Source organism: Pelecanus crispus, chromosome 2, assembly GCF_030463565.1.
Source record: "Pelecanus crispus isolate bPelCri1 chromosome 2, bPelCri1.pri, whole genome shotgun sequence".
NCBI lineage: Eukaryota > Metazoa > Chordata > Aves > Pelecaniformes > Pelecanidae > Pelecanus > Pelecanus crispus.
Window position 1 is genome coordinate 69595991 of NC_134644.1, and position 143845 is coordinate 69739835.

At 45.4% G+C, this 143845-nt stretch overlaps 1 protein-coding gene across 1 annotated transcript; it reads left to right on the forward strand.

Annotated features, from left to right (window-relative positions):
- Positions 1-4465: 4465 nt before the first annotated feature.
- Positions 4466-113446, forward strand: NFATC1 (nuclear factor of activated T cells 1). Its single transcript, XM_075705022.1, has 10 exons — positions 4466-4541; positions 9521-10619; positions 19424-19583; positions 45266-45468; positions 48572-48744; positions 51165-51305; positions 67031-67086; positions 68372-68504; positions 82865-83551; positions 113397-113446. The coding sequence occupies exons 1-10, from the start codon at positions 4466-4468 to the stop codon at positions 113444-113446; spliced, it is 2778 nt and encodes a 925-aa protein (XP_075561137.1).
- Positions 113447-143845: the final 30399 nt, after the last annotated feature.

The window sequence follows — 143845 nt, forward strand, 5'->3', positions numbered from 1 at the left end:
TCGCGGGACCCAGCCAGCGGGAGAGAGAGGCCGGCGGCGGCCCCGCAGCGCGGCGCCCGCCCGCTCGGCAGCACCATGAAGGCGGCGGAGGAAGGTAACGGGCGGCGCCGCGGGCGGGCGGGCGGGCGGGCGGCGGTGTCCCCCGGTGTTTCCCCGCGGCGGCCCGGAGGTTCGCCGGCGGCCGCTTGCCAATAGGTGTCTCCTGCGCCTCTCGCACGGCGCCGCCTCGGCCGCGCCGCCGCTGCCGGCCGCCTGCCGCCGGGCCCGGGCCCGGTGCCGCTCCCGGTGCCGCTCCCGGTGCCGGCCCGGCCCGGCGCGGCCGAGGCGCTGCGTCGCTCCTCGCCGCCTGCGCGGGGCTGCGAGGGCGCCCGGGGTCCGGCCAGGGGGAAACGCCGCGCAGGGGCTCGGGGATTCCCTCCCCAGCCCCGGGTTCGCTTTTGGGGGGAGGACAGAATACACGCGGTGACTGCAGCCGTCCCTCGCTCTCGGGAAAATGCGGGAGGCTCCCAAAAAAGCGGGTGCCGGGCAGTGCCAAGCGCCGTACCGGCGGCCAGCCCTCCCCGGCGCACCGAAACAGGCGGGCGCGCCACGGCCGGCCGCGGGGCTCCGCCGCCCCGGCTCCCCCGCGCCCCCGGGGGTCTGGGCTCCCCCCCTCCGCCGCCGCGGGCCCGGCTCCGGGTGAGCGCTTGCCCCGCGACCCCGGCTCTCTGTCGCGACTTCTTGCGATGCCCCATAGTAACCCTGCTGCGAAAAGTGCGCCGAAAACACAGCGGCAAAGTTTCTGGAGAGAAAGATGGTGGGCGCGGGGCTGGGGCAGCGCTTTGCGGGTAGCTGCTCGTCCGGACGGAGCCGGGTCCTGCCAGGGGCAGCGTTTGGCTGGAGCCGGCACCGGCTGCAGCCTCCTCTGTGCCAGTCGGGACATTTTTCTCCCCCCGGAGCATCGTTACCCAGCACCGCTCTGCCCGCTGGCAAAACTTTCGCACCTCGCTTTTCCTTGCCGGCGCCTTTCGGCACCCGGGAGCGGGGCCCCGCGGGCGGCAGCCGGGCATCACCTCCGCGCCGCGGCAGGTGCGGGGCAGCTCCCGGCTCCCCGCTGCGGGCCCGGGGGCAGCCCTCTGCCCTGTCCGGCCCCCGCCCCCGGCTGCTCCCGGGCTCCCAAGTTTCCTTCCGATCTGGCAGTGCCGCCGCTTTGCTGCCGCTGCTGGGGCTAAAATGGCCCTGCCGGGCTCGGGCAGGGCGCAGCGCGCCCCGCGCCCCGCGGGAAGCTGTGAAGCCGTGCAGGGGCGCGGGGGCGCGCCCACGTCCGCGGTGTTTATTCCGCAGCGTGGGACCACGGGGCTCCCTTCCCCAGGTTCGTCCCCGGAAAGCTGGACGGGCGCTCAGGACCCATCTTTTCTTTGCTGTTTTTTAACACAGCTGTTTTCGCTCCGGGGGTTCATTTCAGTTGACAGGATCCTGCCAATGCAAAAGCTCCAAGCGCGGCTGTGACTGCGGCTCCGCTTTTGAAGCGTGCGAGCGCCTTTTTGGATGAAAGTTAATTACGTTTTATTTAATAGCATTGGCCTGCGTGCCTTTCGCACGCTCGGACCTCCGAGGGCTGCACGCACGGCGTTTCCAGCGCTCTGGGCTTCAAGGGCTCTGAACGCACTAACTCGTAAAAATCACACCGAGGCAGCTGACACAAAAAGTGTACTGGAGCCTCGTCAAAAAAAAAAAAAAAAAAAAAAATTCCCCCTCTTTATTTCTGTGGAATTCCTGATGCCTGTGTTAAAATGTCGCCAGCCCTCGTCAATAGTTCTCTTCCCTGTTGATGTATTTTGTAAGGGACTAAGAAAATGAGGCCAGCCAGAAAGTGTGACCCAATCCAGGAAACACGTAGGGGAGCCCTGCAAGTCAGGATTGCTGCCTGCAAATTAAGGTGCCCCTTGATTGCCAAACTACGACAATCAAAGAAAATACTCTAATTCGCGTTTAGCCTGGGAAGAAACTCACGCCAAGAGTCCCGGTGGAAGGACCCGGCTTTTTCCTTTGGGTCGTAGCGAGGTGCGGCGTCCTTTGCCTCGGAGCATACCCGTGGGTTAACACTGCGAACAAGTTAAATTCTCCTTCGGGCTGCGGGGCTGCAGCCAGAGCAGCCCGTCTGCGGGCTCCCTGTCGGACCTGCGTCGCGACCAGGGGAGTTGGGACGGCTCAGGCCGACGGCAGGGAGAGGCTTGGTCGGCAGCGCTGGGGCTGGAGGGCCGGCCGGGGCGTAGCGCAGAGGCGCCCGGCGGCACGGGGATGGCCTTGCCGGGGCACATCGCACCCCCCTCGCCCCCCGCTCGTTTCGCTCTCCCCGGTTTAGTGGCACTGTCTTAAACTGGATTATTAGCTGGCGCGACGCCGTTATTCCGTCCCCACATGTGGCATCGCTTGGGTTTTACCTTTCTGTAGCAGATCCTTCCTCTTTCTCCAAGGGAAGGGTGCCAATCGAAATATTTAACTGACAGCACTAAAATTTATGGCAGTGGCACATCAGCCCATAAATAGTTTGGGACGATCCGTCCATCTCGCAGGTACCAGATGCGAGAGAGGCAAAGGAGCGAGAGCAGCGGGTGCTCGGGAGCTGCCCCTCGCCTCCCCCGGGGTGCCCCGGCAGGAGGTGGGGAGCAGGCAACAGCCCGGCGCGGAGGGGCGGCGGGGGAGCCCGGTGAAGCCGGGGGGCTGCGCGGCGGGGCCGGGGCGAGGCGGCTGTCCCGCCCACAGGCCCTGGGCAGGGTGCGGGAGGCCCGGCAGGCCGCGCCGCCGGGGCCGGGGCTGCGGGGCGGGCGGGACGCTGGTGCCTGCGGCGCGGCCCCGAGCCCAGGCTGGGGCGGGCCGCCCCTGGCCCGCTCCGCCATCCCGGGGCGAGCGCGGCCCCGGCAGGCCGGCAGCCGCCGGCGGAGGGGTTGCGCTGCTGCCAAGGCCTTTTGCACGCTCGGGCGTCCCGGCACTTCGGGGAAGCCGCTGCGAGCAGGGCAGGGAGGGCAGCTCCCGGGCGGCGCGCCCGGCGGCTGCCGCATCCCCGCCCCAAAGCAGACCCCGGCCCCGCCGGGGCGAAGCCCGGCCCCGCGGCTGAGGGGCCCTGCGCGGCCCGGGGCTGCCCCCGTCGGCCTCGGGGCCGCCGGCTCCTGCCAGAGTCAGGACTGCAGCGCGGCTCGTCCCGGCGCGGAGGGGAAAAAGCATAGCGGGCTCTGACGGAAAAAAATTGTGTTTTCCTGGCACTTTGTAACGGAGATTTCAGCCATAAGCCTGGAAAATGGTATTCCCTGAGTTTGTAAGGGAATGCCATTTCCATAACCGCTTTAAAAAACTATTCCTTTTGAAATCCGGCCTGAAGCTCGGGGAGCTCAAGAGTCGGGGCGAGCCGAGCTGCCGGGGCGGGGGAGCTCCTTTGCCTGGCGGCGGCTTTCAAACGGGCCGGTGTAATCTGACAGAAGGGCATTTCTAAACAGGAAAAAAAAAAAGTTAATTTATTTTCCTAACTGATTTTTAACCCATACAAGCGGGAACGGCGGCCGGCCGGGGGAGCGCCGTGCCTGCCCCGCCGTCTCGCCCCGTCACCGGGGCCCTTTGCAAGCGGCCCCCGCTGCGCGGCCTCGGCCCGGGCACCTTTCCCGGCCCGGGGACCTTTCCCTCCCCGGCGCACGGAGGCAGCCGGTAACGTTACGCGTCCCGCTTTAATGCGCTTTTTATAACAGTTGGCACTAGTGGGTGCTGCAACTAAGTAAAATAAATAATAAATGAAAGCGAAGCCCCCTGGCTCGCAGGCGCGGCGCGGCGGGGACCCTCGCAAGAAGCCTGAGCAGCCCTCAGCGAGGGGGGCACACGCCGGTGTCCCGGCCGGGCGGGCAGAGCCACACCCCCCCCGCCAAGTCCCCCGGCCGAGGGCGGAAAGCGCCGCTGCTGCCCCGCGCCGTTGGCGGGAGCCCGGCACCTGCGTCGTTAGTTACCGCCGGCGGGAGCAGGTGAAGTCCGGCTGCCCGGCTACCCCCGGCCTCCCCATCCCGCCCCCCGGGCAGCCGGGGCCCCGGGGTCCCCGCCGGGGGGGGCGTAGCCGCGGCCTCGGAGGGGCTCCCCGCGGCGCGCAGGCTGCGGTGCCGGGGCAGAGCCTCGGCGGGGGGGTGCGGGGGGGGGGGGGGGGCCGGGCACCGCGGTTGTTTGCATCGACCCGGAAACATCAACAGCGGGAGGGAGGGCGGACCGGAGGCGGCGGCGGCGAGATAGGCCGCCCGTCGGGGCCGGGGTCACGTTACCGCCCGCAGCCGCCGCCGTCCCGCGCCTCGCCGGGGCTTGCGCGCAGCCCGCCGCCGCCGAGGGGCAGCGGGGCCCGGCCCGCCGCAGCAGGTGTCCGGGCGCGACGGGGCGGGCCCGACGGGGCGGGCCGGGGGCTGCGCCGCCGCCGCCGCCTGGGTGCCGGAGCCTGGCGGGGGTCGCGGCGGGAGCCATGACGGGCGTGGAGGCCGAGCAGGAGTTTGATTTCGATTTCCTCTTCGAGTTCAAGCACAGCGATGAGGGCGGAGGTGGGTGGCGGCGGGGCGGACGGGGCACCTCCGGGGGTGCCGGCGGAGGGATGCTGCGGGGAGCCCGGTTCGGGAGAGGGGAAGGTTATACCCTCCCGCCCCGGGGGGAGCGCGGCCGGGGGCGGCGCGGCGGGGGAGCCGGCGGTCCGGCCCGGCCCCGGGCGGCGCTTGTCGTCTCCGCCGCGCCGGGGAGCGGCGAGCGGGGCCGCGGCGGCCGGCGCTCTGCCCCGCGGTGCCCTTGCAGCACCCGGGCGAGCCTGCGAGGGGAGACGACTCGGGAGGCGGCCGGTGCCTGGTTTTTGAAACTTCGGTGTTGATGGAGCCCCTCGAAGCCCCGCGCTGCCTGCTCGCAGCGCTGCCCCACCCTCAGGCAGCCGGGGAGCGCCCGGGCTGTCCGCGCAGCCTGCCCGGCGCTGGCGGGGGGCGACCCCCTCGCACAGCCCTCACCCCCTCTGCCCCCGGGGGGTGGGAGTCGGGGTCTGGGTCTTGCCCGTTACAGAGGTGGGCCAGTTCAAAAACCACTTCTGCCCCCCTCCCCTTCCCGCCGTGAGCTGGAGCTAGTTAGGCTCAGGGTTTAGCTTGAAGGTCATCCGTAAATAAAAATAACGGGCCTGAATTTATCGCGGGTCACACCGTTCCCAACTCTAGTGTCTCGGCCCGGCTGTCTCTTTTTTATGACTTTTAACAATACTGGAGGTGGAAATGAGGCAAACAAGTCTGGAAACGAGAGAGAAAGTTGTCGTTTCCTGGTATGAGGTTGACTGCTATGGTGTCAGCGATAGCTGCTCACCATAAAAAGCTCTCATACAAGTAGATGATTTAACGTAGCCTCGGAGTAGAGCTGTTTCTGTGGCTGTGCTTCATCTTTTGCCTTCAAATTGAAGCAGGTTCCCAAATCCTTGCCTGCATATTGCAGCCTGCCAGGGTGCAGGTGAAGGCATAGTGCTCCCCTTCCTAATGCTCCCCAATTGCCCAGCTCCCCCACACGCACTGTCGGTGTCCAAATCATTGTTAGGAGTGTCTCAGGTTTTAGAAAAATGTGGTTTTAATAGTTTCACACCAAGCTATTCAGATGAGTGTCCTAGTAATTAGGAAAGTGGAGGGGCCTAAGCAAATTAAGTATAAAAGTCCTAGTGAGAAAAGTACCTAACTCCATTAGGCAATTTTGAAAGCATGAATTTAAACACAGACCTAGACACCTAGACGTGGCTTCATCTTTAGAAATGTAAAATAGCCCTTACCTGCTCTGAAGCCCCTCTGAGCTGCAGGTGTTCAGCATTCCTATCTAAAGAATGTAAATAAAAACTGATGGTGCCCAGTGCCTCGCAGGATCAGCCCAGTAATGACAGAAAGGAATAAAACCTTTGCTCTGTGAAATTAACTAGAGGGAAAAAAATTCTGAATTTTTTATGTTGTCACGAAGTGAAATGTAATATGTGAAGGTGTGCTGACAGCTCAAGGGGTCCAGTTTCTTGTCCTAGTTATACTTAATGTAAGTGTGGATTTGTTGGAACAGAACTGTTGCAGACCTGCGCTGGTCTATCTGATACTGGGATTTGGCTCAAGATACTAAAATACATTATTGAAAGTGTCTTGGTAGTAAGTGCACCAGTCCTGGGGGCCACTATGGATCACAGTCATGACAGTGACTCTGTGTTAAAGCGTTAACCTTCCTTTCGTCCCTATCAGCACTGTCAAAATACCCTACACAGCTGTATTATGTGATACAGTTTCATGCCTTTATAGCCACCTCTGTCTCCCATCCTTCAAGACTGGCATTTTATTTCTATGTGTCTGATTCAGCCTGGTGAGGAAAACATTGGCATGTTACGAATGTTATGTGCATTTGATGAATTTTGTGAATACGGAAATTGTGGAGAAGAATGTGCTTTTTCAGAAATTGTAGCCAGTTGTTTTTAGCTCACAAACTAAGGACTTGGTCCTGTCCTACTTCTGGTTTTGGGGCTTTAATATTTGGTGGGCATACTTTCTACATGCTGCCTGAAAACTTAAGATACCTAAATACATTTGGAAGGATTTGGATCTTGCTTTTTTCTATTTTGAGTACTATTGTGTGAGAAGTTGTATGACACATTATTTTTCTTGGCCCTTTAAAAGTTGACTTTTTAAAAATACGTATAATAGTTCTAAAAGAGGCTATTCCTTGCTGTGTGCATTAGGGGAACTTGTTGCTTGGAGCACTTGAGGCTGTCTTTTAATTTTTTTTTTCAAGTGGATTCCTAAAGGCTGGTCTGAGCCTTTATATTGCCTGTTCAGCCCAGGCTGCAGATCTCCAGCAGACTTAAGTGTTTGAATTGCACCCTAGTCAGGCGTTAGATTTTAAGAGAACTCGTGGGTTCACAGTACTTTTCATGCAGGTAATAATTATCCCTGCTATTTTGTTTATTTACCTATTTATTTTTAATAAAAGATCTAAAGGCACTGATTCTGCAGTCAGCAGATGCTGCTGTTGCACCCCGTCGGCAAAGCCCACCTGATGGGCCAGAACCTGTGGTCCCCTGCCCGGGGCATCTGGCTGCGCGCTGGGGACCGGCTGGAGGCGGCGGCCGGCTGTGCCATTTCGCCACACCATGCATGTACACGCCGGGCCGGGAGGCTGTGGAAGGGCCCATGGGGCGTATGTAGAAGAAGAGCCTAGTCAGTGTCCCCGTAGCGGCGCGGTGCCTGGGACATCACCTTCCTCTGGAGCTGGAGGAAGCAGTGAAGGGGTTGAAGCTGCCTTGAAGGCGCTGCTTAGACCCTTTCTCTCAGCTAATTTCTTAAAGGTCTTACCACTGTTGTACCACTTTGGGTTTTTTTTTTTTTCCATGAAGAGTGAGAGGGAAGTGGTGGTGGTCGCAGTGATGCTGAGTGGCGTGGCCATGTGGCAGGGCAGCAACAAAAGGGGACTAATTTTGGAAGGAGGGGACTCTGATCCCCCAGGCAGATCTGCGCCTTGCTGTGACCACCGCAGTTGGATTATCCTTGTCAAAGTAGCACCTCGTTCTCCATAGTTCCTGCCTGCCTTGTTGTTCAAATAGAGTGTGAAGCTGCAGCTTGTTTTGAATAATCCAGTTTTATTTGCGGCACGCTCAGGTGAAATTTAATGACCCTTCCTCAGTAAATGGCCGGTCTCTGAAGGCAGACTAGAGAGTGAGTTCAAGAGGTGTTGTTGCTCATCGTTCCTGACTGTTACCTGACATGACACACATCGACTGCAACATCGCAGAGTTGCTGTGAAACTGCGACAGCACGTTAATTTTTCCTAAGTACCGTTTGCCTTGGAGTCGTTGCCAGCGAGAAAGGCGAGCGCGGGATTGCCGGAGGATGACACCAGAGAGGGCTGAGCTGATAAACAAAAGAAAGAGAATAGCCGGCTGCGCTGGCGTTACCAGCTCGGAGGCTCGTTTGCATCTGCAGCGCTCCCAGGGAGCGGGTCGGGTTGGGAATAACAGCTGCAGTAATTAACACAGCTTTTCCGTATCTCCCTAGGGAAGGTGGGCAAGGGAGCTTGCCTCCTGGGAGGGAAGGGGACAAGCTCCCTGTGTGGACCAGCTGTGGCCAGGGGGGACACAGAGTTTCCCCTCTGTGCTGCAGGAAAGTGCCGCTGCCGTAATAAACCTCGGGGAAGGCTGATGTGCTGCAAGCACAGCTTGGGACTGGAGCTGGGTGCATTTCCAACCTGCTGAGAGGAACCTGCAGAGCAGCAGTACCCAGACTCAAAGTTCAGCAACTGTTGTCCCGGATAGAAAGGTTTTGCTGTCTTTTGCCAGTAAGGCAAGAGGTACTGGCATTAGGGGCTCTGGCCCATGTGTGCTGGTGACGCAGAGCCTCCCTATATCAGAATGCACGGGGTGGATGACTCTGATCCCACCACTGCTCAGAGCACCAGGGGCACATTGCTGTTGGTTGAGGGCTGCCCGTCTGCCTGCGTGTGGCCGGCCTGCCGGCGTCTCCGGGTGACAGAGAGACATATGCAGCCCCTGGAACAGGGGAGCAGAGCTGAAGGAGCCCCTTCAGCAGGCCAACAGTGAGGCGAGGCAGGGATGGTCTCCTGCAGACTGGCTTTGAGATGCTGGTCCCTGTAGCGCAGCAGGGATGGAGGCACGCAAAGGGTGGGTTGTTCCCCTGTGGTGAGTCCGGAAGCCCGTCGGCACGAGTCTGTGATGTGATCTGTCACCTTCCACGTTTTCCACAGTGACTGTGCAACTCTGCTATTGCTTTTATACACCTGGAGCTGGTAAATGGTTAGACTGTTGGCCAAGAGTGCACTGCTGGCAGCGCTCAACATGGCGTGCGCAATAACCAGCAATTTCAGTGGAATTTCAGCTGTCGTGGAGTAGTGAGACATCCATGTTTACCCTTCACCTGGCCTCTGCCAGTTGGGCTGGAGGATAAGTGGTCCCAGAAACCAGAGCAGGTCAATAGGTCTGTCTTGTTCCAAAATCCTAGTTAACTGGAACCAGTTGGAAACTTGCTGTAATGGAAATTTTGGTTGTGTATAATTTTTTTAACAGAATGCAGTTGATCATGTTCTTCGCTTTAGTCTGCCTCCACTTTTGTTTTTTTGTCCTGTGTTTTTTGTGTGTTCCAACTTTTCAGGGAGGGAATTAGGCTCACTTACGTAAAAGCACATCTCTTGAGCAGCACTGCAGTCTCTGAATGCTGAGGCAACTTTGAAGACTCCATATTTTGCTCTGAAGGTTCACATAAGAAGAGTGTCCTCGAGACAAACTCAGTCCATATACAACCCCCTCCCAAGATAGCTTGTCTTGTGCTGTTCAATTAGTGGCATTTTCAAGGATGGTAGTCTGCAGTTTCTCCCCTAGTGTGGTACGCCTGTGGGCTGGGTTGTTAAGGAGAGCTGTGCTTTTGTGTGTTGTGCCATGTCCCTCCGCTCCAGCTGGGTATGTTACTGAGTGAGTATATTTGTGCAGCACCTCATATCATTCTTTTTTGTTGGTTTGTTTTTTTTCCAGAACACTATAATTATACATCTTCAAATGTAAATGCTGGCTTGCCTCTAAATGTGGCACATTCCTCATTGTCAACTCCATGTCATGGTCTTCAAACATCAAATCCCGTCATTTCAGTTGTCCCATCGACAAACCATCCTTCTGGATACGGAGGACACATAGACAGCGGGGCCTCCGAGTATTACCTGCCGCCAAACATCAGACCTAATGGAGCTCCAGCGCTGGAGAGCCCCAGAATTGAGATCACTTCTTACATGGGACTTCATCATAACAACAACCAATTTTTCCACGATGAGGTTGAGGAGGCCATCCCAAACGCCAAGCGGTCACCTTCCACTGCCACTTTGAACTTACCAAACATTGAGGCATACAGAGACCCATCCTGCCTGAGTCCAGCGAGTAGCTTGTCTTCCAGAAGCTGCAACTCCGAAGCGTCTTCCTACGAGTCCAACTACTCGTATCCATACACTTCACCCCAGACCTCGCCATGGCAGTCCCCGTGTGTCTCTCCGAAGACCACCGACACAGAGGAGGGCTACCAGCGCAGCATGGTGGCCTGCACTTTACTCCCTTCCCCGAGGCACTCTCCATCAACATCTCCCAGGACGAGCATCACAGAGGAGAACTGGCTGGGGGCTCGCAACTCCAGGCCTCCGTCTCCCTGCAACAAGAGAAAGTACAGCCTCAACGGCCGGCAGACCTCCTACTCCCCGCACCACTCCCCCACGCCATCTCCGCAAAACTCGCCGCGGGTGAGCGTCACGGATGAGACGTGGCTGGGGAACACCAACCAGTACACCAGCTCCGCCATTGTTGCTGCCATCAACGCCCTCACCACCGACAGCACCATAGATATGAATGACGGGATTCCCATCAAGTCGAGGAAGACCGCCATCGACCACACCCCGTCCATGACTCTCAAAACTGAACCGGCTGGCGAGGATCACGGGACCATATCGCCAACTGCCGATTTGTCACCAGAAGACTTCTCCAGCTTTCAGCACATCAGGAAAGGAAACTTCTGCGAGCAGTACCTGTCTGTGCCACAGCATCCCTACCAGTGGGCCAAACCAAAGTCTCTGTCTCCGACATCCTACATGAGGTAAGGAACCCTGACTTTGAGGGCAATCCTGATAATATCTTTATTGCATGCTTTTTTTATCGTCCTTGCCCTTCCTGTCTCTGCTTCCTGCCAAATCTGCCCATCCAATCATTCCACTTAGCCGTATCTTGTGATGCTGCCTCTGTTGTTGGTGTAGCGTGACCACAAGTAAAGTCTTGAAGGGTTAAAGAGGCTGTTCTAGGAGCTGGTCATGCATGGGTTGTAACTGGTTATCTGCTTCCCAGGGGACAAGCCCCAGCCTGGGCAGTCTGGAAATGGGGTATTCACAAGCTTGTCAGGCAGCAGGACAATTTGGTGCCATCAGACCTGTGGCTTTACTTAAATAGTTCATTGTGTCTTAGTATGTTGTTATTGCAGGACAAGAAGATGGTCTCATTATTGTGGCTGTTACAGGGCCTTGCACATTTACGCTTTATAGACAGTGAATACAAACAGAATAGAAATATGGTTCTTTTCTGCATTATTTCTGCTTTTACTTCACTTCATCTGAAAGCTGCTTATCAATCTTCTTTTCCTATCTGTGTTGGACAGTGATTTTCTTTTTTCCCTCCTTCCCCACCATTTTTATGTTTAAAGAGGAAAACCTTATTTGTCAGCTGATAATAGTCAGTATACTGGTCGCATTTATTTATCACAAGAGGACTCTGGGTAGCAAGCACAACAGAATAGCCAGAATTTGAGTTACATCCATTGCTTTCTCTTTTGGTCTCAGTTATGGTCTTTGTTTTGAAGTCTTCTGAAGGCTGCATACACAGAAGCACGTGGTACGGGAAAAGAGTTTGGATTTCCAAAAGTTTGCAGGCTGTTCCCAGTCCCTGGCTGTGATGGCCACCCCCTCTCCTCTTCCTCCCTAAGCACACCTGGCTTCTTGCTTTTCACAGCAAAGCTGTCTTTCTCAAAATGAACGAAGTGGGCACCTAGCTGAAATGTTTCAATTAGCGATACATTCCCTCGCTCTCAGCCTTTCTAGTCTCACTTTCCTCCAGCCATGCTCCCTCTGCCACGTGCCATCTCCTAAAACTGAGATTGAGCAGTCCATGGCCCTTTGTGTTGCAGCATGTAGTGCTGTGGTCCCCTTCCTCATCGTTCTCCTCCTCCTCCTCCTCCTCCTCCTCCTCCTCCTCCTCTCTGCATTGCCCAAGATCCTTGCAGGACCCTGGCTCGATTCCGTGCTGAGAAATGCAGCAACATCCTTGGGTCTGGCCGAGCCATCCAGAGGTAGGCACTCACTGCCTTTCGGAGCTGGGATAGAGATTTTTAACACCAGGCAAATACTTCAGAGCCTTCCCGTGTACTTAAAAAAAGCCTTTTATGTTCTCCCACCGAAGTGCCAAGTAGCCTGCGTTCATCAGAGAGGCTGGCCGTGGGCTTTTGCTTTGGGGCGGCCTGCTTTTTGCCAAAGACTTCAAGGGCAATAATAGGACAGTTTGACCAAACAGGCTTTTATCTTTCCATTGCAGCGAGCGGCCCGTAGGCGCTTTGCTGCAGTCTGTCAGGAGGCACCCGGCATGCCTGTGCGCTAACACAAACAAGAAAGGTGAAGCGTACAAACGGAGCCCCACTACGCTGTGTATTTAACATTTTTTTCCACTGTTTTGGTCTTGTATAAAATATGTTTCCTGATTCACAATATGTTTCCATGTGATCTCATTAACTCGTGCTCTAGGGCAGTTGGAAGTTACTGTTGAAATGTGATTTTAAGTTATTTTACCAATCAGGTACACTGACCGTGCTTCCTTCCACCAAAAATACCTCTCGTTTTATGTATATGAAAGTGCTGGGCAACTGAGCACGGACGTCAACAGGATCACAGCCTACGCAACAGAAACTATGTTATTTTAAATCTTTCCAAAAAAATTGGTTAAGAATTTGTCACAACAGAGCGGGATTTTTTTCCTGTTATGTTACACATCTGTTCTATTTCAAACGTGAGGGCTGGAGGGGTGGGTTCCAACAAACAACTCGGGCTCCAAAATCTACCCGGTCATAATGATTTCGAGATAACCAGATTTGATTACCTCCTCTGTCTCTTCCTGAATACGCGGTACAATTTTCATCAAAAGCCAGCATGCCTTGGAAAATCACTGACGCCTTTCCCTCCCTCTCTTGCATTCCCATGTCTTTGGGGGCAGGAGGGAGCAGGCTCAGGCAGACCATCAGCCGGGTGCTGTCTCCTTTCCCGTGGTTTTATAGTGGGCATCACTCTAAAAGAGAAACTGCCTTTTTGTATTGTTTCTAAAATTTATGATGTTTTTCATTTGTCATAATTAAAGCTCAATCCACTTCAGGCTTTTCAAGTCCTGGAGCAAGGGAATGATAAGAGTATATAAGAAGAGTATAATAATGCCTGCCTTAACAGAAACAGTCTTTCTGTGCCTCGTGCTTCGCTTGGTTGCTTATGAGGACTGTGAGCTCGGAGGCTCAGCCCGGTCCCTAGGCTGTGGGCTCTTCGGAGCAGGTTTGGGCTCACACATCCCCCTTAAGGGCTGTGAACGTGTGACTCTCTTCCTGCATGGGCAGTTATTGTATGAGCAGGTGATGCTCTGTGTTTCTCAAGCCTGTGCTGTCTCAGTTGTGTTCCTTTCTGTGATATTTCTCCATTGCAGCTCAGTGCTGTGTAATGCAGAATCTCTCATGGGCAAAAATGTCAAAGCCAAAATGGAAGTACAGGACTGGAGTTCTGCCCTCAGGTATGGCGGCAGGTTTAGTGACTATTTCCAAAACTAAAATCCCATTTTTATTTCTTACCCGCTCATTAGCATGTCCTAAATCGTCCTATATTACAACAAAAAGTATAGGCACTCATGAATGCGCCGGATTTCTTAGTATCTTACTCGTTTTTTACGACTTCCTCTTTAGCTGCTGTATTCACAACTTGAAATTTCCTAGAGACAGTTTCCTACTTGTTGAAAAGTAATGCACTGTAGTTATTTCAAGTGTCATCAGTTTAATCCAAGAAGTTTGTTGGCCTTTATTAACACTTGAGTTTTCATTAAATGTAGTGTTTTTTGAGGGGAGGGGGGAAGAGAAATGGTTGGGCTTGTTGGTTGGGCGTATGGCATGTATGAGGTCTACCACACCAAAAGGAGCTTCCAGGAATAGAAACACAGTTCCAGGTGGCTTATAAAAGCTCCCTCTTGTACAGTTTATTTTTTTTAACCGTTGAAAGCCACATTTTCTTTAGCTGCAGTCTCTTTTTCAGCCTCAAAAATATACATGTATGTTCTTGACCTCACAGACACAGGTTCATGTAGTTTTACATACGGAGGCTGTAGTTTGCACCCAGAGAATGTATGGCTGGATACCTGTCTACCAGTTGCAAAAGCACATTTGGTAAAAGCCGAAAGTCTGCATCAATGGGCTTGTTTATTTTTTGTGGATTTTTTGGATTCCACTTTTGTGACTGTGACAGTATCAAACTCAAGCATGCAAAAAATCATTCATTGAGGCCCCAAACCATGTGATTTCCTTAAAAATCATGATTTTAAAAAATTGCTTATTTTTTCCTTCTTTCTTCTGATTGTGGACCTTTCAGATACCCTTTGATGCTTTTCTTTTTTTAAATAGGTGGTTTGGTCCAGATCATGAGGTAGAGGACAGCCTTACTTGGGAGAAGTTGAGTTTCTCAAGAAATTGGGGGGTTCTGAAGGTGGAAAAGGGCACCAGCTGTCTTAAGAGGAGATAGTCACCAGTGCAGCAGCACCGGATTTGCTGACCTGTGCATTCATGGCAAACTTGTGTGTTTATGGCGAGCAAGAGGAAGTTCTTCAGACAAAGCAAAGGCAGGGCTGTCTGGGCAAGACCCGGTGAAATGGGGACTTGTGGCTGTCAGGCGGTGGCCATCTCCTGGGACTCGTTAGTGTTAATTGGGGGACGGGCAGAGTGGACAGGGAAGAGCCCGCAATGTCTCTAACCTTCTTCTCTCTCCTGCTAGACTCATGCTGGATGGGGATACTTAGAGGCTTCAACAAGTTCGGTTTGCCACCACGTAGTGGCGGCTTTTGATTACGTTAGGTTGCTGCACCATAAGGCTGGAGACTGCTTGGAAGCCTGTCTCAGTAGACTGATTTTTTGTTTGTTTGTTTGTTTGATTTAATCCTCCCCACACTTTCTCCTGAGTTTTTTTCACTTCATTCAAACGTTCCTGTGAGCATCTTATTAATGGCCTTCCTTCACCGGCTCGTTTTAGCACGGCGTGATTCTAAATTCAGAAGGAGCAGAGATGTGATGCCAGCCACTTGTTATCTCCATTCCCATGGCAGTAGTTTGTTGTTCTTTCTCTAAGCCAACAAATGCAAAATTTCCCATGCAAATTGATCTCTGAATGTGAAATTTCAGGACGGTAGTGTTAAGTATTATCTGGGAATATGATGACAACTTGCGTTTTCAGACTTCAGTGTGAGGAATTCCAGTGCACCGCATGCACTCCACGGAGGAGCTACTTGCTCCACATGCCAGTAAAATCCAGCCAAGTCTGGGGTGGGGCTCAGCATCTATTTTAACAGCTCACAGTCAGATTGCTCAATTGTCAGACAGGAAATTAAAAAAAAAAAAAAAAAAAAAAAAAAAGGAGAGAAAAATCTACCCATGTTAACTCATAGGTGAAATATAAAGCAGGTATATTTTTCTGACCACAACCAAGTGGTGGACACATAGGCATCATCATCATTTTCTTACTCTTCAAAAAAACCCACAAGGATCTTTAACAGGCATCTGCTTCTATGTGAGGCGCAGGTAATAAATAATAAATTGTAACCATGTTTGCATTTGGTGCACAGTTGGAGCAGAGGCAAGCTAGCAGCCTGGTAAAAGTTTCAGCAGCCCTGTGGTTTCTCAAGTTATGTTTTTGCTTCTAAAGGAACACTCCCTGTTAGAAAAAGTAAGTTTAGTGCAGGGCACCCAGCCTCAGCCACACTCCTTCTAAGTCACTTGCTTTACTTCAGGCGCTAAAACACACTTACCGTCCCGCTCTTCCAGGCAGTGGCTTATGCTGCTGTCAGGCAGCTGTCTGGGGTAGGTGACTCCATGCTGTGGTACTTGGCCAATGAGCGGGTTAGGCGCTGTGTGAGACCGGCAGTTGTTCTGACACCTTTTGCACAGCAGCCTAGTTAAGGACAAAAATGTTTGCAAATCTCTTTTTCAGTGGCCTTGGGCATCTAGTAGCTTAGAAAGTGTAATGGTAATTTAATTCCCAAATGCATAGCAGGCACGTGAAAAAGGGGCTTAAACACCTTTGCGAAGTTTAGTACAAGTTTTTGGCTTTGTTTCCTCCCTGTCTTTATTCCAGTGTGCTGCTTAGTATCTTTTTTTTTTTTCTTTTCTTTTTTTTTTTGAATTTGATAAATCTTTCTGCTAAAGGCAGAAGTCAGCCAGACTGGATAATCTGGTTTTGATTTAATCATATTGTGTATCTGGTGTATGAAAAATAAATCACTATTCATCTGTTTTGTAATCTGATTTACGTAGAATGGAGTTATATTGAGTGAGTTTTCTACAGCCTAACACCAGGTTTTGTGAACCCACCTTGAAACAACCATCCCTCATTACAGCAGGACACATAGAAAGGAATGGGACAGGTTTTCAGTTGGTGGAAAATTCTGAGGGAAATACACCAACGTATATTTGATAGGAAGACTACATGAAGACCTTTTATTTCTCTTCTTGACCCCTGTGGAGGGGCGTTTCTCCCCTCCGCATGATGCTGGCTAGATGAGGTAGTTTGGGCTTTTTCAAATTGATAGGATTCATTTGCAGCAACCAGATTTTATTCTACCACTACACCATTTGCTTGGTGACTTTTTCCTTTAACCACGTTTAGCTGCAGGAAATTAAGTGCATGATGAAGATAACCTAACATAGGAAATAGCTCTGACAGCCCCAGCCCATGACACTGTTAAATGCATCACTCTGCTTCCTTTATCAGGAAAACTGCCATTAATTGTCAATTTATAATTGGGCAGGTGGTATTTTGGAATTTCAATGATAGATTGCAGGCTAACACCAAACTGTATTTTTATTTTCAGGCTTTATTTGAGAGCATGAATTTTACAACTTAATTATGCTGACATTTTCGGGTGCTGATTTGAAAGGTTTTTTTGTGGGTTTTTTCTTTGGTTTTTAAAGAGATGTAGTTAGTTATGGAACTATTACTTAATTCCATGTATCTTTAAAAAAAAAAAAATCCTTCTTCACTTGAGGGCTACATGCTGCCAGTCAGAGTTGTCCTTTTTAATTAAATATTAAAAATTTCTAATTTGATAGATGTTGTGTCCTCAGAAAAAAAAAGATCCATCAAGTGAGAATTTACTTAAAACCAGAAACATCTGTTGAAAAATGTGTGCTGATTGTCACCAGGAGAGACACAGCTGTTTTGCTCTGCTCTTTGTCATTTATCATTAGTCAAATATGGTTTATCCAGATTTTTTTTTTTCTTTGAGATTTTTTTCAGACTAAAGTATGTGTACCTAATGTGCTAGGCAAAGAATAGTGGCTATATACAATGGCCAATTGCCTGTAATTCTTTGCTGCCTCTTTGCTCTGTATGCGTGTCCAGTAGCGGAAGAGCTTCTCCTCGCCTCTGAGGTGGGCTCTGGCCATTCTGGGGGAAAGGCTTGCACAAGGCTCAGAAGATGTAGCATCCTGCCTCTAGCCAAGGCTGGGGCTCCCGTGCTTGGGAGGGCAGTAGCCAAATTCAGGATTTGCCCCTGGCAGGGTCTTGCCTCTGCAGACAGTGCCCCGCTGGCTCCTGCTGGATCCAGATGTTCATGGGCGCTGGGAGCCCCCACAGGGGCAACTTCTTTCTTTTGGATGAGTTCCCGTTTGGGCTGAGCTGGGAGCTGTGTGGCTACTTTCTTCTCTACCCCTCTGTTATTTTTGAGGGTGCTCTGTGTCCTGCGGGTTGGAGAGCAGAGCAGCTGGAAGTTCGGAGCCTGCAACTCACCAGCAAGCTGTGCTGGGGTAGCAGGAGTTGCCCAGGGAGTGAGGGTGGTCCTGGTTCCTCATCCAGGGCTGGGAGTTAATGTCTCCAGCTGACCCCTGTAATGCGTGTCTATAGGCATTCAAATCACATGGCTCAAATTGGCAAATTTATCAGCAGTGAAGAAAGATCATGTAGAGAAACTTAGCACCACCTGAAGTCCCATCAGTGGATATGCAAATATGCACTAGCAGATAGGAGTTAAAATATGCTGGTGATAAAGGGCTGGATAAGCACTTAAAAAAAAAAGGCAAAGCAAAAAAAAACCTGGTGTGAGTGGTTAAAGTTTCTGGCCCATGGTGGGAGACACCAGGGATGCTTTGAGGGATGTGAAAGCAGTGATGCCTGCGGAGCCAAAAGCGCTCTGGGGCAGTGCGTGGATCACAGGGAAAGTAAAATGGAGTATTCAGTCTCCAGCTGAATATGTGCTTGTAATATACGCACCCAGCGCAGAAGCTCTTTTGCATCCTTTCCCTCCCAGCCAGCTCATTTCAGCCATGATTCAAGCTGCTCAGACTGTCCTTGCAGCAGGGCTATAGCAGCGAGGCGGGGAACCGGTAAATCCCCAGCAGCCAGCCTCCTTGCAGACTGGGGCGAGAGCTAATTAGCCCTTCAGCTTCCTCATCTGCAGGCTGCGGCGGGATGAGCCCTCTCACCATGGCAGGCAGCCCAGGTCTGTGGCCACAACAAAAGGGTGGAGGACCATGATTTTCTGCTTGCTGGTCGTCTTCCCCAGGCTGATGGGAGAGATAATAAAGTTTGATGTAAGAGGACAGGGTAGTATGTTGCAGTTCTGCCGTTTAACTACTTCTAAAGGCTTTTGAAGGACATCTGATGAGGAGAATTCATCGAAAGAGAGAATATACTCTAGACATAAAATTAGTGTTTTCATCATGAAGCTTTTTGCTTCGATTTTAAGATCAATAAATTTGTCTCACGTCTAACACTGTTTCAACAGTGCTTGTTTGTTTCGTTTTCTTTTTTTTTCACCCCAAAGCATCAACTTGGCATTTCTTACAGCCAAGCACTGCTGACTATTTTCAAGTGTGGTTTTACACTGGAAGTGGGTTTCTAAGAATGACACTTCCCCACCATTGCATGCTGTTGGGTCTGCTTGCTTGTGTGATGGTAATGAATCCTTAATATTTTAGTTAATTGCAGAGTAAACACAGGACCGGAAGAGCGAGCTGGATCTTCTTCTGGCTTGTGCGTCATCGTTAGTAGGATTTGTAAGCAACTTCTGACTTCAGAGCTGGCTCCTTTGCAGTGCACGAACCAGAAAGAGACTTGCTTCGCTTTGAGGCTCTCTGACGTGTTTTGTGTTGGAAAGGAAGCTGGGAAATGGCTTTTTTCCTTCTTTCCGCCCCCTGTAAACTGAGCAGATTTGTTGAAATCCATTAGATTCATTAAATACAGAACTCCTCCAGAGCTGATTTGGCATTCACTTCCACAGCAGAAATCCTCTTCCTTAAATTCCTCTGCGTCTTTCTGCCTACCATTCTCCTTTTGGTTCAACAATCAATATATTAAAATATTTGTAAGCTGTGTCTTAACATTTTTCCATTTTGTTTACAAATGGGGTAGCATCTGGGCCATCAGATATGCTCAAACCATAAATCTTCATAAAATAACCATTATCTTCTGAATTACTTATGTCATGGCATTATCCATATTGATGAAATTTTAAATGTAAGATGGTGAAGGATGAACTGCGAAGCACGGTCTCTAAAGTAATAGTGCTGGATGCTTGTGGTTTGTGATAGTGTACTTGATGTTAATTTTTAATATGTTTTCCTTTCCATTATAGCCCATCCCTGCCTGCCCTTGATTGGCAGCTGCCATCTCACTCAGGACCTTATGAACTGCGTATTGAAGTGCAGCCGAAATCCCACCACCGAGCTCATTACGAGACAGAAGGCAGTCGAGGGGCTGTGAAGGCATCTGCGGGGGGCCACCCTATTGTGCAGGTACCAAAATGTGTAACGAGCAGCACAGGTTGTTTATTTCGGTGCTCTTTGGTGAGCACCCTTTCTTCTTCAAAACCAAAAACTGACGGGAGATTTTTCCCATCCTCAAAGATTACTGCGCCTAAGCGCACCTTAGAGCGTATTTAAACTGGATGGACCAAGCTGTTATTAAAAACAAGGCAAGAGCATCCACTTGCTCTTAGCAATGCGAATACGGCGCAAGCAGATTGCTGTTCTGTCCGTGTACAACTTAGCAAGTGTTCAGCTGGCAAGTGGTGACCATGGACCTATCTGTGCAGTCAGATTCCAGACATGCAGTTTAGACTAAGATCAGCTGGGGACGTGCCTCAGAACACTTATTCCTTAACTTGTGGTTGGATTAATCAGGGCTGTGAACATGTCGGAGGGCAGAGCTGTAGCAGTAATGTGGAAGTATGTTGCTAGTTTGGATGTTGCAGTGAATGCTGAGCAAAGTGAGGCTTTTTGAGTTTCTTCTGTCTATTTCCTTAAACCCTTCCAGCCACTCTGGAAACCATCTGAGGTCTGAATCTAGTTTCATGAATTCTACTGGACTCTTCAGTTACTGTATATAAAGCATTTAATTTAATAACGCTGTAAACTGACCCTTAATTCATTTATATGACTAGTCTCATTCATTTTTAAAGGACTTTTCTCAGGAGTGGGAAGAACAAGATTTAGTTGTTTAAAACAAAAAAAAGAAGTAGTAGCAGGAGAGAGCCAACTGTGCCTGTGCCTCCTCAGCTGCTTCTTTCTCACCCAGAAGTTAAACTTCCAGTGCCTTCTGCTGGGGTTGTGACCCCCTGTGCAGCAGAGCCCGGGTTTTACCACTGCCCAGATGCCGTGGGACCCGTGGGTGTCAGGGCACTGTCTGTGGGAGGGAGGCAGGTGTTGCCACCGCGCTCATGCTGCTTGGGTTTATGCCACAACCCTTCCCGTAGGAGCAGTGGCTTGTCGAAAGACTGGATGGCTCAAGATGATGTACAGACCACACATGCAGGGCTGGTGTGCGTTTGTTTATTTGCCGTAAAACCCTGTTAGCAAACACGTCGTTCGAAGGAACGATGCGAGTTTGAGATGACATTGGGCAGTGACATGTGCCACTACAGAATTTGTGTGCCGCTGCGGCAGCTGAAAAAGGAAAGTGAGGGAGTTGTCAGCAGCAAACACAGTTCGCTCTTTAGCTGTGCCAAAACTCATCCGCGACATGGGATTATGGAAGTGATCTGCTGAAAGACAAAAGGTTTTAGCAGAACATTTGTGAATGATATTAAAGAGGGGTTTGTGGCAGACACGCCTGATGACAATTAATACCTACTCTGTTTGTGGCTTGATGCAAGGAAATGTAAATGGGGAGGCATCAGTTCACAGCAGCCAGCCTGGCCTTTAAAGTTTCCTACGTGCTTTTTGGAAAGACTGAATGTGATGCCAACATTTAATTGGACTAAATGCGTCCAGACATTTCCCCTCTCATCCCCTGTCCCGGTCTGTCGGGAGTGAGCGTGCTACTTCCAAACAAAAACAAGTGTCAGAAGAGGGGAGAGGAGAGGAAACTGCGGAAGGGCATGAAGGGAGAGGGGAGGAAGCAGCCAGTCCTAGCCCTGTCAATTGGCTTTACCGGTTTAATAAAGATTAATGTATTTTTCAGTCCCTTTATTACAACCTGAACATCCTTTTCTCCAAAAAGAACAGAAACATAAAGAGGGCCAGAAAAAGCTTCTCCGTGCTGACATTGCCATCCCAGCCAGAGTTATCTGTTTGAGGAAATACTTAAAAGCTTCTGACTTAGACCAGAGTTGGATGGATGGATGAAAAGTACTTCCAAAAAAGAAAGAAAATACTTATAAATACTTTTTATAAGAGATATAGTAAGTACTTAGAAATAAAGGAGTACTTCAAAAACAAAACTACTTATAAATAAATGAAAGGAGGAGGAGGAATCTAGGGAGTAACTTCTGATAAATCGGTGACTGGCAAAAGCTGTAAAATGCATCTCTGAATCAGCATATTTCCAGATGTTGCAGGTATTTGGGTCGGATTTGATTCAGTCCACTGTGTTATACAGAAAGGAGCCCAAGCTTCAAAGTTCACACTGAGGTGTAAGCTTAGAGAGCGAGTGTCTTCAGGTGAGAGATTTTGGATCAAGCTTTTTCCTCTAATTAATTTCCTGGTGTTTTCAATTGTGTTGACTCAGGGAAACCCCTCATAAAACTGCTCTGACCTCTTGCACTACCCTTTTCTGTTATTTTTTTTGCCCCATGTGGGCAGTCAGGTCTTTCTTATGTTGCTGCTTTGGGGGAGTTTGCTTAAATTCTGCTTTTGTTAAAGCTCTTCCCCTTTACCTTTGACAAGAGGAGAATGCCAAGGAGGTCTCTTCCTCCCTTCTCTGTTTCAACCCCCCCTCTTGCTAGCATCCTGCTTCCCAAAACAGGAGATTTGCTCACGCTAATATCTCCATATATCTGTAGGGCATGCTAGGGCAGAGAAGAAGTAAATGCAGAAAGCATCCGCTGCTCATGGCACAGTTCCCCAGCAAAATTGCCAGGAGGTTGCTTTCTCTGCAGCCAGAGTGTGTTTATCTTTTTTTTTTTTTTTTTACAGGCAACGTTAGCTTCCTTGCTGCTGCTCCATCTCTTCTTGCAGGAGGTGGAAGGGTCCGAGAATCAAAGGTTTCTGAGGCAAGCGTGCTGGATGAGGAGAGCGGTGGTGTAGGAGGGCAGGAGTCTCTCGTGGGTGTGACATGAAGTCCAGGGTTGGAGACCAGGTTTTTCCTTGGCTCTAGTGGCTCCTCCAGGCTGTTGACTTTTCTCTGGAGCTGGAGAGGGCCACATGTAAAGTTGAAGAGCTTTGCACTGGGACCCAGCAGCATGCTCAGTGCCCACCGGTGTATGAGGTTACTCTCCTCTCCCAAAACTGAGCCTGGGAAAGAGCAGGCAGTGCTGAGCATGGCAGGCTGCTGTGGGGGTTTATGCTGACCCACGGAAGGGGCAAGCCTGGTGGGTGCTGGCAGCTGCCTGCAGCAGCAGAGCCTTGCCCCGACCTGGTGCTGGAAGGCGCCACTCGCTCCTTATCTTCTCTCCATCATCTGCGTGCGGCTTGCTCACTGGAGGCTCCTGCGGGCTGTCTCCCAGGCCTATTTCATGCCAGCAGGATTTCCTATGGATATCCTTCTGTGGTCTGGCTGCACCCTCCCGTCTGCACTTAGGAACGATACAGTTTTGAGCGCTTCAAGTTGCCTGTGAGGGCTAATGAGCCTGGTAACGCAATACCCCTCTCTCTCACATTTCGCCTTTGCCTGTTTGGGTGTTTGGCTGCCATGGCAGCCCCAAGCTATCACTGTTCTCGATTGCTAAACGTTTTGAGAGTGGGATGAGCCGGCGCACCTAGCAAGCTAAAAATGCTGCAGAAGATTGGCAAGCGAGCGGTGTTGGGGAGTGGCGGTGGTGAGCTCATGGCTGGCACCGGCTTTTACCCCTTGGCTCAGGGAAGTATTTTGCGAGTTGTCGTTGCCTTCGGTGATTTCAGACCGGGGTACTCCCCCCTCTGAGTCAGAACGGGGCCTGTGCCCCAGCTGGCGTCAGGCGTTACGAAGCTGCGCGCCGTGCCAGGTGAGGGTGAAACCTGGGACCACTCGGGGAGCGAAATCATGCCTGTTAGCATCCTGCTGGCACCTCTGCATTTGCAGGAGTTCACGACTAGGGTGAGGATTTCTCTGAATGGAGCAAGATGAAGTGAATGGGGACTTTAGGAGACCCACGGAGCTACAGCCATATTTTAAGCGAAGTGAACTCAATTCAAGGGGTTTACATCCAGAACATTTGGACCTATCTCCCATTCTTCATTTTAAAAGTGCTGGTGAGGAGTTGCATGAGATGGGGGTTACATTCCAGCTAGCGATGGCTCTGTTTCAGCTGCAGGTAAGTAATCTGGCAGATAAAAGTTTGGGATCCCCAGGGAGGGATGGCACCAGATTATAAATACATGGTCTATAGATATTCTAATTAATAACTCATCTTTGGAATAAGTCAAGCACTTTGGCTGCCTGAGATGGAATTTTTACAAGCAGGGTGCGGTGTATCTGTGAGATAAAATCCAAATACTCAAGAATGTTTAATTAAAGGGTATGATTTACTCCCATAGAAGACTGGACTAAAGGGTGAAAGAAAATATTCAAATGCACAGAATAGTCTAGTAGGCACTTTCAAAAGTCATGATTATTATTCATTTTTTTGACACAAAATATGCCAGGAATTTTCTTCAAGATCACTCTTGACGTGAGGTAGATAAATCGGTTAGAAAAAGCAAAGAAAAGGAGTTGTAGGGGTTTTCCTTTCTTGTCTAGGTAACCGGTACTAGCCAGAATTTGTTTTCCTCTTGGAAAAATAAGTTAATACTGAAGATGCATCGGATGCTGCCTTGCCTTTCATTGTATCGCTTTGCGGTGAGATGGTAGAGGTTGCGTATGGCTTGTGCACTCCAACACAGAATTTGATCTGAGCCCGTGAGCAGATGAATAGTCTGAGCTCCCTCATTTTGCAGGCAAAACACTATGATTTGTCTGCTGATTTACATAGTCAAAATGCTGTCTGTGCCAGGAGACTTGCTCACAAGAGTTGGCTTGTGTCATTTCTCGACAAGATCTCAAGTAGGCACTTTGGGTCCAATTTTCAAAGGCCTTGAGGCATACGTTGGGATTTTTAAATCCCCTTGTGACTAACAAGTGTCAAACTCTTCTCTAAACCAATTGCTGTCTCAGTATTTTCGTACATCTCCACATCACCATAATTAGGCACCAACATGCCTCTGAGCTGTTTGTGCGCCCCAGTAACACGTGGAGCGTGTTATCATTTGCTTCCCATTCATCAGTTGGTTTTGTTGTTTTTGGATAACAAGCTCAAGTAGTCCAGGTCCAGGTGCTGGCCACCACAGGTTTCTATCAAAGTCCTTTCATCTTCCAGACCCAAGAGCTATGAATACCTTTTGCAAACCCCTCAGGGAGTAGAAAGCCTTGTCCATCAAACCATTGTAACTTCAGGGGGCAGCAGTCAGTCCAGTGACCTGCAGATGCATCCAGGTTGCGGCTTTACGTTTTAACATCACAGTCTCATATAGCACTTCTCATGCACCCAGCTTCACAAATAGTTAACAGCGTGAGGTAATAGGGTTGTGCAGTTACACAGAAGGCAAGATGGGAAGAAGAGAGAAATGAAGAGCTGAAGGAAAATACTGGAAAGACCACTGATGAAGGAGATAAAGGGATAAGGAAGCTGAGAGGAAGGCTCTTCCAGACAGAACAGGGTAAGTCCTTCGCAGCAGTGCTCTGACGCTGCACAGCAGGAGTGAGCCTGTGGTTATTTTTTAAGTACGTAGTATGGGACTTCTCATATACCTGCAGTGTATACGTAAGTGCTTTTCTTGGTAGGGGTCCTCCAGTGCTGTGTGTTTGTTTTAAACAACAGGGCTGTCACCATTGCTGCGTGAGTCAAGGGAATTGGAAAGAAAACAGTCCCTGGTGGGTCCAGCTCATGGCCATCTGACACCTGACCAAGAGGAGTGGATGTGAAAAAAATCATGTTAGCCGCTTTCCCCTTACCCCTCTGGGTCCATCAGAGCAGAGAAGAGAGCATACTCTTGTTAGTAAGCAGTGATTCAACTTGTCACGCCACAGCGGACTTCCTCTCCGTGGTGCTCTTAACTTCTTTTTGGAAGACAGCGTCACCCTTTTACCCAGATGGAAATATAATCCTTTCTTATGGTGAGGATATAAAGACATTGGCAAGCACCTGTTAGCCAGGTTGCAATTAATAGCACAAAGCCATGCAACCATACAACAACCCAGACAGGGAGCCTACATTTTATAGCCTTGTTTTAGACAGCCGGTACTTCTTAAAAATAAATCTAAGCTGAATGGCTTTCTCACTTCTTGCATCTGTATAGTTAAAGCTAACCTCAAACTAGCAGACAGATAATCAAAGCTGAAAAGTAGAATGATTTGGCAGATGTTTTAAGGCTGCTATTGCTTCTATAAATCCAACAAATGGAAGAAAGCCCATTGAAAGCTTTTTATCACAGTTTTTCATCGTTAGAAGATCATATTTTGGGAAGGGGGGAGTTTCTCTTTTTTGGTATTTCACATGAAGTTGGTCCCACAGGGGTAGCTCTACAAGCACGGCCATGTAGGTAGCTTGGCCTCCCTGAGAAGGGCCAAGTCCAGAAGGGAGCCTTTCTGGAAAGTGTGCTGCTGTCAGCTGGTGAAGATTTCACGACCCTGAAAATACAGCTTCAGCTCTGATTTATGAGCAGTCCTGGGGATAGGCCTCTGTTGTTTGGCGCAACAGCCCTTTCCAAATGAAAAACAAAATTTTCACCAGCCAGCACTTGGGGGATGCACTCTGCTCTCCTTTAAAAATGATACCTCACCCACACTCAGCCTGACGGACGCCGCAGTACATATCCTGGCTGTTAGGATGCCAAGGTGTTCAATCTGGCTTTCCAGCTCGAAGGATTTAGCCCAACATCCTAGCCTTGCCTTCAGTTTGGACTCACTGGCCACAGGCAAAGCAAAAGTTAGTGGTGGCCTTGAGGAAGGAGGGGATGGAAAGCATTCCCACTCCTCCACTGCTGCTGTCTCCGTTCCCTTGGGAAAGGGGATGATGATATCAGCTCCCGGCTTTCCTCTCCCTTGGCCTCTCCTGGTTTCCTTTCTGCCTTGTCCTTTGCAACAAGGGAGTCGGTGGCATTGGTCTCACTGTGTGGGGTATCTTATAGCTGTCCCCTGGTGGTGGTTGATAAGGCAAAGACCTTCTAGGTTAGATCTAGGGAGGAAGCAGAGGAGTCATCTTTATCGCCACCACTGCTGACAGAGCCATCCTTTCTGCTTCCCTTGTCAGGCTGGTTTTGGTGACCAGCAGCACATGCACGCTGAGTGCCTAGAAACAGTGTGATGGAAGTCTCTGCAAGACCAAGAAAGGCAGAACATAAATGTAGAAGTCTTCTTATTCCTCATTTACTTTGTCCTCGGGGCTCATGCTGCATCCTTTCATTCAGTGAATTGTTTGCAGCGTAGACAGAGTCTTTTCTGCACGTTGTCTGAAAGGGCGATTCTTCATTATTTTGTAAGCATATCTCAAAAATGTGTATTGCTGCTCTCCAGGGAAGAATCAGGACTCATCCCTGACTGTTTGAGGGCTATACTTTCTTGTCCTTTCCATCTCTTTTGCCCCCTGCTTAATATTGCATCACTCCTGCTAAAAGTTGCAGATGCTGTCTCTTGCTCTGTCTCCGAATTTTCTTTCTAGAAATTGCCATTCCCCTTTCCCGCAAGTGGTCAGGTCCCAAGCAAGATAAGAAAAATCCCCCTTGTCTTGTTTTTTCTACATAACTAAATAACGTGCAAGTGTATCTGCAGGCCTGGGGAGCATCTGTCAGTGGGTGGTGTTCAATGAAGATGGAAACAAAAATATAATCAGCAGTTGAAATAGGCGATTTCTTTGCAGAGGTGTGCTAGAAAAATACCTGCAAAAGCCGCAGCAGCCCAACAAAGGCGTTTGTAGTACTCCTAGTGAGGCTGCTGCAAATGTGCTTACAGAGCTAAATGTTCCCAGTTTCTTCCTTTGGATTCTCTTTCAAGATCTGCTAGAGCTCAGGAGCCCATAGTGTGATCTCTTCTCTCTTGTCTTTCTTTTTAAAAAAAGTATTAGAAAGAAGTAGTTCAGCTTAAGTGATACAAGTAGAGAAAAACAACAGCCAGTGAGGTTCCTGAGGGTTTTGGCAGATTGGAAAGCTTAAAAAATGGTTGTAATGTGTAAACCCAAAAATTGGCAATTGCTTAATTCATGCTCTAATAGATCTTTGTCTTTTGAGAACATTATTCCAATGAGTGAGCTATTCATGTTAAAAAATGGCCCTTGCATCTGCATAGTGATTGCTCTCTCACAAGGACAACTGGGGGGGGAAGGGGAGGGCTTCCCAGTAAATTTGTGGTAGAAGCATCCTTCCACTGAAAATGCATGCATCGGGGAACACCTAAAAGTGATGAGAATCAGAATCAAAAGGCTGCAGTTCTGCAGTCCTCTCTGAGCTTCAGCAGCTCTTCTGCCCTCCCAGTGTCTGAGAAGGAGCTGCGGTTGGTTCTGGTTAGCCAAAAGAGGCTACCAGTAGCGCTACAAATGGGTACCCACTTTTCTAAGGAAAAATACAACATGGGTAGACCTTTTGCTTGCCTCAAATTACCAGACCTCAGTATAAAAGAAAAACCAAAACCAAACCACATTCAAAGCAGTATTGGGGTACTCCTGAAGTCAGTCAGCTTAGCCTGCTTAATTCAAGTACATGCTTAGGAGTTGGCTGACTCTTAATCAATTTAGCTGTTTTTAAGAAAATAAGATGTTGAGGACTGGGTTTAAAATGGCTTAACAGGGAGGTTCGGTTGATACTTGAGGCTCCAGTCTGGGTGTGAACCACACTTGTTACTTGACTTAGTTTTGGTTGCAGTTGAGAAGACCTACACCAAAGTTACCAGTCAGCAAATCTGCTCCAGACTTGTCAGATTATTGCATGTTGACATGCGCCCAAAAGCTGAAATGAAACACGGTTAAAATTAAAATGCAGCTTTACCAAAAGCCAGATGCTTCATTATGAGCTGAGCTAACCTACCTGCCAAATACTGCTAACCTGCATGAGGCAGGTGATTAATTTTTTACAAGTCTGCTTTGGCAACTAGACATCTGTCCTCTATTCCTAAAAGTAATATCTCAGGGCAAATGATTTTTTTTTTTTTCTTCTTGGTACTCCAAATTATATAAAACATATATATCATGAAAATTATAGTGTGTGCATTCTGTATGAAGATATACTGGAGGCCAGTTCATGTTTCACATCACTTTCACACCAATGTAACTCCATTGGAATATTTTCTAGTTTTATACTTTCTAATTTTTATATAGGAGAAGAGTAAAAAATCACATCCATAACATACCTTGTAATCTGGAATGTCAGTATATGTGGTTATAATATAGATTTTCCATATTAATCAGTCATTGTTCCAACTAACAGGCTGAATCAGTGGAAAATATGGTGTCAAATTACTCAGTTGCTCTCTTGAAGTACGTTGCAGCTTTCATTATGAGCAGGGGTTTATCATTTCTTTCCTTGTGAAGAATAGCTCAAGCTCTTCTTTGATACGTGCCGTGAAAGGGAGATGATCCATTACAGCATCTGCTATGTACATACACATAAGTAAAATATGTTGCATGCTGTCAGTGCAGTGAAATCAAATAAACTTTCTCCTCCCTCCACATGGTTAAGAAATAATTTAGCAGGAGTTGCATATTTTCACTGAAACAGTTGAAACACACTAGTGATCAATTTACTTGCACATGGTAAAAATAATACAGGTTGCAGACAGATTTGTAATATGGTTTTTAAACACCTGTTTTTAATGTTTCAGTACCCAATAAAGTGGAGGAGCTCCTGCTTTTGGTTTGCATGCAGACATTATGTACATTGGGATTTAAAAGTCTACAGCCTAGGTTTCAAATGCAGCCCTGTTCAAAGCAGTAAACAACACTTGCAGGCACAGCATTTGTGGAACTTCCTCGGCACTTCAGTTACAGACACCGATGTCCCCCTCAATGAGTTTTGCTCTCTGAGGCACTGATAACACGGTGTTACTGCCAAATATGAATCGTGGCGAAAACCCATCATCCTCACCAGAAAGGGAGCTCCTCCCTGGCCACTTGCAATCCTGCTCGTGTAAAAATATTGCTGGTCTGGTTCTACGTAATGTAAGGGGAAAAATGTAAGAGAGATTGAGCAAAGTGATCTTTCTGTTACAGTGCAACAGAGCACTTAAGTACATCCTTAAGTTTTCATACACTGGGATTAAATGTTGAACAAGTGCTTAAGTTTTCTACCAAGCATGGATACATTGATCAACTGGCAATTAATTGTGTCACTTACTGTCACTCAGGTTACTCAGCTGCAAAATCTGGATTAAGACACTTTCACTGTCTTGCATGGGTGTTACAAGAGATTGGGTGTCACATGTGAGCATGTGGGGCTGCCAACTGTCCGAAAATAGCATGAAAAAGGGGAGCAAGTTGCAGAATCTGCGCTCTGTTCTTGCAGACCTCTTCACTGCTTTTCAGGAGATCCATTAAGTTTTCCCTCTTAAAAATGTGATGCACTTTGGGCATTGGTTGCAGGTTCGCTGTGTGTTACTCCTTCCTTCTGATGGTTTTCAGGTGAACGTTATTAACTGTATCTTCCTTTTCGTCTGCTTTTGGTCCCTTTGATTTTGACATCCTTTAGGATGATTGCATCTTCTTTTTGTTCCACCACCATTATGCCTGCACACATCTAATGGGCATGAAGTCCCTGCATCTCTGAAGCTTTTACTGGATGTCTTGATAGCAAGTCAGGCATAATGATGTTAGAGCCAAACTTCCCATCACCGTCCAGTATCTTGCCATTACTTTCCTCTGTCTTTTGGCAAACTGTACCTTTCTTCATATCATTTAAGTCTGTAATTTTGACCGGTCACTGAAGTCTGCTATATTTAGCTGATTCCTGCCCCTGTGCCTGCATCAAAATAGCAGTATCAGCGTATCATGCGTGTTCTGGTGCAGGACATGGATGCCTATATTCGCTGTACTTAATAAGCCGCACGTTCCTGACCCCTCGGCTCTCTGCCCGTGAAAGGACAGTGGCTAGCGTTTGGGAAGCCCGCAGCATATCGTGGCTGTGCAAGTAGATAAATAGCTGGAAGGGAGTGGGTTGGAAGAGAGATCACGTTTCGTTTCTGGAGAGCTGCTCAGAGCCGGAGCCGTGCGTGAAGCCTGGGCGCAGCTCAGGCACAAAGGGTTAGTCCCGAGTTTTCATTGCCCTCTTAGCGTCTTCACTTTGAGGCCACTGCTTGGTTTAGCACCGCAACGAGAGAGCCCTGAGCCCGAGATGGTTGCGGCATGTCAGGATTAAGAAGCAGGAGCAGGGCTTGCACAGCGTTGCCCGTGCGTGCCTGGGGCCAGGACTACCAGCACTGTGGCTCTCCTGCGTGTGCACGCGGGGACGTAACGCTTTGCTTATGAGCGCAGGGCGAAGAAGGGGTGCGAGTGACCATTTTGGATGAGACCGAGCGTTGCCAAAGCGAGCACCAGCGAGCGGGGCAGCAGCCACTGGCAGGGTGCTGGATGCGGCCGTGGGGCGAGGGGACGGGTGCTGCGTGGGTGCTGCCGGCGGCGTGCTTGGCACAGCGGGCAGCACCGGGGCCGGCGGGGGGCCGAGCTCCCGCCGCCACCCCCGCCTCCCTGCACATCCTGGCCTGGCATGTTGTTGTTATGATTGCTATGGAAATAATTTCAATATGTTTTGTAGTTCTGAGATGCTGTGTCTTGCATTGTTTGGCTGGAAAGCTGCTTGACTGGTTTTAGAGGGTGGCTGTACATGCACAAACACTAGCTGATTTTTTTTCGTGGTGGAAAGTAGGAGATTCGCAGCATGGTTTTAATTAGAATCGCTCATTTAGTCTTTCACTGCAGTGTGTTCTTTAGTTGAAGGATAATTTAATTTTCTTTGTTTTGGAAGATTTTCGTGCTTGTCTGTGTGAAATGTCTTTATTTACTGTGCCTCATTGTGCTTTGTGCATAGCTTTGATTGTGAGGAGAGTCAAAAACAAAAACTTCCCTGGGCTGTATTATTTTCCACCTGCTGTGGCTTTTAATACAGGCTCACTGCTATGTATGTACCAAGTGCTTGCATTTCTAGGAGAAAAACACCAGAGAAAATTGGCAAAGCATGCAGGGTTAGATTTAGCTGTAAAACTCTCATTGACTCGAAGAGGAATAGCACTTTTAAAAGTTGTGAAGTGCTGAAGAAGTGTAACTGGTATGGGTTTGGTTTTTTGCCTTGGAGAAGTCCACAGAAGATAACGCTTGTTGAAAAAAAGGCAAAACCCCAAAAAATCCTGCCGCTCCTTGCAGAAGTCTGTATTAAGATCTTGTAACACCTCCTGTGCTATGGAAAGTCTGCGGTCTGGTTCAAACACAATACAGCGTGGAGCAGTCCTGTTTATATGTGTAACAATATTTAGATAGTGCCTGTCATCTCAGAATGAAAAAAAGCTACGTAAAATATGTAAATCTCTCCCCATATACGCAGAAACTCATAAAATGGCTTGGAATGTGCAGCTTTTTAAACAGAAATTTATAGATGCCATTTATCCATCAATAACCTTTAATAATCCTGCAATAATTTTCCAAATGGCTTTCAAATTAATTTTCAACTGCTTCTCTTGCAGTGACATTGTTTCCACTATGTGGGCCTCATGTCGTAGCTCTTATTCTGCAATAATATAATATTCCTCAATCAGACTCAAATATTGTTACTGAATATAGGTTATAGACTATTATTGACTACAAAATGGCATACAGTAATAGAATTTTACACAAACTCCACCCATAGCTGCAAACACGAGCTGCCAAGGACAAACAAATTTAGACCACAACTTGCAGGCACATGTGCTAGCATCTAGGTACACAAGTAATCTCAAGCACATGTCCTGAAGACATCAAAGCCTCATTTTCTAATCCCTCCCGGTTGTGAGGAAAACCTTAAAATATGTGAACTGACATAGCCCCACTGCTGGCTGCAAGAGCCCTACTTGAAATGGAGGCAGGTTGAAGAGGTTTTGCAAAGAGCACGACAGCGCAGTGGCAATGCTGGTGCTGGGCTATGGCTCTGCAGTTTTGCTAGCGTAAATGAAGCCCCTGAAACTCTCAGCCCAAATAGATTTTACATGGGCGGTTGCTCTAATCGCAGGGCGGCGTTAACCTAGAAGCCTAGCTGTAATAGCAGATGTTTTTAGGAAAATCATATAATGAGTAAAAGCATTCTACTGTTCCTCCAGTCTTGAGTAAAATAAGGTAAATAACATAAAGAAAAATATGATCAAATTCGGTCTCTAGCCTCTTGACTCTCTAGTTACTAGTGAATGCTCTTTTCCCTTTTTGTATTAGAAAAGTATGTAAGTTTAAATTTAGTATAAAAATGAACATTAGCAAGAGTACTGCCTTTTTATTGTGATTTTAACATGCACTCCAGTTTTGAAACAACAGCAACAGAAGGCCACCCAAAATGTACCTGATGCTGCTCCAGAATTTCCCATGCTGCAGAGCAGAGATGGGGCGCATTGCTGGGACCGGGGCAGGCGGATGTTGCTGCGGACTTTGCATGCGAATGAGCTGATCCTTGCGGCACCTCTCCTCTGAGAGAGGGAAGGGTTATTAGTCCCATCTCAGGCACGGGGAGGGAGGCTGCAGGTGGAGCTTGTTAAGTGTCCGTCTCCCAACTGTGACCACCCACTGCCCACCCTGTGTTGTGGCTGACTGTAGGTCCAGGGTACAGCAGGCCCTCAAAATGAGGGTGGAGGAGACAAAGCACTGAAGTTAAGCTGTGGTGGAGCTGACTTTGACCTTTCCCTCTGGGAGAGAGAAGGGCTGCAAAGTACCACCATTCAAGTTGATGTCTCATACCCCTGCTGTGAAAAGCTGTGGGTGACTGCCCAAAATGCATGATGGTGAAGTGCAAAGCATTGTGTCTGTAGCGGGCTCTGCCACTGCGGGGGTCTTCTCACAGAAGCTCTGCTCCGTGCGTCTTTGGGCTAAGTGCAGTGTGCCTTTCTTGCAGCGCTGCCCTGCGTTTGTGGAACACTCGTGCTTTGAACTGTGGCCTGGGCTGGTTACAGGGGCAAGTCTGCGTCTGGGTTTATTTGGCTAACCGTAGATGTCTGCAACTGAGCTAATTGCCTTAGTTTCTCTCTGTAATCAGGGGAAGGCTTGTCGGTATAGAGTTTAGGGAGCTATTAATTTTATTCTGATGTGAACATCTGAAGCAGCTCAGGTAAGTCACACCTTCAGAGTGCATGTCTCATTTTGCTGGCTGTGAAGGCAGCCAAGGTGACTAGACCCTGTTGTTGTCCAGCCTGTATGTGTTAAGGTGGCGTGAATCACCTGGCTTTTCCCTGGGTTTTTTTTGACTCGATGTATTGTGTATAAATATGTGTAACTGGGCCCAGCAGGCTTTAAGATTCTGCCAGTTCACCAGGACCGAGGTTTACTTCTTAGGTTAGTTAACCAAGTAAGGCTTGAGCATGATGGGGAGGAGCAGTGCCTTTTAAGACTTTGGTGTTCCTGGCTCTGGCTTGGGACTTGACCCGTGCCAGAGCCTCATGTTTGAAGTAAACAGGTTGATATAGATGCTGTCTTGGTTTGGGTGTAAAAACACAGGTCCTGGTTGCCAGTACTCATCATACCTTCCTTCAAAGGAGAAAGTGTTACCCTCAGTGTCCTCCTCAAATCCCAGTTGTGCACTGACATCCTGCTAACTGACTACAGCAAGGTATCATCCATTTGCAGCAGCAGTTAAGCTACCCTGTAAAGCTTTTATTGGCAAATTCTGCCATTAATATTTGCAACATTTTATTTGGCTGTCTTACTTGCTTTAAACAGTGTTGTGGTATTAGCTCATCAATATTTGGATTAAATTCTAGTGCAACAGCTGTTGCTAAATAATGTTAGTCAACGTGACAATATTTAGAATGATCGATTGAAAGTAGTCCTTATCTGTTGAGAAAGTTTATCTAAGAGTCTTTCATGCTTATTTTATTTACTTGCTGTTGGAGACCACAGGCCTTTCAGTTCATTTTAGCCCTTGTGGCCTGTTGGGCAGAGCTGCTCATGTTATGCTTGTGGTCAGAAAGTCTGGTCTGTTGCATCCATTGGGTTTTTTTGGTAAAACGAATGACATCAACCAATGGCATCACCATTGGTCTCAAACAACTCACAGTGTAGACTCCAATCTCTCTGGATTTTTCACAGTTTCATCAGACTGTCTTGGAGGTCAAAACCTTGAAGCTGAGCTATAACATATACCTGACCTATTTTTATTGCTGCATTAAGATGCTTTCTGTGGAAGGCATGCTCTCAGATAAAACTGCAGCGTAATTGGAGCTGTAAGACCAAGTGGATCAAAGATGGCTTAGTGGAAGGAGAGTAGGACCAGAAGTGTGTAGTGACCTGGCAAAACACATTGCCCTTTTCTGCTCTGAGACAGGAGTCACTAATAACATGTTTATGAATCTTGTGCGTGTGGTAACAGTACTTTTTGGGGGTTGAGACAATGGAAGCAGAACCTGTCTTGAGGAACATACACGTGCAGACAGCACTTTTCTGACTCCGAAGAGCAAGGGGGTTGCATTAATCTGCTTTATTCCCCAAGGAATGTGGGTGTAAGTCATGTGAGGATTGGAACCAGAGGGCTGAGAAGCGCTGCGTTTTCCGTAGTGAAGAAGGGGTTACCCGGCCACATGGCACAGTTACTGGCTTTTATTTTATAAGAAGGCTGAAGCACAAATTGATTAAACATAGAGCAGGCTGGAAATATGTAAAAACTTGTTATGAAATTTTCTCTGCTCTAATCAAGTCATGTATCTGTGATGAAGCAAAAACGATCTGGTAGAGCTGGAGATGGGAACTCAATCACCCTATGCCCAGCTCACTACTCCTTCAGCTGCAAAGCCATCCTCGCTCTGCGCTTTTATATAAAGCCTTGAAATGCTTTCCTTCTTTTAATTCATTTCTACATAAAAAAAAAAACCCGGACAGAGGTACTGTGAAATTTGGAAGCCATCGGTGTTCATGTGATTTAGGAGAAGCAAGGAGGTTTATTTCAAACCTTCAGACAGCCTCCTTTCCCCAAATACAGAAAGGAGTCGGGGCTTGACTCGTGGAGTGTCTGATTATAAGAAGTCCCACTTGGGACATACAGCTATATAGCATGCTAGTGCACTACATGCTTTGTCTGCCTCTATCGTTGCGTTTTCAGTTCCTGCTCTGTGCTGTGGCCTCTGACTCCAATAGCTAATTAAGCAGCAAGATGTCTTATGTAAGAATTTTTTTGTCTTTTTAAAGGATTTCTTGGCAAGTCAGAGAAATTAAGAATTCAAAGTGTATTTATAGTAATTTTCATGGCAACAGAACATTAAGTCCAATATTCATGTTATGAATATGTCTCAGTACTTATAGCTCTCCAAATATTTACAGAGATAAAGCCTTTAAACATAGCCCCAGCTTTCTGTCTGCAGTAGCAGTTTAAATAAATGTCATTGGGATAGGAGTTAAAATTTAGGGGGAAAGCAGCCATTTCTGGTGTAGTGCTGTCTCACTGGTGTCTATGAACCCCAGAGGTATTTTGCCTGGAACTGTGTTGCCCCTGTCCCATGTGAGCCAGTGTTCATCTTGCTGTGCAGAAAAAGCATCTCAAAAGCACTGACCCTTAAGCAACTAACCCCTGGGCTAGCTGGGCACCCTGTTGCCCTCAAATTTGCAGGCGTGGGAATTGAAAGTCATGGAGTTGCTGCAGCGCTAGTTGAGCCACCGAGTGATAACACAGCGTTCGGGGTGTGGGGGGGTGCCTTGGGTTTGGAGAAGTTTCCGATGGATATTGGCAGTGGTGCTGTGCTGTGGCTGGGGTGGGCATCGGTGAGGGCATCACGCCCATCCCGCTTGCGCCGACGGCACCGGACACACGCTCGAGGATCCCGGGCCAGCCTGCGCTCACCCACAAATGGGAGCTTGCTGGATGTGAGTGATGCGTCAGCGACATGACAAAAAGCAGGTTCACAAGTATAAGCTTGCTCGGGGTATCTGCCTAAGAATATGTAATGAATTCCTGTTGCAGTGCTCCTGTGATTTTTTTTTTTTTTTAACGCTTAAATGACCATGGATATCACTGTCCAAACTGAAAGCTGTTATGGATGCTGAGGGCAAACGTTTGAGTGGAAGCTGAGTAAATTGAGGGGCTGGGTAGTTTCAAGGGCGGGGCACTACTGCATGGGACTCCCAGGCCCGGATTTTTAATCTGTGGTTTCCAGAGCCCCTCTTTCTGTTGTCAGCGTGCATTTACTCAAATGCAATTTGAAAGCCTGCCACACTTCAGTTTCATATTGCTGTGGGTCCTGTCCAAACACAAACGCATGCAGGCTGCTAGGGTGGAGAGCCCCAAAAGGCCACACGTGGTGCCGTGCCACAGGACAGGCTACCCAGGGGAAAGGTTGTTTTCCCACACGAGGGCCAGCGGTGGTCCCCCTTGGGGAAGCGCGGGGCTGTTTGCGAAGAAGTAAAACTTCTTCATTTAAGTGGACTGCCTGGCGTGGGTGCCACCTCTGTCCCTCCACGGTGGAATGACTCTCCCCATCCCAGTCCTGCAAGGAGGTTTTGGAAGTTCCCACAGCTGCACAGTTAGGTGATGCCCTCTGAGAGATGGGCCATGGTGCGGAGAGGGCTGGCTGCCTCCGGTCACCTGAAAGCGGGGCTGGGAATCGTGAAGGGTTATGGGAAGGACATCTCTTCAGTCTCGTGGTAGAAAATGGCATGAGAGCCGTAATGATTTCCTAGTGTCCCAGCGAGTAAGATCCTCAGGACTTACAAATTCATTCTGTTAGTAACCCCTTTTCTGATGGGCATCCCTCTTGTAAGTCTTACAATTTTAAGAGGCGTGTGAGTTGTGTTGGTTTCTAGGTACATCTATTTTTGAGGAGGAAAATCCTTCCTAGAAATAGAGAGCAGCATCTTGCGGCTGTTTAGACCAGGAGATTTCATGGCTGTGCTGAGAGCCAGCAGCCACGAAGGCTGCTTTTCCCTGGACAGAGACCGAAATGACTTGTGAGCCAGTGACTGGGTGTGCAGCGTCTCTATTACATTAAGATTAATAATTCCTCACAGCATATTTGCAGCTGGAAGTTTTATATAGGTCTTTATTCATCATGATGTGAACAGCTGCTCTTTTGCAGCACTGTTGAATTAAAGTCCAAGTGGCAGCACTAGAAAGTGCCACATAAAACACACTCCTGCTGTTTTCCATTCACTCCTTCTCCCATCCAGCTCTCACCCTCTGCCCAGGCTTAGCCCTTTGCAGGAGCAAGCCATTTTATTTTTATTTGTGGACCAGCTCTGACTGCATTTGGATCTTAAAACAGAGTTTGAGTGAATCCAAGGAAAATTAGTTTTAGAAAGGAAAAATAAATCTTGAAAGCAGCACAAAAACCTGTAGGAATTCCTGTTACATTTTTATTTGAAGTAAGTGAAGGACTAAGGTGTAGTAGCATGTATGTTAAGTCGCACAGGGCGTAAATTATACACTTTTTTTGGTTAACTGTGTCAGATAAAATTCAGCAGAAGCTATCACAGCCAGAGGGTCACCTTAGCTCCTAAGGAGGTGTTTGGTTTTGGGTTTTTGGTTTTTTTTTTTTTGCTCTGAAGTCTGCCTGCTCTGCTGTTTTGAATAAGACACTCCTTTTTTTAGCTTGTGCTCTCATCAGAGAACAGTGTACAGGAGCATTCGTGTGGCCCAAGTTTGGCACCTCCATTTTGAATCCACACTGACAAGTGGTCTGGAGCTGAGCTTTGCACCTCATCCGAAAACTGGCACCCAGTATTACGTGCCTGGTTGCCAGCAAAGGGAAGAGGTACCTGGTCAGGCTGATGTGCCTCTCTCAGTCCTAAGTACTCCATGGGCTTCAGCAGCCTCCATCCTTCTGGGCCAGAGACCTAAAAAGCACGAAGGGCACGTGGGTGGTATCGAAGTGGCTGAAACTCGTACACCTGCAGAGCGTGATGCTGAAGGTGGAGAGGAACAGCTGGAAAGAGACAGGAATGCTGCGAGAGGCCGCAGCAAGGCGGGTGCCACAGTGGTTTGTTGGTCCCCCACGGATGCTGTGCATCTGGCCGAATCGGCACTGCCAGGGCTGCTCCTCGCCCTGCAGGGTCCTGCATCTCTCAGCTGGGGGCTGCCAGCCCTTGCCTGGCGCCCACTCTGTAGGGCGGAGTACAGCTGCCTGCTGGTTCCCTGCCGCTGCCCTGGGGCACTCAGTGCACCCCCCAATCTGCGGGAGGGCTGCCTGGCTTCTCCCGGGCGCTCGGTATTAAGCCCTTTGGTTTGGGAGGGGAGTCTGAGTGGAGAGCCTCTACCATCCCCTGGCTCTGGGCACCCTGAAGTGTGTTTTTTCCACAAGCCTCCCCTAGCAAAGGAATTCGGAGTCAAAACAGGACAGAATAGGAGGGGACTTTGTGATGAGGGCAATCTTTTCATGTCTTTTTTTTTGTCAGAGCTGTAGGTTGCTGGCTCCCTGAGCCTTCAGCAGCAGGTCCCTGGGCGTTTTCAGCCCAGGGCCACAGAGGCAGGGCAGTTCAGTGGCTGCCCAGGTGAAGGTTGGGCAGGATCTCTGCAGTGCACGTGAAAATAGGTGCCCAGGTCCCCTGACCTCACCGTTGGTGCCTTTGCTTCACGTGACAGTCATTGCCCGCAAGACCAACTTTCCCCTCTTCCCATTTAAACCTGTGATGCAATGGCTTATGTCTCCTAGTGCTTCTACGTAGTAGCTAAAAGTAAAGTTTTTTTCTTAAAAATTGAATTGATGACACTATTTCTATGCATGCTTGGTGCTCACAGCTAAAATCAATACTCAAAATGTTTGTGCACTTTCTTTGTAGTTCAAACAGTTTGATCTTCAATTTCGTTTTAAAAAATCAGGACACTGAGCACTCACTGGTATTTTTTTGAGGCATATATTAGGTACATTTTTAAAACATGACAATTTGTTTCATTACATCATTAATCATGTGCAGTTACTGTAACAAAAAAACAGACCTACTACTTGAAAAAGTTAGCAATAAAGCTATTTGGTGTGTAGCTCCCAAAGCTCTGGCTTAAAGAGACAAGCAGCAATTATTTTAAAAATTTCACTGTTTTATAGATTTTATCCTGTTTGACCTTTTTGAAAGCATTGGAATTACATTCCAAAACATCAATGGGGAAAAAAGGGAAAGAAGCCCCTTTTCCCCAGGCTGGGTGTTTAGTCTCACTAATGATTCTCTCCACACAGACTCAAGGTATTCCCTGAACACTTCTAGAAATGTAGATGGACGTGTAAGGCATTGCTGAGCATAAGCACTGTGGTAGCTGCTGCAAGCAGCATGGCCATCAGTTACATGGTAGGATAAGATGTAAATACTGTTCTTACTATTTTTAGAGGCATAAATTGGCGTATTTACTTGTTGTCTTTATTACTTACCAAACGTACAAAGAACAGGCACACACATTCATAGACGCATTGCTGATATGGATGTTACCTATGGATTTTTTTGGCACATCATTATCATTAAGGATGCAGCCCCTAGTAGCCTGGAGAGTCTCAAGCACACGCTGCTGGCTAGTTTAGAGGGTCCCTGGTTGTGCCCCACTTTGTTCTTAGTGGGAGCTCTGCCCTGAATGCATTGGGACAGGCTAAGCCCTAAATCAGCCACTACGGTCATTTAAGATATTTACAGAGTCAGAGTCTAGAGGAATGCACCGCTGTAGGGTTTTTGCAGCCTTTTCTCAGAACTCCCAGTAAGTGCACGTAAAAGCTATTATGTAGTGTAGCCCCCCTTTTTCCTGATGGCGTGGGTGGGTGCAGAGGGTGTACCTGGCTGATGTGTCCCGTCAGCATGGGACCATTCTTTCGGTGGCCTCCAGGAGCCTCTCCAGGCACAGAGGGCTCCTTGTTATGACAGGTAGCTTTCTGAGCATTTCAACAGATGCTTCAGCATGCCAAAAGCATAAAGCACTTGGAAGGGAGCACGCAGAATACTTCAGCCGTGTTTCTTAAAATAAATGTCATGGCTTAAATAATAGACGTTTTCCTCACAGACTCTAGAATAACCACGATGCTGAAATAGCATTTGAATTATTGGAAGCAACATTTGTAAAAATTCCTCAAAATTCAGTAACTGTAGCGAGGTTTGGGGAGGTTTTGCTTTTTTTCCTAATGCTCGTGTTAAAAGCACTTCATCTCCGTCTGCTCATTGTTTTTCAAGTCTGTTTAATTCTGATTGCCAGATTTCATAGATATGCACCAGGCGCGCGGTTGGAATCCAGGCAGGCTGGGTATGCTCACGTCTGTGATAAACCTCAGGTTATCATCGCTGTAGGACTGAATCAGATAGTACGTTGCAGTCAGGCGTCGGCTGTGAGGGGTGAAGCCACGCTGTTTCCCTCGCGCTTTGCTGGAGGAAGACGCCTGGCGTTCAGCGCCGCGGCGCCTGGGCGTGCGAAGACATTCAGCCCCGATGCACGGTGCGCAGCGCGTCTGCCCAGGGAAAGGCTGGGATTTGCTTTGGCACCCTGTGCCAAGATGAGCAGCAATCTACTGGTGAGAATGAAGACGTGTTGGTGGGAGAGGGCGTTGTGAAAGCGATGACGGAGAGGTGTAGGAATCCCAGGGAAAGCTTGGTGTGGTGGAGCAGTTGCCCAGCTGGTGCAGCCTTTCCCTCGCTCTTGCGTAAGATGATGTAAGGTGACAAAGAGCTTAACTGTGATCGGTCTTGTTCTGGTGTTAATTACCAGTGACTGCATCGCTTTTGATAGAATTAGAGGAGTGTAAAACAGGCCCACAATTAAGTCTGATTTTGATCTTAGCAGCTTCAGACAATAAAAATGCAAATATCATTTGAGACCAGTTCAAATATTTTTAACAGTGTTGCTGAAAAAGGAAAAGAACAGAGTAGTCGGTGGTTGGTCAGAACAAGAGAACGTGACATACTTTCATTTCAAAACCAAAAACACTGACCACAGAGGTCTTATCTGCATACTTAAATTTTGCCTGCATTTTTCTGGTGTACTAAACCAGGCGGCTGCTGTCTCCTCACCTTTATTTGGGAAGGAAAACTCATTCCAAAACATTGTGCACCTGATCACAGCTAAGTCCTTTTACACTTTCACAGCAGGGGAAAGTACAGCTCTTTCCACTTGGATCTACGTACTGCCAAGCAAAGCATGCCTGGTAGGAAGGGCACATCCTTTATTATGAATGCAGTAGCCGAGAGCAGCCTTTGTCACCCATGCTCAGCCGCTGAGTTATTAGGAGAAGAGCTTCGGACTGTGTTACACAGAGAAAAAGATAAAAATAGGGTGTTTGACGCATGCATCCCATGTCGCACGCCAGGAAACAGAATCATTATACCACCAAGTACAGTATTCCAGAGCATGCGTGGAAAATATGCATGGATGTGAACGCGCGAGATCTTTCCTAACCAAGAAAAATACTCAGTCCCTCTTTTCCTCCTTCCCATCATACATCTGTCTTGTTCACTATTCCCTTTACCTGTTGACAAATCTAACAGCCTGGAGTATCGCAGCTCTGCCTTTACTGCCGCTGCTCCCCTCTTCGTCCTGCTGAATGATGTGACAGTAATAATGCTTTCCTATATTTTGAGGGAGCTGCAGAATAGTCTCGCTGTGCCCAGCTGGGAGTAAGCAAAATCTTGCCCGTTCTCCAGACATCTGCAGCATGCCAAAAACTCCCAAAGCTCGACGCTGTCTGTCACAGAAATTGTACGCTGGGTGCATAATCTAAAATTAGTCATCCACAGTATGTGCCCCTTTAAATGTTAATCCTTGCATCGTTTTCTTTTATTGCTTCTGTTGGCATACACGATTATGTGACATAATATAAAAGTAAATAATGTGATGCAATGGGTAAAACTCAAAGGGAAATACATATCAGAGATCAGATGCCTGATACCACAAAATAGGAAATAAAACTTACAGTGAGTTCAGAGTGAGGATTTTTGCCTGTTTTGAGGGCAGCAAAATCAAGCATATAGTGATTCTATTGTCTTTCTGGATGTTTTTGACACTTTGTAGCTCTTGAAAACTCATGTTCGTTCAGCGCTGTAGCTACTACTTGTCTTCAGGTGCAGAAGTAGCTGTCAGGGAGTAAGTAACTGTGGGTAATGGATACAAAGCAAAGCCCAGCAGGGCCATACAACAGGGCCTTTTGAAAAAAACAAACATAAATTTATTTTAAAGATCACAAGCCTTAAAAAACAATGCAAAACATGCATCTGAGATCTTATTTATTTTCCAGCACATGAACCCTTCTTGGGGGAGGGCAGGTACACAAAGTTGAGGACTTTGGGTGTTCAGTTGCCTCCTGGTAGGAAACCACAAAGGGAAAAAAGCACAAGCTGAGACTCAGCAGTAGGTTACAAGATATGGCAGCAGCCGAGTTCAGATTTAAAGATAAAGCTCAAAATAGCAGAACCCAGTGCAAGACCAACATTTTTTGACCCCTTTGCCTGGATTCAGTAAAACATATGGGTACCTCGGTGTGCGATTTTGCTTTTGCTGAATTGAGGTTTGAGTTACTCGCTAGTCTATTTTTACCTTTTAAGCGGCCTTGTAATTCAATATGTGTTTGTTTTAATTTTACACTCTCCATAAAAAGCACCGTACATGACGAGTTGGAGAAGTGACCGCTGGTAATGCATAGAAATTTAATCGGCTGGTGTGTCACACTGTTTTACTTTCCCCTCCTGCAAACCTGCGTGCCACTCGTGATCAAAAATACCCCACGGTACCCTGTGTCTCCTCCGTCACCTCGGCTTTGCCGCTGAGGCTCTGGAGATGCCGAGGCCGGGTGACATCAGCCCGGGCCAAATCCAGGTCACTCCGCCAGCTCCGCTCGCTCGTGCCGGTGGCGGTAGTGAAGAGCCAGGGCTGCAAGGCGGTGGGGACAGGGCGGTGATGAGTGGGACGGCGGCTTCCCCGTGGCCGCCGGCTGTGCCAGGAGCACGCTTGCGATTGCCTGCTGGCAGCTTGGGCTAAATCTCCGCATATGGGTGTTAAAGCCAGAAAGCCCTCTTTTTGCAGCGTAGCACTGATGTTGGTGCCTAGGGTCATAGGAGGTGGGTGTTCCATGTAGGGCTGAACTGAGACATGCAGCCCACAGCACCCTGCTGAAGGCAATGCACAGGCTTGGCTCTGCTTTTTTCTGCCTGTCATTTTGTCGATACCGCAGATTTTCAAACTGCTGCTAATGTGTTTTCGATTTGACAACACTGATATGGAACCCCCCCGTATCATATCACAACCCCCTGGCTCCCAGCTGCCTTCATGTGGTGTCTCAGCAATGCAGAGCTGATAAAATACTGGAGTGCTGGAAATGTGCCTCCTCCTCCTGTCCCTGCATCCTCCCAGCATCCATGTGCTTTAGGTAAGGATGTAAAAATTGCTACACCAAATCAAACAAATGAAATTGCTTCTGGTTTCCTCTTGGCTCTTCTGACCAAAGCGTGGGGTGAAAAAATCTGCAGTATGCCCAAATAGTGATAGAAGATGTGTCTAGGCACAACATCCTCCTTTGCTCATGCATTGGTCACCACGGTACCTGAAACATTGCCATTATGCATTCCTGTTGCCATCAGTGTGTTTGATAGCAGTGGGAAGGCTTCGTGCCTGTGTTTGCACTCACCAGAGTTTTGCAGTGCTCAAGGAGCAAAAGTGACTCAAGATCTTTGTTCTTAATAGCATTCCCGCTGTCAGATGGTAAAATACCCTGGAGAGATAGGTCTTACGTTATTATGAAGCCATAGATTACTTTTTAAGATTTAAGGAGAACAAAAGCAAGCTAAACACAAATATCAACAACATTTGATATGGGCTTCACCACTTGCTTTCAGCTTTATTTAGCTTTGGACTTGTATGCACCGTAAATTAAAAAACGTTGCTCCTCACCAAATTACGATCAGTGGTCTAATTTGGATCGATCATCAGATTTAGTGATGGTGGAAAACTCCTGCCCAAACCCACCTGAACCATTCGCAGAGGAAACTAAACCCACGACAAAGAGAGCAGGTTTGCTCTGCGGTGGCACATCTACTAGGACAGCCCATGTTGCCTGTGCTCCTCTCTCCTGTGGTTGCTGCATCCTCCCATTGAGACAGGGCTTCGCAGCTAACTACTGCAAGGTAACTATTTTTGTGAGACTCATTTCCCAGCGTCAGCCGGCAGTGTTAAGCAGAGGTTGGAGCTGTCCCCAGACAGCTCCACGCGTGGTCTCCTTCGCACCAGCGTCAACCTGGAGTAGCTTCTTCAGGAGATGGTGGGGATGAGGTCAGACTCTGCTCCTGCTCCGTCCCCAGCCTGTGGCAGAAATAACTCTTGTTGTCATCAGAGCGGTCACTGTAACATGGATGAGGTTCAAGTCAGGCCCAGTAGCTTCAATGAGATTTTTGTGCGATTATAACAAGAATTTGACACACATGGTGAGCTACTAGTCATGTATATGTGATCTGTCTCCACGCTGTCCCAGGAGGTATTTACCAGCATAAAAATCAGTTAACGAAGGGACGTGTCCCGAGCAGCAGTCTGCTGCTGCATGAGGGATGACCCGGGAAGCTCGGGGATGGATGAGCTGTGTCGTTTCCACTTGCAAACTCCGTCAGTTTTGCCACCCTCAGTACTGGGAGGGAACATTGACTTCATTGTGGTTTTTTGCTGAACGCCACAGCAGAATTTATGCAAAGTTTTCTGTGGACGTAGCGGGAGTGCTCAAAAGCTCACCCCATCTAAAGTGCCTCAGGTCCTTTAGGATAATGAGACATTTTCTGAGTGCACCTTTTTATTGTACCAATATTACGTTACAGGAAAAATGGAAGGGGGGAACTTAACACATAGCACCTGTCACAAGTTCTCTCCTTGAATTAGGCTCTCCTGCTTATAAAAATTTAATTGATTCCTAGCAGTTTATGTGCATGGTGCTCAGTGGGTGTTTTCTGTTCTCTTGCCAGCTACATGGTTACTTAGAAAGCGAGCCGCTCACGCTACAGCTGTTCATTGGGACTGCAGACGACCGCCTGCTGCGACCCCATGCTTTCTACCAGGTTCATCGAATCACCGGGAAGACCGTTTCCACCACCAGCCACGAAACAATACTTTCCAACACCAAAGTCCTGGAAATTCCACTTCTTCCAGAGAACAACATGAGAGCAATGTAAGACCCAGGCACCGCATCTGACTCCTAGCAGTTTCCTCTTGGTTGCCCAACTTGGTTTCTTCTGTGTTGGGTTTTTTTGGGTTTTTTTTAAACACAATTTTCCTTTTCCTATCTTTTTTTTTTTTTAACAGTTCTCTCTGTAATAATAGGTTTTCACAACTTTGCCAGGACAAATTGCTCCTAATCAGCTTAACAACAAAATGAACTTCACAAATATTTATGACAGCTGATTGCTTTCATTCTAGAGTTTCAGCCAATGTGCTTATTTGCCATTTAAAATAAGTATCTCAGTTACCGAGCTGTAAATATCTCCTACCTCAGCTCCTGCATTTAGTTTCTAAATATGACACCTCTTGCTCCTATACGCACTAGCACAAGGAACAGGGCCTATTAAAATTTATCTTTGGATGTCAAAGGAAACTCTTAGACAGCATTTCCAAGTACCATAGTGTTTTTTTGAGATTAATAAACCCACTCTTATTTCTTATGTAATAAAAATGAGCATTTTTCGTGGCATTTGTTTAGAAGTAAAGCTTCTAAGAACTAAGAGGAAGAGTAAAGGTGATAGAGCTTACAGATTGGAGTTATTAAACTGGAGTAAGTTTAGTCCTATGCGGAAAAGAGGATGTCTTAGGATCTCTGAATTAGTAGCAGTCTGAATGATAATTAAGTGCCCTGTAGGTCCATTACACACAGGTAAATTTCATTATAGGATTGTATATAAAGGTTCAAATATCCTTCTTTGTATGTGACATACATGAGACCCTCCACATTATTTAATGCCATCCTCTCTGCCTGCCTCATTCAAATGATCCTAGCCCTTATCTGAGTTGTCTGCCTTGGGAGGAGTCTGTGTGTGCTTGGCGTACATGTACAACTCTCAGTGTGTGTACAAATGCGAATGTATTCATATTTATATATAGATGCATGCACCTTTGTGTGTATGTATAGTAAGACAGAAAGATAAGTAGGTAGGTAGACAAAAAGCAAGCAAGAAATCCTGGCCCCACCAAACCAAATACCATGGGAAAATCCCAGGGAGCTTACTAAAATCACAGTTTCACTCCTTGTTATTCATACAGTTTTCTGCGCCTTTATGAAGTGAAAAATCATATCAGACACCTGAAGTCCTTCTGCATATAGTGGTTATTAGAAGCTGGTTTGCAATGTCATGTACAACATGCCCTGGAGTGCCTCATGTAAATAGAAGAGTTAGAATGTGTTTAGCTGCATTGCCAGCTCGGCTTAGGGTGATCACTCAAGACCTGAGGACCTCTGTCAGTGCATTGTGTTAAAAGTCATGACAAGCCTGCAAAATTATTGGCCCCATTTGCTGTCGTAAGCTGGCATGACTCCATTGAGGCTATTGAAATTTCACCAATTTGTACCCACGCAATATTTATTTGGCCCTTTATTTATCCAGTTTGAATCACATTTTTGGCCATCTAGGAACATTATTACTGTTTCAATCATCTTTCTCCCTAGAATAAAGGTAGTTACACAGTTTGGGAGCCAAGCTGAGCATTTTTGTGACATGCGTGCCAGATCGTAGTAGAACTCTCTCAAGAACGACAAACAATGCTTTGGCATATATAAACCTTACATGTCAGTAGTCTAAAACCTCATGTAGAACTAACAGTGAATTAAAATTTGGACCAAAGGACTTTTCTCACACATAGTTTGTGTATTTAGTGAAACACTGAAGCTCATCTGCACATTTAAACTTTTGCACATTTACCTTCTGTTGACTTCGTATTTTAAAGTCCATGACTTTACAAGCCTGAATTTAAATGCTTTTTCTCCTCTGAACTGTATTGGCTCTGAACTAATTGTCATTAAGTACTTTTTATTTATTTTACAAGTGTTGCTACAGGAGAGATAGTATTGAGAAGCTCACTGTTTCTTCCATATCTTATGAATCTTTGTGTAGAATTTTGACGTGGGTACAAATATTTCATAATTCTTAACAGCTTCACCTGCTAATATGCATTGTTGAGAAGCTTTAATACTTTCATTAGTTTCTTTGATTGTATCAGCAAGCGCCTTTTTGTTATTCTGAAATCCATACTTTAGAAAAAATGCAGATCAAAACTGTGCTGCCATAGTTCTTGTTTGCAGTTTGCTTCAGAACAGAGCTTCAAAAGTCTGGAGGGGGAATTAAACCCTTTGAATGCAAAATAAAATTAAACTATGCATATTCAGTGTAATAAAATGCATGCCAGAGACCAGTACCCAGAAGAAATCGCCGTGTAGGCTTTGTAGTTGTGGCCAAAGCACAGGTATTTTTGCAGTGGGTTTTTGAGTGCGTATGTTTATATATCTTTTGTTCTGGGAACTTCCTCTATTGAAATTTGCTTTGACAAAAATCCTGACTTGTAAACTCATCCAGGAGGAAATCAAAGTTAAAGAAAAGGAGAGATAGGTCAGAAATAGTAACAGTTCTATGTGACGAAAAGTACGTTTTTCCCTAATGTGGAGGGAGGACTCTGAGTTTAGGTTTTTTCATGCAGAGCTTCAGCTCAACACTCAGCTTGGGAGTATTTCCAACTCATTCAAATACAAACACAATGACAGTAGAACTGACCTCAGGGAGAGCTGTGCTCATGAATAAGCATTTTCAGGACTTTGCCCTAGAATAAAAAGTCACATCAGATTTTTCTCCAAATTAGCTGTAACAAGTGAAATCGTAAGTAACCCTGCGTTCTAGATTAGTAACACTTTGTGCACTACCATCTCATCCCATTGACTTTTCTATTCTTGCTATTTCTTTGGCCTTCAGTTAATCTGTAAGCACCATCCTTACAGGATGTGTTGGGGAGGAAGGATCTTTTAGATTTTCTTCCTCTGGGAACTGAAGTAACATACTAAATTTGTGTGCTCAACAGCAGTTACTACCTGTCACTACAGATAGCCCCAACTCAGCTACTTGTGGATGCAAGTACTAGGCTTAACATAGTCTGCTGTGTTCAGCCTGGTCGTTGCGTCGTGTCTGACTCGGACTTTTAAGGACGTACAGGAGAGAGGGAAGGTACTGCATGCTTGTGTTTTCCTGAAGTCTGCTTGAAATGAATTGAATTGCTCTGTGTTTCCTTTTGGATAGCATCGACTGTGCCGGGATATTAAAGCTCCGAAACTCTGACATCGAGCTGCGCAAGGGAGAGACGGACATCGGTCGGAAGAACACGCGTGTGCGGCTGGTCTTCAGGGTTCATATCCCGCAGGCCAACGGCAGGACCCTCTCCTTGCAAGTAGCCTCCAACCCCATCGAATGCTGTAAGTAGCAACAAATATCCTTCTTTTGCTGGGTATTGTGCCACCCCACACACAGTCTTTGTCCACCAACACGCTATACATTGGTTTTGCTTTACGTGTCTAGTTGATGAACCTTAATCTGCTTTCCAAAAGCACGTGGTTTATACTGAAGACAAAATACCTGTGTCTTAGAAAAAAATGTGTAGTTTTGTGCATTGATTTCTATAGGAAAGAATGCGCTTGAAACAAAAGTAGAGTGCACTTAAGCTAATAGTAGACCTGGGAGTGAGAAGGCTTTCTTTTTTTGGTGACTCCCTGTTGTACAGGTAACTGCTGTAGGAGTTTTGGAAAACAGCTATCGTGTCCTATTCACTCTCTGTCTCCCCGTCATAAAGCAAAAACCAGCAAACAAAACCCCAACCCCTTTGATGCGGAGCTAGCAGTATACTAGAGCTGACACACTGGCAAAAGCTGCCTGCGGCTTCAGAAAACCTTCAGAAACCAGGTTTCTGCACTGGGGTCTCTTTGATTGAACAGACTGCTTTTCATCAAATACACTGGGGCACCCTCCAAAGACACCTATATCATTCTTGCTTCGTAAGCCTTGTCAGCCTCCCACACACAAAATGAAACCTGTTTGCTTCGTGTAGCTTTAACGCTCCAGCATAAGTGGTGGAAATTGAATTTCAGTCTAACTCCCATTGCTAATTTGGTCATCTGGATGGACCGAAACAGTTTTTTAAGGTTTTGTTGGATTCCACAAAGTGGATCTTTCTGATGCCGACAGGGTAGGGAGTAACTTGACATCTGGTGGGTATGTGGGGGGTGAGTTCTGGGGGTGGGAAGCAGAGGGGATGGGGAGTAAGGCTTGACCATCCCTAGCCCCGTGCATGCTGAAGGGTGATGTCTGCGCTTGTCCCTGTGTCATTGCCAGGCTGGAGTCCCACACGTGTCTGGCAGGTCCTGGAGCATTTCAACATTTGATCTCTTGGAGGCATGGTGCCTTTTCAGGGATTGTTAATAGGCTTCAGGAAAGAGCATCCCTGCATTCCTCTTGCAAAAGAAGTGTCTTTGGTGACAGACTTTCAGACCAGCAACAACACTCCATCCTTTCATGTAGGGTAGCGCCACTGCCACTCTGGTAGTCCGAGTCTGCAAGAGAGGCAGAATTTGTAGGAAAGGGCAGTGCTGTTAGACCAACAGTGATAGCTTCTCTCCTTCACAGTTATTAATTTAAATAAACAAATGAATGTTGGCAGGGGGGGAGTTACATTAAGGTAAGCCTGTGTTATTTATGAAGAATAGCAGACCCTCCTTACCTATAGCAGGCAGACCAGCATAAAGCCCTGTCTTCTGTCCAAGATATGCATGAGAGGAACAATTCCCGCTTTGTTTCTTATTCAAGGGCAAGTTCTAGGCTAACAGGCAAAGCAAAAAACGTGAGGAGTCATGGTTTCATCCTGGTCCTGTTGAAGCTGATGAGAGCTTTTCAATTGCTGTATAGCAGGATAAAGGCACAATTTAAACACATCCTGAACTGGTCTGTGCAAAGGTGCCAAGCTCAGGAAGCCACTAAATATGAAGCCGATTGGATTTGTATCAGTGCAGTTTTGAGGGTTGTGTAATGAGCAAAAGCGTGGTACATGCCTCCTGAAAGGAGCGAAAAACAGGAGAAAAAATAAGTGCTAGTGTTATTTCCAGTGTGGAATGTGGAATAAGCTGGTGCCAAAAACTTCATGCATCTCTTAGTGCATGTGACACCAGGAGGAACCATGTAATCTGGATAAAATGTCACGTCATCCCTTGAAGCACAGCCACGCTCGCTCCGTGTCCCACTTGGGGGGGATAAAATATGTGCCACGAGAATACCGGAATCTCTTTGCATGGATCCACGTGTGCTTTGGCACTCAGGTGCTGGTGGAAATACGCTCTCTAAACTGTGAACTTCTACTGGATCGCGAGAACCCATGGCTGTGCTGCTGCTGCAAGACAGTTTGCAGAATTGACAATACAGTGTTTAGTGACTGAAACACATTTTGGATATGGATGATCGTCTTGTCATATGTGCCTTGTAAACACACACATGTACATTCTAGATAACATAAGAGAAAATTATTTTAAATAAATTAATTTTTAAAAAATATACTTTTTGATACAGTACAGATCAAGCCGAGTTTTAAAACAGCTTGTTCTTTGTGAGCCTTTTGAATCTGTACTGCTATGTTTGATAACCCTATTGTTTATGATCAAGGCGCTTGAAAATCAACCACATTTCCTGCAAACCTTGTGACCTTTCTTTGTTTCTATATCAAACTCCGCTTAGCTTATGAGGGTAAGCATTAAGCTACTTACTGATGCAGTATTTACTTACTTTTTACTTATTTGTGTGTGTGTGTGGTTGCCTTTTTTTTTTTTTTTTTATCTTCTTTATAACTCCCCAGCTCAGAGATCTGCCCAAGAACTGCCTCTGGTGGAGAAGCAAAGTACTGACAGCTTTCCTGTTATTGGAGGGAAAAAAATGATACTGACTGGCCATAACTTTCTGCAAGATTCCAAAGTCATCTTTGTGGAGAAAGCACCAGGTATGTCTTTTCAATCTAGACTCCGGTCTGCCTCTTTTCCCCTGTTTTAAAATCTCTGCCAAATGATGAAAGCATAAATACAGTAATGACATTTTCTTCTGCATGTAATGTGTTTTCCATGTCACTGCGCAAAGCTGTGAAAATGGTCTGAGCTAATGCTGAGGTTTCACACTATGACAGGTGTAGTTACAGGTAGACAATAGCAGCATTGAAAGTCGAAGTTGGGCATTTGTTTTTGTAGCAAACTGCAGATGTAGTGGGTAGGACCTGTGAAAGGTGTTCGAAACCTCAGGTGACACGTCCCCACAAAACCTGCAAGGTGGTGCATCTTGTTAAACCTTTCTGTAATTTCTGGAAGAGGGAGTTGCTGGTGATGTGTATGTGCACGTGTGTCTCCTTCTGAGGCAGTCGAGACCGGTGGCATTTACAGTCCGCTGGCTGAGGGGGACTTGCAGCGCACATGCATTCATTCAAAGGAGATATTTCTGGTTTACCTTGAGGACTGGGGAAGGACTGCCGCCAGCTCCCTCCTTGCATGGCACTGCTCCTGCAGCGTGTTGGTGGTGGGACTGGTCCTCTCGGGGAAGGGTCCCCAGCCAGGCTGAAGCAGGGCAAGCAGCATGGGGTGGGAGCTGGGGCTGGAGGGCTGGAGCAGGAGGTGTCTGGAGGAGCGGTGTGTCACAGGGTGACAATGCATAACACGCGTGAATGCCCCTGCGGGAAAAGGCGGTGGGAGCAGAGCTGTGAGTCAAAGTCAGGCTCTGAAACGAGATCAGTAAGGGTAGTTTTGAGTCTTGTTTTGGAAAGGGTTTCCGTGGTGCTGGCACAAGCTACGGATTCCTCAGCTGCCGGCTGACCCCCCCCCCCGAACTTTAAACCATCTTGGGCGCTCCTCAGGCCGCCAGCGCTGGCTTTGATGCTGCTCCCATTTAACCCTCCATGTCCACGAGGTTCCCGTGCCATTCCCCTGCCCATAGCTGCTGCCAGCGGCGCAGGAAGCCAGACCGCAGGAAGGGATGTCGGGGTGAGCAGGGGAGGCTCTGGAGGCGAAGACATCTGAGTAGGCGCAAGTCTAGTGGGCTCAGGGGAAGAGCAGATGACTTCCCCAAAGTTCCTCGGGGGAGTCCTGGGTTGGTGAGGTTTAAGTCACCAAAAGTGGACGTGGGGTGGAGGTAATGCCCCGGCTCCTCGGCAAGAGCCAGTCAGCGCCATTCCTGTGACCCCCAAGCACCATGTGTGGTCGGGCTGTGGCCGTGAGATGAGCAGAACACCCTTCTTGTTTCTTAAGAAAGTTAAAAAAAAAAGGAAAAAAGGTGGTATTGCAATTAAAAAACAAAAATGGAACTCTGCTCTTTGCATAGCATGAGGGGAGGGAAGAATGTGACTGTCTACTTCATATTTAAACTTCCTTCACTGCACAAAAGTGGGATAGTGTGACAGGAGCAATGTCCTCTATCTGTCTCATTACAGGAAAGAAACCACATTAAAAGGTGCCTTCCTTCATACTTATTTTCTCTCCCTTTATTGAGTTGGAAAAATTTTGAAGTATTGTGTCCCAAAGGATTATGATGGTGATGCTACTCGCCACCAGCAGGTACCACAGTGTGGATTTGGACACCGTCTCCTGTAGCGTTAAGTACACCAAAAGCAGGATGTCCACTCTATAGCCTTAAATTACAAAAATGCAAAACGGGGCCAGCCTTGTACTTCTTAACCAGACAGATAGCTCCCTCAAGCAAAAGGAATTTGAGGCTGCACAAAGACAGCATGTAGGTAGAAAATAATTTATATAAGCAACATTTTTTAAACATTGTGAGAGGTGAAGGAGTGTCCTGCTGCCCACTGGGTGTGCTGATGGAAGAAAATGATCAAAAGGCCTTGCCTGTCACCCTGAAAAACTCCTGGGGTGAACTCCTTGGGTGCATGGGTTGGCAAGATGGACCAGTGCAGGAGTGTCTCTTCTACCTGAAAGCACCACCAGAGATCCCCCTGCACTCTTCCCCCTGGCATGGAGTCGGGGGCAATGCTGCTGGAGTCAGTGAGCTGCTATCATTGAAGAGTAATCAAGTCAGTATTGAAAGATCTGATCTGAAACTGTCCTGCCTGGTTTTAGTAGTCTCATGGTAGGTTTTTTGCGGTTGCAGGGCAGTACTGCCTCGTGGAGGTATATTGCAGGGGCCGAGCCTTTAAAGCCAAGAGTGCTCAGCATCGCCAGGAGCTGCAGTCATGCCACTAGGAATGACACACAAAAAGCAAAGTTGCCGGCTGATCTGGGCTGAGCAATTTCTAGGGCTTCTGTGATGAGTTGTGTGCTACGTTGCCTAACAGCTCGATGCATTGGAAACAAACAAGCGTGATGCATCGTTGTCTTAGTGGCAAACTGCTCCAGCTCAATTTTTGAGCAGAGTCACTGTATTCAATGTCAAATGAACAAGCTTTACCAGCCTTCACTTTTGAAAATTGACACATGGTGTTTCTTTTCTTTCCCTCTCAGCTCCTGCACGTTTATGAAAGCAAGTCAAGAGAGGGAACACCAGCATAGTTTCTCTTTCTCTTAGAAAGCTGGTTATGAACTTTTGTGATTAGCTGGAGACATTCATTAGTTTTGCTGCTGTTACTGCTTTTGTTTTTGAATTCGAAATGTTAATCACGTTGCTAGCGGGTAGCAGCCAAATGCAGCTATTACAAAGTAATAGATCACAGGAATCATTGCACTCATAAAAAGAATGTATCTTTTATATAAATTTAAATATTAAACTACATGAGCTCATGTCTTCAGTCCTCACTCAGAAAGAGTCGCCAAGCCAGGAGGCAGTCTCCGGGAGCTCATCTAATTCATGCTAGTCTGCATACTTAATTGGTTAACGCAAAGAGTTTGAGAACACTTTTTGTTTGCCTTTTTTTTCCCTCCCTTCTGTCTGAATAATTTCTTTAAGTCTGCCTAGTGCATTGTGGTCCGCTGAATGTTTTTCCAAGCGTGAGTCCCAAGCTTTCCGACTTCAGGGCTAGCCCTCAGCTGTTGGAGTCTCTGGAGGAATGGCATTATCCTGGCCTCCTTTCGTGGGGAGTCTGTCTGAGCAGTGACTCATACAAGAGGGAATCCCTGAAGAATGATCAAATCAATCCTTCAGCCGGGGAGGCAGCGGCTTGGTGCTTTCAGTTTAACCCGTTACTGGCTGCTTTTCAGCCAAGAGGCATATGAAACAGAGCAAAACGTACTTTGCAGTGCTGCGACTCTGCATCTCACAGAGGAGGAATGAGGCAGCCGAGGGGTGAAGGCAAGGCGCACTCAAAGGACCGTGGGAGGAGTGCTGTGAGGACCTCCTCTGAAAGGAGAACCCCTCACGGTGTGGTCCAGCACGCAGGCAGAAGACACCCCTTTGAATAAATAACGACTTTGTTCAGAAGTGGACTAAAATTTGCTCAAGCCTTTTACAGTACCATAAAAAAGTTCTCATGTGTTGAAATGAGTCCTTATTTTATGGGATTTTGGTCGATGTTTTATTGCTCGCACATCACACCATATTTTCCAGTGATGAACGATGGTATAAAACGACCGTCCAAGAAACCTAGTGGTAGTAAAAATGTGAATGCTGAGTGTGCTTTGAGAGGTTCACTCTCTTAAATTCAGAATTTCCTTAGACTGGGGTGTCCCACGATGACTTTGTCTCTTACAAATTACACTAATAATTGTTTTTCTTATCTTCTTTCACTTTCTGTCACTCTGTAGTCATACTTTTCTCTTCCTGGGTTTCAGAAGGGTCTTGTCAGTCTGCGTGTCATGGTTGTTGGGTGCTAGGTTTAGGACGTCGAGTACCAATCTGGTTTTCATCAGAAGAATTAGTACTTCCTAAAATATAAAAAAGTTTGCAACTTCTTACCAGCAAGGGCCCTTGATGTCTGTATGCTGGTATTCACTGTGGAGACAAGGTGTGCGTTTTAGTTACAAAAGTGGCTGACATGAGGTTGATGTTTGATAGCTATGGGAGGAGGTCTTTGGCTAGGAGGGACAAAATATCTCCTGTCTAACACACAGATCTGCAAGAGCACATAATTATAATTATGAAATTGTAATAAAAGACACTGATTTATTTACTTATCTTTTTAAAACTTTTAATGTAATGTCTAGATTATAAATGTACCAGGCAACAAAAATCTGAGGGAAGTTCAGAAAATGCAGAGGTGTTTGGAGAGTATGTTTTAAGGATGATCTATGTCAGCTACCTTTTTTTGGTAACAACTGCGAACACTGTGTATTTGTTTTCAAAGCTAGTTTTCTGAAGGTAAGGTGAGTTACTAAACACAAAGCAGCACAAAAACCTAACAGAAATGACCAGACTGCTGGCTCCTAGTATATCAGATTATGATTAGTGATCTATAAAACTGAGTGCGGTGGAAAAATCCGAGTTTCTCTTCACTCAGTTCACAACGTTTCCTATAACTGATGAGTGAAAGCTCACTGATGAGACACAGAGCCTATATCCCAAGCACCAAAGCACGGGAAAGTTATGTCTTCCTGGCACGCTCTAGGATGTTGTAGAGTTGCCCAAGATATTTCGGGGTTTAGCAAGAGTCTCACACTAAGATCTGAAAGAGTTAATCTACTCCGAAAACTGCTCCTTGCTCAAAAATTGCTCCTTGCTCCTGTAGCTAGAATGGTTTTGGCACTGGAACTAGCTCAAGTATTTCTGGACTTCATGGATTTGGCCAAGTCTAGACATACCTAAGAGATCAGGTTAAACTGACTGAAATCTTCATTATTAGCAAGTTGCAATCTATGGGAAGAAATGGATATTTGGTATATTATTATTAATTATCATTCAGTTGAGTTTCCACTCATTAAGTTAGAGCTCCTAGCCCATTTCTTTGGTTTTGTGCTTAGTGACCAGAGCTCAAGGCAAGAGTTTTAAAGAGCAAAAAGGCAGAAACGTAACACCCAACTTCACTACAGGATTAGTTTCTCAAATAACACTGACTTTGAAATTCTGATTCTGGGCTGTTAATGTTGAGGGCCATTTTGTCCTGGTCAAAGGCCCGCATTTGAGCTTCCTTGTGACAAATGCCTCTCCGTGAAGATGCATCACTCTCTTTGATGGACATTAATAGAGTTTGCAATTTGAAACGCAGTATCTGAGTAACTCCGGGCTTATGGACTTCAGTGGTTTTGAACATGTTGTTAATTACTCAGCCTTCAAATCAACAGTGATCCTAGCACCTACACACTCTGTAGCCTAATTGCATAATATCCTCAGCTATTGTGCCCAAAGCCTTTGAAACTCAAGTTCCTGAAAGACAGAGAAATAAACAGCACCTGAGCAACATTTCCTTCAGGGATTTTTCTCTTTTTGAATATTTTCAAAGAATTGAAGTTTGTCACGCTTAGTTATTGGTTCAAACTGTTCATTCTGATGTTGTTTTTATTTTGTTAAATGGGTTTTTCTGTCAAAACTGTTCTTTTCCCTGCTGGAACAGGTTTTGCTCTTAGAACATGAAGGCACTGACGTGGCATGGTAATAGTTATACTAGAGCAGATGAAAGATAGCTGGGTGAAATCACCAAATTTTTTGGTGTATATGCCAAAGGAAATCACATTTTTCTGTAAGTGTTTCAGATGGGAAAACTTACAGTTTGCCTCCCATTAGACGTGTGGTCAAGCTTGGTCAGCTGAATGTTTGCACAAAGTAAATGTGATATGGAAAAGAAGGAAGCTGGATGAATTTAAGTGTCCACTCAAGCATTTCACAGGTTTTTTTGTTCCTCTCAAATTTCACTGTCTCTGGCAAAGGTTAGAATCAATCAGTTGCTGCTTTAAGGTACAAATGTCAGCCTGAGAAATTCAGTTCTGTTTCCTGTATGTTGTGTGAGCAAAAGATACCTTGTTGTATGGCAGGTAACTCAAGTGCAGTGTTTCAGCTGCAGGAGAACTTATAAAAAGTTCTGGAAAATTATGTGTTGACGAAACATTTGAGCGGCATGTGGATGGAACGGATGCGTTGGGGAAGCGTGTGGGCTTTTTGGTTTGACTCAGCTACACCTTGGAGCTCAGGGGTTGGAGTCTGTTTTGACATGATGTGATGTGATGTGACGGGGAGACGGGTGACCTGAGTCTTGGCAGAGCTCCATTTGGTAAAAGATCTTACATTCTCAGAGATCTTTCCATTGCTCTTTCCATTGCCAGTAGCAGTCACAGTTTGAGGGGCAACTGGCCAAAAAGGGGTCATGTTTCACACTGGTAATCATACTGTAGCTCACATAATAAATAAGCAAGTGGCAAAACTCCCTTTCCCCCTCTAGTCAGATGGACAGATACTACACAATTTTGTTTCTGTCTGTTTATCCAAGTTCAGAACACACGTTCCAGTTGGCAGTGAGCGGTTGCACGCTGACTCATGCGCAGTGAGGTTAAAAATTCTGGAAACTAGATAAACTGGAAACTTCAAAGGCATACAAGTTGGGAGAACGGAGTTCATGTGAAGGTCACTTGAACCTATTTCCTAGAGATATATTGATAGCTGAAGGGGTTTCTGGCCACTGCCCAGAAATAGATATCCTTGGGCAAATAGTGTCATCAAATGGTGGAGTCATTTGATGGTGGAACCCTTTCACGCACATGCAGGAGTAGTGATGTAGCTTGTAGGAAATGTCAGCACATTTCAGTTTTTCCTGGCTGTTTAGTCTAGGGAATGGCGAAGGCAGAGCGGGACAGCAGCCATACGCATGAGATGGTATCAGCGGCAACAAGCCTCATCCAGGGTGTTGTTTTCACAGGGAAGAACGAGATCAATCAATCACAGATACTTACTGGGGACAACAGAGAAATAAGGAATAACCATGTGGTCTCTAGTTAAAAGTCACTTGTCTGAGTAATCCTGTAAATTTTTAATTATTATAGAAACTGTGACTGAATGCTTCAAGTTTTTTCTTTCATGTCTTTGCCAGACTAAGTGGCTTCAAGCAGCTGTATCTGTGCAGTCAAAGCTTTGTCTCTGAACTTTTATAACTAACAGAAGATTTCAAATAGTTTTTACTGTTGCTGTTCCAGTAGGACCCTCTGTCCAAACACACAGGAATTCACAGCCCTTACCAGAAAGCTGAGAGTCTAATGAAGCAATCGGTGCCTAAAGACAGTAGAGGAAAGGAGTGGGTTGACCTTGGCTGGCTGCCAGGTACCCACCAAGCTGCTCTCTCACTCTCCCTCCTCAACAGGACACAGGGAGAAAATACGATGAAAAAGCTCATAGGTCAAGATAAAGACAGGGAGATTGCTTACCAGTTAGTCACAGGCAAAACAGACTCCGCTTGGGGAAGACAATTTATTGCCAGTTAAAAATAGAGTAGGATAGTGAGAAACAAAGGCAAAACTAAAAACCACCTTTACCCCCTCCTCCCTTCCCAAGCTCAACTTCACTCCTTCACTCCCAGCTTCTACCTCCTCCCCCCGAGTGGTGCAGGGGCATGGGGAGGGGAATGGGGGCTGCAGTCAGTCCATAACAGCTCTTCTCTAACGCTCCTTCTGCCTGGTGCTGCTCCCCTGCTCCAGTGTGGGTCCCTCCCACGGCCACAGTTCCTGCCAGAAAACCTGCTTCTGCGTGGGCTCCTCTTCGCAGGCCGCAGCTCCTGCCAGGAGCCTGCTCCAGGAGCACGAACTCTGCCTGGGCTGCAGGGTGGATACCTGCTCCGTGTGGTTGTCTCCATGGGCTGCAGGAGGACAGCCTGCTTCGCCATGGTCTTCTCCATGGCCTGTAGGGGAACCTCTGCTCCAGCACCTGGAGCACCTCCTGCCCCTCCTCCTTCACTGACCTTGGTGTCTGCAGGGTTGTGTCTCTTACATATTCTCACTCCTCTCTCTTACAACTGCTGCGCAGCATTTTTTACCCCTTCTTAAATACATTGTCAGAGAAGTGCCACCAGCTTTGCTGATGGGCTCAGCTTTGGCCAGCGGCGGGTCCATCTTGGAGCTGGCGGGAGCTGGCTCTGGCTGACATGAGGGCAGCTTCTGGCATCTTCTCACAGAGGTCACCCCTGCAGCTCCACTGCCACCAAAACCTTGCCACATAAACCAATACAAGGGGATACCTCTGAAGTACTTAATTTTTGAATCGTCTACATCTTTTGAAAAAGCACAACTCCTTGTTTCCTGTTACTTCCCTGACATCATTAAGAGTTGGTTCATGTCTCAGGTGGACATCACAAGAAGAGTGGAGAGAGCTGAGGGAAGAGGGGCATGCTCCTTTTAGGTCTGTTGAGAGAGTAACATTACACCTTCAAGAGCAATGTGGAAGAAAGTACAATGACATTGAAGAGAGTAATAGAGAGGTAAGACATTTCCAAGGTGTGCCTTGTTGCAGGGAAGCTGACATCAAGGCAGATAATCAGAGGAGAGGAGGAGGGACCTCTAAGATTGAGCCTGACCTTCTTGGACAAGAGAAACAAGAAAAGGGACAAGAGAAACAAGAAAAGGGACATGAGGGGGACAATGAGATGGAAGAATAAAAATGCCGTTCAAAAGCTTACTGTTTAGACTCTGCTAAAAAGTCATGAGGGGTTGCCATAATGGAATGTCTCTGGAAGATGAGAATTTGTGGCCATATAGATAAAATGAAGAGTTTGTGTCTTAAAAAATAATCAAGAAGGAAGAAAGTAAAGCATTTGGATCAAACTTACATCTTAAGATGAGAAAGAAGTAGGAGTAGCTGTAGTACAGGTGGTGGTGTTGGCATCAAGCACAGAAGTAGTAGAGGAAAAGAATTGTTCATGGAAGGAAAATTTGGAACTTGGTTTAAACTGGCTGTGAGGTTTGTTACTCCAATAGTCTGTGAGAAAATATGAGACAGATTAGACTGGAGAAGATGAACCAGGAATATTTTACTCAGTTTCAGCTGCAAAGTCACAGGTTCAGCCTACTAGAGGTTCCCAGAGGAAAGTAAAATTGTGAAGAGAGGGAGATAACACAAATGTAGCCAAAGACAGTGAAGTATTGTCATGACTGCTGGTGGGTGGCTGTGCTGGGTGTGCATGGTTTGACCTGCCTGCTCTAGAGGGATTTTGCAGGGCTGTCAAGCTGCCATTTTACTTGGAAGTTGAGTGTCTTAGACCTGGAATTACTGAGAGTTATTAAATAAAACCCTCAGACCAACGGTAATTTGAATAGGGGGAGGTGCCACAGAGCACAAATTGCATAACCAGCTTCCATTCTGCTGAAAATAGGATCTGGCAGGTCATTCCAATGGTTTTGGCTCAAAATGAACCCCGATCAGTCAGTTGTCAGCACAGTGCCTCCTTTTAATTACCTGGGCTAAAATTACAGTTCATTTGCAAGCACTTGAACTCAGAATAATTAAGTCTGTTAGACATACTGTGGTAAAAGCAGCTAAAGAGGCGAGTCCCTCAGCTTTTGGCTTGCCCAGCTGAGCAACAAGAGAGGAAGCGCATGTCTGGCACAGATGCCAAAGTACTGTAAGATACAGTCTGTACTGGATTTTTATCACCTGGTTGCTGCATGACTTTTTTATTGTTAATTTAAGGTAAAAAAGAAAAAGTAATTTGAGAGCATCATATGCATGACAGACACACCTAAGTCTACGTAATATTCAGCTCAATACTGCAAAAATGTATAGCTGAAGGAATGGACAAAATCCATATGCTGCAAAAATGCTTATGAGGAGACACAAACAAATACAGCAGCTTTGATGTGGAAATACAAATAGGTCAGTTATGCATGAACCCTGCTGCGCGTGGACTGATGCATGCCAGAAGACATGCCAGGGACGGGGAGCAAAGTTATGGGGGAAGTCTCTGTAGCAGGACAGTAGGCTGTGGGGAGGGCAGAGAAGAACAGCTGGGGTCTTCCTGGCAAGGAAGAGGGAAATAAAGTAGGTGAAATTTAGACCAGCCGTGTGGTCTCATTGCAAAAGTAGTGGAAGAGCAAAGGGGAGGTCAAGGTGGCTGGAGAGGCAGACAGGGATGAGACGAGGTACTTGGCAGCAGGCAGGCCATGGCACCAGCGGGAGCAGTGGCAGGAGGTGGAGCTGCTCTGCAGGTGGCTCTGGGCACACGCGTGACCGGGAGGCATCTCACAGAGCCCTACGAGATGGCGGATCTCAGGAAGGTCAAGTGCCATTGAGGCAGTCAAAAGAAAGGTCCTGGCCGCTTACATTGCAGATAATTATTTTCCGCTCCCTCTGCATTCTGAATGTTTTCTTGCTCTCTTCCTGCCCCATCTTCCCTGTACATCCCATGGCATACTGCTTGGGTGGTGTTGGTTCATCCTTATAGCCTGTCCTTTGTAAATGTCTTTAAAATGTACTGTAAACACAGGCATAGACTCCCACCCACAGGTGGGCTTGCTGGTGTCCAGCTGGGGAAACGTTGTTCACAACAAGACACCTGCAAGACCAGCCTAGAAGAGTGCCCAGCTCCTTGTGGCATCCCCAGATCAGAAAGGCTGCCTCTGGAGCAAATTCCAGCACTAGTACACCCATGCCAATGCATACCCACCAGCAGGTGAGACAGCGCCAGTGGGTCGTGCCCAAGACTGGCGTGGGGAGTGCTCTCCTCCAAGCAACGCAGCCGCCTCTTCGCCTCTCTCATCGCCAGCCCAGGCACAGACCTGGCCCAGCCTGCCCTGCGCCTGCAAGCTGATACCATCTCTGTAAAAAACTGGATGACTCTTAAGTCTGAATGACAAGACTTTGCCTAAGTCTTCATCCTCTTCTCTGGCTGGAAACTCATCCTTTCCTTGCAGACCTGTTCACAGATCAGTCATCTCAGTGCTGTGAGTGTACTTCCGAGGGAAAAGGGGTTGGGGTGCAAATTGAAAACTTGCAAATCCTTCACTCTAAGGGATATGAATATGCATTAACAGGGCCAAATAGGAAGGTAGACAGCCTTTGCAGAGCACCTCAAAATTACACTGTATTATCATTCTGCATTGCATCTGTGCCCTGCCTGTTGTGGACATGTTAAAGTAATCTGGGATGTAATATAGGCATTATTGTTTAGGGTGATCTCACAACACATTAATCAAGTGGTGGGTTCCTTTGGGAGGGCAAGAGCTAGTTTCACCATCTTATTTGCAATATATGAATATAAATACAGATTTACAGTCCAGCCAGTGCAGTCAAACTCTGTTGAGCCGGAGGCTGGAAGAGTATAGAATGTAAACTCTGTACAGGCAGTGAAATCCTAGATAATGTCTGTTCTTCTCGTATGTCAAGTGAACACAGGACTACTAAAGAATATAGACTATTTTAACCTCCTGTAGTAAAGTGAAATCACTTAAATATATCTGAACGTTCCCATTATGCCCGTTTCATAGCGGCAAGTTTTAAGTGGTTGCCAGATGTTATACCCTCCTGAGTTTCCAGGCTTGGGGTTTTTTTGGTGCTGTATATTCTTTCCCCTTTCTGCCATCCATCGGTCTGTAATGAAAGTTACACTGGTGGTTTGACCGTTGTGAGCTTGCGAACCCCTGGAACTATGCTTGCAGTTCCCTGGGGTACGAAGGTAAACCCAGCCCTGGAAACCCTGGGGGATCTGTCCTGATGGGCAGCGAGGATGGGAAGATGGTAGAAAAATTTCTTTGGAAAGTCTTTACAGCTCTTTGTGTTGCTCTTCCATGAAGAAAATCTGTATGTCGTGGTCTGCTAGGCTTTAAGTGTGAATAACTGATGCCGCTAGGTTTACACAACTACTTTTTAGCGCTGCTCCTGTGTTAAAACAGGCCTCTACAGTGCCTTTTTATGTGGAAATCTTGTAGCTGGGTGTGGTGGGGAAGCCGTTCAGTGACTCATACTGCAGGGAATTCCCTGATGAATTAGAGTATTTTTACTTCTGGACTTGTGCGCAGTTTCCTTTACCGCTGGAGCGAGCAGCTGATAAGAGCAGACTACAAAGGCCCATTCACCGTTCAGCTGCCGCATGTTAAAACAGGGTGTTTATGCTTTGCAAAGCTGAAAATCCACCCCACGTAACGCAGTAGGTTCGCGGTATTTTCGTCATTAGCAATCCCAGGTGCTCTGAGTGTCACAGCATCAAAAAAAAAAAAAAAGTCTGAAGCGGGTGGTGGTGAAGCGCACCCGAAGCAGGGATGGCTATAAATAACAGCGATTGGTCTGTAAATGTCAGGCTTCCTGACAAAACCCGGTGTCTTCAGCTGGCGGCAGCGCTGATGGCCACCTGTCAGTGCAGCGCCGAGCCCCGGTGCAGTCGGAGAGCCCGTGAGAAACAGGGGCGGGAGGGGAGGTTTCTTGCTCCCCCGGCACTGCCGCGCTCTTGCGCTGCCTCTTTGGAGGAGGAGGAGGGTTCCAGGGTCCTTCTTCCAGCCCTTGGCACCGGTCCCCAGGTGAAGCCTTGGCTTTGTCGGGTCAACTGGCTGCTGCTGCTGGCACCGGGGGAGTGGGGCACTCCTCTGGGGTCTCTGCAGGGCTTTTGCACTGCGGTTCTGTGCTCAGATGTTTTGGTTTTATTTCCCTTTTGTAAAAAAAACCCGCAAAATAAAACAAATCCATTATAATACCTTGACACAACTTTTTAGCTCTATAAAGAGATGTCTTTCTGTTCAAAATATTGCACTATAAATCTTAAAAACGCCAAAACAAAGCCAGGCATTTGGTTTGGAGAAGATACTTCTTATTACTTGGTAAAAGTAAATAGCGAAATGAAAAGGAATTAAATGAGACCTTTGGAAAAGCCGTTTTCTCCCTTTTCCTCCCTGCCTCCTCCTTCCTCTCCTGCCTCCATCTCCCCCCCAGCCCCGTCCCTGTATAACAACTGCCCATTTGGGTACGGTAATTCCAGAGAGTAAACTTTAACGGGAATGCCTGAAATGTGTCTGCTTCAGCTTTGTGTTATGTCTGTAATTTGAATTATTTGCATTTTGGAAAGGTATAAATTGCTCTGGTGTACTTTGGTTGGCTGGCGGCCAGGAGGGAGTTGCCTCGGGCCCCGAACCAGGCGGGCTGCTGCAGATGTGGCAGGCGTACAATGGAAACTTTTGTGGTCGAGCAGCCCTCGCTCCTCCAGCACACACTGACAGGAGGCGGCATCCCGCCTGCTCGCCGGGGTCCCCGGCATATGGGCACTGGGGGCAAAACCGTTTTCTCCGGTGCAGGCGGATTGTCTTGATGCTTCAGGCTCCCACAAACCGTTCCGGAGCCATTATTCCTTTCGCTTTTTTTTTTTTTTTTTTTTTAATTTCAGCTGAACTGTATAAACCTGCAAAACATGTTTACTGTAAGAGGTTGACGTAGTGGTCTAAGGTTTCCCTCCTGGAGCTGGTCCCAGTCCGTGGGCGTTGAGATTTCCCTCTTGGTTCACCAGACGTAATATGAGGAATTGTCTTCTTTTTTTTTTTTTTTTTTTTTTGGTCTCTGCTTCATAACAACTTTTCCTCCATGTGTTTTTGTTAAATCAAATGTCACTAGCTGTTAATGAGTTGTCTATTCCTACTTCTTCCCTCTCTTCCCCTTCCACTCAGTCACTGAGCTGCGATGGTCTGGACAGTCTCAAGGGACTTTCTTGGAGCGAAACCCGTATTGTTCTTATTAGCTTCCAAAGACGAGCCACGGCTCTGGATTTTTATTTTCCTAATAGTTTAGATTACAGCATTTAAGATGTTTCTGAACAAACTCTCTTTGTCATCATAAAAATTTCAAAAGTGCATAAAGGCAGTGCTGCGTGAAGTAATTGAAAGATTAGCTAGAGATGGAGTCGTTTTAAATTTTACTGAAGTATTGGCAGGAAATAAAAAACAGAAACCTGAATCAGATCATTCGTCTTGCAAAGCAGAAATTAAACGTATCAAAAAACCTGAACTTCTGGTAATCCGTTTACAAAGGCAAATTGAACACATGTTAACTACTAGTCTGGACGACTCTAGATTTAAAAATAACACACAACAAACCCCTTACAAAGCAGAAGTTCCTAGACTTCGCAAAACGTGTGAGTGTCGGTGTTGTGTTACTTTTACAACTGATTGAATTAACTGGGGGGGGGGGGGAGGGGGCGGGGAAGGGAGGGCTACGGGGGCTCTATAGGGAGGGGGCAGGAGATAAAGGAGGCTGCTCCCAGACACGGGATGCGTCCTGGCTTGCCGAATTTCAGTCAGGTTTTTTCTCCTGACAGCTCAGGGGAAGCATCTGTTGAATAAATTGTGAAGGGATTGCCAGTCCTCCCAAGAAGTCTGCTTCAATTCTGGCGCTCTCAAAAAGCATCGTTGAGGAGACTCGAGCACGGTCTGGCTGCTCCTTCTCTCCCTGCAGCAGAACGTGGCAGTACCAATTAAAGGGATTCCTTTTCCAGCATCACAATTTAAAATGTAGGAAGAAACTAATGATAGAACTGCTAATTGTTTCCTACAGAAAGACCTGCCAAATCCACTATGCTATTTGTGCTGCAGCTTTCACGTTGCACTTCTTTCCATACATTAAAAAGAAGGGGGTTTTGGACATTAAAACAATTGCCAGGGCTAGTCTCAGCAGCATTCCTTTCACAGTAGGACAGCTGTACACAAAAATATTATTTACAGACATTTGTAATAAATCAGGCAGTTCTAAATGCGTCACCTCCATCCTGGCTATGAAAGCGAAGAGAGAAGAAAAAGTGCATTCACTCTTTTACCTTGCTTAGAGCTGTTTTTCTAAGGCAGGCCCACGTCTATGTGATGAAGTTCAAAATAGCTAATATTTGCATTTGCATGTCCCGATGCTGCAATAAATATACAAAAGAGATGACATAAAGTCTCATTTTCCCTTTCATTCCGGTGACATCTGACAATGGTAGGACTCATGAAGCTGCATGTGTCCCCGCTGCCCAACTTAGACAGCAGTCTGCTTGTGGCCTTTCGTACACGTTTGTGTTTTTCTGGGCCTGCAGAATGGAAACCTTATATTTTGTATTATTTTTCTAATTTCTTTGCTGTTGAGCTTTGAAGCCACAAGGAAGAAAAAAAACCCTGTTATTGACCAGTGACTTCGGTATCAGCGAGGCACAGGAAAAATCACCAGACAAACCCAATTTCTTCCAAAAGACAGATCCCCAGAAAAAGTGGTAGCTATGGCTTAAATCTATGTTTGCTTGCAAACAGAAATACAGTCAATTAGGAGGACCCAACACACCACTAGAAGCAGCTCCAGAAAACTGTAGGTGGGTCCGCTGTAGCTGAGCTAAACCAACTATGAAATGGAGTCAAAAGCTGTGTTTCCCAGCCTATGGCCTTGCCTTTTGATCCATGCAGCAGAATTATCACAAGCCAGACTAGGAGTACATTAAAATGAAATACTGCATGGCTGAGGAGCTTCCTTAATACTACTTGTTTTGTTTTGTTTTGTTTAATATTAATGTTGAATATGACTTGCCGCATAGGTAGTGATCAAAAGGCCTCATAGGTAGCAATATTTTTGTCTGAAAGTTTGGGAAACTAAGGTATAGAACAGTTGCATATTTTGTCCAAACTAGTGGCGGAATAAACTCCCAGTGGCTTTTCCCCATCACAGTATCATGCACTCTGGATTGTGGTTCCCCCCTTCAAAAAAGCTAAGTGGACTCCCATTGCGGGTTACCCAGATGGCCTCGTGGCTGGGCGATGCTTGGTCAATGCATTTTGAGAGCTGTTTTTCATATATGCAGTGCCCCTTCAAAGAGATTTTTTTTCAGAAGTCATTCTTTTGTAGGCTTGGGAGAGGAAAAAAGGACGGAACTAGATATCTTTTTCTTTTGTCTTTTAGATGGTCACCATGTGTGGGAAATGGAAGCCAAAACCGACAAAGAAATGTGCAAGCCAGTAAGTCTGCCTTAAATATTTTAACATCAAGATGAAAAATATATATTGCCTTCTCCAGCACTGTTACTAAAGAGGGATTTCCAAGCCTTTGGCACTGTGTCTCCCCACTGAAACAGAACAAGTACTTAGGCCTCCCCTCCTGGAAATCTTTCTTTAATGGGAGTGTGGGGTAAAAAGCCTTCATTGGAAGCTATCCCGAAAGTAGGAGAGACCATTTGGAAAATATTTTTTCATTGTCCAAGATGGGCCAGCCCCGTCTGCTCATCTTCTGTCTTGCTGGGTCAGTTCTCCCCTCTGCTCCCAAAGCAATTTTTGATCATTTTCCTTGGCTTTCGTCTACCGTGGCAGAAGAAATGTGAGTCCCCTCACAGGAGATCAGCCCCATGGTTGGAGTAGTGTGGCTCCCTCAGCCATGACTCTAAGTGGGAAATAAAGCCACGATTCCACCTCTGCAGGAATATGCAACAGTTTGTTAGCTGCAAACCTGCTGGAGACATGCAGGCAAACAATTTAAAGACCTCAGCTGAATGCAGGCCAAATGCTAAGACGAGCGTTCCCTTTTATTCCTTCAAAAAGTGCCAAGGGAGGTTTTGATGGTCATAGCAGATTTCACCGTGCATTTGTGTAAGCTGATGCCCTAGCAGCTAAGTCGTTCCTTAGCCCTGTGCTGGAGGATTTGGTTGCTGACAGTGGCAGATCATCTACACACTCTCTAGCCCTTCTTCCTGTAGCACTAGAGCTCCCATTCGCAGAAACTAGCATGCTTAAAACTGTTTGAGTTGTTATATGAAAAAACATTTCACTCTGGAAAACAGAAATATTTAAATTATCATATGCCTATCCTAATTCTCCTTTGAAAGGAATTTGTGTTAGGGTGAGATATACTGGGGATGAGCTGCCAGCCGAGTGGTGTGCTTTTTCCCGCTGAGTTATAGACCACGATTTGATTGTGGTCACAGATTCTTGTCAGGGGCAGGAGGGATAGAGCCTTGTCCATATGCAGTATCATATTTGCTGTCCAAAGGGAAGAGGTGAAGCCTAGTGATTCTGTAAAGACCTGAGCTGTGCTAAAATCTTATTTCCCTACTTCTGGAGTCCTTGGCATGGAGGACACTGGGGGTGGTGGGAGGCCATCCCTGCCCACGAAGCCCACCAGTTCCCCTGCAGAGAGTGTGTTCCTCCTTGTGAGCCTGGGCACCTTGTTCTCGGGATTAACATGTGAATACTATTGTACAGCTCGACTGCCTTAGTCATGCCTTGACTTTCTGATTTGTTGTTTTTGCAGAATTCGTTGGTGGTTGAGATACCACCTTTCCGCAATCAGAGAATTACCAGCCCTGTTCAGGTCAACTTCTATGTCTGCAATGGAAAGAGAAAGAGGAGCCAGTACCAGCTTTTCACCTATCTTCCTGCTAATGGTAACAAAATATATTCCTTACCTCTGCTAGTAAAAATGAGAGATAGTGATGATTACTTAGAAAGATACATGGCTTTGATAGTTATTTAGTAACCTGAGTAATTTGGAGGTATACCTGGTGTCATAAAATGAGAGTGAGGATCAAACCATGAGAGCTGCCTTTCTCTCTGCAGGGACCTTCTCTGCAGATTATTTCCTTTTGTATTGGTGGCAGAGACCTGTTGGAACAAGGACTTTTTCTGCTTTTGGGAGCTGAAGAGCCCCAATACAAACTTACTTGTGTAGCCACAAATTGTGAATGCACTGAGCTCTCTGCTAGGTTGCTGTCAACCTTCAGTCTGACTTTGTGGTCCAGAGGGTACATTGCATTTGAATAATACTTCTGAATTTGCACCACACCATTGTAACCGTGCTGGGCTCTGAGCTGGAGGTGGTGTGGGGATTCTCCTTCTAGTCATCCTGCACCTCACTGTCTTGTGAGGGGTGAAAATAGCACTCCAAGCTGATGCCACTCTTGGGTAGCCATGAAAAGCACAATGTGGATGGAGATCAGAGTGCTCCATACAAAATGCTTCATAATAGGAAATGTTCAGAAACACATGTGCCAATTTATTTTGGAAGCTTATATTGGTGGCTGTGAAGTGACAATAAAGTATTCATGCTAGCTGAATTCCAAGCAGGCTTGTATGAAGATTTTAATAGCAAGTAAATTTAGATTTTTTTTTTTAATTTGAAATGGCTCTTCTGAGAACACTTTTTTGGGGAAAGTAGGAAAAAAGGGTGGTTGTTTTGTTGTTACTGTTTTGGAAGGAAGAGGAATTAGAAAAATTATTAGGTTCATGCTTTTTTGTAGACTTTCTAAGTGAAAATAGTCTTTCTGAAGGAAATTCCCACAAAGCAATACTTGAGTCATGTCACATGACTTGAAGAGACCTGTCAACTCCTTCCAGGTGAAATCCCAGAAAATACACATTTGGAATTTCACCTAGTTAGCTGGCAAGCACTGCAGACTTTTATCAGCACTTTAATTTAAAATAAAAGTACAGGAAGCCTAACATGGGCAACTGCTCATTGTATATGTGCTGCATAGCTATGCTTCACTGAATCAGCCTACTTATGCAAACTTCATCCCCAGTGGGTGTGTCTGTGTATATTTAAAGACTGTTCATCTCTTAAATTGGAAAGAAAAAGAGTTGTTATTCTCTTGCACAACACTTCTCAGCAACAAAAATCTGTTGCAGAGGCCAACAGGTATTGCCTTGCCACCCAAGTTACCCTCATAATTATTTCAAATACATGCCTGTTGTTAACTGCTGTTTATTAAGCAGCATCTTTCCTCTCTAGCCTTTACATTTTTTACCATTGTGAATAGTACTCACTGCTGCAACATTGGTTTATGTTACCACCGTTCTGAGTTTGAAACATACGATGTTTCATTTGATGTGAAGCGATGGGAATAGCTACCTAGTGACAGGCAACAGAGAACCAGCCTAGGCTTTATTCTGCAAAGACATCTTTAATTATGGTAATTGTTGAAAACATTGGGAATCTTGTTTAGTCTGCTGTACTGATTTAAATTCCTGTGAAATCTTTTTGTTTCAGTGTAGGGAAACCTGAAAGAAAAAATACAACACCAGAGTAGGAGAAAGGGAAGCAGTTATTGAATAGTAAATATACTTTCCCCCCATTCCTGTTTGGTTCTCCACTCACATTCTCTTAATATATATGTATATGTGCATATAGGTAATTGAAAAACATCTTACGTTCTTTGCAAACTCTCAGTGTTAAGAGTGAATGTGCTTCTACAATCATCAGAATTAATAGTATAGTATGTTTTTATTATGCCTGTGTTGTAGCTATAAGGTTTTGCCCTTATGTTGCTGGTGGTTGTTTCCATTCTGCCTTTCAAAGATAGATACAATCACCTTGACTATGCACAATGACTGAATCAATCATTTATGCTGCTGTATTTCTAGGAGTCATTTTAGGATGTTCTGCTTTATTTGATTTCAGACACATCATTCTTTTAATGTTTCAAGATATTGTAGAAAACCAAAGTTTAGATCATGAAGAAAAAAGTAGTTGAGTCAACAAGCACCGTGTGATCAGTGTAAAAAAATGTAAAGGAGATAAGCATTATTTTGGTCCAGGTAACACTTTGTCTCTTGTTTAAACAAATTCCACAAACACAGAAGGGTGTAGGTTTTTGACAAGCAAATGTCAGAGTGATCATCAAGTGTAAGATGTGGTTTTACACAAATCAGATGGTATCCTCTAAGCTTCTTCTCCTTCTGTGCTTTAGGACTAGTCACAATGCTAACATTTCAGTGCCTACCATAATTTTGCAGGTAGTTCTGCATGAGGGATCTTTTAAAAGCTGCATGACGCACATTAGACATATATTTTACAGCTCAACTGGACTGTGCCAAAGCAAAACACCATATATGGACTAAAGCTTAAATATTGTGTGAGCCCGCTGGCCGTGCTCCTGGGGTGGGTGTAGGCACGCGCAGGCGATGCAACCAGTGGGAGAGCCGTGGGCTTGCTGTGCGGTTCCCACCCCGACCACAGAGCAATAGAGGTTTTTTTCCTGTAGCTCCTGTTTCTCCTCATTCCCTAGGGGAAAACAGCCAGTGGATCCAGGGACACATGGCCTCACTCATCCCACCTCCCGTGGATGGTCCTATAGCGTCTCCATGGAGTACAGCTCTGTGACATGCAGCCAGCACAAGCTGCCCTCTCCAGCAGAGTGTTACGGTTTCGCCGCCGTAAGGCTTCTCCCATGCTGCGGAGATATGGCAGGATTGTACTTTTTCCTCTGTGTTAGCTCAAGTGTTTTGCAGAGCAGGGACTTACTTGGTGAAGACAAGTTCCTGCCTCAGAAAAAAAAAATGCTGTAAAAATGAAAATCTTACTGCTTTGTAAATGAAAAGTTTAAATAACAAAACAAAACAGAAAGTAGAGGCTTCACAAATAACAGCCAAGATCTGGAAAACGGGCTTGCTTAAGTCTTTGGCTTGGGACAGACTGTAAACCTTAAGTACTCGTAATCCACTTTTAATTGAAATTTTGATTTACTGTTCTGCTGAATTTGAGCAATCCCCAAATCCTGTATTAGCCTATATTGTACAGAAATGACCGTAATGTCATTTTTTTTAGTATTGCTTCAATATTATGCATCACTGAGCAATTGCATATCGGTTTTGTCCTGGAGCCTGCAGTCTGTAGGCTCTTGAGACTCCTCCCCAGACATGCCTGGCACAGAAATACAAGTAGTTTCCATACCATTCTGGCACAGGTGAATTCCCGCAGCTCATATGGTAAGTACTAATATGTTTTGGATTGCCACATCCCATCAGAATGTGAGGAGGAAGGCGCAGGACCGGATGCTGCAGTCAGGAGTCTGAGCAAAGCACAATGAGCAGACACTTGGATATTTGGTTTTTAAAGTCCCTCCACTGCTGCAGCTCTGTGCAGGCGTGCTCTGCGGCTCCATTATGTGCAGCAGAACATTTTGGAAAACCATTGGTGAACCCTGCATTTGTGAACCCTGCCCTCTAGAAAAACGCTTGGTTTTCATTTCTGTTTATGACTGCATATCATTTTGCTTCTATGAATTTATTATACCATTGGCCCATGTATGCATTTCAAGCAGGAGGAATACTCTTCTGAAATCACTAGATGTAAGCGGTAGCATTTGTGGTATAAACTAATCTGGAGAGGCTGAAGAAGCACGCAAGCAATTAGGCATATATGCTGTGGTTCCAGATCCTGTACTTTCAACTGCTAAGAAAGCTGAAGGAGTTCTCCAGCTCAGAAGACTTTAAACAATACACTGAATGATTAGTTAGGGTTAGATTCCTGTTTGTTCAGATTTCTTTTAAGTAGGTACATCAAAATAGAGGAAACGTGTTCAAGAACTTGCTTTTCGCAGATAGGAGCGAATGCTCTCTATGACTTCTGTTATCCAATGGATATTGATGTCAAGAACAGTCAACACAGAAAAGTTTTTCTCTGAATTTTATTTAGACAAGTAGTGATATTTGACTAAGCAAAGACAGTCTAGTTTGTCTAGGAAATATTTAATAAGATGGAAAAAGGAAAGTTGGTGTGTTTCTTTTACTGGAATGAAAAATACGCTTTTGCAAAGAGTTGATGATAAAGTATTTCCGGTTTCCGGTTTCTGTTTCTGTCAGGCTTCTTAATTGTCAAAGCATTATTAAAAAATCATTTCACTACTTCTAGTATTTATTAAAGTGGTGTTGATATGCTGGGCAACTTTTATTTTGAGAAGTGTTTCGCCACCCGTAGGGCCAGATTTCCATGTGCACATCCTTGACTCGTAGAGCCAGCTTTTCTGCAGTTTCTTTGCCTCCCTGTAGGCACCTGCACAACCCCGCAGGCTGCTGAGCTCCTCTGAAAACCCGGCCACGTAGACAAGTGACTTGGTGGGGACGGAGGTCCTTTGAATCTGCGGGTACGGAGCTGTGCTGAGAGCCTGCCTGTGGTGACTAGATGTGCCTTAGTATTGTTGTTTACAGCATGGCAGCACGAAAGGTGGGCCCATGCGAACCTCAGGAAGTTCAACAAGGCCGAGTGCAAGGTCCTGCACATGGGTCAGGGCAATCCCAAGCACAAATACAGGCTGGGCAGAGAATGGATTGAGAGCAGCCCTGAGGAGAAGGACTTGGGCGTGTTGGTTGATGAGAAGCCCACCATGACTCAGCAATGTCCGCTTGCAGCCCAGAAAGCCAACCATATCCTGGGCTGTATCAAAAGAAGCGTGACCAGCAGCATAAGGGAGGTGATTCTCTCACTCTGCTCTGCTCTCGTGAGACCTCGCCTGGAGTACTGCGTGCAATTTTGGGGCCCCCAACATAAGAAGGACATGGACCTGTTGGAGTGGGTCCAGAGGAGGGCCACAAAAATGATCCGAGGGCTGGAGCACCTCTCCTATGAAGACAGCCTGAGAGAGTTGGGGGTTGTTCAGCCTGGAGAAGAGAAGGCTGCGGGGAGACCTTATTGCAGCCTTCCAGTACTTAAAGGGGGCCTACAAGAAAGCTGGAGAGGGACTTTTGACAAGGGCATGTAGTGATAGGACAAGGGGTAATGGCTTTAAACTGAAGGAGGGTAGATGTAGATTCAATATAAGGAAGAAGTTCTTCACTACGAGGGTGGTGAGGCACTGGAACAGGTTGCCCAGAGAAATTGTGGATGCCCCATCCCTGGAAGTGTTCAAGGACAGGTTGGATGGGGCTTTGAGCAACCTGGTTTAGTGAAAGGTGTCTCTGCCCATGGCAAGGGGGTGGAGCTAGATGATCTTTAAGGTCCCTTGCAACCCAAACCATTCTATGATTCTATGAAAGTGAAGCTCTTGGTGTGCTTCTGAAAAGCGTGAGCAGTGCCCGCTGCACATTGCTGTCAGCATCCTCCTGACTTCCTGCCTCTGCTCTAAAATTATCTCCTGCCTGCACTACAGATGAGTACAATCAGCAGTTTTCTAGTGATTGCATTGAGCAGCCATGCCTCTGTTTCACCTCGGCTCTTCCGCCCACAGCTCACTTTCTAAGTTAAAAGGTGACATCGGCCGCCTTAGCAGAAAACAATAAAATGAGGATGCAAAGCTTTGCCGCTCTAATGTGACACAGAGGACGTCTTTTGCTGATCGTCACCTGACACCTCTCACCTCTTGAGCATTTGTTGAATTTTCATGTTCGAGGCTGGCAAAATTATTAGCCTAGCCATGTCTGCAAAATGGTGGTAATTTGAGGGCGGTTGGGGAAGCGGGGCGCAATTCAGTGCGAGGTTGTGAAAGGACCGTAACGGGCAGCGTATGCAACATGACCATGGCAGTGCCACAGTGGGCAGCGCCTTGCAGCCAGCCTGGGGAGCTGCAGGAAGGGGCATGGAGGTCAGTAGGTAGAGTGTGTTAACGCCCAGGCCCACCTTAGGTCAGTGCCGCATTCCCGGGGCCGTGTGCTAGGGGATCGAGCGTGGCCGAGCCAGGCCTGAAGCCTCGGACCTGCTGGAAGTGTTTCCATCCAGCCCAGGGAGCAGCCTGGCTGCCACAAAGCCTGTGCAGATCAGGGCAGGGCAATAGGAGGGATGGGGGGAAAGGTTGGCCCCAGGGTATTTTTTTTCAATTGTAGGTGAAAATACGAATCACGGTTGCTCATTTTCACACTATGTGCCGTTACAGTTTATTTCATTTTGGCTGCTAGGTGGTTGATTGTTACTTTTGACATTTAACAGAGTAACAAAAAGCAGGCGAGATTTTGTTGGAGTCCTGTTTCCATTTAAGAGGATCACAAAATTCATCATTGCTGGGTGCATCAGCCCCTCCACTCCCTTCCAGCAGCCACACGAGGTCTGCGGCAGAGCAGAGGAGGCACGCATTACACTCACCGGCGTTACACTCTTGGGTGCTTTTGCTCCCAGTTGCTGGGTCCCCACTAGAGCTGCCCATGCTTCATCCAGGTGGCATCCCATTTTGGCCATTGGCCGGAGCCTAGCCAGCCGCATCCGACCTGCAGATGCAGTCATCTTGATCTTTAGAGGCAAAACTCTGCCTCACTATGCGGTGCTCCATCTTCATCTGGAAGGCCAAGAAAGACCATTACCTGTGTGATGTCCCTGCGATAGGCGGGGGTGAACGAGCACTATATAGAAGCCCCTGGCTATCTGACCAGCAGGCTCCATCACAGCAGCAATGATCACTCATAATACTTAACTTCCAGTGCATAAAGTTGTCTTCTGGCAGTACCTCCCTTTTCAAATATTCCCCTTCAGATGACAAAACTCAGCCTATAGTTTCAGTCAGCGAACCCGTCTGCATGAGCATTCAAGGACTCCCTCCCTTACTTTCCAGTGATTTCACATGCATATGTTAGCAAGCATGGGGCTTTAGGATCTTCCAATTAGCTTAAAAGCCAAAAGGTAAAACTTGTGTGAGGGAGAACGGGGTTTAGAATTACATGGGCTGGATTACAGGAGATGTTTATTTTTGTTCTCCTCAAGTAGCTGATCACCATAATTAATCTAGCCCAGTGATTGATCCTAAAGGGGATGTGGTGGTGGTGGCAGCTGCTGGAGGTGAAATGCACAGGCAAGGATGTGTTTTGCTGGCTGTTGGAGGGACAGCATCTGTCTCTGAAGACAAAGACCATGTCAGAGCTGAGATGGCTGAGGTCAGCCGGATCCAAACCCTTCTCCGGAGAGGGTGGATCTGGGGGTAGGACCGGCACGGTAAGGATGCCCTCGTGCCAGCCCGTCCCTGCAAAGCTTCCCGCCAGACTGCCAGGGATGAGGAGCGTCGGGCTGCCCCCATGCTGGTGCCTTGCAGGACCCCTGCCCACAGTCCCTGCTTTTGTCGGGAGAGTGGGAGTAGTGTCAGCACTGGTGGTGTAATGTTGTGTCGCATTGTCAGAAAAGACCTCACACCAGTGAATTTTAACATGTCTGACAGAAATTACATAGAAAGCCTTGGCTAGTGCAGCCTAGGCGCTGTGCACAGTTAAACCTCCAGCTGGTGGAACTGAGTCCTGCGCCATGGGAGCAGCAGTAGAGCAGCCCAAGCAGGCATACCACAGGACTTGATTTATCCTTTTCAACACTGTAGGATTTAATAAGGTGTTATGATGGAAAATGAATTGTGCCTTTTAAGAATTTTGCCCCTTTCTTTTGAAAGAAAGCTAATGCATATCTGCTGTACTAACACAACCCAAATGCCCTCCACCTACCTTCCACTCCTCCCCACCCGGTTTAACAGTGTATGCACCAAGCTACCATATATAATCTTCTGTCTCATAAATATGTGTTGAATAACCTAATTGTTTAACAGCTGTTGAAAAGCATTTAGTAAATGAGTTAGCTGGAAAGCACTTTCTAATCAGATAATGGCACTGTCTGAGATTATAGGCTGAGATGTATGTGCAAGGCTTCCATCTACCTGGAGGCCGTTCTTGTATAAAACTGTACATATGTATCTGATCCCATAAAAATATATACACACAAACCCAAAGAGGGCAGGCAGGCCTGTGTTAGAGGTAGCCCTCCCAATGAGCAGTACCAGTAGCAGTGTACTAGCAAGAGAGGGTGAGTGAGCTCAGATACTTGTGTAGATAAAAGCTGCAGTCACACATGTGTGCTGCCTACAGCTTCTTGATAGCGTGAGGCTCCTTTTGTTTCTGAATCACTGTGCTCTGGTTTTATTAACTAAAAAGCAAAGGCTTGATAGTAGCATGACCTTTAAAAAATGTTTTGGTTGAATTGGTGCATAGGGGAAAGTAGCCAGTTCACGGACAGCATCTGCCAAGGCCCCTGTAGTGACTGTCTCAGGAGATCCCTGGGATTGAGTGCCCATCCCTTGTCACTGAGATTGCCGCTGCTTCGGCTACAGTGGCAGGGCATTTCAGAAAGTTTTGCTGGGCCACTGCTGCTCCGGTATTACAAAATGGGGATTATAGTTTCTGAGGGCAGCCAGCCCATTGCCTCTCCCCAACACCAGACTGCTCCAGAGTCAGAACGGGGGGTGAGGTCCTTGCTCTGCTCAAGCCTGCTGGATCCAGCCGATGCTGCCTCAGCAGCCAGGATTTTGTCTTTGCATGAGTCCAGAGTGCCTAAGCTGTATGCGGAGATGGGTGCACATCCTTAACAGTGTCTCCAGTTGGCCCGCAGCGCAGCCATGGCAGCAGTGGGTATGACCTGCGCAGCGTCTCCTAAAGGAAAATCTAGTTCATGGTGAAGAGGGTGTGCTACCTGGCTCAAAACTGACTCACAAGGGAGGATTTTGAAAGCACAAACGGCATTTCAGAGCTCAGCTCAGTAATGGAGATGGTTACCACCTACCTCCTCAACCCTCTTTGAAAGTGTCATCCCAAATTTTTACCAATTATGAGACGTTTAGTCCAGAAGTTGAAAAGTGTGTGTGCACGTGATGAAAAAAGCAGTGTTTTGATTTTCATATGCTAACCAAAATCTGTGTGCTGGTGCCAGGGAACTACATCATAGTCTGCACTGTGAAAGGTGGCTATTTTGTTTGATAGGTTCAATCAAACCTAAGGGTAAAATAAATATATCATAGTGCCATAAATGTCTGCATTGATAATACTATGTGGAAATGGGAATTTGTAAGTTTAATGTTAATCAGGATAAACATCTGTTTAATTTATATGATTATATTTTCTCAGTTCACATATTTTAATAGCACCCCCCCAAAAAAAGTTTAAAACCCCGTCTGGATTGGTAAAGTGTAAAAGCAAACAGACTTGTTAGAATTGTCAAAAAATACATATAATTTATATTTAAGCACTTTCTGACTCCCTTTACTGTATGTGCATGATTTATTATTTTTCGTCAAGGTTTGATATATTAACTTTTTACCTGCTAGAAAGGCCTTTCATTTAAATGTGGGCTTGCAGAACTGGCTGAAATATTTCTCCCAGATTCAGACCCACACAGAAGGACCATTGTCTTCCGTCCAGTGCCTCGGTATGATGTCATAACCCTGGTCTCTCTGAATAAGAAGCTTTGATTTATAGCCAGGGCTGCTGCCAGTGCATGGTTCTCAGAACTTCATATTAAATTAGATGACATAATGACATGAGTCCAGAGTGTAAGAAGGCATCATCGAACCATTGAAGACCAATTAGCACAGATTAAGTTGCTTATCACACTGATTCAGAACTGTGAGCTCTGACATATTTTAATATTCAAAATCAAGGACTATTTAAAATCATCTGTCAGCTGACGTAATGCATTGTGAAGTAACAAGTGTTTAAAAAAATCACCTTACGAACCGAACTTGCATTCATTTTTTCCTTTTTATGGCAAGGGCCTGATCCTTCAGCAGAGTAGGGTCTCCTAAACGAGTTACATTACTTTTGAGTCTGAGTGTATGTAAAAACTCCATCATCTTTTCTGTTTACAATTTCACAAACTCTAGCTTCCTTGCTGAAAATTATTATTGGCAAATCTCAGTGTATGGCAAATTCAGTCACAATTTTTCATTCTAGCCAGCTGAGAGTCTGCAAGACTGGGTGTTATCTCAGTACCACGGAGCAGATTTGAGACAGAATGCTTGTTGCCATTTGATATGGCTCTGCTGAATTTAAGAAATAGTCCGGTTTCTGCGAAAAGTGCTTGCGGATTCTGAGCAGCTGTAGGGCTTTCCAGTTAATTGCCAGTCTAGGCCTGTTGTGTGACTAGGAGTGTCTCTTTCAGCTGGCAGGTTTTTACCAAGTCATTTAAGAGTTGAAATATTTGGGCTAGAAGTTAGTCAGGCCAATACTGTTCTCTGTTAAATATTAATCCTGAGAAAATTAACTGTACTCTGTATCACGTCGCATCTCCCTGTGTGAAATATTCACTTGTGCAAGTGAGTGACAGTGGAAATGGATATGTGTTACGGCAGCTAGCTTACTGTGCCTCCACAGGGATGTATTTGAGAATTAAACTCCTTTTTCTAGCTTGGGTCTGTAAAGATTTGCAGTTAATCAAGCATGAGTCAATAGGTAAGCAGTAACACTAGTCCACAGCTGGCCAGTCATCAGCCCTGGCTGCTCTGGAGGAACCCGCTGGGTTCCTGCCTAGGAGAAAACGGTGAAGGTGGGCACGTAAGGTTTGTGTCCTCAGCTGCTCTACGTCAGCTGCAGCTGCTCACCCCAGCTGAGGGTCTCAGCCCCCCAAAAGTCAGTGAGACAGTGGGTAGGGTGTGTTAGGAACTGGTAGCCTTATTACATGCAAATACTTTAACTTGTTTGAGTAACACCATAGACACTGTGATGGTAGGTGCGTAGCCAGCGAGTACAGCTACAGGCTGTTCCTGCACTGTTTTGGAAGGTGTGCATTGAAATACCCACAACTCCTGCCTTGGGCCCTCTGCAGTCCTTTGCAAAGTGGAAGTAAACAGTTGCCCTTTTAAAGAAAGAATATAAGGTGATTTACACCAACTTCTGACACGTTCAAAGTATTTTCAGACTGACCAGGAGGTCAGACCCACAGCTCATTTGAGCTGAGTTTGGAAATAGAAATACTGGCAAAGATTTTTGGCCTTTGTTACTCCGTTTGGTGAAGTTACATAGGCTGGGGAGAAGCAGATACAGGATAGAGTGTCATGAATAAACTGTTAACTGGTGTAAGGTAGCAATTTGTGGCATATGTCCTCCACAAGTCAAGTAATACAGCTATTCATGTAAAATACAAAAGTTGAGGTCTAGCCAGAAAGGGAAGTGTTAACGTCTTACATTTCTGCTGACATGCTCAGCTTTGCAGGTCTGATTCCAGATCATCTGGGTCATTAGTAATGGTCTCTCCAGGGGGGAAAAAAAAAAACCCTACAGAGCTTCCTTCTCCAAACTGGTACCCTGTGAAGGGAGTGAGTGGTTGCCATCCCAGCTTGGTAAGATCCATACGTTCACTCTGCACAGTGTTAAATGGATATACAAATGGCAAAGCACTGAAAAGTCAGATACAAGTCCGTTCACCATTTCAGCATTAATACTTTTTCAGTCTTCCAGTGTGATACCTATTCTAGTGATGAGATTAGCATACAAACAAAATAGATGATACTTAGCAAGGGTAGACTTTTTTACTGTGTTGAAAAAACACATTAAAAAAGGTAATGGAGACAATTCAGTTAACAAGTTCAGACACCTCTAAGCCTAAGTGCAGGTGGTATCTGTCCATTTAAAGACAATTTTTTTCCCATTGCGTGAAATAACTGATGCTCAGGAGTATCAGTTCAGAGCAATACAAGGGGACAGCGTAAACAGATGTCAAATAAAATGGAGGTCCTACTTAATGTTATATCCTTCCATGTTTCCCTCTCTGGCTACCAACCTACCATCAGCCAACAAGCTGCTGTGACTTACCCTGACTGGTCCTGTGATTAACACCAGTCTCTGTTTTCCCTCTGAACTCTGAATTTATGGGCAGCCAGGAGTGTCCTTGGTTGCTGTCACCATCTCCAAGAGAGTTTTTGGACTAACAGGTCTGGAATAGTCCCTTCTGCCCATCAGTCCTTTGCCCAGTGCAGAGTAGGACTTACTGGTTATCCTCTGTTGGTTGCGGCAGGTGTATTTCAGTGTAGCAGCATATGAAAACAGATGGCCAGTGTTCATGGCCACTAATCAGACCTCCAAATAGACTCCACGGCATTGCTTTTATAAAGAAAAAAAATCAAAGCAAAGTGACAAAAAAGTGCCTGATAAACCAAGTAGCAAAGATGTGCTGTAGAAGAGCTACAATGAAAAATCAGCCTGAGATCAGGAACCTGCCTTCTTTAAAGCCTCCAGCCTGCCTGCCACCAGGGCTATAACCCTTCCCTAGATTATAACAAGTCAGACAACTCCAGGGTTTATTGGAGTTGAATTGCCAGTGGTTGAGCTTGGAATTATTTAGCACAGGTGTTTCTATAACAGTGATATATTGGGAAAATTCAGTGTTCAACAACCATCATATTTCCAGCTGTGCTGTGGTTAGTGCTAGTACAGTGAAGCTAATATAAAACATGTGAGAATATTTGCTAGCTCAGGAACTTGTTAAAGGTATTTTCTTACAATATCTGAGCTGCTATGTTTATCTAGGTGTGTTTCTTTGGTCTTGCATTTTCATAAAGGGTGTGATATTGGTTTTATAAAGCTGTCACTGAACCTGGAATCTGCTTCTCTGCAACCAAGTGTGTTAGTAGCCCTGCTAGCCAGTGTGCAGCACACAAGCAGGTGAAAATAAGATTATGAGGAATCCAATGACAGTCCATTATCCTTAGCACATTCGTCTTGAGCAGCACCTGTGCATCTGTTACATATATAGACATGTTTTTACTAGGGGTGCTAGAAATCTTGAAACAAGTGTTGCAAGCATCTATATGTAAAAGAACATAAAAGGAGCAAAGTTAACAAGAGACTAGGGGATTGTAAAACAAGGGTAGTGAAGTGCATTCACCAGCAGCAAAATTTGTGAGTGTTAAAAGAGGTTTTATATGTACACATGCACACACGTGCATTTTTAGGGGTTAGCCATAGTAAATGGCTGGAGAATGTATAAGGGTGTTTGTAAAACACATGCAAATAAAAATAGAGTCAGACACACTCACGCAACACGGATGTGCTCAGAGCTGAGTTGTGCAAAGATGTTTCATTAATAACTTTGTGCCGCAACAGGTCAGTTATTCTAATATTCTGAAAGAGATTCTCTGGTGTCACTGTAAATTTCCAACAGCACCTTCAAGTGACGGCTGTTCCTGTGGATCTCCTTTTGGGAAAGAAGATAGATGCCACTGTGCATCCATACTCAATTGCTGTATGCATTAGTGTTGCATCTGGCTGAAAAAAATACATCTACAGACTAGCTTGGCCCTATTATTTATAATTTTCCTGGTAGGGAAAGCGGGTTTCTTTCAGCTATGCACTGGATATGTTGTAGGAGAAGCAGCAAAGGCACCTCTCTCTGATTTGAGAGAGGAAGCCGATGTGAAAAAGACACTTTGATTTGAGGAAGCATCTCTTCTCTGATTTGGGAAAGCAGCTCTACGTTTGTCATGACTCACTTTATGCTCATAGACAGTCATTCTCTCCATTGCTGGTGGTATTTAGAGACATGGCTTGACAGCTCAATTAGAGCCTCTTTTGGGACAATGGGTAGAGCAAGCAGAGGTCTAGAATAGGAGTCAGTTTTTCTTGGTAGCCAGAGACCGAGTTAGCATCTGTTAGAAGCTGGCATTATAGTTTGGATCCAACTTAGAATCACTGAAAGTTGGATGCCACTTATTGAATATTTTACACCCATTGGCTGGTTAGTAAGATTAAATACAATCATGTAAAAACTAAATAAATCAAATCCTACTCTTTCAGAAATACCCTTATAATTGAAAACTTCTTGTACATAGTAGTTTGTCATGTATCTTTGCAATTTTACTTTCAATGAACTCTGAAAGCCCCATCTCTACCTTATTATGCTCCAGTTTACCGAATATGCAGACATTTATCAAATGGGCCATCAGTAGCCGTAGAAATGCAGTAGTATATCCAAGTTAAAATTCTTGCTTTGATTACTACAAATCCATGGAGCCCTTGGGTCCAAAGCTTCCACTGAAGCACAGCTATTTGCAAATAGATTTTTATAGCACATTAGTGCTGGAGGAGAGTCCAAAGAAAATAGTCCTTTTCAATATTAGAACCAGCTGTGACTTTCTTGTGCTGATGACTCATTCATTTTTTTTTATAGGGTGGGAGAACTAGGCAAAAGACACACAGAGTCTTATTCAAGACGTTGTTTGTTTTGCAAAGGGTATCCTAGCCACAAGCCAACTTGATCATACCAATACGCAACTCATGTTTATTTAAAACTTTTTTCTTTTAACAGTTCCAATTATAAAAACAGAACCCACAGATGACTATGAGCCTGCTCAAACCTGTGGACCAATGAACCAAGGCTTAAGCCCTCTCTCTAAACCATACTACAGCCAGCAGATCATGATGCCCCCTGATCCTGGTTCGTGCCTCGTGGCTGGCTTTGCCTCCTGTCAGCAGAGAAACGCCGTGATGTCACCCTCTCCCAATGCAAGCCCCAAGCTGCACGACCTTTCGTCCTCTCCTTACAAGTGCATCCCCAACCCGGGCCACAGTCACCTCGGACTTCAGCAGCCCGCTGGCGGTGTCCCCACCATACAGGAAGTGCCAAGGTCTATAGTTGTGCACCCAAGCTCCCCCGAGCAATCATCTCACATCATGCTGCAGCCGCAGGTGAGTCAACATCTGAGCAGTAGCTGTCCCCTTGGTTATCAACAAACACTCTATCCCAACAGTCCCTCTTCTCCAGTTCCATCTGTTACCCAAGAGCCAACCTATTTGCAGTCCTGCAGTCCAACTCACTCATCCATAATGGGTCAACAGCAGCAGCAACTGCCGAAGGTTCACAGAAATGAGTCTCCAACAACCCAACCACTGTCATTGCCAGAATTGCATGAGGAAAGTAATCATAATTTGGCCCCTATTCCTGTAACGATCAAGCGAGAACCTGAGGAATTGGACCAGATGTACCTGGATGATGGTAAGTCTTCTGCAGCATAGGTTTGCGTTCAACCATGTTGCTATATCAGTGAGTTCCCTTAACCTCCTCCTCCTTTTGAATCCTGGTGGAAAAAAGTTCAATTAACAGCCTGGTAGAATGGTGTGGACTTTTGCTTGGATTGTCTCTATATGGGAATGGGCTCCTTAATTTCGTTTGCGATAATGAAACCGTATTATCTAAGCATTAAATGCTGTTAGTTACCATGGAGCTAGCTGCATGACCAATACCTATGTTGCAATAATCCTAACCGTATGGTCTTGGCTTATGCCCATGCCAGTGACCTGTGGAACTGCAGTGAAAACATAGTTAACATTGTCCCATCCGTAATGCAGTGAAACGTCTGATGTGCAAATCTGTTCACTGGAACTACATAATAAACTGCTATACTTCAGTTGAGAAGGTTCGAATTAAAAATGGAGGCACATCTTTCAGTGTAACTTTTCAGTCTGGTGGCATCGGACGTTAAGACTACTTTTTCTTCCACTCTTATTGTGGACTTGCTACTGCTTTTTTTTCTTCTTTTTTTTTGCTTTTGTAAGATTCTGTATGTATATATATTCTGCACGCACCACTGAAAAGTTAAAATGCTGTGATGAACTTGTCAGACTCTAGTTTCCAAAGATTTATTAGTCAAACGTAATAAAAGGCATAATCTGGAATTTGATTATGTGACCTCACTGAACTGTGATTTAGCACTTGCTGCTAAGTATCCCAGTAGTATTCTGGACCCTCACCTTAATGGAGTACGTGAGTTCCCTTCCAATAGCCACATAACTTTATATAACATACCATGCTGTTTGAAGAAGAAATGCCTTTGAAATGGCTGTATTGAAACTAATTGGTGCCAAGGAACATCTGAATGTGATTGTCTTTCAGGGAGAATTTAAAGACAATTCATTGCACTGTTTTTAAAAAAAGGACATTTAGTCATTCTATTTTAAACAGCATGATACTCACTGAATTAGGATTACAAATGAGTGGTTTGGAGCTTGAGTAGCAGCCTTTTGCTTTTCAACTCTAGGAAAATGACTTTTCTTAACAGAAGTTATTACTGGTTGCATGATAGACAGGTCTAGGGAATTTTTCCTAATTAGGAGTTCAGTTCACTGAAGTTTTGCATAACACATCTTTTGTGACAAGGTTTTCTTCATATAGCATGCATTTTTACCACATACCTATGCTGTAAGGAGCAAGATTTCAACAAACCAAACAAGAAATGTACGCAAACCAAAAGAAAAAGCCATGCCCAAGTTTTGGTTTTGAGAGAAACCAGAAGTTATCTATGGAAGGAAGAGAACACAGATAAAATCTAAACCTAGCTATAGCTGCCTTTCTAGAAAAGCACAAGAAATGGGCAGTCTTTCTGCCTTACCTCTCCAAAATCCAGAAACCACTTCTCTGACAGCACTATGAAAGCTGCCTGCGTCTGGTTTCTGCTGGAGAGATGGGACTGCGGCTCAGGGATGAAGGGTGAAGCTCCTCAGCCATGTCTACTTCAGGTTTCTCCTGGAGACACACAGAAACTTTGCTACCATGTGGTCTGAGAGAGAGATTTTATATTTTCAGCAATGCTCATTCTTTCTGACAAAGCATAAATAGTTTAGTCTTTACCCCCATTTCTCTTCTATCCCCTCTTCTGGACACACATGCACACCAGTCCTCTGACAGATAATCAGAAGTAATTGTAGAAGCCACCATGTACATCTGCACTGATATTTAAAGTTGACTTTGAAAATCTCTTAAGCCAGCCAAATCCAGATATACTTCCCTTTGGCATCCAGCAGGCTATCAAAATCGTTCTGTGGCTGACCACAAGAAGTATAGACCAAGAAAGAATTCATAGACGTAACAGTCATGGTAACAGTATATAATAGGAAAAAAAAAAACCCCGTATGTAGTTCCAAAAAATTAAACACCACCAGTTCCCTCTAAGGGTGGTAATCAGAAATGGTAACCAAAGGAAGTCCCTTTTCTATGTCTAAACTGATATTTAGGTTTGTCTCAGGTCACACGGATGGAGCGTAACCCACGTGAGCTGCCCTTTCCTATCTATGCCTTATCTCGCTGCCTGAAGAAAAGGTCATCCACTCTATGTTTTGTGTTGCCAAAATGAAGCCCTTATAGAAATCAGGAGTGGACTACTATTGTCTCCTTAATTTGTCCCAGTGTTTGGGCAGTCGAGAGAGAAAGTATGCAGCAGAGGGGCTAAAGGCAGGAAGCATATCCTGTGGGACTTGTGCTGGCCAAGGCCCTCTGTTCAAATCATGCAGAGCCCCAGCATGCCTCAGACACAAAGCACGAAGCTGTGAGTCAGGGTGGAAGCCCATTTAGGTCTATGCTATATGCGTTTCATGGGCGCAACCTTACCACCACCAGTGCAGACATTGGTTTCACGTTACATTTAATCTGATGTAACTGCAGGCTCCCATGGAAAGGGTGGCCTCGATCCATCTTGCCCTTAGCCACATGTTCTTGCTGCTTCCTTTGAGTCTTATCAATTGATTATGGAGCGGCAGAGCAGGCTAATGGAAAATTAGCCTGCCAAAAATAGCAAAACACATACAGTTTTCTGCTGGGTCAGCTCATGGAACCACGTCCCCTGGGTCCAATAGCTGGGTCCAGTCCACGAGCGGGGCAGAAAGCCTGTTGCTGCAGGTCAAGGAGTGCAGCGGGACTGCTCTGGCTGGCAGCAGCCCACCCATAGGCCAGAGTAAGTGTGACTTGAAGCCACATCTGGTGTCATCTTATCCTCCTCAGCAACTATCTGATGAACTCATCTTGTCACGGTAAAAAATTGCCTTCTGGAAGGATGACATCTGGGCTGCCTCGCACAGTCTCAAAGGGCAGTTTGGCCACTACGGTGACTGCCTGGAAACCACCAGTAAGTGCTCCTGGTGTCCTGGTAGGTGCTGTTCACCGAGATCTGCACTGAAAAGGCAAAGCACTCCACACATGCAATGCCTTTGTGCCTGGTGCCATTTCATTCAGACCTCTGGCCATAACTCTGGAATAAGGGAGAATGGGTTTTGCAGAGTGGCTCATACCGAATAGAAGCAATTCATTTTTCATGTGCTTGATTTTTTTTGGAATAGGAGCTTTTAAGCCACTGCATTGTTTCTTGTTAGTATCATACCCATCTCAAGTGTTTTCCTTGTTGGAGGAGTGGATGGGATATCTGTGCTTTATGACCATATTCTGAAAACCAGAATATCAAATCGTACCCGTTAAGGACTGTTACTCTTTTTTTTTAAATAGATTAGATTGCTGCTCTACCTCTTTATAATTTGTTGTCTCACTGATTCAGTTCAGATCCCTTCATACAGCACTATTTAAACCTTTTTTCAGTATTTTTTCAGTCTTTGCACCTGTGAACAATATGAAAGCCAGAGAGATCAGATTTACTTGACTGCTTTCTTTGCCTGCTACTCTAAGTATACCAACTCTTTCCCTCATTCCTAAAGTAATTTAAAAGTAATGAAATATTTTAATGACATTAAAAATTAAATTCTCAAAGCATCACTCCATTAAAAAAAGTGTATTTTCACGTGTCTTGTAGCTATTTAATATCTCCAGTTTTACCTGAAAGTACTTATGAAGTGTGAGGAATAGACATCTAGCATACTTATGGAACTACCAGACAAATAAAATATCTAACTGGTTATGCCAGATTATATCTGGTAAAATTTTGGTTGCTTGTTTGCCACTTTGGGGAGGCTTGATTTATGTATCCAATATATGTATAGCAATCTTGGACCAGGTATAAACAAATTTTTTTGGTTTCAGCTTATAGGATCAAAACAATATTCATTCCTTTTGGTCTGGAGTATCTCCAAATATAGACCATCTATACAGCAGAGTATAGATGGAAAAAACCAGTCAGTGAGTTTATATAAATATATATTCCGTATGACATTTTTCTGCTTCGGTAATGGTGGGCAGCTGAAGTGATATAAAGGGAGCACCCGAAGAGACTTCCATTTTGGCAAATAAATTTTGGTCTTAGCAATCTTGCTTTAAAACAAAATCTACAGTAGCCACCTGGGCTACTCATTAAATGTGCTGTCCATTTCAGTATGTGAATATATGATTCAACATGTAGAATGTATTTAAAATTCACCCCGTAAAGTGATACCTGATATATTATGGCTATGCTCTTGATATTGAAAGGTATCTGGCTTGTATACCAGCACTCGTTTCAAACAATTCTGAGTTCAACCTCCTAACAAAGATTATGACTGAGTCCCTTTGCTGCTTTCACAGCAAGATTTGATTAAAAGCAGTTGAAATGTGACGTTTGTGCCTGGTTTTGGTCCTCTGCAGGAGCCCATGGTCCTTTGCAGCAGGAGAGGGGGTGTCTCCTGTCCTCCCCACCAGAAGCTCTTGCAGCAACCTGCAGGGCGCTGGGGCACCCTGGCAGACCACGCCAGGGCTGACGCTGGCTCCATGTGCGTGTGCCACCCCTCCCCTAGACAGTGAAGGTTATGTGACATTCCCCTTTCAGATCTAACCTGGGAGTAGTGTGGGGTGCTAGGGTGGTGGAGCTCATGGAAAATCCTTAGACCAGCAGCCTTGAGGGACCTTTTCAGTACAAGTCCATGCAGTAATAGCTTTTAAGAGAAAAGTTTTTATTTGGAGATTGATGAGTCTCATGTGCTGTACAGCCCTTTGAGGCATGAAGTGGAATTAGCATTGCCCAAAGAAATGGCCAGTTTGGGGAAGCTACAAGCTGATGAGAACTCTTCCTGGTCTCGTGAACCAGTCATTCTCTCGAGGGGATGTGAAAATTTACTGAATTTGTTTCTCACTTTTGAACTGCTCCTCTCTCTGTCCCTCTAACTAGGACTTGGTTCAAAAGCTGTGCTAGTCTGCTCTTGAACTAATCCTGCTTCTTCTCTGCTGACCAGCGGGGCTCAGATAATTTTTCCAAATTTTAACTGCTTTTCTTAGTGGTAGACGAAACCCCAAGCCAGAGGCGGTGGAGTGTAAGTTCACACAGCTTTCAGGATGTTAAGGCAGCTGGGAACTGGCCAGGCTCACAACAGGAGATGCTAAAGGTGACTTGAAATCCCCTTCCTTACCCCCGTTTCCCTTTCCTGGACCTAGTGTAGCCTGGGTGGAACACAGAACTGAGCTCCAAATCTTTTATTTCACCAGGATGGAGAGAGTTCAATTAGTCATGCTAATGCCAAGAAACATTTTTCAGGTTGTAACTGGCACTCCCACAAGCTATTACATTTTTTACCTGCAGCAGAATGACACTCAGTTGTGAAATTATTTCCTGCCGTTAGAAACATCAAAGAAAGTAGTTTTCATTACAGATGAAAATGAAGCTATTTTGAAAAAGCAAGGGGGAAACACATTGGTACCAACAGGAAAAATGTATGACGTTCTCAGCAGATTTCAGGGTGTATTGTACATGCTGTGATCCCATTTGTTAAATTAATGAACACAACTTTACAAAAGCAGTTTTTAATGGAAAGCAAAGCAGCATCCTGGAGGATTCCTTAATCAAGGTATGTTTGAGTACTGAAGCTGAAGAAGATCTTGGCTTCTTCGAGCTTTGCCTGGGTTCTAATCTCAACTTTTGAGATGCAGTCCCAGCCACATTGAAATGGGTGGCACGTTTCCATTGCCAGCAGTGGGGCCAGGGTTCCACCCGCCATTGAAAAAACTGTTTTCCAGAGCACCCCAAGTCCTGTGTAGGAGCCAGAACTGGAATAACAATATGTGAAAGACAGATCTCTTGTCTGAAGTTTTGTATATTAATTCAGCCTCCTCCTCTCCACACGGATGCTTTCATAAAGGTCTCTATCTTGATCTTGACTTGATCGGATCTATAAATCTTTGTGTAGTAAGATGAAAATACATACGCCATAAACGAAGGTATCTGATGTTTAGATATGTGGCTAACAGAAAGTATCAGAACCACATCATCATCTTTTTTAGAACAAGGAGGCCTTTGTTCTTGTGATTGTCTTTGCACAGCTGTGAGTTTTATAGCACCGTGCCAATGAATGCACTCATTGCAACTTTTATTTTACTCTGAAAAGGTAAATTGGGAACATTAAGCCCCCAATAAGTATGTAAAAGTGGCAAAACCACAGGTAAAGTGTTACTGAAAGCTGCAGCCCTGCCAGCCATTTCATTTTAAACATGGCTCTTTTAAAAATAACTTTTGCAGTAAAAGCTGTAACTCCTGGATGTAATATGAGCTATTGCTAATGTCATTCCCATGAATTGCTTACAGTGTTGAACTGTTAGATGTCTGACAAGTCCATATATCTCCTATACAGTATATATGAAAGTTTTTTGCCTCTAAACCATATGTTCTTTTTTTCACTCCTCTATATTCTTCAAATGCACGTGGTTTGGTGATATAGTTTATTTGAACAGGAACCATAGCAGACAGAATTATTCTTTTGCTGAAATGTATCCTTTTTCATACATCTCAGATTCATGATTAAAGCGATTGGCTCTTGAGGCATTAAGTTTAGTCTGCTGCTGCCACAATTATGCCTTTGAAAACTCCTGAGTGCACTCGGTGATTTCCAGTAGTCCAGATGTCATTAGAACAACACGCAGGTAGTCTGCAAAGTCCAGTAACACTGTCTACACTTTGGTCTGGCTTGGGCGAGCTTTTCCCTCCCTCCATCTTGGCCAAGCCTCGCAGCTCTGGGAGAAAACAAATAGCTTTCCTCATGGAAAGTTTTGCTTAACCTGGCATGGTGCCTGAGCCTAGACCCTCCTCGTCTCTAATGATGATTGAAAGTGTACATGCTACTGTGATAAAACATGCTGAGTCGTTAACATTTGGGGCTTGGGTTGTACGCGATGAGTAAGGGAGGACTGAAGTAATGCCTTCGAGTCAGACCTTCGGTGGACTTGCACGTCTGGATTTGAGGGGTATCCTGTTACACGAAACCGCACGCCCACGGGATCGGGTTTTGCTGTTTCTAGCGGGTTTGCTGAATTGGGTCTCCCTGGAGGCCCATGAGAAGAAAGCCCCCAGAAGAGCAGCAGACCAGACTAGGTGGTCACTCCTGGTTTTCTCCAGTCCCAGGTGGGCGGTTGCCCAGGGAGCAGGCCTGCCGACCTCTTAGCTGCAGTATGCTGTGAAATCTAGTAGCAAACTTTGCTTTCTTCTAACATCAGCACTTAGATTTCCAGGGAGGTCCTTGAGTCTCAGGCTTTCAAGGAAGTGTCCGGTGCCTTCAGAGAAGTCCTGAGTGCCTTCACCCTCATTCAGTGATGGCAGACACTGGTGGAGGGAGCAGGAGGCTGGACAAGTGATGAGAATGCTGCAGAAATCAGCAGGCGGTGCTTTGCAATGTTTTGATACTCAAGAGTATTTTTAGTATTGAAAACCCAGCAATTGCTTGATGCGCATCTGCACACGCACCTTTGCGTTAAACATTTTGAGTCATTAAGTGTTCAGCTGAAGCCGCGTTGCAGCCCTGCTAGTGGCTGTGCAGTTAGCTGGGGAAGAAGTTGCTTCTCGCTCCCATGCCCGATTCATTCTCCTATTTCCATAGTAATGGCTGTTGGCATTGCTTTTTCAAATGGTAAAAGTTTTGTGGGTTATTTTCTCTAAGTTTTCTTTGGCGATCGAGGGAGAAGAAGTTGCTGTATCTGAGCCTTGGTAACATTTACATCTGCTTGTAAGGCTGGAGGAGTGCCAAGGAAAATATGTGGCTTGCAGAAGCACAAGCTGCATGAGAAAGCTTTGTTCCGATGCGATTCATTTTAGGAATATGTTGTTTGTTTGAAACGTTTCTGCTGAGCCGTGCAGTGTTAGCTGGTCAGGTGTGGCCGCGTGGCTCATGTACAGCCTCCATGCTCTCGTATTCTGAACCCGTCCTGGCAAAACACTTCTGGGGAAGTTGTTTCAGAAAACCCCTCTTCTCCAGGGAGCAGAGTATCACACAGACCCCTGCTGCATCTCAGCAGAGCTGGGCTGAAGCAAGCTGCCGGCTCAGCTCAGCAAACACATACGTGTCAGAGGAAGCGCTCTCATGAGTAAACTCCCTGACTCCACGTACGGCGCTCTTGGCTAAGCGCTAGCAGGCTGTAGCATTGCTAGATCGCAGAGCAGCGAAGGGCCTGCCTCTGCTCCCACTTAAGTCAATAACACCGTTCCCTTTGGGTTTGTTGGGAACCGGACCAGGCGTATGGCTGGTAGTTAAAACGCATAATGGCTGCATTCATTGAAATCTGGTCGCTGATAGACAGGCAGAGAGGGAGTCTTTTCGAGCAGATTTCTGCATGGCACAGTTGATTGTTTCATCAGCGTCTGCCGGACAACTGGGGGGCTCGGTCATGGGCCTGATAGCAGCTTGACCATCGCTGACAAGAGCGGGCTGCTTGATAACCTGGCTCCTGGTCTTTCCTTCTCTCTGAGGAGCTAATGCTGATTGCAACCAAAGGGGGCACAGGCTTTCCACACCAGGCTTATCTCCAGGCTAGAAGGAAGCTTATGAAAAAAAGCAGACCCTCAAAATGTTCCTCCTCTGTCAGTGAGGAAGCCCGCAAAGTCTGGACATTGAAAATACCTGGAAACAATCGGTGAGTAAGAAATACAGTAGGAAAACCATGGTCCTGTTCCTTGTTGGCCAGCCTGGCTGGGTTTGTCTGCAAACGAGGGAGCCGGACCAGCCCTCTGCCTGCTTTACAGTCTTTGCTTTGTCAGCAGATCTACATTTGGCACGCTTTGATGCCTACTGCAAGACAAATATCAGAAAGCAAAGTGAGATGATGCTGCAAGTGTGTCAAAATTCCCAAACTGTATTGTCCCTGAGCACATGAATTGCAATGTGAGCATTTGGACAGTCTTGAAAAGCAATGCTATAGGCTATCAAAGTCCACAATTAGTGGATTAAATTCTTTGGTCCTTACCTAGTTATGGCTCATGTTATTCAAGCATCATGTATGCACAAGAACATTTCCTCTCTTGACTTGCCTTTGCACAACTAAAGCATGATTTTTCTACTTAATTTTGGCCCTTCTGCAGCCATATGAGAGAGCAGAAGACAAGATTTGACTCTCCATGTCTGTGCTGTCCAGATTGCTCTTGATGTTAGGTTTCTGTGGGAGCTAGGGCTAAACATTTGTTCCATTTCATAACTCTTGTGATATCTTTGGGGTTGCAGAATAGGTATTGCAGTAGATATTATGAATCAATTTTGATACCCTGGGAGCAGCAGTCAGTTCTTTTTCTAGTGCTTCAGGGAAAATATGTGTTTCATTGCCACCTCATAAGCAAAATATTCTGCAAATTACTTAAGAAGTAGAAAAAATGCTATTTTGGGTCACAAGAGAAGCCTCCAAAAATACAAAACTGAAGAATATTTATTTTAACTTTTATTTCTATCCTGTATATGCAAATCCATACACACATAAAGTATGCGTGTGCATGTATATGTGTGTGCACATATACAGACATATATGTAATGAGCTATAAGGCTTAGTATATTAATTCTTTTGCTGCTTTGAAGTTGTGGTGGGCGAGAGTGATGTCTTTTCTACTCATGACTGACTTCTCTGAAAATCCTGCAGGTGCCTGTTGGTTAAAACCTTTTAGAAACATGAGGTCAGGTGGAGGGGCCCATCCTGTGGACCTTCTGTTGGGCACAGTTAGTTTCTGAACTGAAATGCCCATTGCAGCTCTGAAATCTGTCTCCGTTGCTGCTGCGTGCCTCTGAGCTGCAGTTGTCACTGCTGCTGAATGTTTCTCAGGCATCTGAGCTTTTGCTATCCAGCTGTTCTTTTGTAAGACTGAAGCAACTGGTAAAGATGATCTCTTTGCTACTACTTGGCTTTTTCCCCCCTGTGGTAACTCTGTGTTCCGCCATGCTCCAGGCTGCACTTGGACTCAGCTATTCACTTGAGGGCTTTCACCTTGGAGCATCTGCATGAGCCATTAACAACTTCTCCAGGCATCTTCTCCTTATAGTAATATGTCTCTGGGTCAGTAGTACTGGGAGGTTCAAATGTGCTTCTCAATTTAAAATGAGTATGTGTGAAATTGGTATATACAAAGAGGTTAGCAGAGAAACTGGTCCCAATTTTTTTTAACTACGCACCCTCTTGTTTGTTTTCTTTCTTCTGAGAAATTTCCCCAACTCATTAACTGTTAACCGTTGCATGAGATGATACAGAGCTGTCCCTTGGGCCATAGCAGTCAAATGCTAGAACTTCCTGAAGTTGCTAGAATTGATGCAATGCAAATTCATGCTTTGCAGAAAGATATAAGGAGTCCAAGCTCTAGCTAGATGTACCTCACCCAGGCATGGCAGGAGGTCTCCTTGAAAGAGGGCCCTGGAAGGGCTGCCAGTGATGGAAATGGCGGCTCTGCTCCAGTCCCTGAGTTCCTAGGTAACTTTGAAAGAGTTCTCAGGGATTTTTATTTAATTTTTCTTCCACATAGAGAGTATGTTAGGATGAGGAAGGACCTCATTGCAAAAGAAGAAGCAGCAAAACTGATTCCAGGGCAGAAAGTACCATTAACCACAGGGAGACTATGCTTTTTGCATCAGTGGACAAACACGGAAGCAATGGCTGCTTCAGAGAACTTTCCAGGAATTTTCCCACTGTTTCCAGGAGCCCAGGCTGGACCTTTACAGGCCAGATAAGCACCGCTACAGTCTGTTTAAACCATAGACTCAAAATTGGACATACTGTGTCAGATCACCGCTTGGTAGGAACCTGCAAAGTTGCATTGTTGCCAGACAAACTGCTGGTTTCTGCCCTATTCGGCATATAGCCAGAGTTGTAGAGATAAAGGTGAGCATCTCCTTTGCAGAGGGTTTACACTTACCTTTTTGCAATCCAGTATCCCAGATATTTCACACTATTTCAATGGTAAACTAAAGTCCTAAAGAGGAACCAGCAGTGCTGAAGTCAAGGAAAGGTTTGCCGGAAGGACGTGCTAATGTGAAAGCATCTTCTTGCGCTATTTTAGTAGCTAGTTTACAAGTCCAGAGATAACTGCAACCCTCAGCCGAGTTGGTGCATACTTGCTGGCAGAGTCAGATCTGTGTGACAGGACTCTAGGACCCCTAGTCGAAGCAGGGGTTCTGCGTGGGGCTGCACCCTGGCAAGGATTCAGCACAGTTGGGGGATCGGGGCCCTTTGCAACAAGTGCAAGCTAGTGTATGTGTGTATATACATTTATTCTATTTGGGGAACATACTAAAAAAATAGAAGCTTTCTCATGATGTTGTAGCATGGTTAGCAAGCATTTTAAAGTTTCAGACTTAGACTGTGGCTGTGAAACTACCTGGTGGTGTAATTAGAGTGACAGAAGGCTTGAGAAAAAGAGAAATGAGAGGAAGGTTAAATATAACATGCCCATAAAAAAAAGATGAGCAAAGACGAATTTTGGAAGACGAGGAGAAAGGGTGAGTGTGGGTGTGAGAGAGAGGAGTTTCTCTAAAACTGAAATGGTACAAATGAGTAGTAAAAGCCCAGGATTTGACTGCCATGGAAAGTGTATCTAAAGAATACCTCGCTTTGCCCCAAAATAATTAAGTATAGAGAACAATGAGAGGAGATGATGAAATGAGCAATGCGCTCATTAAACATATATATCTGAGGACAGAGTGTATCTGAGCAGTAAGCTCAAGTCAGAGGAGCGTGTCTATTTGTACTGATCTGCAGTGAGATGGCTGCGCTGTGTGGAAGTAGGAAGTTTCGGTGGCCTGGCTCCACTGGGGCAGGACCCTCAAATAACCCTGGGAGTTATTTCCATGCTCTATTGCCAAGTTTTCTAAGGAGCAAGGAGAGGGCTTCAGCGCTACCACTGGTGGAGAGAGCTCCTGTAGGGAGCCCAAAAAAACCCTCTGAAATACGGTAGAAAAGAGAGGGGTGGAAAATGCTCTTTGAGTAAATACAGTCACATCACCCGAACTTAGTGAGAAATTTTTATATCAGTTTTAAGACTTCCCTTGCAGTGTAACAGGGCATTCAATAAAAATGAGAAAAATCAGAAAATAACTATCCATTGGCTCTTCCCCAATTAGAAGTTACCCAGAAAAAGTACTGCTAGAAGGAGTAGAAGTGATCAGCCTTTGACAAGGCAGAGGAGGATTTGTAAAAGCTCGTTTTCAAGGTTCTGTGATTGAAGACTAAAACAGGAAATCCCCTTACTTTGCAACTTTCAAAAGATGGCATTAAAATTACATTTAGGACATGATCCAAATGCCATGAAAAATTTTTCCATCAACTTTGGTGGATGTTCTAAAACAGGATGTGTTAAATCAGGGGAAATAATAACAGAGTCGCAAGTAAATTAACAGAAGATTCACAACACATTATGAATCACTGTATTAAAGAATCAATTAGAGCCAGCTATTTAAATAAACGCAGAGTAGTAGCAAAAAAAAAAAAAAAATTGAACTAGAAAAATTAGAACATCTGCTGAAGTTTCCAAAGCTATATTTAATATTAACTTGGGAAAAGCACCTGGACTGAATGGTGTCTCATAAAAAATTTGTGTTTCCAGACCAAAATCACTCGGATACTTTTAAAAAAAAAATCATCTGCTCAAATAGAAGAGAAAACTCCTCTCTAAACCCTTCCCTACTGCTGAATTTTGTTATGGGGAATATCACCATCTTAAACCAGAGAAACAACAAAATGCAAATATTTCTGTATGATCCATTTTTTTGTTGATGCTTAAGATCTAGTATCAGAGTCTCTGCCCTGCTGGCTGCTGCACACAAGGTGCACCTTCTGGCCCAGTGAACTGGTTTGCTGGAACAGGGCCTGCCCTTGTATAATAGTACAATTAGCTAACAGTGGTGTAGACTTCATTATTATAAAGCATATTTCAGATTCAAGCACTCAGCACAGAGGAGAGTATGAAAAGTGAGCAGACTTTTGGTAGAGATGCCAGATTTCCTTCCAAGAAATCTACAAATGGATGGACCATTTCTTTGGTGGTTAGATGAATATTCAGAAAAAAAATCTGCTTTTGAAATTTGAAGCAAACGTTGTCTTTTTTTTATTTTAGTCAGGAAGGCGGTAGGAGACAGGACTGCCTATGTTTGATCATATGAGTTGCGACCCTAAAAATGTTTCGTCAGCCAGCTAGAGATCAGCCAGCCATATACCTGATGTTTCAGTGGCTATATTTATGGTTTCTCCGATGATGAAATCTAGACTTCTGCAATGACCAACGTAATTTCTCTGCTGTCAGTTAAGACTTTGTTTCAGGGAGGAGCTGGCAGCAGATGCTTGTGACACCAAACAAGGCTGTATCATGCTTTCTGTTGTGCATGGTCCCCTGAGCAATGCAGGCCACTGCCTCCCTGTACCTATTTTCTGAAGAAAGTCAAGTGTTCAGAAAGTTGTCTGAAGACAGTTTTAAATTTCATATGAAAAACTTTCACTGAGGGGAAGCACCACTGCAGGGGGAAATCCCCACACCTTGACACACTAAAATGATTGCAAAAATTCTTCTTTAAGATGTCTAAGTAGGAATATTTCTCATAACATGGAAAAGACATCTAGATTTTACATTGCTGCTGCGAAATGAAAATTTTAGAGTGGGAGAACTTACCTTTGGTTATTCTTGATAGAGACAACGAGAATAAGTCAGCACAGATCCATCTAGATGTAGTGCAGCTCCACTGATTTCTACCTGTTCAGACCCTAAACCCATTTATTTAAGAATTAATGTACTAGCTGCAGGGATAATTCTGCTAGCTACGTCCTTACTTGAGGTTACCCCACTTTTAAGTGCAAGCAGACATTTCTGTGTATCTTTTTATTTTCCTCTACAGACTTTTATTTATATTATGTATCTGTATCTCACATGCCAATGGAAGTCAGGAAAGGAAATTAATTTGTATGAATGGACTTAATAAATTTCATGATTTACCAGTAATGAAGTCCTGGTTTGCACAATGAGAAATAACAGGGCTTTTCCAAAATATCTTAATTCTTGGCTATGATTAGTGGCATAAAATGAACTATTCTTTCCTATGTGTCTGAAGTCCAAGTTGTGCTCCATGTAGCTATGTGATACTCTTTCCAGTCTCATGTCAGTAAATAATTGCAGTGCTGCTCTTTAGTCTGTCTCTGACCTTCGCTATGCTCGCCTTTCTTGAACAAAAGCTGAAAATCACGATAAATTCATCTCTTCCTGTGATCTGATCTACTCTAGTGTGAAAGGAAAGGTCGTTAATCCTACTCCCAAATTCCTTAACCAGTTTACCATAAATGTACTACTCTATAAGCATATGTAATACAGCACAGCCATAACAGTGCTTAAAACAGGATTACGTAATACCTCATATTTTCTAACTTTTTTTTTTTTACTTTTACAGAAATATAAATTCACTTTCTTTATATTGTCAAGGGTGATTTTTTTGTAAAAAAATTATTTTAACTAGTTTAGGTTTTATGAGTTTAGGCTAGAATATTGTCTAGTCTGTCTAAACTTGGCCACTTTGTGTAATTCTAGTTGTTATTACCTGAACATGAACCAGAGATGATTTGTGTTTTAAGCAGCCTCTTTTGGGGATGGGAAGAACCAAGTAGCTTAACATCATCTTGTTTTAACAATTAAAAATTGGCAGCTGAGCTGTGTACTCAAGCAAAGCAAGGATTTTTCGGCCTAGAGAAATGGTTTAGACTCTAGAAAAGAAAAACCACATGCTCCTAAAACCCTGTGTATGGTTTTCCGCTATTCCCTAGAAAGTGGGTAGGGCTGTAGGATCAAACTGTACCCACATGCATATGCATTAAAGCCAACACACTGAAGTAAACACAGAAATGTGGTTGTCCTCTTTGAGTGGTAGGAATCAGAAGTAAGTCTGCTGACATCAGAGAAGTTGTGTATGCTTCAAAATTCAGGCAAAATAAGAGATCTACTTGCCTTTTTTGTATATTAACGTTAAAACATTTCAAGTAAGCTTTAGGGAATAGTGAGCAAAATAGGGTGTTTACACTGCAGTGACTGCTTCTTTCCTGCCAAGCCATCAGACCTGTACCTTGTGCATTTGTAGACCACCTTTACATATCTGCCTGTGTTTAATAAGGAGTTGATGCAAAGCCCATTAAAGTGAATAGGAATTCTTCTGTTGTCTTCTGTGCTCTTTGGATCATGCTCCAACTTACAGTCACAAGAACCTATCACTTAATGCTCTTCAAAAAAATCAAATGTTAAAAAAAAAAAAGCATGAAAATCTCTAATACTGGGTGAAAATTTAAGGGCCCAAAAGTTGATGCAGACACAAGTTACAGTTCCCAAAGTAACTGTAAAAGATTATATTACATTAATATGTAAAGGTTAACAGCACATACAATAATCTGAAATCCCGTCTGTATTATACATGTAGTGTGACTGACTTTCAGAGTTTTAAGAACCCTCACTTTGGTTGTTTGGGTGTGCTGATATTTAAAGCAATGTTTGTGTTGGTTACAAGGTCTAGGCCAATGGGATCTCAAGCAGCCCTACGTTCTTGCACGTTGAATAGTGGATAAGTATCTTTTTGGTGAATGCACCATGCCTGTTTCTGTCCCCCATTATGCCAGTAGGACAGCGAAATTTGTTTCCTGAAGTAGCTGTCGTACAGGTACATCAGGTCCATTTGTGCCATTTTGGAGGTCTCTTGAGTGGCTGTACTCTTTCATGTCATCTGTAACGAGACAATGACAGCACTGCACCATGCGTTCTCCATGGAAAATGGGGTAATTTCCACAATTTTCCATTTTCTGTAATGTTTTTCTCTAAAGCGGGGGGCTTTCTTTATGTGTGCAAAGCTTTCTGTTGCAGCTCTCCATAGATAGCCATGATCGAGAGAAAGCATGAAAGCTTCTAGGGCAGAACATTCATCCTTGCTTATCTGGCCCTCGGAGACATTAGCTAATCGAGGCACGATACTCCATACAATAGGACAAGTGCTGTAAAGCCACCTCTGTTATCCTAGCGAACATGGAGACTTATCATTCCCATGGCCATTTTACAGGATTTGTTTTCTTCTGACAACAACATCCACAGCCTATGGTGCTATCAACTCCAACAATGAATCTGATGCTGGCTCTGTGTGTTATCGGCTCCCTAATAACTGTCTTTTTTTTTTTTCTTTCCCACCCCATTTGTGAGAATTTGTCCCCTGGAGCTCTTCTCTATCAGGCCCCTGCAGCTGCTGTTATTTTAGATATGGCAGGAAGTAGGTACCGGAAAACAGCAAGAGCTCGCAGCACTCAGAAAAATCTAGAAATTCCTCTGATTTACCCCAGGCTCTGGCTCCAATCAAAGCCAGTTGAAAAAAAAAAAAAAGGAGGCAGGGGGGTCTTGGCGGAGGGAAAGGCCCAAGCTGACAATTGTGTCTGGGCTGCGTGTGTCAGGAAGAAGACTTTTATCTGTGGGGTACCGGGGAGATGCTTGACACAGGCATGCAAGCCGGGGAGCGCTTGGCCGGGAGCGGCGTCCCACGTCGCCGGTGTGGCAGAGCTGGGGCTGGCAGGTAGGCAGCCCCTGCTGCCAGCACCCTCCCTCGCCAGCCGAGAACACCCCGTCTCGCCTCCCTGGGGACATGTGTTTCTAAAAGCTCATCCCTTTTTTACGCTCTCCCCTCTCGAGTCCCATGTCTGCCTAAAGCAGATCAGCTTACCCAGTCGTACAGCGTGCTCCCATAAATGCTTTTAGCAGCGCTTAGCAAAGGGCGCCAGCCAAAGGTACTGGTGGAAAGTCACTAGAGCAAGAAACTTACATCACTACTACTAGTAGTAGTAGTAGTAGTATTACTACCACTTTTATTATTATTATCATCATCATCATCATCATTTTGCAGCTCAGATCAGATACTTCTTAATCTGCTAAGCAAAGACATTTTTAGCCACTTTGAATACCTTTTAAATCAGGTTAACTGTGGAGATGACTTCTAAAAGAAAAGAAAAAACGAAGAAACGATAAAGAAAAACACCTCCAAACCTTTCAGTTCAGCAAGTGGTTTAGAAAAAAAGACACCACCACCCCCATACACATAGACATACACGGAAAAGACACTACCTTTAGAACTGGTTTTAATAAAGAAATCTTCCTCTTTGACACAGCAGATAAGGAGGAAGATGTCCGCCCACAGACATCTCACACCATTAGCAATCTAGTTAACATCTGTAAATGTTTTAGGGAAAGAAATTACACTTTGAGACATTTCTTTTTTAATTACAGGCTCCAGATGAGATTTGTTAGAGCAGGGAAATGTATCCCATAGTGACTGATGTCAATAGCAAGCAGTCCCTAAAGCCAGCCAGGATTGGGAAAGCCATGCTGTTTGCTGCTCTTGGCACTGCTCCCTGCTTTCACAATGTCAAACTTAGAACCGCCTTTATATGCACTTTCCATTTTTTTTTCCACAGTAGCTGTTGCCAGCAAGCTGTAAACTACCGTATATCACTCAGATTTAAGAACCTAAACTTTAAAACAAATTAAACTCTTGTTGACATTGTAATAAAAATCAGAATCGAACTGAACAGCTCAGTAAAACTGCACTTCAATTATTTTATGGATTTAAGATTGTTTTCTAGGATTCCCAGACTCCCAATACAGCAAAGTTATTTCCTCTTGGCAGATGTCTGGAAAAAAAAAATCATTGAATGGATAAAATTATGTGGCAGACACTAGGTTGAAGCCTAACGGGAGGAAATGGTGTCTCCCCAGCACCTGTAAATATTTGCTCTGTGTCTTGACCAGAAGAGCCTTTCGTCCGTACTTTGAAAAAAAAATGAAGTTATTTATTTTCTGAGTTTTTGAGAAAATAGAATTTTCATCTGTCAAAACCCAGTTCCTAACTAGGTGTTTATGTGGTTTTGAATGAGAACGGCAAATACGGGTCTGACCCACCCTTCAGAACCATGTCCAAATGCAGGTAAATGCATGCAGCGCATGAGTGCTTCCAGTTGCTGGCCTCTGCTTATCTTTCATCTCCCTACTTAGCAGTTAATGTTGGGTTGTCTTTTTATAATTCTCTTTTTTTTTTTCCTGTTCTGTAAAATGGAAACAGAGGTTTCCATCCGATTAATTGCCAGGTTTCCATTCTTATAATGTTTCCTCTCAAAACAGTTTGGAATGAAAGTATTTCAGAAATGTGTGTAGACGGAAGCTACTGGAGATAATAATTTGTTTCATGTAACTGTGTTTTACAAAAGGTGTGGTGCACAAGAAAGGCCGTTGTGTGGAGCAAACAACAATCAGCTTGCTCAGCCTTTCACCAAACCTTTGTTGCGCTTTTTTTCTTTCATCGCATCAGTGAAATGTCCTTTACTGTCCCTAAGGCCCCAGCCTGAAGAGTGTTGCGTTCCCAGGGTCTTCAGTGAGAGCTGAGAACACTTGCTCGGTCGTGTTCATACCTCCTGTCACAAGGATGCTTCTGAAGATTGAGCCAGATGTTGCACATCTGCATGCCCACAGCTAGTTCCTGGGGTCTGCATGTTCTGGCTGAACTTCCCGGGGAGTGGGGAGCTGCCTGTCCCTCCGAGCAATGTGTAGTTGTGTGATTTTCCGAAGCTGCTGTGTTAGGCTCTGTGCGTTCGCCTCCTGATCTGAATTGGCTGACTTGACCTGACTGAATCTCACGTAAGCAGCCAGTTTTCTTCATTGTAGCATTAATAAATTTTTTAAAGCTGCTCTTGAATTACTGTTAAAGCTCTTCCACTCACTGTGATGCCTGGAGCACCTCTCAAAGTGCAGGCCAAATTCGTACTGGAGTTTGGATGTGCTGCCAGATTACAGCCTGGGCCGTGGAAGCACCCTGCCATTTCTCAGCTATCAAGAAGCGAGTGTTTTGGAGGCCAAGTACTCAAAAAGAGGCAGAAAAGAAGTCTGACACACATTGTGAGTGGTTGTTTGGAAAGCATAATGCAAACATTTTGAATAAAATTTCAAGTCCTTAAGTGTGCTTGAGAGATGAATGTTGTACGCCTGTGTTTCTCAAGTGCCTTTTTCCTAGTTCTCTAGTGCTGGCCACAGGTTTGCCATGCTTCGTTCATGGGACAGAATAAATTTCCTCTGTAGTGGAGAGCACTGAGGTTCAGCATGGTTCTTGCGTCAAGCAAGGGGGAAGGTTTTTTCTTCCCTGGGAGTCCGGCTGTGATTCTTGCTGAACTTTTGCAGCCGTATCTGGTGTTTTTTCTGTTGATATTGCTCTGTCAGGCCAGCCTAAGGAGCCATTCTGCAGCTTAACACAGCATGTGGGAGAAGGGAAAAGTGGAAAAGACATTTTGCCGTGTTTGCAGCTCTGTCGCACTGGGGCCATGTACAAATAAGAGTATTCTTCCAGCTGCTCTAATTTGAGATGCTTGCTATAGGCGGTTTTAGCATCCGAGGAGTACTGGAGTCCAGCAACTGTCTGGACGCAGTGGTTTTCACAGCTATGTCTTCTGTGCTGGGGAGAGCATCTAATAACACCCAGCTGGTGTTTTCCCCACCATGGCCCAGCTTGCATGGATATGTCTCCAGCGTGGCTCCACTAAATCAGCCAGACAAATCCCAGACAAACTGGATGGGAGTTTTGTCATGAAAAGGTCTTTACCTGGTGTAGTTAGTGAGGTGCAAAACCAACGCAGGAGTATCATTAACCACTGCCAGTGCTCTTCCCCAAGGAGCCACGACAGAGAGGACATGCATTCCTCTTTGAACTGTAGCTTTCTTCAGCAACAGATGCTGCCGTGGTTAAAATAAAATCCTGTGGCATTACGTACAGCTTGCATTATGGTGCTGGCCAGGTCATCATGCCACAAGCAAATTTATCACATGACGATTTGCCTGCATCATTTTTTTTTTGCAGGCTGTTTGCAGCCACCAGCGCAGATTCCCAGAGCTAGCCCTGCTTCTGTGCTCACTGCTGAAGATGAGCGGCCGTGTTCCATCACATAAGGATTTCCCCCAGCTAGCACGACCTTTCCCAGCCTAGCCCCCAGCAGGCTCATAGGTGGATTTCTTTTCCCTCATCAAACACATTAAAAACTTTATTTAGCCCCACCCAGCCTTTCTCTTCCATCGAGCAGCATGTGGCCACTCACTGAGTCATCTCGTGGCCATCATTTTATCTGTCTGAGCAAAAATCTTGTGAATTAGGGGTTAGCAAACAAAGCTCAGCCTTCACCACAGCCTAGGGGGAAATGTGGCCCAACAGTGGTCGCCCCCCAAAGCAGTACATAGGCACATCATGTACTGTATATGCAGCAGCATCCTAGTGTTGTCTCGGCCTCAGTGCCCTCTTTGCTAGACGATGTGAGTAATAGCATTGATCTTTTCTGTTTAGCACACAGTTTGAGGTTTGCTGATGAAAAGGGCTATAAAGGAAAGAGGTGCTGATGATGGTGATGATAATAGGGCAAGTAGGGTTCATATAAAAAAACCCAAAAAACTGTTCTTACTCAGAAAAAGATCAGATAGACCCTGTCTTAACCTATCTCCAGGACACTTTTAGTAGTGTTGACACCCAATGTTACTCCTACTGAAGTCCATCAGACTTTGACGCTGGTTGAGTGGAAGAAGAGCTGAGTCTCTTGGCCGTTCTCTGCCATGGAAAGAAAAAGGCACTCAGCAAATACTTCTGTGTGACCCAAGGTGCTTCTTTCATTCTTCCATTCATTATTTCTTTGCTTTATTTGATATGCCCAGCTGCACATGAGCTGTTTTTTACGAACAGCAGCGCAAGGTGGCTCATTTTGGAGGATTCCAGAGGATCACTAGGGGCCACACTATTATTACATAAAGTCAATTAAAGAGCATACGTGCACATCCCATTGATTTGATTTAGAACTAACAAAAGCTTCAGTAATATGCAATTACAAGAAACTTAATGACCCCTTTATATTGAATGCAACTTCTGTGGCACCTAATATGCTTTGATGAATTGCTCATTATGTGCAATGTTGGAAAAGCTTCTAAAAAGATTAATAATTGTAAAATCGATAGAGAATTTCAGTCTTATTTGGCTTTTTTAAAACTCTGAAATCAGTCCCCTTTTTCCTCCTGGTCCCCCAGAATTTTTTTTTCTAAAGCTAATCTGTCACTTTTCCGGCATGTGGAGAGACCCCTTCTTGCGTTATGTGGAAGAGTCTGGCCTGATAGAGGATTGCTATATGAGGTCCAAAAGGCTGGTGCTGGCTGCCAGCAGAAATCACCGGTGCTGGGCTGGATGCGTGCACACGGGAGGCTCCTTGGACAGGGCAGGAGGTCCCCAAGCAGCAGTCTCCAGCATTGGGCTGAGGTCTTTGCAGCATGGTCCAGACCCACTCCCCCTTTCCCGTTCAGTGTCTGTAAGCTTCGAGAGCTGCCAGCCCTTGGGGCCATGAGGTGGGCTTTAACCTTGCTCTGCTAGCCATGGGTTGCTTTGAGAGCCTCGCATCTCGAGTGTTGCTCACGCCGCGGTTGACTGCCAGTTGTGAGGTACAGCAAGCCTTGTGAGATGTGATCAGAAATATGAGAGTAAAAAGGAAAAAAGGAACTTTCATTTCTGTTACATTCAGGGTTTAATAAATACTGCCAGAGAGGTCTAGAGGCTAAAAAACAGGCAAATGCAGAATTGCTTTAAATTTGTTTCGATTTTGAATCTACTCTCATCATGCTTCAGGGCATGATTCATGAGTTTTGAATGCTGGGGTCTGACAGCACTATTTTACTGTTGGACACTAAACTGGAAAGCAAAACTGATTGCCAGGATCAGTTTGTATTAGTGTATTTCTTATGGCGGGGGCAAATTTCTGTTGTCTCTAGCAAAGGAGTGCAATGCTCTTCCTTATTCCTTCCTGACTGGTACCCACAAAGCTTCCAGCAGTACCGACCTCGGGTTTTGGCTGCCTTAGGTAGCATTTGCGTAGTTCTTCTGTCATGTGGAAATTTTGTGCAAAACGTAAAATATGTCTGTTTTGTTTCCTTTACAGATGCTCTTAGGAACGTAAACACATAATTTTGGTTAAAATGTGGTTTATTTGTCCATTGCCCAGCCCTATCCTCACGCGTGTGTGTATGTGTGTGTCAAACGTGGCTTGCATCATACTGGGGCAGATCCTGCAGCCTCTGCGCAGCCCAAACCCCAGTTGCTCCAGGCAAGGTTGGCCTCAGTGAGGGCTACTGAAAATTCCTGTTGACTCTCTGATTCTTCGGTATAAAAGCTAAACCAGGATAAGCTTAGCCACCCTCAGATTAAGAGTAAAAGTGAGCTAAAGTTTAGACCCCAGTGTGTTGAGAGTCGCTGTGGCTCTGCTGATTCCTGTGCTAATTCCCAGCAGCCGGGGAATTCATCCCTAAGCGTTTGCAGAGCAAGAGATGCAGGGCGTTCCCCGGGTTGCCTATGGGAGGGATGAAAAACATCCAAACCCAGGAGTTTTGGTGTGATAGGATGGGACTCATTTAGTCCGGGCACCTAGTCAAGAGCCCCAGTTAAATTACTGCCACACGGTGCTGTCATCACACTACAGCGAGGAACCTTTCCCATTAGCCCTCCGCAGCACAGCCACTGTGGGCGATTTTGCATTATTTGGAGTTGTTGAGCTAAATAAGACAGAGGGTAGAGCAGGTAGGAAAAAGACTCCATGTTAATGGCTGTCATGCACAACAATACCATCCATCGTGCCAAGCTGACGTTCGTATGGGAGGATCATGTTTTATTAAAACCTGCTACTTGTTGTCACTCACTTGCTCCACTGTCCTATTCGCTGTCTCCAAAAATAGCATGCCCTGTGGTGGTATCTTATTATGATTAAACAGATAAAAATAAGTTTAAGGTTTAAACACATCCAGGACACCTGAGGTAATACAAGATCTGACTTCTTTATGGAACGTGTGAAGTTATATTTTCCACTGCTTCACAAGACTTGTTTTGTTTGGTTTTTAATTCAGTAAGCTTTAATGTAATCTATAGGTTCACATTACAGGCTGGCACCTCAGGAATTCGTATCACTATTTTCTGATTTTTTTTCTTACTCACAGCACAATACTTACTAGCTTTGAAAAAAGAATTTCTCTAAGACAGTCCTGTTTTTTCTAGTGATTTAAGTAGTAATTTTGTTGCTTGTTGCAGTTTTCACATGTCAGAAAGGAGTGCTGCTTATTAGTAGTGAGGAAGTAGGTACCCTGATAAAAACTGTAAGATTTTACTCATGTGATGGAGTTTATACCAGGAGCTTCATTTCTTTACTCGCTGTATATGTGTCTATATTTAGCTTTTCTCTTTAAATGAAATCTGTACATGGAGATAAGGGAAAACATTTTTTTCCTCCTGTATTTCTGCTTCCTGTGCATTCATTTGTGACTTTGAATTCCTCTTCAGTGATGCTAATATGTGGCATTTCATCTGAAATGAAGGGCATAAGAGAGTGCAGGAGCCTGATGGAGCAAGATGTAGCATCGCTGGTGGAAAACTCTGAGGGCAGTAATTATAGACAGTAAAATGAACATCATACTACGAAGCATTACTATAGGTAGCGTGGTGTCAGCGTCAAACTCATAGACTCACTCCAGAGTTACGTTGCCCTGTCCCTGTTCATATGCTGAATAGCGACAGGATGGTCAGAGCTGTACCTAGTGGAGAAGAAAACATAGTCCCTGCTCCACGATGCTCGTGAGCAGTGAGCTGTTGCCAGCAGTGGAAATTCAGAGCACTTGGGGGTATGTCTGCGCTGTGTAATGATGTATGTGGCGAGATCCCTGACCTGGGAGTCACTGTAGTTGTACCGACATAAGGCTTGACCTGAGCTAGTGAATTCTGCTGGAAGGCAAAAACAATGAGTCAGACTGAGGCAATTTTGCTTTCAGGACTGCTACTCTTTTCTGAAAATTGCTCAAATGTGACACCTAGCCGTGCAGTTTGACCCGTGTCAAACATGGTCCAAACATGGTATTCAAACATGGCACCACATTGGTTGGGCAGTTACACCCATATGAAAGATGAAGCATTATTGTCCAGACATGGCACAATCCGGGCATAATTTCACGCAGGCTTTTCACACATGTAGCTTGAAAGATGCAGCTGGTATTACTTGCATTTTCCACGACACATGTACCAGTCAGAGCACGTTGCTTTTGTTGGTTTTCAGCAAGAGAACATTATGGCATCTGAACCTCCTGCTTCAGTTCTGCTCCATGGTAGGGATGTTGGTCCCCAGTGGTCACAGTAACAAGCAAAGGTTGATTGGTCAGATGTGGAAAAAAGCTTGACTTGACCCTGAAGGCCTAGATGTTTTGGGACATGCCATGTGGCTCTTCCTATTGATAAGGAAACCAGAAACCATCCTGAAGGAGCCAAGCTGATGCTGTCACTGTTTACGCAGGAACAGGGACACGTACACATCCAGCGAGTCACAAGGTGTCAGCTCTGCTCAAAACCTCAGTGCCCTTTTGCGTCAACTCTATCACGCCCCTTAATAAAGAGTGGAGCAGAGAGCCGCAAAGCTCACTTAGTGAAAGAGAAGCATGCAGTCAGAAAGAGGCGCAACAGTAAATAGAACCCACAGCTCTGCTACTCAGTCTCTTTGTAGAAACCTCTCTGGACTGCTGCTGAAGTGAATTGAAGTCAATGGAAAGATGGTCATTGACTTCTGCAGCCTTCGGTGTGCAATGTGTGAAGACGCAGCACCTTAACCCAGCCAGGAACTGGAGCCTTAATGTTACCACTAACAGAGTGAACAGTGATGGGATATGTTTTCAAAGTGCCATCATTCCCTCCCAAAACTGTAGACTGAGCTCTTTGTAATTGTGGGTCTGACCGTGGCTCTCAGCTCACCTTCCATTTTTTCAGACTCTTGGGAACATTCGCCTTTAGGAGTATGAAGCCTGCCAGGCTCGTGTTTGTAGCCTCAGAGAGCTCCCCAGTTGTGGAAACTCCCTGTGTGTGCCTTCTCCCCACTCCCTGCAACACTGACCTTCTAACTTCTTTGATCTGAGTGGGATCAGTATCTGAGCTGGAAGGCAGAACTTTGTCTCAGGAGAACAGGTATTTTATTAAAACAAAAGGCCACAATGTTATCCATATTAGTAGTCAGATACAAGGAAAGCAGAAGTCTGCAGAAATTTTAAGTTTTGCCAGTTGATGGAATCCATGTACAGCCACCAAATGTTAAAAATATTCCATTTCCTATGAAGTTCACATCTATATATGGAACCCACATTTGTTTAGATATATCTGGTTGTCCTGTTCCGTGCAGGAACCCAAACTGTTGCATCGGTAAGACACTGATTTTGCTAATTAGCAAAGCAAAAATTTCCATTGCAAGGGCATTTTAAAGCAAAATTAAATACAAGAAGAAAAAACTCCTTATTAAACTAAAATGTGGTGTAACAGCTCACCACATCCTGCTACCGTGGCATCTACAGTTTAGCAAAGGAAAGGTTCCTCTTTCAGACTCCTTGACAGGTAGAGAGGTCACGTGTTACATGCATTTCTCAGCACTATTATTTTTTTGACTTTCTGTCAGTGGAAAAGCTGAACATGACAATGGAAAATATCAGTTGAGGGAAGGCATTGTGGGGAACTGTAGGTGTTAGCTATAAAAGCGACAGTGGCCCCCCTCCCCAAAGCCAGCAGAAAAACAGTGAAAAAAATCTGATGACAAAGGTGCTGTAAATCATTGTACTCAGCTGTTTGATCTGATAGGGATCAATCTGTTGCTTTAAGGGAAGTGTTGTGCTAATCTAGGCATTGAAAATTAAACATCTTGCATGCTATTCCAGATCTGCTGCTAAACTGTATGTAGGGCCTCCAGCAAGCCAGGTGATTCTTTGGGTCTCATCAGTCCTCTCTATAAAACGGGTCTTTTTGATTACTCAGGTTGTGTTGTTTTAAAACTGAGTGTAAAGCCTTTGCAACCTTTCTTTGAAAAAGGTTGCTCTCATTCAAAACACAACTGCTCCTGGAATGGTACTACAGACTTGAATGGACGCATATCCAGCGGAATCAAAGACCAGCATTTGCTTTAGGAATGCAACTCAAACCCAGGCCAGAATACTGCTTGCAACTGAATGCTGCTGTTCTGTGGAGCACACACAATCCTCTTGCAGTAACAGGTTTGTAAGCCAAAACTTGAGCATTCAAGACAGCAACCAGCTGACTCTCCTCAATTATATAATAAATATTTTGTTAGAAAGGTGGGAGATAGGAGAAAAATACCAGTTGTTTTCTCTGCACAAGCAGTATATCTTCCCTCTCTGGGGAGTTCTGCAGTGGTCCTATGGGACCAAGTGGAGCCCTGAGGATACCAAGGGGAAGGAGCGTGATGGATGGCAAAGAAGATGTTAAACAGGGAACAATCAACTCATTCACACAACACATGAATGAAATTATCAAGAAACAAATTTAAAACAAAACAAAAAAAAAGTACTTTTTCCACCAGCACATCGTTAAACTGTGGAACCTGTTGCTGCAGAAAACAGTGAAGGCCAAAACAGATTCAGAAGGTTATTAGAAAACTTCATGGAAGAAAGTTCATCAAAGTTCACTAGAAACAAGGATGCAGACCTCCTCTTGCTCACAAAATCCTTCAGCAAAGTAAAGATGTACTGAGAAAGCATCACTGGAGGTGTGCCTGATTCCTGTGCTCTTTCCCAAAGAATTGGCTACTGGCCGTTGTGGTCGATGCGACACTGGTACGGACGGACATACAGGAAGCTTCAGCAGAGCCATAGTGCTAGACCATGCAGCTGGAGATGGCGGGGAGCGCCCTTCTAGCTGAACCCAGCGAGCATCACCCAGCACACTTCATGTGTGCTTGCCGCCTGGTTTCCCCCCCGTTCCCACCCGCCAGAGGGTTTTCCTTCCAGCCTCAGGTGCCTCTGCAGGCAGCACGGGAAAGCCCACTCTCAGCACACTTCCCCTTTCAGCTCTCGTGTTTAGTGCTCTCTGCTAGCGGTCTGCCTCTACAACATCAGCTGCTTTGCCAGATCACGTATTGCCCCACCTGTGCCTTGTGCTTGCACCCTTGTCCCTCTCTGTAGGTTTTTTCCCCTGCGTTATTGGGAATTTTTGCATTTTCAGTGCTGCAGTGGGTAAAGGGGAACAAGCGATAGTGAAATAGAGACGGGTGTCTGAGCTGTGCTGTCCGTGGGCCACCATGGATGAGAGAGATGTTGAATGTCCTCTTGGTGTTTTTGGCCCTGTTTGATTGTGAGATCTGGTGGCAATGGGTGCACTTTGGTTGAAGTTCAGTTAGTGAGTCCATGCTGACCTTGTGTAGTGACTGTTGTTGAACAGCTCCCAGATGTTGTTACATGAGGACACCAGACCTGACTGCTACTCATCAAGGTAGCAGAAGCCCACCTCTGTTAGGAAAGTAACATATAATAAAAATGAGCAATAAAGCCAAAGGTCTAATCTGTATCCTGTTGGAGTCGATAACAAAATTACAAGTGATTTCAGCTGGGGACAGATTGGTTTGGCTGCTGAGAGCTAGAGAGAGCATGACCGAAGGGTCGCAGTGGTCTCATGGGCTGGGCCAAGGGCAGGTAGTCTCCCAGCTGAAAGGAGAAGTCACATCATCTCTAGGGTAAGCCATGTGTCCTGCAGCACTTGAGTGACAGAGGATTCAGCTGAGGGTACCTAGCATGGCTGGAAGGGGCAACCTCTCGGTGCCTAAGCCAATATTGGAGATGGACCTTTGGCTCTTAGACCTTCATGTCATCAAGTTGCTCTGAAATACTTTTACTAAATGCCTTAATAGGGGAAAGCATGGGCTGGCGGGCTGAGGGATGTTACTTTTGTAAGTTTTACTGAATGAATCTCAGCATTAGTCTGAGATTCAAGACACCTGAGTGCTAATCCTGACTGAGATGAGGAGCTCCTCAGCTTTTCCACCTTCTTGTCCCCATCTGTGAAATACCAGTTCACATTTTACAGAAGCACTGTGAAGATTAGTTATTTAATGTTTCTAAGCACTACCTGTACAAAGACTGAGGATTGCCTTGAGTAGTAACTTTATTTTATTTGGTGTAACAGAAACTTTGAGGGAAAGTTAGCAAAACTGTGACATTGTCTGGCCCATATGAGAATTTATTTTCATTGTCACACTCAATACAAGCGATCACTGTGTGTTTTTGCTGCATGCCCAACGTTGCTTTGAGAACTTTATCAAAGAAACTGTCTTTACAAAAGCATCATGGAAAAATCATCCCACAGAAGAAGTGCGCTGTTTGCATTCGAGGCAGACTTGGTCCCGAAAGCTGACCGGAGTCTTGCAGCATGTAAATGGGTTCTTGCTTGCAGTGTTCAGATGCAGGGCAGTCTTTGTCACAGAGCAGGGCTTGCTGCTTGAATTTGTTTCCGCTGTTTGGTAATATTAAAGATGAACTCCATGGCACTCTCAAGAGAAAGAACTGCTTTGTCTTCACATCTCATTTCCATACCACTCTTAGTTTGCTGCCATAAATAGGTAGTTACAAATAAAACTGATATTTCCTTTCTGAAGTATGGTGTGCCTATCCATTGGTAGAAGTGGGTTTGGTGGCCAGGACCTGTGACACAAATCCTGACTGATTCATGTGCTGCAATTACTAAATGGGCAATAGGTCTGAAAAAAGAAAAAAAACCCACAAAAAAACAAAAAAAAACCCCAAAAAAACAAAACAAAACAAAAAAAACCAAACCACCAAAAAACCCCCCAACTAATTGCTTCAGGAAGTTGGTTTTAGACAAGCTTGGTCTTTTCCAGTAAACACATGAAGTTATCTGGATGGCTGTGAACAGCAGCCCACGAGGAAAGGAAAACATGGGCTTTTCCGTGGTGCTTCCATGACGTGGGCATGTGTTTCCCACTCCCAGAAATGTTAGGGAAACTCAGAAGCGGTGATAGCCCTACTGATGGCATTTTGTCTATCTTCATGTAAGTCAGGTGGTGGCGGTCGCTGCAGGGAGGTGGGGTGGAAATAAAAGGGATGTTGTGTAGTCCACTGTAGATGGCCTTTGCCAGGCTCAGTCATTTCCTGTCCATCTGCCAGAAATCACAAGCTGATAAATGGACATAATTGGAGTGTGGGAAACTGTATTGCTTGATGATCTGCAGGGGAGGTGGAAAAGAATGAAAGAAGACTCGTGAATAAAGAAAACAACACTTTATCAGTGGAGATGCAGCCTGACTGGCTGATGCTGAGATGATAGCGGACCTTGTTTATTTTTTTGTCTGACTCACCAAGGGTTTTAATTTGCTCGTCCCTCCCATCTGCCTGTGCGGATGGGAGCAAAGACTGTGTGTCCAGTGTGTGGGTCACCACGAAAGAAGGGTATATATTTACATGTGTTACCAGCTCCAGGGAATGGGCAAGCACGCAGCAGTTTCTTCTCCTCTTCTTTTTTTTTCCTAATACCATCCCACAGTGGAAAGAAATCAGCACATGAAGTCGTATTCTATCTAGGCATTGCAGCTGCACATACCCAGGTTCAGTGGCTGGCACCTCTCTGCCATCAGCACCTACCATGGCTAACATACTTTCCAAACAGCTCTTTTTATGGAAGGGGTAGATGATTCTAAGATTTCCTCTTTGCTTTACATTTCCAAGCCAGTTCTAGAGCAAATGAAATGTTTTATCTGTAACTGATTTGAAATGTTAAATATGTTTGATGCAATCAAGGATCCAGGATGCTGCTGCTCTTGTGATGTCTGGTTTTACACAGTATTTAGCTTGTTAATAACCTTGGTTAATCCTGCTGTTTTGCACTGTAATCAGCCTGTACTAGCTATCTTGTGATGTTACACTTACTGTTCAGAGCTGTACTGAAGCCATCAAGGAACGGATGCAAGTTTGGGGGGACTGTGTACTGAAGAGACCTGCCTGCAGCAGTGGGATGCTAATCGATTCCTTTTCTCTTGTCTTCTTTCTTTGCAGTAAATGAAATTATAAGGAATGACCTTTCCAGTACCAATGTCCATTCATAGCTTTCAATACGGGCCTAGTATGAAATCCACACACACTTTTGACTTAGCTGGCGTGTCAGCTCGAGTAGAGAGATACCGAATAAACTGAAGACGTTGCCTGGTACCGCTCTCATCTTCCACCTTACTGAATGTCAGGAACTGAAGATTTACCTCTTGCTTACAAAGAAGTAGCTCCTCAACTTCAACTGATGAAACAGCTTCTTGAAAGAAAATCATCTCAAAAGAAAGAGGAGGGAGTACGCTCCGAGACGGCGCATTTCATGGGACAAAACTAGGAAACTCAGCAAAATCTTGAGTGCTTCTTCCCAGTGCTGATCTTTTTGGCATGGCACCGCTGGAATACAGCCCTGGAAGTGCCTTATTTTACCAGGTTGTGGCATCAGGGCATTTTTAATAAGCTTTGAATTTGCTACCATTAAAAGTGTTGGTAGGTGCAGAAACTATAGAGCTTGCATTCTGGATAGTGATATTGGAAAAAAGCGTAGGACTCTGCAGCAAAGTAGGGAGAGCAATCACTACTCCAGGAAGATGTGTTTATGAATTCCAAAATTTCTTCAGCTTTTCCTCTGCTGTAATGTACAGCCTATTGCCTTATTCTCAGTGCATTTCAAAAGCCTCCTGATTTGTCATCATCTCAGCTTTCTTTTGCATATTGTCTTTGTTATGTGCTAATGAATCATAGGGTTGTTAGTAGTAGCATGTTAAGATTTTGATTTTAATCTGGCTTCAGTCATAGCACAAGTGAGTTGAATAGCACAAAATAAAAAAGGTTGATGGACAAAAAATTGAAATCTATCTATTCCATGATAGATGAATGTGTATGCATGTACATACATACTAGTATATATGCATATATTTATATATGACAAATAATATACATGATTGCCTAGTGAGGGCACTGAATTTAGCAATAATTTCAATTTCTGAGAATGCATTTCAGATCCACAACAAATATTTCAGCTACTTCTTTTGAGGGTTTGTTGCACCTAAAGCAGGTATGCATTTTCTTTCCTCATGCAGTTAAGCAAGCACTTTAGATAGGCAAGAAGGATGCATACAAGATACATGTTATTTACCAAATGACAAAATATGCGTTATAGTAACTGTAAATACCATTATGGAAGAGTGTAAAATATTTGTTCAGTTATAATGTTATTATTCCGCAGAAGCCTTATAACTCTCTGCTACATGTATGAAAAAGAATATTACCAAAAAACCACAAAGGTGTAATATGCAGCGCTGTATAGTGTGTTTTCAGATTAGCTAATGTTTCTGGAGCTACAGGTAGGCATGTAGTGTAGCCTTTAACATTGTATTTTTTACAATCAACCGCTTATTATATAACTAGCAACAACCTATTATTTCATATAACCAAAAAAATAAAAACAAAACTAGACTAAAATAGCATGATTTAAATTAAAAATGTTTAACATTAATATTGTGCCTTAGGAATCTGTGCCCCCTTCTGGAAATACACCTGAACTACACCTCCCTGCTGGGGTGGCTCCTTAACCCTAATGCAATGAAGATTGAACAGGTTTCACAAAAAGGTGAAATCCTCCTAAGCGTTTTAAAACATTATTCTGTATAATTATGTCTTACTTTCTTTAGAAAAAAAATGAAAGCCATATTTGTCACATTTGCACATTACTGTGAAGACATGAGAATATAATATGGCTATATGTACATAATATGCTGTTATTGGTCATTATAATAGTCTGTTATTCCTCACCTGTTTAATCCCAGTTATTTACCCTGTATTTAGCATTGTAGACGTTGCATGAAACATTTCTTATAGACTGCCATATGAAAAGTTAAAAAGCTTGACAGATGTCAGCTTGACTTGTAGCTAGAAAAGAGATCCAATAAAGCAAAATGTTTTGCTGGAAGCTAGTCTTAGAGTGGTTCATTTTATGTTATCTTGACAAATCTTCCTTTCTTATATAAAATAAGCATTTTTACATTATATACATATATAAATATATATCTCCATCTCTTCTATTTGAAGCTGTTTGCATCCTGCTGCATTCTGCTAATATAACCTTAGTATGGACGTAAAGTTTCTTGTCAACAGACTCTTCTTCATTTCCCCCCTGCATTTAAAGACGTTGCTGCCAAGCAGAGAAAATTATATATGATATAATTCTCAGATTTTATTCTCTCAGTATTTCAGAAATGTCAACAACATGTGCGTGGAGAAATCTCTGGTTATGCCAAAGCATTTTTTTATTCATATACATAAATACCTTGGGTAAGGCTTTTACGACACAGGACAATATACACACACACAGACACACCCTCCACATGTTCACATTTCAGCAGTAATTTTAGCAAAGTTTTCAACTGTATTGTTTGGAAAAAAAAAACCCAACCTGTTACTTTTAAGCCTGGATAATGGAAGATTATGCATCTCTTGTATATGTATTCATAAAATAAAAACGAAAGCAGAAATATTTCCCATATGAGACTGCTATCTTGTGTTTGTACTTGTGTTATGGTTCTTGCTGTCACTTTATGAAAATGGTTTTCATCAACCCTTTTTGAAAACAAAGCAAAACCAAAAAGCCACAACGCTCTGAACTTAGAGCGTAGTCCTTATAGGTGTGTTCAAAAAGACTTTTGCCAGGGATGATTCTGACTATTAAAAAGAGCCCTCTGGATTAATTTGACGTGATGAAACAAACTACCTTATTAGTCACGCAACAAAGTACTTGCATCTGTATATATTACTTGGACAACAGTTTCTTTTGCTCTCCCTGGAACTATTTCTGAAATGCGTGGGTTGCTAAGGGTAGGCTTTCGATCTGTGGTCTTCAGTGCGGTAGATACAAGAGACATTTTTGTTAGGCTGGAGGCTTTTGTAGCCCTGCGAGGGCAGGGCTGCCCACAGACTGGCAGAAGGGCGTGGCTTGCCACAAGCTGCATATGTGTGATGGATTTGTATGATGGATCTGATCTGTGTGAGGGGTCCTACTCCCTGAATCCTGCCACTGCTCTGCCCCCGAAAGAGAAGGGGCAACAGGACGGTGTCAGCTTAGTCAAAGCTGGGCTTGGGTTTCTGGTCACCTCATCAGGTGATGTACCAACATGTGACACCTTATGGGCCAAATCATACAGAAACACTGGAAAAAGCTGAGCTGCTTTGATTTTTCTAGACCAAAGGCAAGTTACGAAGCATATAAGCACAACAGCATGCCTAGAACAGCAGTCCTGATTTAGGCAAGCATTTAAACACATTTCAAAAATTTGTCAAGAAGGAGGAGACACAAATACGCATTTAAGGCTTTGTTGAATGAAGATCTTTCTCCTCTTTGGGTTTGTCTTCCTGTGAGTAGAGGGTGTCCCTGGGGCTGCTACCGAATCCCTTGCAATTTAAGGAGACGCAGATGCTCCAAGCGTAATAAAACCCAGATACGGCCCAGCTCTTTAGAGGGCAGTCAAAACGCTCTTTCTCAGCTTCCCTCTCTGGAGGGTGGAAATAGTGATACTTACTCCTCATGTGGACAGCGTGAGCCGTATTGTTGGTGAGGTTCCTGGAAAAAGGAAAATACTCAAAACTCAGTCACAAATTCCCTATGTCTCCTGGAGACCGTGGCATCATTTTGTACCAAAGCAAAATGTCTGGTCACAAACTGAATTTATCCAAGCAACATACTTCAGTCATTGTGCTACCTGGCTTCCTCCAAGCTTCCTTTCCCTCTCCTTTCCACACATCCCCTCCTCAAAGCACAGCAGATCCTAGCACAGCAACATTAACCACATCTTGACCAGACTTCTTTAGGCAAAAATAGCCATTAGCAAACTCCTAGCTGACTCCTTTCATTCATAACCAAAGCAGAAGGTGAATCCCACACGTTCATCTGGTACTGTTTGACTAAATAGCCTTGCTGGAGTCATGCCTTTGAGATTTTTCCTTTCCAGCTGAAAATGGCAAATTTCAAGGAGTTAAATTTCTTGGACAGAGCTGTATTGCCTTGAAGCTAAGCTTTTCTCCACCATGTGTGTAATTTTATTGCATTCATCACTATAAATCTATTGAATTTGTCTCAGTAAAACTAAAACAAAATCCTTCTCATCAAGTATATTACAGAGGAGTGTTAAGGTCAATGGCATAAGATATTCTTGGTTTCTGTAGATCTTTTTTAAACAAATGGTCTAATTTATGTCATAAACAGTGATTAGACTGTTCGTCAAACTAAAGTGAGTCCCATCTTCTCCACCTTTGCACATGCTTGCCCAATACAGAGGTCAAGTGTTTGCCTGTCTTGATTTGCCCGTATTGTTTCCTCTTTCTCAGCAAGTTAATGTTTTTCTTCTTTGAGCCTCTTTCCAAAAAAATAAAAAGGTTTTGATTCTCTTCTTTTCAGGTAGCCAAATAATTTGTTCAGAGCAGATCAGTTACAGATTCTCACACTGTTGGCTTTAATTACAAGCCTTTCTTGATTCCAAAACCAGCTTTTTTTTGGCCAAGAGACTGTATTTTTGGACTGTGCAAACTCATGGAGCTTAAACAATTCAAATGGTTGCATTTTCAGGATGTAAGGCGACTGGTAGTATACCTGGCACTTGCCGTCACCCATGGGCACATTAGCTTTTGTCATTTAAACTGAAAAGTTGCTGACTGTAGCACTTCCTTAGCTACTTTCAGGGACAGGCAACCCACAAGCCACTCTTTGCAGATGTGGCAAATTCATTTTCAGTCATTTTAGGAAATCCCTTTTTTTTTCAGCTCGGGGAAAGAGTTTCCAAAAATGCCGTCAGCATCAGTTTCCAGCACCTCTTCTGAATTAATTTCACACCCACAGCTCCTGTACCGAGCCTGTTTCCAGCACTGCTGATAGAGGGCTTCTGGGTCGAAAATAACACAGAGCAAACACTGAGAGTGGGTATTGGTGGCAGAGCTGTACTAGCCCAGGGCTTACTCTCAGCCTGACGGCCAGTTCCCTGACTTGACTTCAATGGTCCATAGCTGCTCCACTGGGCAGCCCGCCAGCCGTGCACTGCACGTGGCTGTTTTAGGCATCTCCTTTGGCCATTGCTCCCCCTGCCCAGCTGGGGGGTGCCCTATACCTGCCGTTGGGGCCACCACATGCCCGTGATGCCGAAGCTGTTTGTAAGCAAGCCCTTGGCGCCTGAATTGAGTGTGGGTTTGCCTCCGCTGGCATCACTGTCTTGGCTTCCCCACGGCGGTTTCTGCCAGCTCCGGGACCATCCCTCACCCTCAAACTGGTCAGGACAGGGGCTTGGGGACTTGCCGGCAGAGAGGTTGTTTGTCTGCCATGCCAGGAGGTCCCAGGGTAACAGACTCTCCATTTTCAGATGCGTTTTTAGGCTCTGAACTGGTGATGTTTACAAACCCGATTCTAGGGTGCGAAATCTCCAAGAACACCCATGGCCCCAAAATTCAATGTGGTGGTGTTCTCGCCCAGCCGGGGGACATTACAGTGACACCGGTTTCATGGTACTGGGGGAGAGCAGAGACCTCTGGGCCTCACCAGAAAATATTTCAGTGCTTGGCAGGAATTTTTTAACTGCAAGGTTTGGGGTTTTTCTGGTCTGGTTTGTTTTGGGTTTTAATAGGAAAAACGACATCTCCTCCAACATGAAATCTTTTGCTCTACTTACTTTTTTGGTTTTTTAATTTTCTGCTTGGAAAATACAAACCACATATTATTTGGGGTCATGCTGATCCAAAATGCACCTTCTTTTCCCCTTGCCCCACTCCAGATCTTTGGGCTGGGCTGCTTTCCCAGACGATGGCTCCCCCTCCACCCAAGCAGAGCTGCACAGGCGTCACATGCATACTGCCTCTGCCCAATTTCTTGAATGGTTTCTTTGCAGGAAACTCCTCATGGATCTTTCCTGCCTCCCCGGCCCCCTTCCAGGGCTCCCGCCTGGGCCGAGCTGATCCAGCCCACTGCTCTCATCCTCCTGGCAATCTCTTCTTTTTATTATTTTTTTACTGTAAGCTTCTTGTATATTTTATCCTATAAAACAGATTGGCCCTAGTCAGATGATGACACTAAATTGAGCACGCACCTTTTGGCGTATTGAATTAATTACTCCTGTGCTTTCCACCCACCCCATGCACAGGCAGCCACTCCTCTGGTTTTTAACCCAGTCTGCCCCACTGGCACACTGGGATGGCTCCCGTCCAGTGGCGAGCTCCTTGCAAAGTACCCTGCAGCAAGAGGCTGAGATGCCAGCTGCGCATGCAGAGAGGACAGAGTTCGTTGCTGGTGATACGGGGCTTTAGCTCAAGGGACCTTGTGAAGGACCTCACCAGCCGAGTGCTCCCCGCTCCTGCTGCTGGACGGGCAGTGCTGGGGAAGGGGTGCCAAGCCTCTTGCTCTAACCCACAGCAACCACCCTGCCCTTGACAAGGCTCCATCCCCTGCCATGCCTTATGACAAATCCTTGGCAACCCCGTAATTTAGTGGTGGTAATGGTGTTGCAAAAAAAAAGTGTGTTGGGGGGGTGAAGAGCAGGAGAGGCAGAAGGAGGAGGAGAAGCACCACATGGCACTAACCTGGTTGCCAGCAAGGCAGCAGAAGCCATGGGCCTTTTCCTTCCCAGCGATGTCGTGGGCCAGGCAGGGAGAGGATACCCACCGCTGCACAGCCAATGGGGCCCTGGCTGTGCTTCCCCAGCCGGGGTCAAGTGCGGGCCTGGCCAGCGATGGGCTGAGAACAGCCACATTTCAGCACACCTGTGGAAACAAACCTTATGGCAGTGTGCCCCTGGGACGTGCCCCAGGGAGACAGCCCATCACCCTCCTTCTGGCAGGTGCCAGTCAGAGTGATTAAAGCAGATTTATGGTGGTTTCTCCATCTAGAGCACTGGGGGGAGACAGGGGTGAAGGGGCTCCAGGGCCAAGGCTGCACAGCAGCAGTGGTACGTGGGAGGGAGCGAACTCTGCCTGACTCCCAGGATGAGTCTGTGCAGGTGGGCGTATGAAACCTCATCTTCTTTTCTCTTTAACTTTCCAACTGAACAGTGTGGTCTGGGCAGCAAAGCCGTGGGGGCGAATCCCAGCACCATTTCCCTGTCCCTCGTTGTCTTTGGGAGCAAAACTTCCCTTACAGCAGGGAAGTGCCCCTGGGAACAGGAGGCACCAGGTGTTTTCGGAGTGCTCTGGTGCAGCTGCTCGCATGACTCCTGCTGACCTCAGCCATGCAAATGACAAGCCGAGCATCTACATGAAGACGCAGACCGGTGTAGGAGTTTCTGGTTTGTTTTTCCCTGCAATGCACGTTGCCATCGACACTTTAGAAAGTCAATTTCAAGAGCGGTGAACAAGATCCGAAAACTCTCGCTCTCAATTTAGAAAGTCAGTAGTTTCAGGGTTTAACCCGCAGAGCACAAGCACGCGGGTGCGCGACGGAGGGAGGGGACAGGAGCCAGGTGCTGCTCTCCTCGCAGCGCTACGTGCCCGCTGAACCACAGTGGTGAAGTACCTGGCCCATACTGAAGGCCACTTTCATTGTAGATGATCACTTGACCATGCATTCAACAGCAACTATCGTCTTGCTTCGATGTAAGGTAGCAGGCACCAGACACCTCTGGCAGTGCCCACAGGCACAGGGTGCCGGGGCATCTCTTGCAGCCATCCCAGTTTGCAGGGTTGCTGCCTTCAGCAGATTAACTGACCCCTTCGTATTGCTGCCAGCGACCGAGAGGGCCAGGAACCACTGCATTAGCAGGATCTATCGGTGAAGCAGGCCACCACATAGTAAAGAGCATAATAAAAGCTTAGACCCAGTAAAAAAATTTTGGTCTACCCAACCCCTTCTAAAATACGTGGGTGTAATAAAAGGTAAGTAGAGAAGTAAAACTTGTTGCTAAAAATAATAAAGGGAAAACGATAGCTACATTTGTGGTTCACATGTACATGGCGTGTATGAGCTTTATAGGCCTGAAGAGTTAAACAGAGTGTTTAACTAATAACGTTAAATAACTTCTTATATAACACAATGTGTCACTAAAGCATTTTTGTGGCTGAAGCATGCACATTTCTGGTGACTCACGTATGCTATCTAAGCTCTCAAGCAGTGGTCAAGCGCAGTGACGGCACATCACTTATCACTGCTACCTACTGGTCCAGCGGTTGACCTAAAACCCCAACATTTCCTTTCCCCGCAGGCAGGGTTGTGAAGTGTAGGATAACAAACACACCATACGCCGTCTGCTGACGCACTTCAGTCCCGATGCAGATTACAGCACAGTCTTGCAGAGTATTGCTCCCACCGGCTCTGCTGGGTGATGGAAAACACAGAAAGGCCTTTTCTTTCTAGGCAGATCTTTATCAGCTTAATCTGTCTGAACCGCTCCAGTCGAAAGGAAAGACACTGAGGCAGCTTGGCCCTGGGTTTTGTGGTTTTACATGCTAATGCTTTATCCGGATTCTTGTGGCTACCTCGGTCGGGTGTCCCCAGTTTGAGGGCGCTTCTCAGAAGAGCAGAAAGGGTACCCTTATTTGCCTCCCAGCGCAGGGGACGTCTCCTGCTGCTGGCTCCCATGGATGCACTGCTGAGTGCTGCTGAGCTGCCGCAGAACTGGCGTGGTCCTGGCAGCTGACACGGTACTTGGTCAAAACCCTTTGGGATTTTTTTATCCAAGAAATCAAGATTTTAGTCTCTTTGAGCCTTTCTTTAATGTGCATGGCAGGGCTGACTGCACATAAAGCCTAAACCCAGCAAGTTGCGTGACACAGCACTGGACTGTACTATGTGAAGCCTCTAAATATCTTTGTTTCTAGGATTTTTTGTGCTTCACAGCCGTGCTTCATAACCATGACGATAAACAAGTTTAAGCCTCTGTGGTCATACATGCAGTTAGTCTGGACAGATACTCAGCTGGAAGATAAACCCAGTCAGAGCTTGGGGTTCCTCTCTCCTCCCGTCTTCTTCCACCTGTAGCTTGGCACGCACATATACATTGGCAAGGCACCACACCAACAGCGTCCCTAGCTCACTGGCTGCGCTGTCAGCACACCACGTGCTTTGCGCACATCCCGGTGAGCTGCTGAGGGTCCAGCCGCCCCCAGCAACCATGAAGAGCAGAGGAGGGTTTGTACTTCAGGGGGTCCTAGGTGCTGTGGGCACTGAAACCAGACCTGGAGGGATGGCAGTCACAGCATGATGCTGACCCTTGGAGGGCTTTTTGAGCTCCTGGTTGCCTTATAGCTTACTGAGCATGGTAGCGTTAGAGGTCCAGGCCTGCGTACAGAAATCTTGCCTGCTGGATGCTGTTCCTCAGCACTGACCTTCCACACCAAGATGGGAAAAGAGCGGTGTTTTTCAGCTCTGTTTTCTGAGTATCCACTTGACATTGCTCAGTGGAGATCAGTCAGTGCTCTTCAATAAGTGAAACCACACATCCCAGCATTGCCATATTCTGTCTTGTAACACAAGCTGCCACTGGAGACAGTATCGGTACTATTTTCAGCTGATGTGAATTTTCCAATTTTTGTTTTCTTCTGTAAAATTTGCATCATAATGCCAAGTGTCTAGGTGGGATTTTTTTTCTCCCCACAAAACTATTTTTTTCAATTAGTTAAAGAGCTAGCTGAAAAAATATTGAACTTTGGAGGAGAAAAAAAAAAAAATCTCCTTTTTCAGCCAGCTTTATTGTTCACATCTTTGATTATTTTCTTCTTTCTGCAGACTACAAATTTTGCCCAGTTAAAAGGAACTGGGCTGATTTTGATCTTCTACAAGTATAATTGTAGTTACTCCTGAATTATGCCAGAATAAGTGAGATCAGAACTGGGCCTAAAATCCTGCTTCTCCAGAGCTTTATGATCAAAGTTATGTTGTGCAAGAAACACTGAAGGGGAAAAGGGAATAGAGGACAACCAACTTATTGCAGTCAAAAAAAGGTTTAGTGCAGTAGCTGCGCTACACCCACGGCTGCCTTGCAGAAGGAAAAAAGCTCATGTGCCTCAGCTCCATCCTGGCTCTTTAGAGAAGGTGAAATTGCATCTCTCTCATCCCAGCTGATTTCCCAGGCTCTGTCTGGCTGGGTAGTTGGGCCCGTAGATGCTGATTATCAGCGCTGCAAGGGCCCATCAGCCACCCATCCTGACTCGGGATGTTTGCCTGAACTTGTGGGTCCAAGGTCATGCCTGCTCCTGCTGGCCTCCCAATCTGTTCCTCTTCCTTCAGCAGGTCAGCGACTTATCTGTGTGCCACAGGGAGCACAGCAGTGGCAATCCCATAATTTCCTGCTTCTGGCTTCTGCTGGTTTGAATCCCAGAGAGGCAGATCTGGAGGAAGAGACACCCTGTCTGCACAGCAGCTCTCGGAGGGGTCTCACTTCTGATGGTGCAAAGCACTGGGGGATGTATGCAAGTGGGGAAACCAGAAGGACCTGGTGAGAGGCTCTGACACAGGCTGCAAGATGAGTGACAGCTGGGTCACTCAGCAGACACTCAATAAGGGAGACCTTACCGTACAGACTGTCATCAGGCTGTTGGAGACCTCCTCTAGCCAGTGAAGCTCACTAGACTCAAGAAGACTTTCTGCTGTCCAAATGGGCCAAACTGGTGAGGCCAAATCCCATCCTTCTGTCATTGCAATATCCCAGACTGCATCCTGGAGGGGACTGAACAGGGTGAAGTAGAAATCCCAGTGCAGGGCGGGGGTGCTCACATTTGGAAAGATTTGAGCAAAAGTATTCAGTATAAATGCTGCTGTCTCTAGTCTTACAGTATTGCAAGTTCCTAGACCAGATACTACCCAAAGCAGGTGTCTGTGCCACTTGCTCCTGCACACAAATGGGTGCACCTCCTTGGGGGGGTGCATCTCCTACCAGGAGGAATTGGGCCATTCCTGGCTGCTGCCTTCTCCAGCCATCAAGATCGCTGTGATGGAGAGCCAGGCTTGGCTCAGTCTGATCCTATGGCCTTCACTAGCTTTACTCCTACTCTGCTAACGTGTGCGCCTTGTGTCACATGGAGCCGGGATGCCTCATAACCTAGCAACCAAAGAGTCCCAAAGTAATACTTTTTGAGGTTTTACTCACAGATAGAATAATGATAGAAGACTGAAAAAATAGAAAGGAACATGCCCCAAATACATCTTACTTTATTTTGGGTTGGGTTTTTTTTCCTTGTTGTTGCTGTTTATATTTGAGGTTGCTTTTGCTCCTTATTTTAGGAAGTTATGCTTTGTTAATTTTTATATGTATATTTTTTCAGTTATGTTGTGTAAAAATAGAAGTCAGTGCTGACTATCAATATTTATGCATAAAGCAATTATTTTAGAAGGCCCGTAGCTACAGCACAATCCTTCCTCTCTATCGTTTCCATCATGATTTTAAACAGCAAAAGGAAGCTTCAGAAAGAGTTTTCTGTCCAGAGCTTCAGACAGGGAATGTGCCCTGGTTCCCAGATTTAAAAGAAAAGGGGGGGCAATATTTCAAGTGGCTATGTAGTGAGGAAAATGGAAAAACTAGTATTTCAGCCTTGGTTGCGTACAATGTTTACTGCCAAATCGCTGAACGTGAGGTTTTGGTTTAACCCTCCTTTGCTCCCGTGTGGCTGAACTTCACAGACGTTACTGAAGCTCCGAGCAGCGCCTTCGTTCCCGGTGGTCTTGACTCCTCCTTGCTCTGCCGATGCGATTAAGCGCGGTGGATCCAAGCCTGCCCTGATGTAAATCCCTGTGGCTGTGGGGCCGTAACTCCAGCCAGAGTTTGCCCACCTCAGTTTATGGTGCGCTAGACACAAACAAAGGCCTCGCTGACTGCTGCTTGCTGCGGAGCAACAGCCTCCAACCAAGATGCAACACCACCACCAAGAAAAAGAGATTACATTCACACTAGGAGTTTTGCTTGACTTTAAATTGCCACCAGAGATTCATTTGTTTTAATAGTTCTTTCATGGCAAAATTTTCAGTATTCTGTTTCGAACGTGGGTGCCTACGTTATCTGTCTGGTCCTGAAGTTTATGGGCTCTATAATGATATGCACTCACACTTCACTGTTCACTTAAAGCCCTAAATGGAAGACCTGAATAAAATGTTTGAAAATTTGGCTCAGCCTCTCTGAGGACAGATTTAATAATTTAAAAAAAAAAAAGACAAGAAAGAAGCAGGGGAGGTTTTGCAAGGGCTATGTTATGCTAACAGTCATAAAGCAGCCTCTGAAAGCAAGGCAGTGTCTGCCACTGCCAAAGAACCTCATTTCATTACTTTGGAACCACGTTTTAGGGCTCAGGCAGCTTGTTTAATTACGTTTATAGTGCCCCACCACCATGGGCAGGCCTGCTGCAGCCACACCTCGGGTCTCTTGTCATTTCTGTCTGGCACTGCAGGGCAGCTCCCTTCCAGCCCTGTGCATGGGGCTGCTGCTCATCCCAAGGGATGTTGGAGGCCACACTCACAAGGATGGCTTTGCCATCCCTTGGAGCAGCAGGGTAGGGATGCAGCAGGCGTTTGCCAGCCATTAATGCACAAATCTGTTGCTAAAGAAGGGAAGTGAGGAACTACTCCTGCAATTAGAAGCCCAGAGGTGATTTTAAGTACATAAACTGCCAGAGCTGGTGATGTGCCAGAATGGGATTTGGCCAGGACACCACAGCTAACACCTGCATGGATACAAGAAATGCTGTGGGATCGATGATTTTGAGCGCTCAGAGCCTGTGTCGCCACAAAGCTCTCCCCGCCGGCAGCACAGCACCGATGTGCAACATCTGGTCTGCAGTTGACACCAGAAACATCATCATTATGAACTGGTCCAGTGAAGACTCAGCCTGAAAACCGCAACCTAATGAACCTCCAGCCCCACACTGTGCGAAGGCTCTCAGCCCGGCGCGGGCTGATCCGGGGATGGTGGAGACTAATGGAAAACCTCCCTTGCATGCTGCCAGGCACAGCTATCAGGCCAGCTTGGTTACTGTAAAGTGTGAGCTCCAACAAGAACGTAGCGAAAAAAGAAAGAGCTGACCACAGGCAGATTTCTTCCTAACTGTGTCACTGGTGAGCGCCGTAATTCCAAGCCGGAGGTAGGAGAATGGGTTTGTTTTTACAAGAAACTTGTCAATGGAGAAAAGAAAATTTGAGGAGAATTTAGCAACTGGCTGAATTTGGCAAATAATTTCTGCTGGAGAAAATAGCTAAAATAGTTCAATCTTGGGGGGAGGGGGAGAAGAGAAATTCCGAAAATCCATTATTTGCACAGCTCTCCTCCAAAGAGCTTATATTATACTGCCCGCTACCAGCTGGCCCAAGATTTAGGTTGCCTAATATTTTCCGTTATAAAAGATTCTTTCAACGTTTTTATTTTTTTAGAAGCTCTAACACCTCCATTGTTTGCAGCAGGCCCTTATAATTTGGCAGGGACAAAGCCCCTGGGCTAGAGAAGTGCCTTTTCTTTCATCCATGAAATTCCAGTCAGGTTTGGCTGGATGAAAAAAAAAAAAAAAACCTGTTAAAAATCACCATTTCCCTTCTCTCTCTTATGTGCCTCAAGAAAATATGCTGGCAGGCTGCCAGCATAGCAAGTGAACGTGAACGTTCTCATTAAATTGAGCCCAGGTTGTCACCAAAGCAGCCGTCCAGACTCTGCTGGGAATGTCTGGGGGCTTCCAGGGCAGCTGCAGCAGCAGGAGAAGAGTTGCGGGAGACCGAGCACCACCCCGAGGAGTTTCCCCAACAGGAGAAAGAGACAGAGAGGGGAAGGAGCTCTTCCTGCTCCTCCTGTCACTGATTTAAAAGACCTGGCAAGCCAGTCTCTGTGCCTTGGGGCTCCTGCCCCTACTTCTTAGGCTTGGAAGAGTAGAGCCAAGTTCTCACTCAGCCAGCTGTGAAATAGCAACAGTAAGCCACACTCCTCTTTCTCCAGCACCTTGCTTTTCTCCTCAGAAACAGCAATCTTATCCTGCTCTCCCCTAATATAATTAACCGTGTGGTCCTAATTGTATCAGTCTATTCTGCGATGCTGAACAGAGGTTTGGTGGTTGTCGGTGATTTTTTAGCAGCACTGAAGAGGGGATAGTTGTCTTGGAAATGTTTCTGGCCTGCAGGTTGGAATGGGACCAGCCCAGAAGACTGTGCAGGAAGAGATGAGAGCCCAGGAGCCAGACTTACTAGGGAGGCAGCTTCCAAACGGTGGTCAGGAAATAGAAATGGGACCATGTGTACAGAAATGAGCCCAGAGAGCTAATAGGAGTGGAACGGGAAATGGGAAAATTTGGACATCATTGTGCGGGAGACCTGGTGAAGGCCTGGAAGATCTTAAGTAGCCAATATAATCCACTCCTGGCAGAGGATACTGTGTTATGAAAGTCAACATTGAGTGGAATATAGCGACATGAGCACTACAACAGAAAGGAACATAGAAATATATCATTTGGTGGTCCCCCAGTCTAGTTTTTGGCCTCCATGAGTGACAGTGGAAAGGATGGCATAAAGAAGCTCTGCAGCCAGCAAATTCCTGCCATTTATGAAAATCCTAGTTCAATCCTAAATAGTAAGAGGTTTATGCTGCAGAGTATCAGGTTTTATAAGTCTTCCTAAATCTGTTAGTATTAACTGAAAATTGGATTGAAAGCCAAACATCAGAGTACACCACCCCGAAAAAAGGTTGGCTTGCCTGTGCAGACCTCTTCATTCCCATAGATGTGTAGCTGTCAAGAGAATCTAGCTGACTTCACAGGGGAGGTGCTTATCCATGGAAAAGCTGGTAGCTCCCATTTAAGAAATTTGGTTGTTGCCTGTAGACAACAGGGAGAAAAGACCAGAAGGTCACATTAGCTCTGTCTTCCTGCCCCTGCTCTGTTGGCCATGTATGCAAGGTTCAGGCACGGTCTGACCCTTTGCTCCATCCAGAGATGGAGCTTTGATGCCCTTTTAGAAATAAAACTCCACTCTCACATCTGAATTCAAACAGAGTCAAATCTGTGCCCCTCAAGGGAAAGTGGCAGTTCAAAGATGGGTCTTGGTACTGCTTCCAATTTAAATAGAAGAAGATTGTATATTTTCCCCTTCAGCTGGATATTGTATTAATTAGCACGATAACTTCTGGAGTGCTACTAATAAACCCCTATGTTCAATGACTTTGGCAGTAAAAACTATCAAAGCAAACATCAGCAATTCTTGAAGACAGAATATAGTGATGAGTACCTGAGGACTCTTTCTTTGGATTTCAGGAGTGGGATAACTTGTCAGGAATGAGTAAATTGGAATCAAATATGTCTAGAATTCAGACTAGCTAAAGACGGAATAATCAAAACCATCAAAGCTTGGTGCATAATGGTTTGAGACAAGTGGTCCAGCAAATATTGTTCTAATATCATCTTAACCACAAGGGCTGCTCAGATGTGTTTCTTGAAGACGTTTAAGTTAGCAAAGAGTACTTATCATTAATCTTTTATAATGGCTTTTGGGAGCCACAGTTCATTTAAACATTTTACATTTTTATTACTTATGTATGCAGGGCAGCAATTAAAGCTGTCGTGGTCATATAATGAAGACTAATGAAAGCAAGACGAAGGCAGGTTTTCATTTTCTGTCAACCTGAATATCCATCTGCTTCTGCCATCTCCCTGCCCCCTCCCCCCCAAACATTTTTTTTTCTTTGCTTTAAAGCCAGCTCCCTGGTCCCTAGGCATTTAAGCAAACACCTTCACAACTATCCACGATGAACTATGAAAACTAAGTGGTCCTTTCTTTTCTTATGTGGAAGAAGCATATCTCTTGCTAATCAGACAAGTACTGTAAAAGGCTCAGTCTTCCTCAATGCAAGTAAATGTGAGTGATGCAATAACAACATCTTTATGGTATGTTTTCTTGGCCACTGTGAAGTAATAGTTTTGGAGGGGAAACAGGGATTAGTCACCCCACAATTAGTCATTTGCAGTGTACTTTGATACTTGAGACATCTGTATTTCAGAAATGCAGTTCTGCAACCATAGGTCCTATTTTCAAGTACTTTCTGCTTTCTCCCTCTTTTAATTGGGAAGAGCTTGTAGAAAGAAAAAACATTCACTCTGCTTCATGTGCTTCTGCACTCATGTGTCTCTATTTCATCTTCACACACACTTTGCTCTCCCTTTCTCAGGAGCTGTGATGAAAACACCAGTTCGGGAAGTGCCTGCTGTCCACAGTGGCTTTCCCTTGCCAGGCTCACTTCTGCTGCCGGCATAGCCTCCGTCCTAGCTTGTCTCAGGGAGAGCCCATCAGCCTGGCTAGGTATCCTAATGCTAGTGCTGTGAAGAAGGGGTCAAACATGTAGGGCCAATGCTCACAGGTGTCTCCAGTAGCCTGGGAGCCCAAGAGGGGCCGGTGCTCGTTAGCTCTTGGCAAGGTGCGGAGGGGCTCACGGCCACTGCAGCTCGCATGCCTGGAGGGAGCTGTCTGGGGAGTGAGCCGTGAGCTGGGGCACTGGGAGACACCTCCTTCCCAAAGGCGATTTACTGCTTTGGGAACAGTAAAGGACAGAGATAACTGAACTAGAAGTCTCTTCTTTCGTAACAGTCAGAAACTTTGCTACAGAAAATTTGTTCCCTTTAACTGGAATTCTTCTGAGTCAAAAAGGCAATGCAGATGTTTTAAAGTGTTAATCATAAATATCAGGGGAGAGGGAGCTTAATGGCAGAGCTCCCGATGAGTAATGACTTAATGTTTGGCCTCAAATATTTCAGCTGGTAAGATGTTGCATACTTCACTGATCTGTACATGGCAGCTCCACAGTTGTCTTAACCATTTCATTTTTGGAGTGAGCAGTTGCAGTCTAGCCTGTGTGTCACAGAAAGTGTACTGTGCAGCAGGGTTTGCACTAAGCACATGTTCATCACTGGTCCAGGCACCTAGACTGGATCTAGTCCTCTTCTTCTAAGATGGCTTGTTTCATAGAATCTCCCCACCACCGCAAGAACCTGGATCTTCTTTCCAATAGACCTTCCTCCCAGCTCCTTGGTATTTCCCCATTGCCAAATTCTGGTCTCCTGAAGGTATTCCATGCATACCAAAGCCTGCTTGAAATTTGGCACCAAGAGCCTTTCATAATTCTGCTTGCACTGGTATAAATAGAGTTAATATCTTCTTGTTTCAGACACGTTGTTGTCATTATTACTTACCAGCCCAAACTCCAAACACAAAAATCAAATCTGGAAAAAGAAATACAGACCGAGTCATGGGCCAAATTGATTTGACTTAAAACAGCATTGAAACAGATGAAATACTGTGTTTCATTTGGAAAAACAGCAGCTGTGTCTGTACAGTAACTACTGTGCTTCTCCAAAGGGTTTTTCCCACATGCAAGGCCAAACTCAACCAAATGGAGGTTGGAGTTAGAAGGTAAAACTCCCATGAAATTCCTGGATCAAACTGTTTGAAGATGTAAACAGGGTTACTTGATTTGAAGTCAGCCGAAAGCGGTATGCGTTGCATCAACTATGGGAATTCAGCGTAACATCTCTGCTAATGGCAGTCAAGAACTGAGTAGAAAAACTCTAGCACAGAGGACACCAGCTAAAGACAGAGCCTTGCTCCTCTACCCTTTCCTCTCCAGCTATCAGCACATGCCAAGGTCTGTACTCCGCAGGATAGCAATCATCGTAATTTGCAATGATTTAATATTAACATGTCAGCACCGAAGTGCAAGGAATTCTGTTTCCCCCCAGCCCCAGTGTGTGGTAGCTATACACAGCTGGCATCTTCCCACAGCCCAGGCATGTTATAGGCCTCTCATACTAAATGAGTGCAAACACGCTACGATTACAAACTAAACTGTTTTCTGGTATACTGAAGAGCCCTGTTTGGTGCAAGCATGCTGCGTAGTCATCTTTTCACCAGTGATGTGGTTTAAAAGCTAAGCTAATCTGAAACAAAACTCTCTGAGCAGACCTAGCAGAATTGGTAGCTATGTGTGTCACTCAGCAGGGAGTTTGGCTGTGTGGTGCTGTCCCTGGAAGCAAAGCCCCCCCAGAGCAAGCACGATTCAGACTTGCTCTCAGTGACACCTATACAAATGCTACCAGGGTCAGAGCAAGCATTTTGATGCCATTGTAACAGAACCAGAATCAGACAGAACCAGATTGTTATCTTAAATGTGTTTAAATTTTAAATCCTGATTGTTTCTCTGAGAATGGGATAGCTAAAATAGCTTGTAGATCCCAAAGGTGAAGTTTCATCTGGTGAGTTTTGTGCCTCAGAGGGAAGGGGAGAAGCCAGTTTTCTGATGACACTCATAGACCTTCACTCAACAGGGTGTGCATGGCATGCCTGCGTTCCTAAGTTGAACACTCCAGCTGTCGTACAGTCAAAAAATGAGGCATATCCTTGAGGCAGCTCTGGTCCTTTTACACAGGAATGATGCGGGGGAGAAAATCAAGGCAGATGCAATTAGTGAAAATCAGAAACTGCAGTGCGGCTTCTCTCTACGGCTGTGTTCGTGCAGGGCTCAGCACAAACAAAGCAGCCTTGGACTCCTTACAGCCTAACAGAAGGAAGATCACTACAAGCACCAGGTATTTCTGTTAGCGGGAAGCCTGGTAAATGCTCTTTCCGTGCCAGCAACACCTCCTGTTGGCAGGCTTACTTGGCAGGCTCCAGGCACTGAAGCAAACGTGCTCTCTGTTTTGCAAGATTCACCAAAATGGGCTTATCCCTGTCATGCTTCTCAGGAGAGTCTGAGGAGCTGGTTGTGGCCCTTCAATGTGAGAGAATGAAGTGGCCAAAAGAATGGAACTGCCTGAAGAAGAGTTGCCCCTTAGTTATGCCAAGCAATATGGAAATAATTTCAGAGCGGCTTGCATTTCACTTCTCCCCCTCCCCCCCCCCCATAATCTCACTGTATTTTAAGTCTAGGTTTTGTTTTACATGCAATTTTTTTCACAATCTCAGTGCACATTAACAGAATGGAGAGTTAGTGCCATGTGAAGAGGGAGAGCAGGGAGCAGGAGACAGGATGCAAAAAGCTTGGGAGAAGCAGCCAGTCCAAGTTGGCCACTCAGTGCTACCCAGAAGGGTCACAGGATCATTCAGGCTGGAAAGGACCTCAGGAGGTCTCTAGCCCAACCTCCTGATCCCACCAGGGTCAGCCCTGAGATGGAGTTTGCACCGTCTCCCATGCTACCACGAGCCCACGGCAGAGAGAGCAGGCTACCTGTCACAAAGCTGCTCCATGGGGAATAACCCATGGCATACAAGATCAACCCACCAGCATGCCATTGGGCATGGGGACCTACCCTTTTCTTCCTGGCTTTTCTAGGGGCTGGCATGCCATGTGTTAAGAGGATTTAATTTAGCCTACCAGTTTTCAAGTAGCGCAAGTGAAGGTGATTTGTTGCCCAGCACCGAGACCAGCCGGTGGTGAGCTGTGCTCCCTCTCACCTCACTCATGGCCATGCCCTCTGAGGAGGACCTGGCCGAGGCAGCGGTGGAAGCTGCCATCAGCACTCTTCCTTCAAGCAGAAGTAAGAGCACTGAGGTCTTGTGCAGCCAGCAACACCCTTGGTGTGCCTGGCTTATGATAACCAGTTCTTCTTTATACTAAATGCAGCTGGTGGTAAATGTCAGCACCACACACATACCATTTTACCTTCTACTTGTTGCTGCCTCCTCTCCCTTTTAATGCGTGAGTAAACAAAGGCACTTAAAACCCAGGTGACTTGCTTGAGATGGTCTATCCCAGTTGAAACGCAGGGCCCATACCTGGCAGCTGCTGGCTTTTCGTCCTGTCTTCACATCGTTAGGCCCTTCTGCTGCGAGCACATCCTGGCACAGAGCGTCGCAGAGACCAGGGCAGCCACAGAAGTTATTCCAGGGGCAGTGCACAGGCTGGGATGGGTGGTCCCACAGCGCAGCATCCCTCCCTCGCCTGGCCCGGATCCGGCCTGGCTCTCCTCTGCCCGACGTGCCCCTTTGCCAGTGGCTGCCCAAAGCCAACAGACCGGAGGAGTCACCCCTGCGCTGCTGCACCCAGAAATGGGTTATCGCTGCGATATGCTAAACTTTGCCTTAGAGTTTGTTTGGGAAGGGTGGGAAACAGCCATGCAGAGAAGAGACAGAGGCAAAAAAGCCCTAGAAAAATAAACTGCAGACAATATCTCATTGATACAGTGTCTGGGGTTGGCACTGTGGTTCAGGCGACACACAGAGGAGGGAGGAAAGCCCTGGCCCTTGGAGTAACCTGTTATTTTCAGTGGTACTGCCCGTGCTTCCCCGCCTCCAGGCATCACCAGAGCCGGCGGGGGTGCCTTCAGAACGGCCACGAGGGCATTTTTGCTTCTGCTTTGCCCACTCTCTCATTACAGTGAGACCGCGCTGCCACCCCCGCGCCGCTGCCGGCTGCTGGGGTGCTGCTGAGGGAGGCTCGGGACCGTGCTGCAAGCGTACCCCTGTGTCCAGACCTTACCCGAAAGGCTGGGCCAGCAGCCGCAGCCACCCGAGCGGGGCTGTATGCACAGCTGGCTCCTGTGCCTGTTGAGTCACCCCGCTGGCTACTTCTTTCTTGTTGCTTTAGCTAAATCAGGCGATCTGCCCTGCCCTCACAGGGCTACTTGGCAGCTGCTGAGGAGCCTGGTCCATGCCAGCCGACAAGGGGCTTTGCTTGCTCTCGGGCTGGAGCTGCTGCAGTCAAGAGAACAAGCAAAGCGCACACAAGGAGAACTGCAGCCTTGTATATCTGTCACATAAAACTCAGAGCCCCCAGTCTGGCTCTTTATCAATTATTAGCCTGCTGCTAAAAGAAGAAAACAGATTTCATAAGTGTGTTTCTGTTCCACACACCAGACAGATAGTCTGGCTAAATGATTTACGGGTGTGAGTTAGTGCGTGTGTATGTGTATATGCGCATATGGTTCAAATCCTATAAAGCAGAGTCCTGCCTGTGTGTGCGTGTGTGTGTATTTAATGCTTTATATGGTACATCATTCCTTTTTTGTGTGTGTCTGTCTGGTTTTCTTGGGCAGCGCCAGTTAAATTTCTTTTTTTTTTTTCTTTTTTTTTCATTTCACATGAATTGTGTGGTGGAAGCCAAGAGAGTCTGCCAACTCTGCTGTCACAAAAATAAAAGTTGACACTCTTCTCCTAGAAACAGTTATCTCCCCAGTGTAGTCATGGTCAGACACACCCACACCCATCCCTTTCTTGAAACTGAGGCTGAGTTTAATAATGTGCTTGGCCGCTTTTATTTCTGACTTAAAATGTCAAAGATTGAAAGACCTTTTTTTAAGAATGCAGAGGATTTAAGCGATCCCAGGACACAGCACTTATTATTGTAAGTGTCCACAAAGGAGAGGACTGCTCTCCTCCATACTGGGAGCTGGGAACAGCGCTGCAGAAAGCAAGGGCAAAGGTGGAAGCAGTGATAGGAGAGTCAGCTCACCTTCTCTCCAAGTTAAAATTCCTCTCTTCTCTCATCTGTATATGGGTACATGTTCAATGGGCTGATACAATTTTCAAATTTCCTTCAATTTTTTCTTTTGGTTCTTGAGGTTTGGGACTCCTCCTCTTTCTACACCCCTCGTTTACTCAGAGAAAGTAAACAAAGATTGATTTCACCCCAATAAATGCCACAAACAGAGTCTGAGGAGGGAAAGCTGCTCGACTGTGAAGCCAGTTCACGTTCCTGCCTACCAGAATAGCAGGGAGGGGTTGGTAAGAGTTGTGCAGGACACGTCGTCCACTCTTAAGTTATACTTGCCCCGTGCAACTTGTTTTCTAAGTCAGTTGGCACAAAAGTAGCTATTCAGTGTTGCTGCCATAGGTACTTCAGAAACGGTGCTTTTAGGAAGAGGTGGCAACAGCCCATGGAAATGTCCGGTTCAGATAGGAAAACAACTTAGAAAATGAATGGACAATCTGTTTTCCCAAATCACACCCATTTCCACCTGTACAATACCTAGACAGCAAGTGAGGTTCTTTTAAAGCAACAGTAAGTCATGAATGCAAAGTGACTTTTACCACTGCTGTTGTGAAGAGCCATGACAAAATATATTCCTTGGCTTGCAGAGACAAAATATATTCCTTCTTGGCTTGCAGGACACCCACATTTATTTCTCTCAATTTAGGTGTGGTCGTTTCAAGCTCCCATAACATGAAGACTTTTAGGCTATGCTAAACAGCTGATTCTAATTTTTCTCTCCGTGAGTTCAAGCAATTGTAGCTGGTTGGATATTTTGTAAGCTTCCAGGGTTGAATAGTTCTCACTTACAGGAGTTGCACCACGTGGTCAGAGTTGTGAGTGGTTTGAAACCAGCGGTCAGATGGAAAAGGGCTGACATGATGACTGAAGAACATTTTATGTCTTTCACTGTCCAGGTGTTTGACAGCCAGGGTGAGACCATTGGATATAGAAGTCGCTGACAGCAGAGATTTGTCAGTCTAAGCACCTGAGGAGAGTCTTATGATCCTTCAAGACAAGTATCTAGTGGGGTTGTTGGTTCATTGCCTTTGGAGAAAGGGAGGTGTGTGTTTAAGCCTTTGGGGACAGCAATTAGTTCAACATCAATTTCAGGTTTTTTTTTCGCCAGTGAGCATGTGAGAAAAAAGCTCCAGAGCGAAGGGATGTCTTTCGTTACCCTACAAAGTAATATTTTCGGCACTGTAGGTGCAATCAGAAGATGTGTTTTAGCTCTTCTGCCTGTGGTCAGCCTTTGCAAAGGTAACATTAAGTGTGTTGGATTGTTATTACTTACATGTTTTTGCAAACTGACAAGAATTGTGTTATGAATTTGTAAAAGTCAAATACCAAGTTAGCCTTGGCACACTTAGAAATCTGGATAAATTAACTTTCTCAGTCATGGGAGGAGACTTGCCTATTTTGTACAAGCAGCAGCCTGGATTCAAGGCAGCTCTCTGCCTAACTGTCTGTTTTGAGGACTGGGTTGAACTGATCCGAGTTGTAAATTATCAAATTCCATACACAGATTGTGAAAATCAAGAGAGATCCAAGCTGAGAGGAATACTGCAGTTTGACTGTAGACCAAGTGTCCTTTTAGGCATGCATCTATGCTCTGAGCTGCTGTCTGAAAATGTCTTTCTTTTTCCCTTTACAATAAACCTGGGCTTCTAGCTGTAGCTCTGCATGGCACTCAGATGTCTGGAGGAAATAGTATGAGTAGTAGCCCCTATGTGTGACTCTACGTATGACTGTATAGCACAGTACCTTGCCAGTAATGGGTAATAGCTGCTCATCTTTCCCATTTAATATCCTATCCATGTTTCATAGGCATTAAATATGCAGCATTTTTTGAAGGGGGTGTTTTCTTCCTCAGAACATGTTCGTTTTCAATGAAAGTGGTAAACACTGTGCTGAAGGGTCTGTTCATCATGGCTGGAGTGTACCACAGACATGGTTAGGGAGACCATATGAGTATTTAGTGCATGAGGATCAGTAAGCAGAATCTGAATCAAACTTTCAGTCTCTGAGAGGTTTTCTGTGGCATTTTCCTGTGAAAGGTGTCCAATAGTGCTTTCATTTGGAGGTATGACCATCTTTAAACACCAAACCATCTGTGTATTGATGTGGTTAGAAGGAGTGTGGGAGTTATATTTAAGTGCTAACCCAACACCTAAAAGAGTTCAACTTGGTTTCCTGCTCTGGGGAATCTCTGGCAGTTTGATTACTCTCTTTGCACTGTTTCTGTCCATCAGAGGGCAACTGCATGAAATATGTTAAAGGCTGTGCTTTTGAAGGTCAGCATCTAACTTCTCAGCACAAAATGTTGAAGAGAGGGCAGTAGGAATCTGAATGTGGTATCCCCATCTCTGAGGTGGATAGCTAGGGCAGATAACTTGGTTGTGCCAGGAGGTCCAAGTAAATAGAAATCAGTGATTTTATAAGCTTGAATGTTGTGGAAGGAATAGGCCTAGGCTAGTACTGGAGTCACAGGAATAGACTTGTACCAATAAGCTGCAGTACCTTTCAGGAGAAGGCAGGCCTTTTGGACCAGCCATCCTCCAGTAACTTAACCTGGCTTTCACCATGGGCTAGTGGTGAAAGACTGTGAGTTATGAGCTTACCCTGAGCAGGAGAGTCCATACTATCAGTATAGTGAATTAGCTTCCCTTTGAGAGCTATATCAGAGTCAATGAAGTGGGTTCCCATTTTGTGAGTTGCAATGTTCCTCATTAACTCCAGGAAGCCTTGATCTAAGCAATCAGGGAAGGCCACAATAATCAAAGTAGAGGTAATGCATAGGGAAACCCACAATACTCAGAACACAACTTGTTTAAAAGAAGGTTGAATAGCATGATGCTAAACCTTCATCTCTGTGCACTTAAGAGATTGCTGAGCTGCATGCAGGGACTAATGCAAGAAACGACACTGGTAGGTGGGGTGGGGTGGTGGAGAATTGCCATGAGCTGGAGCTGTGGTCTGCCCTAGTGGTGCCATGAGCACCTGCCTGCAAGAACATGGGAATTCAGCAGATATAGGCTACTACGAGAGCCCGAGAGCTGATACAAAGAGCAACCAGAGGAAAGCTGACTGCAGTGCGCAATGATGTGTTTTATTAATCCTGCAAAACCAAGGAGCTGTCTAGGATAGAGACCAATTGCTGGTGTCTCTCTCCTGGCATTTTATCTATTAATAGCTATTTACTTACAGAGTGATATAAAGCACTCCTGTAATGAAAACTGATCAGCATGGAAGGAGAGAGTGCTGCTGAGTTGTGATAGCATCTCTTTTAAGGAGGAACTTGCCTTCCAGTTTGCAAATGATAAAGATGCAAGATTTCCAGTGTGTGTACCCCATATGACAGCTGCTTTATAGCTGGGATTCCCACTGAATGTATTTTTTGAGATGGGCAGGTACTTACCAAAGATGTGGCTTTGTGTTGGCTTCTCATGATGTCTCATGAAGTGGTTAGTGAACCTGAAATTTTATATTCACTAACTAATCATGCAGCGTATGGCTCTGGTGATCTGAATGAAGAACAGCATACATGTGAGAAACTGAAAAACACGTGTCACTTCACCACTAAAATCCAGTGGGAGAAAAGCCACAGTAAATGCTGAAGCCATGTTGAGACAGAGAAAGAGAAGAAAATAGAAAGCTCTCCAAAAACACAGTAGTTATACGCTTATTTCACAAGGTATATATATATTCATGTGTCTGTGTGTATATACCTTGGCAACGAATCTTTCTGTATATGGAAGGTCTGCCTTGCAAACTATCAAATATCAATCTTTTCTGGGGAGTATACCTGGAAAAAGGGAGAAATGCAACTTTTAAAAATTTGCAGAAATTGTGTATGCATCTACGTTTAAAAGGATGACTGTCCCCTACAGTTACTTATTTTAACAGTCTGCATCAGGGTGCTGTGGAGTAAGAAGGATGTTTTCCTCCCCTTTTTATAACTATTTTGTACTCAGATAAATACAAAGCCAGTCTGTGGTTTTAATACAAAGCTGATACAAGACAAAATACTAATAAAAACCAATCAGAGTGATTTTTTTTAAAGTAAATATGCACAGTAAAATCCAGCAAAGTCTGCATTCACAATTAGAATTGCTTTCTAATGGGGTTGAAAGCTGTGGCCCCTGCAGTTGCACAGCACCAGGTCATCTGGGATGCATGTTCTATATATGCAAGGCTGCAAGATGGACCTCCCTCTTAGTTGTCTGTGTTTCAGCCATATTCAACATATTTTTTCTTTCCAGTTTCAATATTTTAATGAACTTCTGACTCACAGCAACCATCTTCATTTTAAAGAAAAAGTTAAAAAGGCATAAAAGTAGTAGATAAATCTAATCCTGGGTTATCCCACCCATTCCTCCCAGCAGCTCAGTGGGTGCTTTTTGCTAATCAAACTAATCTGAGTCATAAGAGCTCCCACTCACGCTCTTGCTGCTTTTTCTTTCTAGTGTCCCTAATGTAAACAACAACAAGGGAGCACCCAAGTAACAGCAGGGGGTAAGTGCTGGGAGAGAACGTCACAGTGGAACAGGCATAGAAAAAGAAAATGCCTTTTTCTGAAGACTTCTAGTTTGGGAAGTGATCCTTGTGCCTCTTAGATCAGCATGAATCAAGAGAAGAGGCTCTTAGCATCATAATGTTGTATGCTATTGCACAGAACTTCATAAGGATAAAAAAACTCACACATTATCTCTTTATTTGGGTCTGTAATGGACACCAGGACAGTGGTTGAGGGTATCTGGGAATTGTTGCTTCCTTTCAATGGGTTGCTAGGAAGTAGCAGGAATAAAGCTTTCCAAAGTTTAAGTTAGCTTTGTCACCTTGGGGACTTCATATGAATTTTGTAAAAGGAGGGAAGGTTAGTTTCTGTTTGTTTTCAAAAGAGAAAGGAAATTAGAGAATTTAAAGAAAACCTAGGTGAGACTTGAAGCTATCTGTTAAATGCAAGTGAAGTATCAAGGGCTACTGACCAGACTGAGCCTACTCCCACTATGGAACTGGTCTCCAAGGAGCTGCCACAGGTCAAGATGGCTGCTGTTGTGGAGGCCGCGAGAGTCATGATTCACACAAAGAGAATGTGAAGTAAGTTGGTTATTCTTTGAGAGTTTCACAATGGCAAAGAATGGGAACCAATATACTGGCCAAGAAAACAGGCAACAATGGGTAAGAGTATAAACATGTAGGGCAGACGTATAGGGGGCAGGCAGCCAACAAAAAGGAAGGAAGAAGCTAAAATAAGCCGATGAATGAACAGACAGGAAATATTTAGCAGTGAAAGAGATAACGTGTGACTTAGAGGGAAATAAGAGGAAAGAGTTACAAGGTTAAATCTATAAAATAATACAGTGGTTATTTAGGGGAAAAATTTCTGATGCCTTGCTACAAACAGAAAGGACAGAACAAAGAAGTACAGGGGAAGTGCTGTAAAAGTACCAGCAAACAGCCAGCAGTGGCACCTTGCCCCAGCAAAGACTAGCCAACCCCTCTTGAACTCTGGCTTATCTTGGGCCATCACCCTGCTGCTTTATGCCTTCTCTCACCTGGCTTGCAAAATGCATGCAGTGTTTCTGGAGTCTTTTGCGCACTTCTTTGCTGCCTCGGGTCTCAGTCCCCTCTTGCCTATACTTTGTATAGGTCATACCCTGTGCTTTGTACTCTGCTTTGGGGTTCTGGCAAAGAGGGCTGCTGGAGCTGATAGATTTGTGTTCAGGTGATGTTCACATAGAGGGGGACAGAAACAACTATCCCAGCCTTAGTGAAGTTGAAAGGAGGTGAAAAAGCAGATGTGACTAACTGAGGAAAAGTAGTGACTGTTTCAAGCAGATCAGGCTATTTCAACTGCATTAGCAGAGCACATCCAAAACCAGTGTTGCAACTCTTCTTGGGCTGGGAAGCAGTAATAGCAACTCCTTGTCTCAAAGCCCCTGGCATGCCTCCAGTCCTGCACTTTCCTCCCCTATGGATGCTATGGGCTGGTGTAACTGTCCTGCAGGCTGGATTCAGGCAGATCAGAGAGAAAAAGAATAACCTGAAAGGCCTGTTTTTACAGGTTAGTAAATAAGGTAATGAACTTTTATAGTGGAATAGAGCCACAATTCTAGGCAAAATTGCATGTTATAAAGCCATATTTTTTTAGACAACTTAATAGAAGAAACAGCTGTGTCTACACAGAACTCTATTATTGTAGCATAATGCAATTCATGCAAATATGGGAGGGAGGTGTCTCTGTGTGATTGGCCTCCCCCTTCTTTCTGCATTTGTTCACATTGACTTGAGTTCCAGATTTGAATAAACTTGAACTCATAAAATCTTTAATGGTTAGGAACTGTGTGTTGAATTTGTAGCATCCTGAAATTAAGCAAGTTCCACATTATTCTAGTTTTTTTGGATGTGGCTTTTTTGGACAGCCACATTTTGGGGAGATACCAGAAAATCATCAGTCTGAGAAAACTACTCATCCATCAAAGAGGAACATATGTTATGACATTAAGAAACAGGGGGTGAAGATGCTCCAGGACAGCTTCCTTATTCAAAATTAGAAATAAGGAAGTGGAAAAGGAAAAATTAATGACTTTGCTTTGCTCAGCACAATACCGTGATTTGAGTGCCTGACTTGCTCTCAGTTACCCTGAGAAATTAAGCGTGATCACAGTGTAAAAGTGGTAGGATCAGAATAAGACCTGTATAGTTCTCACATGTGTTCACAACTCACAAAGCCTTTTGCGTGGGACTGGCAGTGTGCTCAGCATTACCCAAAATACAAAGACAGGCACTGATTTTTGGAGCTTACCATTTAAATGCAAGCAGTTCTTTCTAGATTCTCTCTCCTAGATTAAAGTGAAAACCCAGAATAAGATGTATGTGGCTATGAAAGCTTCTTCTAGTCTTGTGCTTTCTGTTTGCCTAGGGACAGGAGAAATCCCTCTCCCGGCTGCACAGGGTGCAGAAGGCCTGACATCTGTCCAAGACTGAATCTAGTTAGCCCAGACACTAAGAGCGACACAACTCAGCAATCAAAAAATCAAGGTCTGTGGGGCTTCATGGTCCTGAGGAAGGTGTTGTGTCGTAGGAAGGTGCTGATGCCTTTGCCAACATGTCTTTGCTGCTGCTGTTACGTACAACTGCCAGACTAAAGCTATCACAGATATGTCTATCCACGCTGCAATCACACCTTCTTTTTGTCGTGTAGGCAAGCACTTGGATACCCTCTGCAAATGGTGGCAGTCTTCCAGCTAACAACGGCGTCTGGACTCTCTGCAGTACTACCTGCTGAGGTGTTTCCTACAACATACCACCTCTTTATTTACCCTTACTCCTGGATCTTTCCCTTCAGACAGAGCTTGGCAAGCAGCCCCGTGGCCATTTTCTGCACTGAACATGTGCCAGAGGAAACCCGCTTGGATTGGACTGGGACATTTTGACTGAAAGCAAGGTTGCAAGTCCCAGCGGATATTCTTTTTTCATATGTTTGTTAGCATCATTGCTCTTCCTATTTTTGCTGTATGAAATAGCTTTCTGTCCTTGACTAATGCAGCAAGTTATTATTCATAAGCTTTTCTTACAAGTCCCTACTTTGGTATGGAGGACATCTAAATTCCCTTCATTAAACTTTCTTTGTTCCTTGGAAAACAATATAGCAAAAACTGTATGGCAAAGACTTGAATGTATTTGAAGTAATGCTTTCTCACTTGCTTGGGTTTCTAAAAGTTAATTGTTAAAAAATGGGGTTTGATAGTAAATGTGTTTTAATGATAAGGTACTTTGAAAAAACAATTCACAACTGTCAGGCCAGCTTGGTCAATCCTTGCTTACATCTGGACAGTACTTCATGCAGTGGGGTGCCAGCTTGAGACCTCCAGATGCTCCTCTGCAAGGAACTGCTAAATGCCAATCACCCTTTCGATGAGTTACGTATTGGTAACAAAGATCAAAATGACTAATTTGTTCATAAATTAATTGAAGAGCTGCTGTTTCCATTTTCTTATTTTCAGATCAAAGCGGTTCTTAAAATCTCTGAGCACACAGTGTGCCAGTTTTTAAACTTTCATTTTCATGTTTTGATTTAAAGATTCAGCTAGCAGAGCCTTGGCAATTATCAGCCATGTTTATGGACAACGATATTTGCTTAAGAAATGGTGTCATTGATGTACCTTGTGAAGTGATGATAAACATCCTGAACTTGTACACAGAAAAACGTCGAAGATCAAATAGATTTCCTCACCAGGGAATTGTCCTGTAAAACACAATGATCCTGTTGTTTGTATGTAACACAGGAGTTACGAACTGCAGATGATGATGACGTGGACTGGATTGAGAGATTTTGAAAGATGTCTAAGATGCTGGATCTTTCAAAGACAAGAAGGTTGTTGCCTTGTCACTGTGGCCCCCGGGTTTAGTACTTCTCCTGATAATGGGGTGAAAGGTGTGTGAAATGAATACTTGCTACTGGCCTATGTCAGAAAGCAGTGGAACAATTCAGCTGGGTAGCATATAATCTAAATGAGGCTCTCCTCTGCCTTGCAGGATAAGAGCTCCTTTCAGACAAAAGAAACTTAACATCTAATGGTGTTATGAAGACGGCAGTGACGATAACTGTTAAACAAACTAACGGCAAGTGCTGGGCTGTGTCTGTGTGCGTTCACTTCAGTGCTTGCTTCCCTTTTGCTGACTCGATTGCCTTCAGCTAGCTGTTGCTCAGACAGGGGAAACACGTAAAGTGAGACCAGCTGAGTGTGCAGACAGAATTGAGGCGTTCCAGGGGAACAGTTAACATCGGTGTCTTCATAAGATTTCCAAGTTCCAGTCAGCCTGGAGTTTGCATTTATTTTTGGGATGGAGTCAGCATTGGTTGGTTGGACAATTTCATTGTTAAATTAAATGTTAGTCCAAAGCAACATTAATATTACTTAGTCCTACTGCTCTGCTGACTGTTGGGTAGCCCACAAAATCCGAGGTATGAGCTGCCTTTGCCTGTATCGGGAAAATTAATTTTTCAAACAATAAAAAACGTTACTTTCCCTATTAAAAAAA

What these genes read in the sequence shown, in the direction of transcription:
- NFATC1 (XM_075705022.1), top strand. Translation starts at nt 4,466, where the DNA reads ATGACGGGCGTGGAGGCCGAGCAGGAGTTTGATTTCGATTTCCTCTTC. An exon ending in CTCCAACCCCATCGAATGCT is followed by an intron (nt 48,745 to 51,164) that starts GTAAGTAGCAAC and finishes ATAACTCCCCAG; the next exon opens with CTCAGAGATCTGCCCAAGAA. An exon ending in CACCTATCTTCCTGCTAATG is followed by an intron (nt 68,505 to 82,864) that starts GTAACAAAATAT and finishes TTCTTTTAACAG; the next exon opens with TTCCAATTATAAAAACAGAA.